The sequence below is a fragment of the Ailuropoda melanoleuca genome, chromosome 19, assembly GCF_002007445.2.
Source record: "Ailuropoda melanoleuca isolate Jingjing chromosome 19, ASM200744v2, whole genome shotgun sequence".
In the NCBI taxonomy this organism is placed as follows: Eukaryota; Metazoa; Chordata; class Mammalia; order Carnivora; family Ursidae; genus Ailuropoda; species Ailuropoda melanoleuca.
Window position 1 is genome coordinate 34,142,782 of NC_048236.1, and position 144,179 is coordinate 34,286,960.

Below are 144,179 nucleotides of genomic sequence, written 5' to 3' on the forward strand. Positions count from 1 at the left end.
TGCCCTTCTTTTGTATTTTTGTTCTCCACTGTTGTCTCCTACAGAAATAACGTCTTTATTCCCCAGGGTGCACAGTGCAGTCTTGAAAACATAGCAGCCACTCAGCCAGTTAATTGTTTGATTGTTGAATCTGTAACTGCTGTTGAGGGCATTCCCTAAGCCTTCGGCTTCTGCCTTTGTTTTGATCCATCTCAGAGTCCCAAGCAGCTACCTATTTTGAAAGTAAGAAAAGTTCCACAAGCACAGTGTGAGCTACCAGACACATACATTTAACACGCTTTATATGGATTCCTGCAGAAGCTCAGAAGCCAAAATACAAATTTTGAGAAGTTTTTTTGTTGCTATCTGCCTGATGTAAACATCATGGGTTTCGCGGAGCTGGGAGTCCTTTAATTATCTTTTCAGGAAGCCTAGTTGAGAGCGTAGATCGTAAAGCAACCAACCAGAGCAGCCTCCCGACAGCCACGCTCTAAACGGGAGTCGACTCTAAATAATAGCCCCTTTCCTGCACACGGTAGTATTTATCTGAGCACAAAGTAATTAACGTCTCCAGCAAGTCAAGTCTCTGATTGCATCATATGGTCTCAGCAACTCTCAGGTCGCCACCCATCTGGTTGCACTGATTTTGCCATTTGTCAGCATGCGGGTTTGTGTGTGTGCAGGGAGGGGGCGGGTGGGGGAGTGGAGGACCCTCAGGTGTTTGGAGTAACACGTTACCACATGCGCATGCTTCTGTTCCTAATGTGGACCCAGTCGCTCCCTCCCTCTGCCCAAGTGAGAGAGGGGCAGGTGCTCCTGGTCACATCACTCTTGGATTGAAACTCTGATACTGATCCTTGCTCGCTGCCTCTGGAGAGCGTCACAGGTTGGAAGACATAAATGTTTTACGTTTAATCGGATGAAAAGCTATAGCCTAGCAAATTCCTCGGCTCAGAAAGAAAAATTCTACCGATCAGGAAAATAAGGGCTGCACTGATTTTAAGCCATTGGAGAGAACGATAGGGAGAAAGAGAAAGAGATTGCTAAATAGACTCCATCTATGTATTCCCAAATTATGCATATGCAGATTAATTTGTACACATGGCCCAAATATTGCAGTGGAAAGTGAAAAATTCCCAGTGTTACCAGATTATTTGGTTATATGACACTCTACACCCAGATGCTTTGGATCCAATGTCTTCCTTTCTGCTGCTTTGAAAGTACATAAATGTGATAAACAAATCTGCATAGGTGTAAGAAGTGGCCCAATTTATACAAAAGTGAGTGCAGAAGCTAGGAAATATTTGACTCAGGTTTTGGCTTATCTGAAGCTGCTGATCAGAAAGCTATCTTTAGAATCATGGAGTAGCTATATAGATGTTAGAGTACTGTGTTACTGTAACTCATGAATGGTCATGCTGTAGACACGCTGAAACACAATAAAAGAAACGAAATGGGCTATAGATATTCCACACGAGCTAAACAGAACTTGCAACAAAAATCACTTAACTAACAAGTGTTGTAAATTTTGTCCATTATTTCAATATGCTTCTCTGTTTAATTTCGTTTTACACACACACACACACACACACACACAAATGCCAACTAAAACTGGAATGAGCACTTAATATGCTCTCACAGGGGCTCCAATGATCTTGCTTTGGGAGTAAGAATTAAAGCCCCCCGGCTCACATGGGAGGTATGGGGTGACTGGGAGGGGCAGAGAGAGAAATGATCAAAATGGCCCTCCACCCACAGCGTTCATGATTGCTCTTTGCTACTGTTGGCTCTGACTCATTTTCTTAGACTCAATTAGCCCCTGCTGATGTTTCCACGGAGAGTGACAGAGGGCATTCGAACAATCAGCATAGTGGTTAGAGTGGAGGTTCTGGATGGGTTGAAAGCTGGCTCCACTAGGCTATGACTTGGGCAAGTTGCTTATCCTTTCAAAGTTTCAGTTTCCTTTTCGTGTGAATTGGTAACTGTCTCATAGGATTAAAGGCAGAGTGAATAAAATAATCATATAAATTGTGTTTTTTTATTTCTTATTTTTAAGATTTTATTTATTTTCCAGCCAGAGAGAGAGAGAGAGAGAGATCACAAGCAGGGGGAAGGGTAGAGGGAGAAGCAGACCGCCCCCCAGCAGGGAGCCTGATGCAGAACTCGATCCCAGGACCCTGGGGTCATGACCTGAGCCGAAAGCAGACTCTTAACAGACTGAGCCATCTAGGTGTCCCAAAATTTTTTAGCCCATTGTAAACCCTAGTAATGTTTATTATTATTATTATTATTGTTATTTCAGTTATAACTCAGGATAAAAGAGAGGGGTATAGGAAGGGGGCCTTTTAAAAACTATTGCAGACATCATTCATTCACTCATTTCTTCGTTCAAAAGAAAAGCACCGGGACTGTCCCACTGAGTGCCTACCGTACTGGGGCAGCTAGAACTGCTTTGGGTACAACACAAGATCTTGGTACAATCTCGTCTAGGTGAAATTTGCTTTTCAAATTTCTCACCTCCCTTTCAGCCGTCCTCCTCCACAGTATTGTTTTCTCCCACTGCCCTGGTGATTAAAAGCCAATCATTGCTGTTCATCTTAACAGGCAAAATTGTCGCCTCAGTCATCCCCCACCAAATCTCCTGTGCAAAGTCCCATTTTTTCAGATGCTTTTTTGGTAACTGGCTTAATTCTTGCTGAGGTGTTAAATTTTCCGATCTGTTGGTACATCGTATTAACTCTTCCAGTTTATTATTCCAATGGTAGAGACACAGTGCCTTATACAAAAGAGGCCTTCTGGTATGGAATTTCATGGTATAAAGTGGGCTTACGGGGTAAAAACAGAGGGGCAGATAATATGTTCAGCACCTCTGAAATCAGTTCTCACAGGAAGCTCTGTCTCTGCAGGAATAGTGTGGTGGAAGGATGAGGTCCTGTCCCGATACGATGGAGCATGCAGTTCCGTTGGGGATAAGAATTATATCAATTCGACAATAATTCTACGAATAGAATAAAACCCAATGCACAAAATTTCTACATAGTAACTGTCAGGTAACATTGTTCTGAGAATACATAAAAATGCCAAAATTATTTAGTTATGGCTGAATGTTTACTCTCAAAATACATTTTATTGGGGCAAAATACCACATGTAACATAAAATTTACCATCGGTGAATATTCATAGTGTCATGCAACCATCACTACGATCTAGTACGGGAACATTTTCATTACCGCAAAAGGAAGCCCTACACCCATGACATTCCCATTCTTCCCTCCCACCAGTCCCTGGCAGCTGCTAACCTGCTTTTTACCTCTACGGCTATGCCTACTCTGGATACTTCATGTAAACTGATTCACGTAATGTGTTTCCTTTTGGGTCCAGTTTCTTTTACTTAGTATAATATTTTCAAGGTTTCATCCATGGTGTATTAAGTGTATGTACTTCATTCCTTTTTATGGCTGAATAATATTCCATGGTGTGGATGGACCACATTTTGTCTGTCCACTCATCAGTTGATTGATATTTGGATTGTTTCTGTGTTTTGGCTATTGAGAATAGTGCTTCTCTAAATATTCCTGTTCAAGTTTTAGGGGGGCACCTGTTTGCAGTTCTTTTGGGGATATACTCATGAGTGGCGTTACTGGGTCACATGACCTAACTCTACTTGACTTGTCAAGGGGCTGCTAATCTGGTTTTCACAGTTTCCAGTTTATATCGCCACCAGAAACATATGAGGTTCTAATTTCTCCACTTCATCACCAACATTTATTATTTTTAATTTTTCTTATTCTAGCCTTTCCTGGTGGTATGAAGTAATATCTCACCGTGGTTCTGATTCGTATCTGCATAATGACTAATAATGTTGAGCGTCTTCTCATGTGCTTGTTGGTCTTTGTGATAGCGTTTTAAGTACCTTATCTCGGGGCGCCTTGGTGACTCAGTCGGTTGAGTGTCTGACTCTTGATTTTGGCTCAGGTCATGATCTCAGGGTCATGAGATAGAACCTTGCATCTGGCCTTGCGCTCCGTGTGGAGTCTGCTTAAGATTCTCTCTCTCCCTCTCTCTCCACCGTTTCCCCACTGTGCTCACCCTCTCTCTCTCTCTCTCTTTTAAATAAATAAATAAATAAAAAATAAATATCTTATCTTGCTTAACTCTTACCATAGACCCGACAGGTATTTTACAGATGAGTAAACTGATGAAATATATTAATTAAGATGAAATATATTGTCCAAAGTCATGGCAGAATCAGGTTCTTCAAACAGATTTTCACACTTTGGATCTAGGGGAAATGAGCCTGGAAAATAATGGACTTGGGCTACTGAAGAGTGTCTGGACCTCCTATGTTAAGAAAAACTTCCAGGGACAGGACAATTCCCATCAAGGCATGTTGGAAGCAACTCACCCAGGGGCAGGTCAGTGGTAGCGGGCGAGCCACACACAGCTGGGTGCTGAGCCCGTTGTTAAATGTGTTGCCCAAAGCAGTCGGCTTCCACAAAGGAGGCTTTGGGGAGCCTCGGTAGGCTGTTGGCAATTTTCCTTTCCATTTTGTTTCTCATTATTAAAAAAAGAAGTAGCCTGTCATAATTGCACTGAGATCTAATATCTTTCACAAAATGCTGTCTTATTTGATTAACTAGAACATTGAGGTCAGGATATAAAAGATGAAGAAGTTAGACTTACGTAACCCAATAGGAACAGAATCCAGACTGTATTTCAAAGAGCTTCTGATCACTTAGGATGTTCAAAGAGCTTTGGAAGAGGACAGTGAATAAAGAACACAGGCCCTGGAACCAGTACTCTTTTAACCCATGGACTGGCCAACTTGATGGCCTGTGAGAAGAATGTCTGTGCATAGACGATGTGCAACAGGCTCGTCATGGGCATGCCATGCGGCATTGGCACCTGGTAAGACTTTACATGTATCTTGGTTAACTGCCCTGCCTCCTCTTTAGATCATTCTGCCATTGGTTACATAATTTGGAAATAAAGGTAAATGACGCATACATAGTAACGAGAATGTCTACAAAGTGCCCTTGATATAGTAGTTTCTAGGAAGACCCCCCCATGGTAAAAGATGCCTAAAGTCACTTGGAGATTGAGCCAAATGAAAGAGAATTTTAAGTTCCAGTCTACTTGACCTCAAAGACTGAATAATCTTTTACTCTCTCTGAGATGATATTAGCATGACATATCACACAGCATAGCAAATCAGCAAAGAGAGTCATATATACACTGGGACTAGAGACACCAAAGGTTTAATGTCGATAACTTTATACTGGCAAATCATGTTAATAGACAAAGCTTGCTGGACCTGCTATGTGGGAGCACTGTATTTTCCCAAGTACTTGGTAACACTTGCCTGTCACATACCACCTGAGCCATGTGGGGTGTTTTCCTTAGCACGCGGGGCCAGTCTGTAGCCAACACCAGCGCCTTCTGTTTACTTGAAAGGAAGTGCAAAGTATAAATGTTTACCAGATCTGGACTAGACTGCCTCTTTCCCAAATGAGTTTGGTTGTGATTTCTTTCTTAAATGTGTTTCAATGTAGAAAGAACAGTTTTGGACGGAAAATAGTGAGAGTCACATGGATATCTTTTCTCCTATGATCTGAGCCTCTCAAGGAAAGATGAGGAAACTGGCAGGAATTTTCTTATCAAGGATGGTGACTGTATAAATCACCCATATAAAGTATACAGAGCTACATTTTTAAGAAATACTTAAGGCAAGTGTTTTAAAAAATATTCCCCCCCGAATCTTCTGTCCTCATATTAAATAACATAAAATTCCCAGCAAATATTCCCAGCAATATTCCCAGCAAAGTAACATCTCTGTAAAGACAAGGCATTAGTGAAACAACCAGGGAGCATTTGCTGGTGCCAGGCCTGGTATCTGGAGCATTTGTTGCCTGGAGAGTGTGCTGAGATAAAGTGAGCTCTTTTATCTCTGGATCCAAAATACAGACGCCTTAAGTCCCGCTTTGGTGCAGAGCTTAATCAGAGTTGGAGTGGAACTGCGAAAGTACAGACTCTTTGTAAGATCTTTGCATATATGCCTGGCTGTACATTGCAGGTACAACCCAGCTGAATCTATTTGAATTCCCCCGATGTTGTAAAAATATTTTTGAACTTTTCAAAAACAGTTACAGGTTTATTTGAGCTATGTGATTCCAAATTAAAAAAAAAACCCAAGATATTCTACATTAAAAGCTAATGGAAAATCACAAGTAGACATTACTGACTTTTTAAAAAATCTTCTCTAGCTTAAAGCATACTTCACTAAGAGTAATACACCATTTAAACACAGCTAATAGTATATCTGTTTGCTTCTAGTTAAAAAGAACTAGAGTAAGTTTTTCCCCTTCTACTTTTCATATATTTTAGTTTAACTTCACTAGTTTTCCTGGTAAGTGGAAAATCAGAACATTGCTGAAAAAGTGGAAAGTGTAGAAAATAATAAAGAAATAAAATCACCTATCATGGCAAGCCCGGCTATCACAAAGTTTCATGTTTTGGTCTATTTTTCCAGCTCTTGTCTCTGTCTGTATGAGTATGTATGCACACCTAGGTATTTGATTACCTACAAAGCTGATTTCATACCTTACTCCCCCCCTCAATTTCACTGAATTATAAAATGAGATTTTGACATGTTATTAAATATTCATGGAGCATAAGATTTTAAATGGCTGCATGATATTATCCTTTAACAATTTCTGTATTATTGAATAGATTGTTTTTAATTTCTGCTGTGAATGATTCATGATAAGTATTTGGCTACATAAATTTTTTGATACATATATTACTTCCTTTTGATAGGTTCTGGAATTGGAATTGGTGAGTAAAACAGAAAAATAAAACTTTTTTTAGGTTCAAATATACTTTATAAAAAAATACACTCTGCCTTTATTGTTCTGAATGAGTGTGCCAATGTAAACTGTATAAACTCCCACCACCAGTGGAAAAAAATGTGCCTGTCTCTCACTACATCTCATCCAGACTCCTTAATAGGGTTGAAAAATTAGTTTCCAGCTTAATGTGCCAGAAACAGCACTTTGTTGTTGCTTTAGTTTGCTTTTCTCTAAAACTAGTTAAAATACACATTTAAAATTTTTGGTAAATGGCAATTTGCATGTTTTCTCTGAAAAGTGTTCATTTTCTCTGTTTCTCTTTTTTTCTGTTAAGTTTTTCTTCAGTTTTTTTGTTTTTAAATAAAAAAGATGCCTGTTGTAAAAATTTGAACAAAGTAGAATTATGAACAATAAAAATGTGAAAATTACCTTCTACCCAACAGACACTTTTTTTTTACACAGGCCTTACAGACATTTGTTTTTACAAAATACGCCATTATACATATACACGTTTGGGCTTTTTTAAAATATAAATTGTAGCATTTGCTTTCTCACTTAAAATCATGTCACAGATTTGTTTACTTTTCGGTACTGACATATTCCTCACGCATCAAAAAGACTTGGTTCTGACGTAGCACTGTTACTCCATCATTTCTCTACTGATGCACGCCCCGGGCGTCTAGTTTTATGCTCCTTGCGAGTAAGAGGCTCTGGCTTTGTCTACGTATCTTTCCTCTAACCACATGTAAAATATGGATTGCATTTTCCATTATGTCTCTTTCTCAGGGAAGAGGCCTCTGTCCTACAGCTGAGAACACAGTTCTCGCTAACCAGTTAGAAGAACCAAGGGCAAAATAAAGTGCTCTAATAGGCACCGTCCTCCATGCTCAGAAACGACTGGACAGGAGTCCTGGAAAAGCCGAAGATGACAGCTGACAGCCTTCCCCCACGCTCACTCTGAAACCAGAGACTAGAGCAGAGCTCTTCATGGCCCTAGCCGTGGGAGAAGAGAGTTGAGTCACCATCCCGCAGCCTGTCCTCTGCTGAACTGGTGGCTAAATGCTTGGAGCTGTAGAGCAGGTGGCCACTGGGCAGACCTAGAGGCCAGGCCGTCCGTTTCTAGTAAAGGAACTAGTATATGGGGCCACAGGCCTGTGCAGCTCTATGCAGCCCGGTTTCCTCTTCCAAAATCCGGATGAAGCAGCAGCTACCGGGCTCAGCCCCGTTTCACCCCCTCCCTCAGAGTGTTGTTTTTCAAAATTTATTTATTTATTTTAGAGAGAGACAGAGAGAGAGTGTGGGGTGGGGCAGAAGGAGAGGAAGAGAGAGACTCTCAAGGGGACTCCCCATGGAGTGGGGGCCCGATGCGGGGCTCGATCTTATGTCCCTGAGATTGTGACCTGAGCTGAAGCCAAGAGTCGGATGCTTAACTGACTGAGGCACCCAGGTGCCCCATGCCTCAGAGTGTGCCAGTCGGACTGCCAGGGGACTGGCCCCGTCACCTGTCTGACCTGTCTCAGGGGCACGATGAGTGGATGCTGTTACGCAGACCCATCACTCACAGTATCTTACTCCTGGAGATCCTGGGAGCGGATCATAGAAAATCCATTCATTCACCAACCAAGCATTTAGTAAGTGCCTGTGTAATATCAGTTTCTGAAATCTCGTCGGGTAGCAGGGACGCAATGACAAAGAACACATGAGCTTTTCCTTCAAGGAGCCTGCTGTCTACTATAAAGACGCAGATGTGAACAAATGACTGTAATACCATACGCCTGGTGCTTGGCCGGAAGTCTATCCAGGGTGGAGAGGCACAAAGGAGGAGGTGACTTATTCCTACTTAGAGAAGACTAGAAAAAGGTTCGTGGAGCAGGTGCTGTTGGAGCTAAGCGTGTCGGTCTTTCCAAACACGGACTCCCTGTGCATCCCTGAAGCTGTATCTGGCCCCAGAGCCAGGGCTTAGTAGTCATTAGCTGGAGTGAACTGCTGAGCGTGGCCACCCAGTGCCCAGGATTTGGGGTAAGCTTACGCAGAAGGATTTTTAAACTAAAGACAAGGGTATAAGCCTAGGAACACAGCGTGATCTCTCAGGGTCCAAAACCCCGCCCTCGGAAAGGACGTGGATTGGAACCCACAGTGGTGCCTCACTTGGCCTTTATCTTTGTTCGGGTTTCCCATAAGCAGATCCTGACGCAAAGCAACATCTTCAGGAAAGGCAGAGCGCAAAGCAGATTTATGGAGCAGAGTTTTGTGACAGCGGAATCTCCGGCTCCTCACAGGTCGGGGGGGGGGAGGGGCAGCAGTGTCCGACCAGCTGCCGAGTCAAAGGGCTCGGCTCCACTGCCAAGACTCACAGTAAAGAGAGAACCAGAAATGTGGCTTAGGACAAGAACCTGCTCAAGGGGGGGCGTTTCTCAAAGGTAACACTTTTCTGCTTCATTTTATGAGGAACTATTGTTATTGAGCATTTCAGGGACACTTGGGTGGCTCGTTGGTTAAGTGTCCAACTCTTGATTTTTGGCTCAACTCATGATCTCAGGGTGGTGAGATCAAGCCCCACATTGGGCTGGGCGTGGAGCCTGCTTGGGATTCTCTCTCTTCCCCCCTTCCCCCACTCATTCTCGTGCATGTGCTGTCTCTCTCTCTCTCAAAAAAAATTTCAATAAGTTGGATCCTCATTACTAAAAGTCATTCTATGTTTAAAATTAAATTTTAATCTATTAACAAATTAAATTCCAATTATTAAATTTAATATTATGGAGCAAACATGCCATGGAGAGGGAAGTCTAAAATCTTTTATTTCTCACAGGAAAAGCACTACCACGCACCACTCATTTATCTGGGGACGGAAACTCCAATTATGAAGTCAGCATTGGAGGCAGAGAGACATTCCTGAGGGACCCGGAGCCCCTAGACCTTTCAGTCAGAACTTCACAGCCTGGGATAGCCTCCGCCAGCAACAGGAGCGTTCACAGCTGCTATGTTCTGGTTAGCCCAGTTCAACCCCCACCTCCTTATTGTGATCACTGCGGTTTTTAGAAGCCATCCTGTTGAAGAGGTCACGTAGGAAATGGCGACCGTGTTTGGAGGCAGCAGCAGGCGATAGACGCCCTCATGTAAGCGACCACAGGCACTGGGCTTGATTGCCTGAGCTCAAGTCCCAACACAGTCTTTTACCAGCTCTGGGACCTGCAGTTAAGTCGCTCAGCCTCCTGGGGCCAACTTCCTCATCTGTAAAATGCAAATAAAATCATCATGAAGAATATGGCCAGCCTCCGTCCTCAGGATCGTGAGACTGCAGATGGATCTGCTGTTGTGCAATGTTTCTTGCTCTTCCAGTAAATTCTGAAAGGGTCAGATTTCTACAGCAGCATGTCACCAAGTATGCCTCTGTTGGATGACATAACACTAGGGAAGCCCCAAAATTTCTTCTGAACTGTGTTTTCATAAACGGTTAGAGTTCTGATTTTTTAAGTCAGAAGTTTGGAAAGTTTTGCCCAATATCATTTCCTTAACAGCTGTGTCTAGATAATATAACCTGATGTTTGATGTTATGAGCTTATATTTGTTCATAATGTCTATACAAAACCTATCTTTCAATCAGATTTGACTTGTTAAAATCTCAGATTTTTAATTGCTTAAAATATTCACTCAAAGATATTAGTTAACTTCATTACATGAAACTTTGCTATGATTACTACATTGTCCTGAAGTCCTTGTACACTTTCCAGTTTATGAGCAATATTGCCAAAACATACAGATTCGGGAGATGAGGATGCAGGGGTGGCTGGGCGTTGGGGGGCGTTATTTTGCCTACCACAAGCATCGTGCTGTTGAGCATAAGCTCATCTATAGGACTATCAAGAACCATTATTGGATTCCACACCATAGAATGACTTGGTCAGATTTTTATGTTGAAAGATAACGTCTGTAGGGTAGAGGCAAAGATTCTGGACAAGTCCAGGTAGAAGTTGGTGAGGATCTTAACTGGGGAGGGCACGATGCTCAGGGAGAAAAAGGGACACCGAATACTCGTAGTAGAATGTAAATATTCAATCACTCTGACTGTGAGAATTTTACTATTGTGTTCTTTCTCAACACTTTCCTTGCTGAATTGGAGGGATGGAATGTAATTATTTCTTACCCTCTGGGAGAGTTCAAAGACCAGGCCTTCCGTGCCCTTAGAGAAAGGGATTTGACTATTTTGGCTGCTTTTGATTTAGGCTCTAGATTTAATGAGTCATTGGGGTCTGTTAGAAGTGAACATGGGGCATGGCAGGGATAAAGAGGCTGTGGGGATGGGCAGACTGGAGAGAGGAGCAAGAAGTGGGCATACTATATGGGACGCCCGACGCCTAGCAATTCATCTGGAGGAAGTGGCCCAAGAAGGGAAAAGCCTAGTGCTTAGAAGTGGGCCTGAGGAGGGATCTGGGTCCTCAGTCACTGAGCAAGAACCTCTTGCAAGATAAGGCAGAGACGCTCCTGAGGCTTGCTTACCAAGTCATTTCATTTCTTCCTGGACACACAAGGAATCTATCTTCTCCAGCCCTCAGCATCTAGGTGGGACCATGTGCCTGGTTCTGGCCAATGGGATGTGCACAGAAGTAGCGAGTGCCACTTCCAGACCTGGAAAGCAGGAAATCACCTATTCTTGACCCTGCTTTCCCTTTCACTGCACCCTGGGGATCATGACTATAAAGACAGTGAATCTATAGGATAGAAAGAACTTGAAGGACACCCGTCCTAGAAGGCTGTGCGGTGAAGAGTATCTGCGTTGGACTTAGCATTAAGTGAAAACTAAATGTTTCTCATGTAAGCCACTGAAATCTGGGGTATATTTCTTCATGCAGCAGGGCCTAGCCTGTCGTGACTAAAACACCAAACGACTGTGCTTTTAGTCCCTAAGAGAATGTCACTTTGTGGGCACCAGCACCAGACCCTATAAGTTTACAGTGGGAGGGACATTTGGAAAGACATGATTTTCTGGGGTTCTTTCTGATTGTCCCCTGGTCGACCACCCCCTCCCCCCACCACGTCATGGCACCTCAAGATGCCTGTGAACCCAAGAGGTGTCAGACCTACACGCCCAGTAAAACACTGGGGTGGTGGGAAGGTCTGCTTGCACTCAGGGGTCTGAGCTATACTTGCAAAGTCTGCCCATGCAAGGGACCTCTACGATGGGTCAGCAGTCACCCACACCTTGGACACATTGTATTTTTTTCTTCTGAAAATGAGAACAAACAGAATGCTACTTGCTGCTTTCATGGTCCTAATCCCTGAAGCCAACTTTATTTTGACTCTGTAGTAATTGCTCTGTCTTAGCCTGAGATCCGCCCAGAGCAGAGCCTGAAACAAAGACCTGTGTGCGGGAGGTTTATTTAACGTGATCTCAGGGAGCAAGAGTAAGAGATCGGCAAGTACAAAGCGGGCAAGAAGAAAAAACTACTACCAGGACATTTTATCAGGTTATTCACCTACTGGGGGGACTCCTGGGGAGTCTCTACAATGCAGGTTAGGGTTCCAAAGTGCTTCCTTTTCCAGACATATCTGTTTGAGACTGGATTTTCTCCATTCACTTCAACAAAGGCAACATATTGCAACAGATTGAATGCAGAACTGACATGAACATCAGTCATCTTTTATTAAGCGAGACACTAAAGAAATCTGCAAAAGAAATGAGTTCTGGAAAATACAGTCATTTTTATATGAATACATATTTCATGTTAATATGCAGTGGGTAACTGTTATTTTAAAGGAATTAATAAGTATATAGTTTACAATTTGCTCAGTTTTGTTAATAAAGTAAATATTGATAGATATAATCCACATAAGCTAAAGGTTTTTGAGGTCCTCAATAATTTTCATTAAACTTTTCATTTTGAAATAATTATTCTCAATAATTTTTAAGAATTTTCAGGCGTCCTGAGCAGCTTGTGAAAGTAAATTAAAGGAAACCGTATTTAAAATGGAGTCAGGAAGCCCGGAGGGGGAGCCTGTACCACCACTCACCATAAGAAGCACCTTTCATTCCCCAAAAGGAAGACGATTACTTTACCTAGGAGGTGGGAGGATAGAAGACCGGTGATGGGTAGTAAGGAGGGCACGTATTGCATGGAGCACTGGGTGTTACACGCAAGTAATGAATCATGGAACTTTACATCAAAACTAGGGGTGTACTGTATGGCGACTGACATAATATAATAAAAAAATATTAATAAAAAAAAGAAGAAGAAGACTCTCTCCTTGCCTCGCAGCAGCTCAGCCCAGGGGGAAACCACCACACTCAGCCAATGAGAAGCTGTAATAGACCTTCCAGCTTCCTCCTTTCCCTAGTAAAAGTAAGCCCCTCTCTTTTATTTTCTGGACTTCCGCACGGTTCACCATAGCTTGCTCATCTCAAATTGCAATTCTCTGCTATTCCCAAAGAAACTCATTTTGCTCGTAAAATAATTGGCTCTTTTGTGTTTTTAAAGGGCAGCAGGCTTAAGAACCACCATCTTAGATAATACCCTGCTTGTTAAACTTCAGCGTAAACTTTCAAAAGACAGAACAACTAAATAGCACTTTCTCTACAACGAAGATTTTAAGGATCAGTGAGATAGTGATAATTTGTATTTACCTACTCAGGGAGCACTGCATTGTGGAACCACATCCCATTTCTGGGAAGAGTAGTTTGGCATGCTTATATTAAAATTTCAAATCAACTGCCTATTTGGATTACAAAAGAGTATCTCAGTTATCTATTGAATACTACCTGAAAATAGAACTACTCACTGAATGAAGATACATGCAGCTACAAAAAACTAAAACACCTTTTCGGGGGTAAAACTCAAATTAGAAAATTCACATTCTCATACCAAAAGTCCTGATGTTGGATATTTCCACAGAGGGTTATTGAAATGTTCCCAGGATCTTTACATCCTTCCAACCTGCTAGTTTCAGGATCTTAGCCCGTATAAGCTTTCAGGAGCCCCAGGTCCTGGTATCAAAAGTAAATACAGGATTGAGAGGTAGAACATGGAGAACTGGCGTGTTTCCTCCCATGCTTCTCTTTTAGGCAGTAAGAAAGACTTTCCCCACAACTACCCTGCCACCATAATACAGACTACTTTTTAAATATCATTGGTCAGAATTGGATCACATGACTGCCTAAACTAATCACCGGCAAGATCACGTCGTGATTCTTTCCCTGCAATTGAGGAAGAGACTAGTTTTTCGCAAAGCATTCGACTTCTTTATATCTGCACAAAATTGGGATTCTATTAGCAAGAATGAGAGTGGGGGTGGGGAACAGCTATGGGATAGGCAGTGGGAGGCTCTCGCACCACCATGACAACTGAAACGTCTCCTTGTAGTAACCAAGACTGTTACAGGATAACAGATAAAATTTAAACGAGTTTTACGAAGACCACACTTGTCTGCCTTTCTTTTCAATTACTTAGACATCACTGAGGGCCTAATGAATGCCAAGCAACATTAAAGATATACAAAGTCTCATTTTCTTATATCTTCACTGATAGTTCATTCTTAGCTTGTAACCTTCTCTAAATCCTCATATATATTTCATTCAGTAATAACAAAAACTCAATTCTACTCCATTTCATACTAGTACCTTTTTGTTTCCCTACTTAACTTATCGTGCACATACTGCTGCCGCCATCTTAGAGTATGACTTTTTATAAACTTAATACTTTCAGTTAAAATTTGGCTTCCCATTAAACTGAGAGGTATTTACATATTTAAGGAAAATGAATTTCATTCTATAAGTAATTCTCTAAGTAATTAATACAACTCAGAAACAAATACAGAAAAATGCTATTCAATATATCTTTCCTTCTCTGGTACAACCCACACATCAGCTGTCTGGTCTCCCACTAACAGCATGAACCAACCAGAACAGGTAGGTATTTTCTGCTACGATTTTGTATGGGGATATAGCAGAAATAATTCATAGATCATTTAGGGAATAGTCCTGTCTCATTTTTCATTCAAGTCTCAGCCTAAATGTCATCTCTTCCTAGGCCTTCCCTGACTACCCTGCTTAAGAGAGGCTTCCTCCAATTACTTTGCATTAAATCCCTCTTCAATTCTGTCTATAGCACTATTGCAAATCTCTGATTATCTTCTTCAATTATTTATTTTCTCTTTTCTAGCCATAATACAAGCACTATGAGAGCTGTAAATAAGACATGTTGGTCTTATTAAAACTGTATGCTCAATGCTTAATACAGGCTTGGCACATAGTGGCTGATCAATAAATGTTTAATTGAATTGAATTTTCTTTTCTGGATCATCTATTTTATGTTGTGTTCTAAAAGCAAAAATTAAAACTAAATCTTGATGTTTATCATATTTTGGCCACTGACATTTAATAATATAGGATATTAAAATTGTATAGTTAATGACATTCAACATAAAGTGTCAGATGTGACAGAACATGGTAAAATACAGTTTTGTAATGAGAAGATCAGTCCTTTCATGTTAAGTGAATACATTTTTTACATATTGTATTTTTATCTTAAATGATTTATTAGGTAGGAGACATTAAGTTAACTGGGGCTAGCATAGAAGTTTAGAAATATCTAGAAGTGAAGCCATCAAGAACTCTGAAGAGTTTCCTTGTCCAAAGCTAAACTTCTGCAAACACTTTGTATCTTCAGTATACTTTGAATTGGAACCACTTCTCATAAACTCTCACTGTGGCTTTAATAATATACAACCAACTATAATATAAAGCATATTGTTTTCAGGCCATTACATATTATACTTTATTGTTATTATTAACCAGATAAGAAAGTTACTTAAGTAGCACAGTGAAATCCGGCTGTTTTCAGTGGAGATATTCCCATGTATGAGTGTGATTAGCACAGACTTGCTAAATCTCTCTCTGAGCCATCTGTGAGCACCTTCGTGGTTTAAAACAACACACGCCAGATCTGCTCAGTTCCAAGTCAGTTTTACCACAACTGTTATCTTTATCTTAAACCTGGGAAGATCCTCAAATGCCTGAAACTTGGAAATGCCACCTTTCATGAAGAATCTAATCTTCAAACTGAAAAAAGACCTCTGTGAAATCAATTATCTCAAGTAAGATTTTATTGGCATAAAGGGTTGATCATAGAAGTTGCAATCCAACTGTAAGGGGGGAAGAAAGAGTCTTTTAGCTTACTAATAAGTTTAGAAGCCATTCATGTGTTTCACTTTCTGATAATGCACAATAAAAATCCTAGTTTCTTGAAGACATTTGCTTGCTCTTTAGTTCAATCTCAAATTGAAGTGATGCAAACGTTTCTTTTATAACGGCCTCAGTATGAGGGCTTGGCTCCTGACAAATCAGCAATAGTGGAACTTTATTAACAGAGACCTGACGGATAGTTTGTCACTGCACTCAATAGTTTGGAGGTCTAAAGTCCTTACTGTAGACCCAGTACAATCTTTTCTAAAGATCTTGCTCTGATCACCATGAATCAAAGCATCGGGGTGGAACCTCGCAGAGACTGCACTGCAATAAAACTACTTAGAACTGTCCAGAGGCCAGTGTAAATACAACATATGCTTGAAAGCAAATTCCAAAGTTATAACAGACATTGTCACAACCACTTTTTCTATCCAAGATGCATATTTAAAAAAAACCCAAATAGAAACACCTCCAGCAGGCTTGCTTCTGACTGTAGCGTTTAGTTTCTCAAGCCTAGACTGAGTATGGTTTGGAAACAATACTTTAATGCCAAATTTAAAGTTTTTCTATTGAGCTGTATTTTGCACACCATAAAATTCACTCATTTTTAATGAACAAGTTAATGACATCTAGTAAATTACAGAGTTGTGCAACTCTCCCTGTGATCCAATTTTAGAACATTTCCATCACGCCAAGAAGATCCCTCATACATATTATGCGTAGGGTTTTGTAGTGGATTTTTCACAATCTTTTTACATGAAAACATAATTATATAACTAAAATAAAATACCCTAAATAAGTAAGTTAATAAATTTGATGCTGTTGGCATTCAGACACAAATGAATAATTATCCTAGAAAGGAACACACTTTATATGTACAGTCTTTTAAAAAGGAGTCTAGCTTATAAAGCATATGTTATAATTTTCCTTAAATAATATTCATAAAATCATGGATAAAAAAGGATGTGCAGAAGCTGAGACTGGCCCTACTTTCGTACAGCAAAACCGGCATTACTGAGGAGGCGCTCAGTGACAATAGCAGATGTGAGTCATTATATTACCCTCATTGCTTCACACCTCTGTTTCTCACCTTAGTCTCTAAGTGGAGACTAAGTCATACCTTAGTTGAGGTCATCCTGTCCATCAAAAAGGGTGGGGCAACATCAGGTCACATTCAAAATGGGAACCTAGTTCAAGCTCTAATTTATCTTTTCATTTAATATTATTTTCTGGATAATAGAAAAACACATACTCATTGTTTTTATGTGCTTTTGATTTTTTTCCATCCATCCTCCACAACTACTATTGCCTAACATCCTTTCTCCAGGGTATGCTTCCCTTCTCTCATCTTATGGTCATACAAAATCCCAAAATAAAAAAAAAAAGAAAACATATTATGTACACAGGCACCATGTGTAAGGTGAGTTTATAATACTTTGTCGTAAGTTAAAAACATTGGTGGCTTAGATGTCAGAATGTAAATTCCGTGTCTCTTGTTCACTGACATAGCTCAAGCTCCTAGAACAGCACCTGGCACACAGTAGGTGTTCAATAAATACTTGTTGAATGAATGAAGTTTTTTATATTTTTAATCCTAAAAGATTATGTAGATCTGTCTACCTCCTTGGTATGTTATGAAGAACATATCAATACGTCACATAAATTACATATTTTAGAAATGGATGAATTCCAGAAAGGTACGCCCTACCAAGACTGAAACATGAAGAAATCGAAAATCTGAACAGGACAATTATTAGTGAGGGATTCAATCAGTAATCAAAAACCTCCCAACAAATAAAAGTCCAGGAGCAGATGGCTTTACTGGTGAATTCTACCAAACATTCAAAGAAGAATTAAACCAATCTTTCTCAAACTCTTAGAAAATAAGAGGAAGGGGCACTTCCAACCTCATTTTATGAAGCCAGCATTACCCTGATACCATAATCAGACAAGGATCCTATAAGAAGAGAAAATTACACGCCAGTGTTCCTGATAAACATAGAGGCAACAATCCTCAACAGGATATTGAAAAACTGAGTTCAACCATACATTAAAACGATCATATGCTGTAACCAGGTGGGATTTATTCCAGGGATGCAAAGATGGCTCAACATCTATAAATCGATCAACGTAATACACAACATTAACAAAATGAAGGATAAAAATCATATCATCTCAACAGATTCAGGGAAAGTATTTGACAAAATTTAACATCCATTTATGATAAAGACTTTCAACAAAGTGGTTATAGAGGGAACATACTTCAACATAATAAAGACCATACATGACAAGCCCATATCTAACATCACTTTCAGTGGTGTAAAGCTGAAGGCTTTTCCTCTAAAATCAGGAATATGACAAGGATAACCATTCTTGCTGCTTTTATTCAACACAGAATTGGAAGTCCTAACCACAGCAATTAGGCAAGAAGAAGAAATAAAAGATATCCAAAATGCAAAGGAGGAAATAAAACCGTCTCCATCTGAAGATTCCATGATATATAGAAAACCCTAAAGACTCCGCCAAAAAAATGTTAGTTAATAAATGAATTCAGTAAAGTAGCAAGATACAACATTAATACATAAAAATCAGTCGGGTTTCTATACACTAATAACAAATTATCAGAAAAAGAAATTAAGAAAACATTCCCAATTACAAATGTATTAAAAAGATTACATTCCTAGGAATAAATTTAAGAAAGTGAAAGATATATACTCTGCAAACTTTAAGATACTGATGAAAGAAATTGAAAAAGACACAAATAAATGGAAAGATTCCATGTTCATGGATTAAAAGAATTAATATTAGAATGCTTATAATACTCAACGCAATCTAGATTCAGTGCAACTCTTACCAAAATTCCAATGGCATTTTTCACAGAAATCAAAAAAACAACCTTAAAGTTGTATGGAACCACAAAAGACCCTGAATAGCCAAAGTAAGCTTGAGAAAGAAGAACAAAGTTGGAGGCATCATGCTTCTTGATTTTAAACTATATTCAAAGTATTACTAATCAATACAATATTGACATAAACACATGCACATAGATCAAGAGAAGAGAAGAGAGAGCCCAGAAATAAACCCATGCACATATGGTCAATTGACTTATGACAAGGGAGGCATAAATATGCAATGGGGAAAGAACAGTCTCTTTAATAAATGATGTTGGGAAAACTGGACAGACGCACACAAAAGAATGAAACTTGATCAGTATTTTGCACCATACACAAAAATCAACTCAAAATGAATTAAAGACTTGAGCATAAGATCTGAAAACATAAAACTCCTAAGGAAAAAAACCCTTAGGCTATAAGATCCTTGACATCAGTCTTCACAATGAGTTTTTTGGATCGGACGCTAAAATCAAAGACAATAAAAGCATAAACAAACTAGTTGGACTATATCAAACTAGAGAGAGAAGGAAACCATCAACAAAATTAAAAGGCAATCTACTGAGTGAGAGAAAATATTTGCAATTCATACTTCTGGTAAGGGGCTAATATCCAAATTATATAAAGGACTATTACAACTCAATAGCAAAAAAGCAAACTAGCCAATTAAGAAATGGTCAAAATATCTGAGTAGACATTTTTCCAAAGAAGATGTACCAACGGCCAGTAGGTAAATAAAAAGGTGCTCAACATCACTCACCATCAGGGAAATGAAAATCAAAACAACAATGAGATATCACCTCACACCCGTTAGAATGGCTATTATCAAAAAAACAAGAGATAACAAATATCATCGACGATGTGGAGAAAAGGACACACTTGTGCACTGTTGGTGGGAATGCAAATTGGTGCAGACACTATGAAAAACAATATAGAAGTTCCTCAAGAAATAAAAAATAGAACTACCATATGACCCAGCAATGGCATAGCTGGGTATTTCTCCAAAGAAAACAAAAATACTGACTTGAAAAGATATCTGTACCCCCACTGCAGTATTATTTATAAAAGCCACGTCATGGAAATAATCTAATTATCTACCAATGATGAATGGATAAAGAAAATGTAATATATATATTACATGAAAAAAGAGGGAATTCTGACATTTGGGACAACGTGGATGGCACTTCAGGGCATTATGCTAAATACAATAAGTCGGAGAAAGACAAATAACATTTGATCTCACTTATATGTGGAATCTTTAAACAAACAAGCAAGCTCAAACTCATAGATACAGAGAAGAGAGCAGTGGTTGCCGAAAGTGGGGGATGGGTGTGCATGAGATGAATGAAGGTTGTCAAATGGTACAAACTTCCAGTTACAAAATAAATAAGTCCTGGGGATGTAATCTACAGCCTGGTGACTATCGCTATAAATAATACTTTGTATATTTGAAAGTTGCTAATAGAGTAGATCTTAAAATCCCCATCACAAGAAAAAGAATTGTAACTATGTGTGGTAATAGATGTTAACCAGACTTACTGTGATCATTATTTCATAATATATACACATATTGAATCATCACATTGTGCACCTGAAACGAATATAATGTTATATGTGAATTATATCTTCATAAAAAAGCACATGTTTTAAGTGCATTAGTGGGACTCACACAGATTTCTAAATAAATTTTAAATGTAACATGAATAAGTTCTTTTGGTCTTGGCCACACTGGAAATGAGCTTCAGTATCTGTATAAATAGGTGGAACAAATGGATATGTATATAAATGGTTTAGTTCCAGCAACACATATTTCTACTCTCAGTTTATCTAAATTTGATCAAACATGCATTTTATCATATTTTTATTAATTGGCTCTCCCTTTTCTCCTTCTAGGAATGCATTTTCCCCCAATTTTAAGACAATTGATGTTCTCTCAAATTCACATCTCATCATTACATTACCCCCTCCTTCTTCATGCCAGATCTAGTCACCTTGATTAAACTTGCTTCTTGAGTAATCACTCTGCATACCCTCCAACCGCATGAGAATCCTCCGGACAGCTCCTGATGTCATTTCTTCTTTCTGCTTATGGGACCCGGAGTCATTGTCCAGTCCCCTTTCTCTCGAGGCCTCTCTACTCCTGCCTCACCTCTTCATCTTATAAACATTCTTTTGCCTCTTGCACCCTAAAATCAAAACCCCTCTACTGATCTCACATTCCTCTTCTCTCTCTTTTTTCCTCTCAGAAAGGTAATCTCAACTTACTGTTTTATTTTTTCACCTCCACAGCTCAATTTGCTGTTAAAAAAAAAAAAGCATCTATCTCCATACACTTGAGATCTTGTTAAAGTCACTATGACCCCTACTTGCCAAATTCAATAAACATGCATCCTTATATTGTTTGACCCAGTGGTGGCACTTAATGCCTTGGGCCTTTCCTTCCTTGTTAGGATTCTTTCAAGCCATGGTGCCACCACTCCTGCTCCACAAATGTACCTTCTACTACCATTCCTTTTTAGGAATGGTTTTGCTTTGTTTTGTTTTGCATCTCTTCTCACTCCACCATCAGATGTTGCTCTCCAGAGCTCTGTCCTTGGTCCTGCTCTTAAGCTACAAAATTTCTTGGGAAAATGAATCAGCCCTTACTACTTCTTTTCTTATGACGCCCACATTTAAATCTTTAGTCCTAAACTCTCTACTGAACTCTTATCTCTGATTGCCCTTTGGATACTTTCTTCACCTACATGTTACTAAGTCTTTAAAAATCTGTTAATTTTATTCCCTTCCCCCGTAAGGACAAATGGCACTGTTCCAATGGTAAGAGGTTCCATCAGCTAGTATCCTTAAGCGAAGATGACCTGGAGTAAATCCTACCTACCAAAAATGGAATACAGCATGAGTCGGAAATAAACCTTTATATTCTAAGGCAATGAGAGTTTGGAGTTCTTTGATATTGCTGCATAGCTCAAACTGACCAGACTGATTCACGATCCAAAACCAAATTCATTATTTTTTCCCTGCACACTATTAACAGAATAAAACAACCGAAAAGCATCTCACCTGCTCTTCCTCCTATATTTCCTGTTTTCTCTGTCTTAGTTTGAGCCATCACCACTTACCTAGTTAACCAGGTTAGAAACCTGGGAACGTATATAGACTCCACCTTCATGTCCCCCCACATTTTATGATTCAGGTTGTAGCATACATTCTATTTCCTAAGTATCCCTCAAATATGTTCTTTCATTTCCATCCTTACTATACATCTTCTCATCACCTTTTGCCTGAACTATGTCAATGACTTTGTAAATGATTTCCTTTTTTCCAGTATCAGAATTCCCTATATCTGTCTTCCATCTGGCTGCCAGAGAGACTTTTATAAAATGTAAACTTTAGGGTTGCCTGGGTGGCTCAGTTGGTTACGTGTCTGCCTTTGGCTCAGGATATGATCCCAGGGTCCTGGGGGTAAGCCCTGCATCAGTCTCCTTCCTCAGTGCGCAGCCTGCTTCTCCCTCTCCCTCTCCCTGCCACTCCCCCTGCTTGTGCGCGCGCTCTCTCTCTTTGTGTCAAATAAATAAGTGAAATCTTTAAAAAATGTAAACTTAGACCATTCCATTCTCCTGCTTAAAATATTTCACCAGTGCTTACAGAATAAATCCAAAATGTGTTTTCATGGTATATTAGGCTCCTGTTAGCCCCAGCCCTTCTAACTCTTCAGCCACATCTCTGCTCCAGCAATCCCTGGTCCTCAGAAGCACTGTCCCTCCTTCTTTTCCTCCTCCTGCACCACACACACAGACTACACTATTTCTTGATTCTTTTAGAAATCCCAGTTTAGGTTTCTTTTATTCTAAAAAGGTTTTCCTGTTTGTCCCAAATAGACTTATCAATTCCCTTCCTTGTACCACTTCTCTGGTTAAAATGTGCTTTTGTTACTGAATGAGGCACTTTTTAAAGACCTTTGCTTATGTGGCCATTGTGATGGTCATAGTTCACAACAACTGTAACCCTCTTGAGGATGGGGATGGGGAAGTGGGGATATCTTATTCACCATTATTTCCGAAAGCACAGTCCTTACCACATTACAGACACCTTAAAAGATGTTTATGAAACCGAAATGATGAACATTTCATCAGCTAGCTTAACATCTGTTAAGGGTTTACATTTTTTAAACATAGCTTAAAATTTGTTGAGAGCTTCTTATGTGTGGCCTTGTAGCAAGTATTCTATAAGTTTTAATTTATTTAGCCAACAGTAAGTCTAGGACATTGAGACATGTATTAGATACCTATCCTTACTGATTTCACTATCTGAAACGAACCATATCTCACTTTCCTGATGGGTAGATCATTATAAATCTTCAAGTATTAGATTATTTTCCTGCACAGTAATTGAATGAATAGCTGAGACACTATTACTTACATTAAAAGCTTTTATCTACAAATTTTAAGAAGTTCAGCTCTATTATTTAAAATATTTTGTTTATATATCATCTTTCCTTTGAAGCATAACACTTTTTTACCAAGTTTAATGGACCTTTGTAATAAGTGAGGGTCAACTTAAATAAGAGAAATAGGGTCACAGAGAGGTTGACAACTTGTCCCATAACTTTTCAAGATTTCATTATCATTCTACACACAGCCCGCCTCCACGAAATAATTTCTAATTATCATTGAGTGACAAAATGCCAAGAAGTGACTGAAGTGTACACATGAAATTCAAGAGTTCTCTTCAGGGGACACTGGTAAGATGTTGAGGAAAATCACAAACATAGGAGAAAATAATATAGAGCTCCAAGCCTAAATCACCTGACTCCAATCTTCGCCTTTCCTGGCTGTAACGTTCAGTCTCTTACAATTCACCTTTTGTTATTCTTTTTAGTATTATCTACAAATAATAACAGGCAGAACCTGGTCTGTCAATACATTAACAAAAACCTCCTTTCTTAAGGAGTCTGTTCATTCACCCAGCTTTTATTCTGCCCGAAAGGAGGAGTTAAGGCCATTCCTTTTATTTTTTAAATTTATTTATTTTTATTATGTTATGTTAGTCACTATGCCGTAGTTCAGGAGTTTTTGATGTAGTGTTCCAGGACTCATTGTTTGCCTAGAAAGGCCGTTCCTTTTCATTTAGTCCGCATCCCAGCTTTCGGCAGTTGGGATGCAGAGCTTGCTGCATTGACCACATTCCAAAAAGCCTCGAGTCAAGCAATTACCTGCCACTTGGCCTTTTTGCAGAAATACACAAAACGTGTAGAATTGCTTAATTTTATCTCCTCCTAGGCTCTTCACTTGGAAATGGGCTGCTCGGGCGAATGTTGTTTTTCCCCCCCGCAGCCATGTGTCGAAGACCGATTAACACTCGCTCAACAAAACCCATTCCCGGGCCATTTGGGAGTTGCACGCGTTCGCACCCGGGGTTCAGCCCATTGCGCCTTCACGCGCAGCCTTTTTGTTTCTGCGGCTAGCTGGGGAGAGAGGGCGGAGAGGGAGCGCACCTCTCCGCGTGCAGCCGGCAGCCGGGCTGCGTATATAAGCTCGGGGCTCGGCTCCGGCGGAGGGAAGAGGCCCGGCTGGCCCGCGGGCTGCAGCAGTCTTCTGCTCGCCCCGCCGCGACATGGACACCGGGGAGCCCTCGGCGAGGGGAGCCGGCGAGTGCGCGCGCTGCCACCGCAGCCGCCGCCGCCCGCCGCCCGCGGGCCCCGACCGTCCCACGCGGCGCCAGGGCGCGGACTCCGGAGGCAGCACCGCCCCCGCCCTGGCCCTGCCGCCCGCGTGTCCCCAGCTCCTCCCCATCGCTCTCCGGCCCCCGCCCGCCGCGGGTCCGCGCTCGGCGGCGGGCGGTCCTCCCGGGTCTGGGCTCTCGTCTCCTCCGCGGGCCTTGTGCCCCCCGGCCCGCAGATCCGCAGGCTTCTGGAGACCGTGGGTCGACGCCCCAGGTTACGAGGAGGAGGGGGCGCCGCAGCACGCGGCGGAGGCGGTGAGTGAGCCGCGCGTCGGGCCGCAGCTCCCCGGGAGGGCCGCTGAGCGACCCGGACTGGGTATGCCCTGCCCGAGGCCCTGAGGGTCCTGACGCTGACCCGAGGCCCTGGGGGTCCTGACGCTGACCCGAGGCCCTGGGGGTCCTGACGCTGACCCGAGGCCCTGGGGTCCTGATGCTGACCGGAGGCCCTGGGGGTCCTGACGCTGACCCGAGGCCCTGGGGGTCCTGACGCTGACCCGAGGCCCTGGGGTCCTGATGCTGACCCGAGGCCCTGGGGTCCTGATGCTGCGAGGTTGTCCTCCAGAGCCGCGGACACAAGGGATCCGGCCGGCAGCGACGCTGCCGAGGGCCCCGCGGGTCACGTTCCCCGCGGGCGCCGGACACTAGACCGCTTTTCCCGAGTCTGGAAGGTGAGTGATAACTGCGATTCATCTTCTTTCGTCCCCAGATGCCGGACGGCCCCGGGGTGACCGCAGCCTCAGGAAAGCCTTCCCCGTACAGACACCCGGTCAGGTGAGTGACAGGCCTCCCGGAGGGTCGCCCGCTCCTGCAGCCCATGGTGGAGCCGGGAATCGCAGCGCCGAGCTCCCTGGCTGGCCTTGCAGTTCTTCTCTCTGGGAAAATCTGTCTTCACGGATCCCACAGGTCCTTTACTCATCGAATTGATAAATGTAGTTCACGCTGTCGCCTAAAAGATCTGTTAATCAGTGGCCACTAGGTAAGCTCCTTAAGAGTACATTATAAAGAGGGAAAGTGGATGGCATCGTGAAAGTCAACCGGTGACATCTTGTGTCTGCAAACCAGTTCTGTTTTCCTGCTAAAGGGTTCGGATGAGATTGACTTCGCAGCAGGCGGGCTGTGTGTATTCTTACTCTCTTGCAAACCAGAAGGAAGAATGGTGTTCATAGTTGCACTTTCACAGCACATCGAGCTTGACGTGGAAGAGAAAATGGAGTATAATGAACATCCTAAAATCACGAAGCTTCCTAAAAGGGATCGAGGTTACTCGACATAACAATGAGGAGCTAATTTACCGTTCCTAGCCATGAGAAGGGAAGTCGGCCTTTTTGTAGAAATCTTTGTAGCTTTTAGTCAGGTGAAAGCTTCATTCTGCAGTTTGCTTGCTTCAGAGAGCTGTGAAATGCAGAACCGTATGATATTTGTAGGTATATGTTAATAAATAGCTTGTAGAGGTCAATACATGTTGATTAATTTTCTACCATGTGGTACCACTGGTGATGGGCACAGGAAAAAAAATAATCACACCCCTCTGGCAAGCACGGCAATAGTTTAGTTTGATCACTTTTACCAGCATGTAAAGGACATGAAGTATCTAACTCTGCCAGACGGAGAGGGGAAAGATCTGGGAAGTGTGTATGATAGGATGTGGTTACCTAGCTGAGCCTTGAAGTTAGCCAGATGGATGGAAGGTGGGGAAAGAGGGACAGAAGAAATAGCATAGGAGAAGGGATACAGAGTCACAGAACAACATGGCTCCCTAAGGGAGCCTCCAGGAGCTGGAATTTGGGTGCATGAAGCTGTTGTCATTCTAATAGGTAAGCCATAGGCTGGATCTTGTACACCTTGGTATAGAGTTTTGTCCTATTCCTTGTATGTAACATTGGAAACCCATGGCCTTTATATTGTGGCTGGTGTTGGGGGTTACTCAAAGGTAATGTGATCAGATTTATGTTTCAGAAAAAGCAATAAGAAAATGGTATATAGGCTTAGTTAGAAAACCAAAATGAAATTGGAAGTTACTGTAATTCAGGCAAGATATGATAAAGAGCCATTCTAAGGCATTGGAAGTGGGGATGGGACTATACAAATTTGGGTAATGCTTAGGTGACATAATAGATTAGGCTTATAATGTATTGGATATGGTAGGTATGGCTTCCAAGTTTGTGGCTGATGACCAGATGAATGCTGTGTTAACAGAGTGGAAATTAGGGCTTAAAACAGATTTGGGGAACAAGATAACGAGTCCATTTTTTCATTTATCATATTTAATGTGCCTATGGGGTATCCAAATGTGTACGTCCAGTAAAGAGCTATGTGCGCGCGTGCGCGCGCGCACACACACACACACACACACACACACACACACACAGGTAAGGGGCCCAGAGTCAAGATCTTAAGCAGAAATACAGACAGTGGGAGTCTTCAGTAAATGAACAGTTGAAGAAATCATGGCAGTGGATCAGGTCTTCCAGGGGAAAGAAAGAGGAGAAATGATCACTCTTGGTAAAACCCTGGGGAAGCCAATACCAACCTGTATACAAGAAAAAGAGGTCCACAAAGGAGACTGAGAAAAATCACTCAGAACAGGGGAGAATTCAGGAAAGTATGAAGTCCCCGAAAGAAAAGTGGTCAGTGAAAGATTCTGGGCAGAGTGTGGTAATAATTAAACAACATTCTTTGGGTTTGACAGTTCTAGTCAAGCATCAGAAAATCATTTGTTTCCTATATAAGAAATCTCTTTCTTTTCTAAACTACCATAACCATTTATTTGTACTTCTTTTAAGTTTATTTTATTTTTATTTATTTATTTCTATCTTGGGTATTTCTCATTCTTTTTACTTAATTGTCAACTTCTTGGGGATAGGGACCATGATTTTTTCGTCTTTGAATTATGGATTACGTCTGGCACAAGAGATCACTAAAATATTTATTGAATGACTGAATTATTGATGGTTGCTTATTTAGGCACTAAAATTAAAAACTTTTTTTTTGCCATCTGGCTAGAAGCATTTATAAACTACATTGCCTATTTTTCTGCCTTTTAAAATGGAATACACTGAGCATAATGTAACCTTCTGTTTGTTAGAAGCACTCTGTTATAAATGGGTACATAGGACTAACTACCGTACACTAAAATGACTGCACTGTTGTTGGTGAGTCAGCCATATCATTCTTCTTTGCTCTGCTTTGGAGGAAAATAATAGAAGACCAGATGGCAAGATTAATATTTGTCAAAAATTTGAAAGTCTGAGGTAATTGTGTTACATGCAAGTTGTATAAAGCCAGTATTATTCTCAATATTCCAATATGGTATTCCAAATTTAATTGGATGGGAAAAGGGGAAGGAGATGGGATCAAGCTTGGGGTCAGAGGAAGCCTTCTTATAGCCCTGGTGTGAGTGCACAGAAAAACTTTAGAATATTGCTTTTTGTACTCTTCTAAACTTACATTGTTAGCTACATCTGTAACAGTTAAATCTGTGAGTTTTAAGCAAGATACTAGGTGATTCTGCTTTTCTGGAAGGTGCATAATATTTTGTTGTCTTTGTAAAATTGGGTTTCAGAATTTTATGTAATATAATGGTAGGTTCATTTTTTTTTTTACAAAGGAATTTGGAAATTGGAAGACAAACCTTCTTCTGTATATTGTAAGAATAAATATATCCATAATACCTGAAGTGAGCTAAATATTTATCACAAAGGGTTTTGTGTGAATTTGTTTGATCCAATTTATAGCTTGGATAAAGACTTAAAATGATTAACTAGTTATTGATACTTCGGCAAGTAGACTCCCATGAAACCTGAGATAGTAGCATTTTTAAACTATCTAAAGGCACACATCAATTGTCAAGTATATGAAGCTCTTAAAATTTGAATATTTTATGCGTATAAGGATTCTGAATGTGAAAAAAAATAAAGCATATTATGTTGTCTGCTTCTTTCAGACTATTTTGGCCAAAATCAAAGTGTTATGATTACTTATATCAAGAAGCAGAAGCTCTTCTGAAAAATTTTCCAATTCAAGCCACAATTTCATTTTATGAAGATTCTGATAGTGAAGATGATATTGAGGAGCTGATATGTGAAAATTAACGTGATTAGTTACTTGCAATGACATTCAAAGCTTATAGGATTTAAATTTAGTGTACAAATGTACCATAATCCTTCAAACTAATTTATTTGTATATAAATTATTAATAAAATGAAATATTTTGTAATTCTATAGTAGTTTGGCTTTTTTTACCCCTACACTACAATTCAATGTTGGAATTTAAAAATATGTGCTGTTTATGGATGTCTTGATTGGATTGTAAACATTTGGGGCTTACAAAAGATAATTTTGATCTCTTCATCAAATTACAAATTTAATTTTAGTTATAATTTGCAAATATTTAGCTAAAACTTTGCAAAGAATGACAATATTTTATTTTCAAGATTGAATCTTATAACATCTGGTATTTCCCACTGATCTCCATTAGATACTGTAGTTGCTGATGAATATTTTTAGATAATGAAGAAAATCACCTTATGCTACCAATCACACAATATTATGTGTTTGCTAGCAGATGGTGAAAAACACTTTAAATCGTTGTCCATAATTGAAAATGGGAATTAATGCCATGGCTATTATATTTTAGGGATTTTTAATGAATGATGAATCAAGTAATACGCACTTCAATACTCTTCCGCTGCCATTAAATCCAGTAATTAAATAGCATTGGTGTTCAATAATTACAGCACTTCATTGAGGGATCCCCAGAATTAAAAAAAAAAATGTTTAAGTGAGCAGGACTTATATGGAGTCTAAAAAAGGAGAGCCAAAAGGCTAGAATTTGATCTTTTTCCATTTCTTTCTAAGGGGGAGCTAAGACATTTGGCAGATATGAAACATTCTTCAACCGCATCACCTTCCTGTGTTCTGGCTCCTTGCTCCTTATATTGTCATGTACAGATTTTCTCATGGGAAGTGAAATAAGAAATTCTCAGTGATTAGTTTTTTTAAATGTAACTTACAGAAGAATACATCATCATGTAATGACAGAGAAAACAGGAGCACATTGCAAAGTAGAGGTAACCTAGACTATGGTTATGAAGTTCTTTAGCTCAAATGGTCTCACAATAAGCATTTTAATTGCAAATGTTTCTTAGTTTCCCAGAATGATGATGGGTGGAGGTGAAGGTCAGAGATAGTAACCTGGCTACAAAATGCCTCTTACTTGGATGGCTACATAGATCACACACTTTTCCTTCTAATTGAAAGGATACTACAAACATTGATTTATAGGAACTTAAAGGACAAGGCTGTTGAAATAGGGCAAGTTGAAATCATGTGTCAGAGTAAGGAAAAATTACTAATGGCAGGCGGACAGGGAGAGTTATTTAGAATGTATTTCTTCTGAAAACTTTCCCTTCACTGAATTCTGCACTCAGGAGGTGTGTGCTCCCCAAGGGATATGCAAAAAACCCACCAGGTCACCAATCTGGACCTTCAACATTAGGGACTTGTTTTTAGCTGCACAGTATTTGAGCCTCTTTCAGTATGTCGGAATAGTATGACGAGCCCCTGCCATTGTTTGAGTGCCTACTATTAACCAGGCACTATACTAGATAGTTTACATATGACATCTCATTTAATTTTTCCTGAAACCGAAATCCATTAGGCAGACGGGGAAAATACTAAAATAACTTGCATAAGGCTGCTCATTTATTAAGTGCAGAGATGGCATTCCAACTAAACCTATCTGACAAACAACTGTTCGTCACTACGTTTGGGGATGGGCTGTATCTACACGATTCCCTGTAGCTTTCGGCGAAGACGGGAAGTTAGATGAGGAGGAAGAACTTCTGAGTGGGTGGATGGAGCAGGAGACTTTACTTCTTTGATTCATTCTTTAGTCATTAGTGGGGGTTCTTGAAAGTGAGGCTTCCCCTCATAAGAGTGGCTGTGGCTGTTTGCATTTGACGCCTTAACTCTTAAAATTTCTCTTTCCTGTACAGCCGGGTGCTTTAGAGGAGAGAGTTTCAGAGAAATCAGGATGCTCTGACGGTGTTCTTTTCTTGCACACTTCGGGTGGTGCGAAGGTAGGGCTTAGCAACGGAGAGACTCGTGTTCTGGGTTAAGAGGAGTTGATAAGAATTTATGCTCAGATTCTGTCAGCACCAAGGCTGAGGAACAGCTTCGCTCTGTCTTCGGTCCTTCCACGGAATAGCTGTCACCTCAGTGCGGTGCTGAAACTCCGGGTGCCGGGCGAACGCGGCCCGCGTCCTCCCGCCGGGTTCCTCCCCGCCGCCGCGGCGTTGCTCCCGTTGGCTCCGCCTCCCGCGGCCTCGACGTGCTGCGTCATGGCGCGCCTCACCCCGGACGACCCCGGAAGTGGGTCGGGGGCTTGGCCTCTGCCCGGCCTCGGAGCCGGAGCGGGAGGTGGCACCCTAGAGGGGTCGAGCCGAGCGATCCTGTCCGGCGGCGGACCCCGGGCAGGGCCCGGGCCAGGGGTCCAGGATGCTGAACGTCCCTTCCCAGTCTTTCCCGGCCCCCAGCTCGCAGCAGCGCGTCGCCTCCGGGGGGCGTAGCAAGGTAAGTGGGTGACACCGTGCGTCTTGTTCAGCTCGCCTCCCGCCGGCGTTCCGTACTACCGAACGGTGCATTCTCTCTTTCGGCCCCTCTTCCAACCCCTGTCCTCCTCTCTAGCCTGAGGTCCTCCTCGTCTTTGCTGGTGATCTCTTTCCCCGGCCGTCTGCCCTCCTCGAACTATCCTAACCTCCCTTTGTCTCACCTATTAGCCTTTTTTCCCCGTCCTCTTTTCCCGTTCTGGGAAGTCTTTTCCCGCGAATTAAATTGAGTTGTGTAGGACAGGGCCAGCACCGTTCTTTTGCCGTTATCATAGGTACTCAGTATTAGCTTCGGTCCTTCAGTCTATCCTCGTCTCCGGTCTTTTGTTCTGTACTTTCCAGAAGGAGTTGTGAGTGATGTGGGTTCCCTAGGAGAAGGGACAGGTTGGGCAGTAGCGACACTGACCAGTGACCGTCCTCCAAAGGTGGGGACTCCCAGAGCTAGGGAAGATGGGGGGAGCGAGAACAAATGTTTACAATCCTGGGGTGGGTTTACGGACACTTCTCTAAGCCATCTGCCTTTCTATCTCTAGTACCTGTTTCATCACACTGTCTTTTCTGTTGATACCGCTTGCTGATTTTGAAGCTAATACAATACTCTAACTTTTCGTTGAACATAGTTTACTCTTAGCAACAGGTGGACTACAAATGTATTTTATATTTATAAAATTTAATAAAATTGTCTCCTGTGCAGTTATTCGTTAGTTCCTCATTCTGTAAGTTCATTTGCACGTTTTGTTCATGTTTTGTTTTTGAAACTTCTGCCTACTTGGGCCACTCCCCCTACCCCCACCCCCATTTCTAGGACTCTTGGGTCTTAGCATGATTGAGGATCTTCACGGACTTTTTTTTTTTCTTTTCCTCCTCTCCACTTAAACCTGGAGTTTGACTCTATATCAGAATTATGGATTCAGGGATCTGCAGCTTTCATTAGCTTTTCAGAAGTCTGTAATTCCAACTGTAATAATACTATAGCTGAGATTTATTTGGTGCTTACGGTATGTACGTTCTAAGTGTTCTGAGTGCTTCATGTGTATTAACTCATTTAATCTTTACAATAATCCCATGAAGTGGTTGCTTTTGTTACCTCTATATCACAGAAAAGGAAACTGATTAAGAAATGTTGCTTTGAACACTGAAACTTGGATGTGATGTCATTTATTGCTCCATAGCTCCATATATCATCCAGTCATCTAATCGTCTGTCCCCTCCTTATGTTTGACCTTTTCTCTCTTGTACTGGATGCTTGGCTAAATAGTATAGACTTTCTGGAGAAAGAATCTCTGAATTAGAGTATAAGAGTTGCTGGCTTCTGGGGCGCCTGGGTGGCAGAGCGGTTAAGCGTCTGCCTTCGGCTCAGGGCGTGATCCCGGCGTTATGGGATCGAGCCCCACGTCAGGCTCCTCTGCTATGAGCCTGCTTCTTCCTCTCCCACTCCCCCTGCTTGTGTTCCCTCTCTCGCTGACTGTCTCTATCTCTGTCTTATAAATAAATAAAAAATCTTTAAAAAAAAAAAAAAAAAAGAGTTGCTGGCTTCTGTACCAAAACTACAAACCACGTTCTCAGCATCCTTTTAAAGGAGAAAGCTCAGAGGCAAAGACAAAAGGTCCACAGGTGGTGATGGCAAAGGTGAGTCTTTGGGCCCAAAAACAGAACAAAATACAGTTTTTGCACAATTCAAAGGGAAAGTGAGACTTTTTTCCCCCTTTATGACATGAGGTAATCTTGCATGTATCAGAACCTGATTCAGGATTGTATGAAATGGATAGGGGTTGAAAAAATAGAAGCTAGTTGGGGAGATTTTATATCATAATAGTTAAAAGCATAGACTTTTGAATGAGAAAGACCCAGATTCTTTTCCCAACTCCCATGACTTAGTCTCTGAGTCTCAGTTTTCTCAGGTGCAGATGAGAATAATAGTACCCATTTTATAGGGCTGTTCATGGGATTAAATGAGATAATGTTTCTCGTAGCACAGTCTTGGTATGTGGTAAGCACTCACTGTGTTACTCGCCCTTAGACTTTTATTCGTATTCCATGGATTGTTGTGTGATTGTTGTGTAAAGCCCTGAGCACAGTGTCTGGTGCAGAGTCTGCATTCTAGATGTGATAGCTATTGTTATTTCTAGTAATACTAGTAAATAAATATTTTTTGAGAACCTACCATTTGCTGGAGATGTGGTCTCTGTTTCCAAGGAGTTTAGTCTAATAGTCTGCACAGACTAATAAACAGTTATGTGTCATAAGTACTGTTACTGTGTGTTATGACCACAGAGGGCTTGGGGTCAGAGAAGGCTTCTGGAGGAGATAGTGTCTGTGGGAAAGAGGGAGGGAGCCGGGCCAGGCTGAGGAGCAGGTATTTCATAGCAGTCAGTGAATCAGTTCCCATTTAGCTAAAGCATGTAATAGGAAGGAGCAAAAATTAAAACTCAGAGCTAGTGAGGTAAACTATGACCAGATATGAAGGGCCTGGTAAACTAGTCTAGGGAATTTAGAGACATTATTATAAGGTAGTGTGGGGAGCCACTGAAAGAGGGAGGGCCTATGCTTAGGTTTGCATTTTTGGAATATTATGCATTAACCACAGTGGATTATGGAATCCACATAGACGAGAGATGAGTGATTTGGTTTGGGTGGGAAAGATCATATTCTCATACTTTACTTCATTTATTGGGACTAAGAGACCTAGAGAGTTTCAGGGATGGTGAGAATGGGGTGATATAATTGGTAGGAAGGAATGTGAAATTGCAGTGGTACCAGAGACCTATTAACTTGGTTATTTTGGGGGAAAATGAATGCCCACAATAGGCAAGATTCCAGAAAGTGAGGTATATAAATATCTTAGTCTATTCAGTCTGTTATAACAGAGGACCATACACTTTATAAGGTGGATTTTAAACAACAGCAGTCTGTTTCTCACAGTTCTGGAGGCTGGGAATTCCAAGATCAATGCACCGAGTTCGATGACTGGTGAAGGCCTGATTCCTGGGTCATAGCCATTTTTTCCCCCACATCCTCACATGGCAGAAAGGATGAGGGAGCTCTTCACGGCCTTTTAAATAAGAGCATTAGTAGCATTCATGAGGGCTCTACCTTTACGATTTAATCACCTACCAGAGACCTTACTTCCTAATGCCATCACGTTGGAGGTTAGGATTTCAACATGAACTTTGGAGGGGCACAAACGTTGAGTCTGTAGCAATATACTTCTTCTTTGACTGTGTCTTTGGTCTTCGGTCTTTGGTCTTTGGTCTCTGGTACTATGTTACAAACTAGTTGTACAAGTTTAGACAGTAGCTCAAGACCATCTCTGAAAAATTTCCACTAGGTTGTCATAATTGGTTAAAATATTAGTAATACCTCTCATCCAAAAGCCTTTAAAGTGTATTTTGAAGAAGCAAAAACTACCAAAACCAAACATCCTTTAGTAAATCTTCTGTGCAGGGGTAGGCAAACTTTTCTGCAAAGGGCCAGATAATAAATACTTTAGGCTCTGAGGGCCACACAACAGTTGAGTCTCTTTACCACCACTGCCATGTGAGAAAACGATTTTAAGCTCCAGAGTGATACAGAAACAGGCGTGAGCCAGTTTGCCAGACCCTTCCCTAGAGTGTTGCAGTTTGTTTGTTTTTTTCCATTATTTGAGAACTTTTGTTTCTCAGTGAATTCTTAGAAAACAGATTGCTGCCTTGCGATTTCTAATGTTCTATGTATATTGACAATCCAGAAAATCAACTTTAGCTGGCCATTTGTATTTTCTTCTATTAAATCTCTTGGGATTTTTGAGCGAAAGAAATTTTGGTCCAAGTTGGTAAGTGACTCCAGCATTTTAGTGACAGAGCAGAGCCAGGACCAAAACTTGTTTTCTGCCTCCAGGTTCAATTGTTTTATTAGATACCATTATGGTGAACGTTTGTGTGACAGAATTTCTAAGCCCTGCTTCATAGTCCATGTATTTTATATTGTTCTATTTATAATTCTAATACATCAGAGATGATTTTGACAGCCATCTAAATCTGTAAAAAAAAAATTGTTGGGTTTGAATTTTCTTATCTTTTTGAATGAGAATAAGAGTACTGATGCAGCCTGCAGAGAAGCAGCAGGTGGGGGAGGGGGAGGCAGCTGACTCAAAGAAGCCACATTGAATTCTTCCCTTTTCCTTTTTTAGGTCCCTCTGAAACAGGGCAGAAGTCTTATGGATTGGATTCGCCTCACCAAAAGTGGAAAGGATCTAACAGGATTAAAAGGCAGGTTAATTGAAGTAACTGAAGAAGAACTTAAAAAACACAACAAAAAAGATGATTGTTGGATATGCATAAGAGGTACGTGGTATTCATTACGTACTGCAGAAAGTTTTGGCTGGGCTTTCCAGTTGTAATGGCATATGAACTCATGATCCTATTATTTGGTGATATGATTCACAATTAGATAACAAAAATATGCCTTACGCTGGACTATGAAGTATATAATTCTGAATTTGGACAGTATTTCTTTCTTAGATAACTGTTGACACAGCAAGCCTGCACTGTACTCCCTTTGAAAGAAAGCAAGTGTTTTCCCCGGGGGGTTATTCAGTAACACTCTAGTTTACATATAATCATGTCCCGCCTAAGTGCCGCATAACAGAATCATTTTGAATGGGAGAAATTGTTCTGCCAGAAAAAATGTCTCTGAGAATCGAAAGTAAATCAGAAAGCCTGTGTTTAAGCCAAATCTTAAGTTCTCACATGAAGCAATTTTTATTATTTAATGTAAGTTTCTTAGCAATATTAATGACCTGATTTTTGTAGCCCCATAGCAAATTAGAAACGCCAAACTAGAAATGAGTAGATGGGCGAGAGTGAACAGAGATACAGGAGAGTAGCTGATAAAAGCAGACCTCACAGTAATCAACAGCCTCACACCTCAGAGGGGAACGAAAGCAATAAAGGGCATGGGAATGTACAATGGGCTTCCGTAGCAATGTCATGGAGTCATCCAGATATGGTTAATTATGCCACTATCTTTGAAGTGTCGGTTTGTCATTTATTGGTGTTACACAATTGTAATTTATCATTGTATAATTATGGTATGTTGTCAGTTACCCTGGTTACACTGTGACCTGTATGAGGGCAGAGACCATGTCATGTCAGCCATACTGTTCTGTCCTTGGTGCCTGGCACATAGAGGTCCTCAATATGTGTTGTTTGTTGAATGAATTTGCTTAACATTTTTAAGAAGTTTTGTTACTCACAGAGGTGTGTGGTTGTGATAGTAGATTGGTGATGTGATAAATGTGAAGATATCAATAGACACTATTAGTTCGCTAGGGATGCCCAAACAAAATAGCACAAACTAGGTGGCTTAAACCACAATGAATTATTTTCTCATCGTTCTGGAGGCTAAAATCTGAGATCAGGGTGCCTTTTTCACAAGGCTGTGAAAAAGAAAAATGTCTCTGTCTCTCACCTAGCTTCTGCTGGTTTGCTGCCAGTCTTTGAAGTTGCTTGGCTTGTAGGAGCGTCACCCCAGTCTGCCTTCAGCTTCACATTGCGTTCTCCCTGTGTACTTGTCCGGGTCCAAATTTCCCATTTTTATAAGGACCCCAGGCATATTGGATTAAGACCCTGCCCTACTCCAGAATGACCTCATCTAATTATATCTGCATTGACCGTATATCCAAATAGGGTCACGTTCTGAAATACTTGTGGGTAGGACTTCAACATATGAGTTTGGGAGGTACGCGATTCAACCCATAATAGACACAATTAGAGTGTGAAATTTTTTTCAGTAGCAGAGGGGGTGGACTCTTCAGCAGGTGATGACATCGCTTGTTCTAAGACAGAGGAACAGCTGCTCAACTCCCTGAAGTTTCTCAGGGAAATACAACTGTGGATACTACCCATAAACTGGAATGAGGATTCTGCTAGATGCAAAAAACTCCCTTTGCCATTTTATTTTATTTATTTATTTTAATTTTTAAAAAAGATTTATTTATTTGAGAGAAAGAGAGAACAGGAGTGTGCACACCAGAGGGGGGAAGGACAGAGGGAGAGAGACAGACTCACCGCTGAGCGTGGAGCCTGACAGGGGGCTCTATCTCATGACCCTGAGATCATGACCTGAGCCGAAATCAAGAGTTGGCCACTTAACCAACTGAGAGCCACCCAGGTACTGCTCCTTTTGCCATTCTGTAGGGTTTTTAATACCCTCCTTGCTCTTTCTCCATGCTGCCCACCTGTTTTACCAGGTGTAAGTATCTGGTAGAAAATGACCGCCACACTCTGCATGAGTGTTTTCTGCTAGACTGGGTGAAGTGGGGGTCAGTGTCCAGGAGAATTTCTGCTGGTCCAGGCTGTAGGCATGTGAGTTCTGTTTCTATAGTAGGAAGCCACCTCTCCAGAAAACTCACTTATGTGAACCCTTCGTGTCTTAGCGATGTTAGATAAATGAGACATTAATATAACAGTCATACTTTATTATTCATTTGGTGTATTGATGGAGATAAGGGACTAGTGTGCTGTGTTTGAAAAGTAATATGTACACTGCTCCCAGTTATAGATCTCCTATAAAGAATGAATGTATAGCACCTCGTCTGGTAAGGTTGTTGATTTAAGGATAAATTTGTTTAAAGTCTCTGTTGGAGAATGTGTTCTGCTCTATTAGTAATAAGGCTCTATTAGTAATAAGGAAAACCCCTTTGCAAAAAGTAAAGTGTCTTTTTATTTTCCCCCTTTTTGATGAGTTCAATTTATATTATCAAGAAATACTCAATTTAGGTTGTGCTCTTTGAGCTTTCCCTCTAGTAGGGGAGGATAAATGATGGACGGGTGGACATATCTGAGTGAAGTGCCCTAAGAAGCTATAAAGAAAGTGACATCAGATTGGAAGGAGGGAGATGCGTGGGTTAGGAAAATCAGAGACACTGTTGTCGTAGTGATAGCTTAGAAGCTGTGAGCAGGTTTTCATTAGAAAATAAGGAGGAAGTACATCAAAGCAGAGGGAAAGCCTAAGCTACAGACCCAGAAAGGCTTGAGATACGTTCTGGAACTTAGGTTAACTGTTGAACAGTTATAAAGGAGACTAGAAAGGTATGCTAGGTCAGATAGTAAAGGACCTTGGAAGCCAGGCTGAGAAATGTCCTTAATGTCCTTAATTTAGATGGCTGTATGGACTCTAGGAGGTATACGAATGTGGGGACAGTGTGGTCAGAGTATGCCTTGGAAACATGAGTCTGGTGCTGGGTGTAGTGAATTAAATGGGACAAACAGCATTTAGCTCGTTACAGAAGTTCAGGCGGTATTGGGGAACCAGGATGTTGACAAAGACAATGGAAAGTAGGATGAATGTGAGACAAACAGATTAAACAGATTACTGGTAATTTCTGAGATAGTCAAAATTTAAAGTAAGCATGTGACTAAATGTTACCATCTTTTTCTTATTGTTCTAATTTAAAATATAAATGATATCTTCTTTTTTTTTTTTTAAGATATTACTTATTTATNGACAGAGATAGAGACAGCCAGCGAGAGAGGGAACACAAGCAGGGGGAGTGGGAGAGGAAGAAGCAGGCTCATAGCGGAGGAGCCTGATGTGGGGCTCGATCCCATAACGCCGGGATCACGCCCTGAGCCGAAGGCAGACGCTTAATCGCTGTGCCACCCAGGCACCCCAGCTTTTGCTTTTTTTGTTACCTGTGTGTAGCTGTCATTCATAAAAAATAGAGAAGATAGTTTTGAACTTTTTCTCTATCTTGGTTCACTCATTTAATCAATATTTCTTATCATGCACTCTACCAGGTTCTGGGGATAACATGAAAATATAAAACAGAGATGGCTTTTGATTTTAGGGAATTTACAATGTGGTGGGGATCACAAAGCATTAATTAAATCTGACAAGTATTGTGAAGGAGAGGCCGTGCTGAGTGGCCACTGCAGAAGATGGAGCTGAGATCTGAAAGTTAACTAGCCAGAGAGGAATGGGAACGGCACTCCAGGCTCTGGGACGAAGCACCTGCAAAGGCTGGGTGGTGTGATTGTGTGAGAGAGAGATCACATGCACACACATAGGTATTCACTGTGAATAGAAGGTGCTTAAAGTTAGTGATGTCTGTCTTCTTTCTTCTCTCCTCTTGTATTGGAAAGACACACTCTTTTTTTTTTTAATTTTATTTATTTATTTGAGAGAGAATGAGAACATGAGCAGGGTTAGGGGCAGAGGGAGAGGGAGAAGCAGACTCCCCGCTGAGCAGGGAGCCCAATGCAGGACTTGATCTCAGGACCTTGGGATCATGACCTGAGCCGAAGACAGATGCTTAACCGACTGAGCCACCCAGGTGCCCAAGACACAGTCTTTTCAAAGATCCCACTCTTTCTAAGACATTTTCTTAACTACGGTTCATCTCCATGTGCTCTTATCAGTCCTCTCCAGCCTCCTCATGACCTTGGGCAGTTGCCTGTCCAGCACTACTTAACACCCTTCAATTCTTTTCTTTTCTTTTTTCTTTTCTTTTCTTTTCTTTTCTTTTCTTTTCTTTTCTTTTCTTTTCTTTTTTCTTTTTTCTTTTCTTTTCTTTTCTTCTCTTTTCTTCTCTTCTCTTCTCTTCTCTTCTCTTCTCTTCTCTTCTCTTCTCTTCTCTTTTCTTTTCTTTTCTTTTCTTTTCTTTTCTTTTCTTTTCTTTTCTTTTCTTTATTTGACAGAGAGAGAGACAGCAAGAGAGGGAACGCAAGCAGGGGGAGTGGGAGGGAGAAGCAGGCTTCCTGCTGAGCAGGGAGCCCGAGATGGGGCTGGATCCCAGGACCCTGGGTTCATGACCCGAGCTGAAGGCAGGCACTTAATGACTGAGCCACCCGGGCGCCCCTAACACCCTTCAACTCTTTGCTTTCTTTTCTGCCAACAGTTTCTTCCTTTAATCTCTTCATGACTTTGGCCCTCTTGGACTGTGTTTCTTTCCCTGGGCTTTCTTCCTTAGCACTTGGTGTTGGACTTCTGTTAGAACATCTGTAACATGTTCTGGTCATTTTTAGTATCTTTCCTATTTAAATTGAGTTTGGGAGTACTAATTCACTGCTTCTGTCCCTACCCCTACCTTCCAGCACAGGGCATGGCTCCTGGTTAGTGTTCAGTAAACGTACCTTGAATCATTTGTATATTTTGATACGCGTAGGAGTTTTAAACCTAGTATGGTTTTATATTTCACAAAATAGTAACCAGTTGAGCAACTTGACATTTGATGTTTCTAGATTATTGGCCCCTGGAGTTCCTTAATCAGTTTGAAACTTTGTTATTTCTGGATTGTTTTCTTATTTCTTAGATTCATGGTCCATTATTGAGTTTTGAGCCCATTTTAAAATGTATTAGTATTTCCAATAAACTCCTTTTTGTAGTTTTTGTCTCTGTGATGAAATTTCTTCTCTGTTAAATGTCATCCACATTTTCTACTAGATTGTTTAAAGGTATTAATTACAGTTACTTTAACATCCCTGTGTAATAGTTCTACCATATACACCATCTTAAGTCTGGTTATGGTACTGTTTTTCTCTCTTGACAAAGAGTTCTTTTGTCTTTTTTTTTCTTTCAGTGTGACTTGCAGTGTTTGCTTGAACGTCACACGTTGCATAAGGTGGAAAGTGGAAGCTGAGGTATTTACACTTAGAAACAAGTACACTTTTCCTGGCAGACAATTAGATTGAGTCAGTCTGGGTAGTGGCTGAGTTGGTTCCGGGGTTTATTGTTGCTGTTGTTACCGTCAGTATGCCACAGACTTCAAGTGCCTCCCACAGTGGGTTGCTGCTCACTTGTTTGTAGCGCGGGCCCCGCAGCGTTGGAGGATCTTCTCCTTGTTCCTGGTGCACTCTTAGCTGACAGCTTGCCTTGCATAGCTGTGTAGGCTCCCCTTCCGCGCCCCGGGCTGCTCTGGCTTGTTACTTGGTGCAAGACTTGTGGTGGAGGCACAAGGGGTTTTGCAATTTTCCTGTTTGAGCCTCAGTCTCAGGCAGGTCCTGTGCACTTGAGCCCCAGAGGCTGAACTTTTTTTTTTTTTTTAGATTTTATTTATTTATTTGTCAGAGAGAGAGTACAAGCAGGGGGAGCAGCAGGTAGAGGGAGAAGCAGGCTCCCTGCTGAGCAAGGAGCCCAGTGAGGGACTCGATCCCAGAACTCTGGGATCATGACCTGAGCCGAAGCAGTTGCTTAACTGACTGAGCCACCCAAAGCGCCCCGAGGCTGAACTTTTTCAGTGCTTGTGTCACTTCCTCAGTGGCCATTCTCTTCTGCCTCATAGTGGGTGTAAGATCTAGAATGCAGGCAGGTTTTTCGCCTCTCCCCAACCCCCCCTCCTGACAGTGGAGCTTTGCCTTGTATCAGCAGGGGAAGAGGAGGAGCACAGGGCAGAGGGTACAGGCTCTGAGCAATTTCCCTGCCTCTCTCCCAGCGCTAGAAGACCTCTAGTTTGTATCAGCACAGAGCCTGGGCGTGAGTGGGCTTTCTGTCCCTCCCCCAGTGTTTAGCTTGCGTGTACCTAGTGTCAGACCAGAGTGAAGGGGGATGTGTGTTTCCTTCCCTTCCCGGCAGCAGCTAACTTCTGCCTGGTATCAACGCAGGAACTCAAGGGTGAGAGGCTTTCCTGTACCTTCCCAAGCAGACAACTTTTGCTGCACGTGAGGGTTCAGTGTGAAGCACGGGTGAATTTCTTGCATCTGCCCCACCAGCAGCTGATAATCACCGTGTATTTGGGCAGTCCAAAAGCGTACGGAGACTTCTGGGTGCTCCTGCTCCACCCTCGAGTTTGGGAGCCGGCATTACACAGCGGCACCAGCAGTACTACTTTCTCAGCTCTGCCCTGCTCGTACTTCTCATGAGCATCTCGGGAGGTGGGAAACTGTGGCAAAGAAATTTGTGAGCGGGTACAGAATCCTGTGTCTGAGGCCTTCAGGGTTGTAAATTGGCATGAGTGCACATTTGGCCCTTCAAGTATTTGTTAAAATTTCAGTAGTTTTAATAGCAATGTCTTTTTCCCGTGCTCCATCAAAGATGAAACAACTCATGTATCCCATCTTCTCAGAGGGGCTATCACTTAGATTATTGGTTGCCTTATGACCTCACTTGCCTGATGGGCTCAGAAACTTATGGTTTTTATGGATTGTCTTTTTCTTTTTTTGTTGTTGTTTTATTTTACATTTTATTTATTTTATTTTTTTTAAAGATTTTATTTATTTATTTGACAGAGAGGAGAGAAAGCACACACAAGAAGGGAGAGCAGCAGAGGGAGAGGGAGAAGTAGGTTCCCTGCTGAGCAGGGAGCCCCATGTGGGGCTTGATCCCAGAACCCTAGGATCATGACCTGAGCTGAAGGGAGGCACTTAACCAACTGAACCACCCAGGCATCCTATTTTTCATTTTTTAAAGATTTTATTTATTTATTTATTTGAGAGAGAGAAATAGGGCACAAGCAGACTCCCCACTGAAAGCAGAGCCCGATACAAGGCTCCAGGTGGGGCCCACCCTGGACCCTGAGATTATGACCTGAGCCCAAATCAGACCCTTAACCAACTGAGCCACCCAGGCACACCTGGCTTTTTCTTTTTTGTTAAGGGTAGGAACACATTTTTCCTGTGGCTTTCTACTTCTGAAGTTCATTATTATATCTTAGCTAATCTTTGCAGCTGACTTACTTTGGAAAATAAGAAATAATCCAAAGCACAAGGACATACTTGCTCCCCCTACCCCCCAAGGAGGAATAGCAAGGTAGTCAAGTACTGTTGGTAGCTGGCAGTGGTAGACCTAAGGCATAGGCAGACGGGGAAATGATCCCATGGAATGGGGAAAACTAATCTTTTAGAGAGAGGGTGTCCTGTTTAATATTGACATAAGTTGTAAAACCACTTTTAAGTATATGGTCAACGTGGCTATTGCTAATGGTGTTTGGTCATTGTTCTCCCTCGTTTGTGAATTTTTTCCAAAATATTTGGAGTGTAACTGATTCCTCAGACTTCTGGTTAATTTTTAATGATCAATTGCCTCTTAAATCAATTTCCTAGTTATATATCAGGGCTGTTTTTCCTAATACTAATGTCACATAAGATGATCTTTGATAATTATGCCCTGTTGACGTTCTGAAGTACATAGAGGCCTTTATCACATTCTATTTAAATTTTCCCACACAAACCGAGGCATTCAGATCAGATTGTCTTCGCTCTTTTGTAAATTCTACTCACCATCATTGAAGTTGTTCGGTGAAGTTAGAAGCTCCAAGTTGAATTCAGGACAGTTGTTACCTGGCTCTTTTCTAAGTTTCTGTGAAGCAGAAACTCATTTTTCATCTTTCTTTTTCTTTTTAAAATCGTGCACCAGAGGTTGACAATTTAAGTTGCTTAGATATTAATCTTAATTTTAGAGGACTTTCTTCAAATGTCTGTCCTTTTATTTTGAGAGTGATGGACCAGAGAGCAAAATGGAAGCTCCACGTGTGTGGGCAGAACTCTTTTATGCATCGGTTTGGCTGCACTGGCAGGCGTCCCCAACCGACTGCGTGCAAGTCTTTTGGGCTGGAATCCCCCCATCATCTGCAAATAAGTGTTCTGAGGGTTATTTGGAAAATGGGAGCTGCTGGGATGGTGGATCTTAATGTATTGACTTGTAAACTTTTGCTTCTGATTTTTAGTTCAAATCTCTCCCACACTCCCGAGTGTGTTTCCTTTACTATAATGTTTCTCTGGTCCATCCTCTCTAGGGAATAAATGTATACTTCTTGCAGGGTAGTGAAGGGGCTGGTTGCTTGGTAGTGTAGGATGGGGGAGGGGATTTACGGCTCATATTGCTTCTTCTGTTGAATTTGAGACCTTCCTGCCCTCTAACTTCAGAACTACCTGGAATCTCTGGTTCTTACATTTTTTGGTGGGGGGGGGGTGCGGGGTGTTGCACACATTGGCTTTTTATAGGTTCCCCTCCAACTTATACAGGCTTTATTTTCACCTTTCTTCATTCTGCTGAGTATGTTATCACTCATCCATTTGGCTTTCAGGCTTCTAAAACTTTACTGCTGTCATCTCCTCTTCTGATTTCTGTGTCATTTTGGCTTTATGTGTTATTTATCTATTACAGTCATTTTAGAAAATTTTCAGGAGTCTAAGAGACAAATAATGCTTTTAATCCTGAAATTCTAAGATATTCTACTGTCCAACACCTAGTTGGGTGCAGTATTAACTAAAGTAAACTGGTTAAAGTTAAGGATATATACTAGATATTCCTAAAGCAATCACTTTAAAAATAGTGAGAGGAGGTATAGCTAAAAAAAAAATCAATAGATAAAATAAAATGAAATTCTAAAAAGTATTTTGTTAACGCAAAAGAAGGCAGGGAGAGAGGAATAGAGACACAGAAAACTTGGAAGAAGAAAAAGAAAATTTGAGGATAAGGATGAAGACTGATAAAATGGTGGCTCTAAATTCAGCTAATCAATAATTAAGGGTAAATGGACCAGTCATTTGAATTGAAAGATAGAGAGTGTGTGTTTATATGTATCAAGACCTAACTACATGATGCCTCTAAGGGATACACTGTATTTACTTGTTTTGTTTGCATATTTTGCAGTGTTTTATGTAATTATTTGTCTTTGGTTTTACATTCCCAGTCAGTTGGTTTCCAAAGTTACTTAGGTCAATTCCTTTTCTTTTTTCTTTTTCTTTTTAAATTGAAGTATAATTACAGACAGTGTTACATTAGTTTCAGATGTACAATATAATGATTCAGCAATTCTATACATTACTCAGTGCTCAACACTATGTGTACTCTTAATCCCCTTTATCTAATTCACTCATCCCCCAACCCACCTCCCCTGTGGCAACCACCAGTTTATTCTCTGTATTTAAGAGCCAGGGTTGTTTTTGTTTGTTTGTTTGTTTTGTTTTTTGGGGAGTTTTTTTGGCCTCTTTTTTTCTTTGTTCATTTGTTTTGTTTCTTAAATTCCACATATGAGTGAAATAATATGGTATTTGTCTGTCTGTCTGATTTATTTCACTTAGCATAATACCCTCTAGGTTCATCCATGTTGTTGCAAATGGCAAGATCTTTCTTTTTTTTTGTGGCTGACTAATATGCCAATGTGTATATATATCACATCTTTATCCATTCAGCAGTCCATGGACATTTGGGTTGCTTTCATATCTTGGCCATTGTGAATAACGCTGTAATAAATGTAAGGGTGCATGTGTCTTGTCAAATTAGTGTTTTTGTTTTCTTTGGGTAAATACCTAGTAGTGGAATTACTGGATTATATGGTATTTCTACTTAATTTTTTTGAGCAGCCTTCCTGCTATTTTCCAGAGTTGCTACACCAAGTTGTATTCCCACCAGCAGTGCATGAGGGTTCCTTTTTTTTCCACATCCTTGTCAGCACTTACTTCTTGTATTTTTTTTTTTAAGATTTTATTTATTTATTTGACAGAGATAGAGACAGCCAGCGAGAGAGGGAACACAAGCAGGGGGAGTGGGAGAGGAAGAGGCAGGCTCATAGCAGAGGAGCCTGATGTGGGGCTCGATCCCGTAACGCCGGGATCATGCCCTGAGCCGAAGGCAGACGCTTAACCGCTGTGCCACCCAGGCGCCCCTACTTCTTGTATTTTTGATTTTAGTTATTCTGACAGGTGTGAGGTGATATCTCATTGTAGTTTTGATTTGCATTTTTCTGATGATGAGTGATGTTGAGCATGTTTTCATGTGTCTATTGGCCATTTGTGTGTCTTTGTAGAAATATCTATTTAGGTGCTCTGTAGAAGGGGTACACTTAAAATACATAGACACAGATAGGTTGAAAGTATAAGTGTAGAAAATTGTGTACTGTCTAGACAGTAAGTATAACAGGGTTGACCTATATTGATATTAGGTAAAGTATATTACCAAGACAAAGAATCTTACTAGAGATAGACATTTCATAACGTTAAAAGAGTCAGTTCATTATGAAGACTGTTTATGCTTTATAACAAAGTTTCAAAATACATGAAACAACATTGATAGTATTGAAAGGCAGAAATAAAATCAGCAGGTATTGTTGCGTATTTTAACACCCTCTCAGCAGTTGGTAGAGGAACTAGATAAATATCGGTAGACTTAAAATTAAAATAATGTGCTATTTCTTTACTGAACACAAGATGGCAAAGTGGTCACAGTACTTGCAAAAATGGATCTGTGCATTTGAATACAGTGAAATATGCTCTGATTTTATGGTGTGAGCACACCTTTTTCTTCACTGATTCTAGAGCCAACGAAACGAACAGTGGGGGGTGGTGAAGTAAATAGAAATACTGCAACGGGCTGCATAGTATTTGGCACGTACATGATGGGCATTGAATAAATTTTTGTTCAGTAAATACAATGTGGGGCTTTAGAGTTAAATCTCTGTTTGAATTTTAAACAAAAACTAATTTTAAATCTGATTACAAAAATACTTTTACTTATAGCAGTAGTTCTCAAATTTTTTTGGCTTTAAGATCTCTTTACTCTTGTAAAAATTCCTGCAGCCCCCCAAGGAGGTTTTGTTTATGATGGTTATATCTGTTGATATTTTTGCCTTTCAGAAATGAAAATTACGAAATTTAAAGAGGCAGCTCTTTCTGCCCACAGGTCCTGTCCCAGGGCTTTAATAAAACCAACATTTTTTTTATTTATTTATTTATTTATTTATTTATTGATTGATTGATTGATTGATTGATTGATTTATTTATTTATTTATTTATGAGAGAACGCAAGCGTGAGCATGGGGAGGGAGAGGATCCCAAGCAGACTCCATGCTGAGTGCGGAGCCTGACTTGGGGCTCTATCTCATGACCCTGCAATCATGACCTGAGCTGAAACCAACAGTCTGATGTTCAACTGATTAAGCCACCCAGGTGCCCCAATAAAACCACCTTAAAAAAAAAAAAAGACAAAGAATGTTTTAAAATTAATTTTAAAATAAAAACAATAAAGTCACCATATGTTATCACAAATAATAGATATTTTTATGAAAAATAACTATTTTCCAAAACAAAAAATAGAGAAGTGGCATTGTTTTACATCTTGGCACATATCTTTGAAGTGTGACTTCATAGGTGACAACTGTATTCTTGTGTCACCTTCTGCATTTTATCTTACATACTTGTGGAAGAAAGATTTTTAAAAAGGCAGATGGCATCTTGTTAGTATTACTACAAAAACGGTTTGGCCTTGGACCACCCACCAAAAGACTTTTAAGCTCCCTCAGGAAGCTCTGGATCATGCTTTGAGGTTCTCTGACATAAAATAGAACAAAGAAGATGACAAATTATCAGTGGGTGTGTGGCCTCGAACCATAGGGATGCAGTTCACTCCCTGTCGGTGGGTTATCACAGTTCACATGTGGTTACCTACCCTGAAAAATTGTGGGAGCCTCATCTGGGAGATAGGTTAATAGGTATAAATGTCACTTGAGGCTTACATTGTGGTGTCAGATATAGAGCTGGGGTTGAGAACGAGTTGGAGCTTGCCGCAATCCAGTTGTGAGTTTCGTTATCTGAGATAAGTGATTCATGTTCTGTAGATGGGAAGAGGCTTTTTCTGTCTATGGGAAGTTGGAGTGGTGACTAAAAAAGAGTGCTCTGAAATTGGAAGCTTCCCACATTGCTGCTGAGAATAGAAAACATTCTGGCAGTTCCTCAAAAGGTTAAACATAAATTGTATATGACCCAGCAGATTTACTCCTATGTATATACTCAAAAGAAATAAAAATATATGTCCACGCAAAAATGCGTACATGAATGTTCACAGCAGCATTATTTGTAATAATCCCAAGGTGGAAATAACTTAAATGTCAGTGAACTGACGAATAGATAAACAAAGTGTGCTCTATCCATACGTGGAGTATTATTCAGCCATAAGAAGGGATGATGTATTGACACATGCTGCAACATGGATGAACCTTGAAAATATTATCCTCATGAAAGAAGGCAAACAAAAGACACTGTATTGTATGGTTCCATTAATTTGAAATGCCCAAATTTGCAAGTCTCAAGAGACAGAACGTACATTAGCGGTGACTCAGGGCTGGGGAGGATGGTAGGAATGCTACCTGAAGAAGGTTTCTGCGAATTGTTAAATCATAGTATCTGTCGTGTGGTCAGTGACCCCCGTACAGGGATTCACGTTCCTCACAATATCAACATCAAAAACTCAAAGAGGCTTTCTCCTTTTTAAAGAAGAAAGGAGTCTCCTTTTGTTTGTTTCTTTTTAATACTTTTTAAGATCAGATAATGCAACCAGTGTTACCAGTGTCTCTTTTTAGCCTGGGCTTTGAGGAAGTTTAGGATGACATTTCATGCTAAGTCCTAGTAACATTTTTAGTTGGGTTAGGCGACTGACATATTTGCTTTTCTTTTGCACTTTTCGTTGTGGGTTTTTAAAATTTTTACACACAAACATTTTGTTCTCGGACGCGTTAGGCTTTAGCAGTAGCAGGTAGGGTTTAAGTTACAACAAATATAAAAATTATATGTGAAAAACTAGGGGCAGCATTTACCAAGATGGAGAAGAGTTCTTTCTGTGTAAAATGACAACATTAGTTTTTAGATATAAAAATGATATTGATCCTTGAACTTAGCCTTTATATAAGCAGTGAGCTCCTAGCCTATCAAGTAGATGCTGGATGCTCGTCTTGTCTGTAGATTGTGTAGAAGTAAGTCCTGTACTGGGTCAGAAATCAGACTAAAAATTGCCTTTAGTGTTCTCCTAGTCTTAAGACTATATCACTCTGTGATTGAATTGGCAGTATAAGTTTCTGATAATACAAAGCACTAAGTGGTCATTTTAAAGTGAGTAATTTTTATTCTGAGAACCTGAGAGCTCAGAGTTCCAGACATATAACACAAGAGATAATTCATGCGAAACACTAGAACAGGTACCAGTATGTTGCCTCAAGAACTCAGTGTGGCTGTTCTGAGTGTGTGCCTTCCGTTGCACTGTAGCTTGGCTAGGATGAAGCTAAAAACGGTACCCCTGAATATCGTTAGGGCGTTTACAAAGTGATGTCTTAAACATTAGAGTAGATGTTCCAATAAAACTGTTGTATTTTAATTTTAATAAGTTGTTCTTTTTTATCTATTTTTTTTTCCAGTACAGTGAGATATAGTTGACATAAAACACTCTGTCCCAGGACCCTGGGATCATGACCTGAGCTGAAGGCAGACGCTTAACTGACTGAGCCACCAGATGCCCCTAACTTGCTTGTCTTGACAGTACTCAGTCAATCCTTATATCTACTCCTGGTTAGAGTTTTAAAAAGTACAAAACAAAAAATAAAATATCAGCATAAAGGAGGGGATGAGTAGATAAGATGGATGGCTGGGTGGATGGATAGATAGATTGATTGATCAGTCGATAGATAATCTCCCTGACTCCCCCTCTGCAACTGAAGGTGACCCACATAAATGATCTAAAAGCCCCTGTTGGGCTGTGACCAGAGGATCCTGGTCACAGCAGTTTTGTACCATTCAGGACTGGTGTTTTATGAATCCTTTCCTGCCCATTTTTGTTCTTAACATCATTATTAGGATTTAGGTTTTGCAGAATTCATTAATAGCCTAGCATTAAGTTGAGATTATGTCTGTGGGTACCTAAATACCATGTATTTATATTTAATGGGCAATCTGTTGTACACATCTGCCATACTTGTGCAACTAGGGCTATAGGAAGAAGTTGATTGTGTCATTGCAGAACTTAGAAAATTGCAAGCAAAATTAGTTTCAAAAACCAGGTGGTCAGAATCCGGGGGGCCTAGAGGCTTATACGTGAGAGATGGCTGTCTAAACAGCATGTATAGTACAAATAGAATACAATCAAGCATGAAAGAAAAGCATAAAGTTAGGTTCTTTGTGTTTGTTTTCTTCTGTCACATTCGAGTTTTAGTTGTTAGGAAATGCTTTTGAGGAGGAAAAAGGAAGGAGATAACATAGAGGAAGAAAAAGAGAGAAGCAAGCCTCTGCACCAGAGGAAAAGCATTGTTGGTTTTGGAAGCTGGGTTACGTCTCGTAAGTAACAAGCTACTAACACTGCCAAGTGTGGTTGGATCTAACAGTTCTTGGACTGAGGCGCTAACAGTCTCAGTTCCTTACAGTGAGGGATTTTATAGGCATTCCTAGTTTTGTCCATTTGAAGAGCATGGAAGCTGTTCAGGTCTGGAGTGACAGTATGAGAGGATAAGGGTCAATCTACAGGGCTGAGAGGTCAAAGAGAACGCATGTGGGATGTTTGAGGCTTGATAGCTGATTATGGATAGCTGGCAAAGCTCCTATTTATCTTTCTGCCAGTTGCTGAAACATGAAATTCCATCACAGAAGGTTCATGATTGGTGTTGTCAGTTTCATGTTCTTGAGAAACTCTAGTCAAGGTTTGGTTGCAGAGAAAGTTTGGAATTCCAAGTAAGGCATTCTGTCTTAAAAAAAAAAAAAATCTGTTGGGAATAATTCTGATCCTAATCATTATATCTGGCATTTGTGGTCTGTGGATTTTAAGCATTAAACAATAGGAAAAATTGCTTCCAAATTTGGTAGAGAAGGTGGATAGGGAAGAAGAAAGGAGGGAACTCCACCAGTTGTTTGGGGTTTTTTTCAGACTTCTTTGGAGGACTGCTAAAAGAGAGATTTTGTGAATTTACTTCTTTTTGTTGCCTAAATTGCTTTTAAGCCATCTTATAAAGAAATCTATCTGGTTGGTTATTCTCTAAAATTAAATTTGTGGAAAAACTATAGTACCTTTTTGGGCCTGAAATCTGGTCTCTTCTTTCCTCCCAAGATTATCATATAGGATGAAAATTTTAAGTTACCTAAAGTTATTTAAATTCATGGAAGTCATAGCATAAAGAGGGACAGTCCTGGACATAAGAAAACCAGTTGATCTCATTGTATTCTTGAGGTGTCTTCAGGGCTGGATTTGTCTACTGTCTAGTTTTCAAGTAGAGGATTAAGAAGCAACTCATTTCCTTGGGAAGGCTATTCATTGAGCAAATTTTCCTCCATTTGTTTTTCCCTATTTCTTTTTTTTTAAGATAAAGATATATTTAAATATATGAACAGGTGAGATAAAGGTTTGAAGAAGATAAAGGATTATTAAGATCTAAACAATAATCTTTGTTCCTTGGCCAACTGCAGAGAAGGATCTTGCTTGCTTTCTCAGAGCATGCCTCAGTGGCCCAGTCACGCTGGTTTGCCCAGCGGTCGCTGAGATGATCGGACACATGGGTGACAGTTTGATTCTTCTTCATTAAATTCTCCTAGCAGGGCAGTAGAGGATGATGGAGGAGAGAGAGAGAAAGAGAAGTTTTAAAAATTATAAGCAGTGATTCATTATTTCTTTGTGTTAGGAGGCAGTTCTCTCTAGGTATTTCAAATACCTGCACTTCTTAAAATTAGAAACACTGCCTGTCTTTGTTCTGAACAGTCTTTTCAGGTATGCTGGCATAGTAAACAACCTTGGGTAGTAGAACTTGAGATTCTCTCTGAAGTAAAGGACAGGCTTGCCTACTGTTTGGTATAATAAAGATAATGTCTCCCCTCCCAGAACAAAGTGCATGTGTACTTCCTGCTCATTATAAAAGGTTTGACTTTCCTAAACTCGGACTTCCCCTCCTGTCATACAGCACATTAGTGCACAGGTATTATCTGGCCCTCTTTGCATAGGTCTGTAGGAATTGGGGTACGGGGAACTCATGCAAATGCCGATTTCATAGCTACTGCTAGTGATGTGATTACTAAATTAGCCTTTTTGTCTGACGTTGTCTGCCCAGGACCCATGAAACTGGCAGGCTAACTTTTTAGCTTGCTAGTCTGGTAAAATCTTAAATTCTTTATGTACTTAATACTTTGAAATGATAATGATTTGTTAAATAGGATGTATTTGAAAAGATTTATTGAAACTTACATTTCTAGTTTGTACAACTTTTAAGAAGTTCATCTAGAATATTATTTCCCCTTGTTTTGATAGGGCTTGTTTATAATGTCAGCCCATATATGGAGTATCATCCTGGTGGAGAAGATGAACTAATGAAAGCTGCAGGATCTGATGGCACTGACCTCTTTGATCAGGTGAGGTGGTGAAGGTAATCATAGTATTACAGTGGAAAAGTTCTCTTAGATTTAGCAGTGTGATAGTTGTAGAAAAAAAAGAAAATAGTTGCACAAATTTCACATTTGTTGGCTTGAATTTTGACATGTAGGAAGATGCTCGTAAGTAACAACTGTTTGTTTAATTTCCCTTTGAATTATTTTACTGTAATTTTAGAGATGGTGGCAAACCTGTATCTGGGCGTCTACTCTTAAGTGCTTGCTGTCTCCTCTCCTGGCAGCTGTTTACTCGGTTTTGATTGATTTTCATGATAATGATGGTTGGGTTGTGGGAGGCAGTAGCAGTTAGAAGAAAGAACAAGACGCTTAAGCTTCTCTGCGCTTAGTTTTTTCTCCTTTGGGGAATGTTAAATAACCTGTCTGTCTTGGTATACTGAATCTGCATATGATGTAGAAAGTTTAGATGATTAAAAAATAGAAAATTTATTTTTCCTAGAGTGGTAGCAGAGATTCTATATGTATATTTCAGAAGATACTTATATTAGTCATCTTTCCCCTTTCCTTTCCACTTACATTTACTAAAAACAAACATTAGTTCTTATACTACTTAAAAGTTACATAGAGTATGTGAACTACTATCAATAGGCTGAACCGTTATTTTGAAACAACAGTCTTGAGAAAAATAGAAATTTGCCTTTGTCTCACATACACTTTATTTTGTATTTTAGTGATGATGATGCATGTTATGGTACTGGGATTTTACCATTTGAGATACTGGGATGAGATCGGGTTATTTTTAGAGTTGACTTCTTTTTTTTTTTTTTTTAAGATTATTTATTAGAGAGAGAGAGCACACACAAGTGAGTAGAGGGGCAGAGGGAGAGAATCCTCAGGGAGACTCTGTGCTGAGCAGCTCAGTCTCACAAACCTGGGATCAGACCTGAGCTGAAACCAAGAGTTGGATGCTCAGCCGACTGAGCCACAATGTATTGTGGAAGGTTCTTATTGCTGATTTAAGGCAAATTCCCATTGTCATTTGGAATTTGTTATTGTCTAGCAATGCAAGCTAAATAGAAAAATTTGGAAATATTTGTGTGAAAAATTGCCATACTTTTTCTTCTATCTGTTCTGTAACCTCTTGATGCTGACTATACTTTTCCTCAGGAAGAGTTTCCAGTAAAATCTAGTCCTGTTTATATTCCTCAGTGTTGTGAGGTTATATGGACCTTATTTTAGCAAATCTTAATTTAAGCTTTGGAGAAGTCACAAGAATTCTTTAGCAGTTTAAACGGTACATTAGTTACCAGATTGCTGGATTCCCTTTGGCTTTAATAGGCCCAGTGATGTTTATTTAAGACTTTTACTTACCACAGAAGTAAACAACTTTATGTTCTAGAAACTGTGGGGAAGCTTCTTGTATCTTTAAATATTTGAGAATTTATTCAGGGCTAGTATTTGATTTGTACAAAGAATATTAAATATTCTTTTCACTGTCAGATTTCTGTCTCTACTTTGGCTTCTGACCTCTTGTTTTTTATTTCCAGACACCTGATGGGCAATTTGATTACCCATTGGCACTTCAGTTCATTTTGCCTTCAAATAATATCAATTCATCTTCTTCCCTTTTATTCCTCCTCTGTTTCCTATTTTTGGTAATGGGGACTTGAAGCCACTTGAGTAATCTTTGCCTTCCTCATTGTGCACCAGTATCCAGCACTGGTGAAATCCCGAGATGCTGTCTTTAAACATTACATCCTTTTCTGTCTTCCTGCTGCCTTAGATGAAGTCATGATCACCTTCTCTGGCCCTGCTATTTTAGTACTGTCCTGATACCTTTGCCTTCAGTACCAGTGTAAATAACATGACAGCTGGATGAGTATTGTTTAAGACAGTCAGTTAGCATCTTGTTCTGCAACTCTTCAGATGCGCACCATTGACAGTGGGATAAATTGAAAGTCCTAAGCGTGGACTTTGAGGCCTTAAAAGACTGTTATTAAGGCAAATATTCTCAACATGAATTTTGCTTTGAGCAAATCACTAGTTCCATGATTAACAAACCTCATACTTTTGCCTCCTTGAATATCTTTCTCCTTCATTTATCTGTTAAAATTCTACCCAACGCTATAGCCCCAGGGATAGTGCTTTACATGTCATTGGATGGTCCACAAATATTTGATAAATGTAATTTACCAATTTCTATTAATAAATGAGTGCCCATTTATAATTACATATTATGTATTTGCTATTTACGTATATATTTATTTACTGAGGAACATACACAAAGATTCTCATGTCAGTATTATTTGACCTGATTTATTTTACTGATGATCTGATGTTTCATAGAATAATATATTATTATTAATTATTATATATCAATAATCATAATTATTAATATTAATAATATAATCATTATAGCAATATAACATAATATATAATAATATAATTATATTATTAATAATATATTTTCTTTTGGTCTTTTACAATTGGACATCTAGATTATTTCCAATATCTTGCTAATATAAATAGTGCTATGATGAATATCCTGATACCTGCATCTTTGTGTATCTGTGAATATTTTCTCAGGTAAATTCACGAATTACTCAGTGAAAGAGAAGCATATTTCTAGGCTTTTATGTATATTGAGATAGTGTCCTCCAGAGGGTATTTAAATTTAATTCCCACCAGTGAGTCTGGCAACAAATACTGTCAGTTGTTTTCCTTGAAGTGACAGTCTCAGTCTGTTCATTTTCAAAAAAATGTCTATCAGATACCCAAGTCTGAATAACCAGTTTCTCAGTCTTTTTTTTTTCTTCTACATATAAACAGCCTTCTGAGACAAAAGATCAGTTCAATTTGCAAATCAAATAATTACCTAGGTATTTTTCCTCAAGGTGACCATCTTACTTTGCAGCAGAAATGTTTTGAGAACTTCTCCTTTTGTGACCAAGACCTATACTCAAGTGTTAAGATTTAAGAAAATTAATCATTTCTTCTATTTCATGAAAGATAGTCTTTTTTTTTTTTTTTTTAAGTAGGACCCACATGCAGCGTGGAGCCCAATGCAGGGCTTGAACTTATGACCCTGAGGTCAAGACCTGAGCTGAGATCAAGAGTCGGACGCTCAGCCGACTGGGCCACCCAGGCGCCCCTTCATGAAGGATATTCTTAAATGAAACCAATTTCCCCTACCCCTATGGGTATGTGATGGTGAAGAATGTAAAGATTGAAACCTCTGGCTTGATTTGTGCCAACATGCAAGCAGTTTCACCCCCAACTGCTTTTTCCACATCAGTGCAAGTGTCAACACCAATGAAAAAGGCAAATAACATCTCAGTATTATTATGAAACTAATTGAGACCTCATGGATATCTGGAAGGTGTCAAGAACCTCCAGAGGTCTGTAGACAACACTTAGAGAACATTGTTCTAAAGAATTCCTATGTCTGCTGCCTTCTTGTTGCTCCCTTATTGGCTGATTGAATCTGTTTCTTAAGTTTTTTCAGAGCAGTATAAGAATGGTTAGTTTTGCTGCAAATAAAATTAGAGCATCTCATGGAGTTAGAGTCATGTTGCTTTTCTTGCATTTATATCCCGTGCCAGGTTCATCGTTGGGTCAATTATGAGTCCATGCTAAAGGAATGCCTGGTTGGCAGAATGGCCATTAAGCCTGCTGTTCCTAAAGGTGAGTGGTGCCGGTGCTAACCTGGTGGTGACGTGGGACACACATGTACTTTTTTTTACTTAGATTTCAACAGATAGGTTTAAATAAATCACTGTATTGTTCGTAATTTTCACCGGCCTCTTGTTCTAGCCACTGTAAAGATTTTACTTTAACTCTTTAGAATGAAGCAATGACTTTACCCTAAAAGTTTGACATGTTTTGAGGGAACACTTATAGTGTGAGGAATGAGCATTGTGGAAGTGAAACAACTTTATTTACTCCTTATATAGTTTTCATTAGTCTTGTATTCTGTTATTATATAAATTAGCCGGAACATTTGAGTAGAGTTTGACTTTCAGACTAGTTTTTTAGAATTTCACTTTTTGAATGTACAATACATTCACATGACTCAAAAATCAGAAAATACAACAAGTTGTACAGTGAAATTTTTCCTCCCAGCTTTGTCTCCCATTTGCCTTGAACCTTGTCCCTCCTTTAGTTTGGAAAACCCATGTTCTGATTTTAAGCTCCTTTTAAAATACACCAATTTCTTCCCCTTACCTTGTGACCTGACTCTATAATCTGTATAGTGTTGGAGATCACCTCTTTACCTCCTAAGCTTCTTTCAGAAGAGCACCTCCTGAAAATTTTAGACATGTAATAGGAATAGCAGAATTATCTTGCTTAATTCTTTACTATGGAAGAAATGCTAGTCATTTCTTTTGAATAACTCCTGACTTTGAAACTCAAATTAGGAATAAATTGGCTTGTTTGACCTGAGTCTTCTGTTTATTAGTTCAGTGAGTTTTGTAATTCAAGGCCTTGTTTCCAGAGGCCTTCATCAGCGGTGTGGAAACAGCACAGGCATACCTAGACTTGAACCCTAGCTCCATGGCCTATTGGCTCTGCCTTCTTTGGGCCAGTTTCTGCCTCTGAGCCTCAGTTTTAATCTGTACGATGATACATAGGGCTAAGAATTAACGTGAGTAGAGTTCCTTTCAGTGTGACTGTAATAGATACTCAAAGGATTATTTTTTCCTCCTATTGCTGCAGAACAAAAAAGCAGTATGTGTATACACCAAAAGCATACTAGTCTGATCGTTAGGGTCTGGAAATTCTTGTAAACCTGTTCCCTTTGTAAACCAATTCCTTTTCTCCTTTTAATTGACTCCTAAGTTCACTGATTCACTACCAGCAGGAGTCATGATAGTAACTAAAGTTTCTAAATGACTACTTTTACCTTGTCCTGACTGTTGTTGTCTCATTTACATAACCTGATACTAGCGGTCCTGTGTTCTTCTGTGTTACCATTCAGGGTAATCTGAAAGCATGGCAGGCTCCTTAGGCTTTTAGTCCATAGGAGACATGAAGTTTATAAAAGGACTTTTCTGGTTTCCTTCCTCCTCCCTGGAAATGAAAGGAAGATCATCCTCAAAATGCTTCACCAAGTACAACAAACACCATTTAAAATAAGCAGATTAGGTCAAAAGGAAATCTCCCCAGATTTTTTAGGTGCTCAGAAAACATGACCTCCCTGAACCCTCATGATGACGTTAGGATGTTTCATTCTTAAACCCATTTTACTGCTGAGGAGAAACTCTCAGATCTGTTCACTGATGCCAGAGAACGTAACAGCTTATGAGTGGCAGAGATGCAATTTGAACCAGTGTTAATGTCTATGAAACTTGGACTCTTTCCGAAGATCCTCTGCGGCCTCAGTACAGGGCTGGGGACAGTGTTAAGAAGGAGTTTGTAGAGTTTGACTTCCAGACTAGTTTTTTAGAATTTCACTTTTTGAATGTACGATACATTCACATGACTCAAAAATCAGAAAATACAACAAGTTATACAGTGAAATTTTTTTCAGGTATTTCCCCATACAAAAAGGGTAAGTAGAAGCAGCAATCCAGGGTGATAAGCTTCCTCTGTTTCCCTCCAGCAATTATCTAAATATTAGGAACTTAAGAGCCACACTGGAATTTTAATGGTCATACGGGATGGGAGACCAGATCGTGGGTCTGTAAAGGCTGGGAGTTGGAACTGAGATCGCTGCCTGTGGCTTGGACTCTTGAAGGGTCTATATGATCAGTGAAATGGGAAGTCTTAAAAAAAAATCTCTCCAACAACAAGGGAGATGTCAGGTTCTCTTATTTGCCCTGACCTTGTTTATGCGGTGATGGGGGAGAGGAAAGAGAGACTTCCTCTGAGACTTTGTAATCACAGCCCTGACTACATAAGAGTTGGGAATTCAAATTATTCCACCTATGAGGTCTCAGAAACCTCAAACCAAAAAATAAAATGGCCTCTCATTAGTGGTCTCCCAGGCTGTGTGGCAGAGGTATATACAAACTTTTAATGGTGAAACACACTTTCAACCTAAAGCCCTCAAAATTCCCACAGGCGCACTTCAGATAATTATTAGTACACAATAAAAAATTAGACAACACGAGGAAGCGGGTCAGCAGAAATGAGCAGATTTTCACCCCTAGGACTTCATTATTCATATATAGAATAAAAATAATTATACTTGAACTATATTTCAAAGAATTATATTTAAAAGAATGCATTAGTAACAAGTAAAAAGCAAGATTAAAAATAATCATGTTGAATTAAAGAAAAATAAAAACAAATAGAATTTCTAGAAATGAAAAATAGAGCTGGTGAAAACTGCATAGCACAAACAGCCGGAGAGTTTAGACACAGCAACAGAGCTCAGTGAACTGCAAGATTGGGCAGTAGAAATTATACAGCATGTGGCACAGAGAAACAAAAGGGTAGAAATATATTCATGAGACGTGGGGGATCTGACACTTGTAATCAGATTTCCAGAAGTGGTAGTGAGAAGGAGGAAGAGGCAACATCTGTGAAGGGATAATGGCTAAGAATTTTCCAGAATTGATGTCATAAATTCTCAAATTCAGCTAGTTCAGCAATTCCAAACAAGATAAATAAAAAGATATCCATGCGTAGACTATAGTAAAACTGCAGAACACTAAAGACAATGAGAGGATTCGGAAACAGCCAAGAGAGACAGATGTAGCAACAAACCAGTGTGTGCTGTATTGACAGCTAACTCATGGAATTTATGAGCTGTTACAGCTTATTTACTAGAACAGCAGTAGAAACCAGAAAACAATAGAACAGTATCTTAAAAATGCTGAGAGAAAATAATTGGCAGCTTAAAATCCTTCAGTGTAACAATGAGGATGAAATACAGGTAGTTAAGACCAGGAAGAAAAATAAAACAACAACCACAAAACCAAAATCAGGAGGGTTTGAGGGGTCTAGGAAACAGGCTTTCTAATTAAATTCTAATCATAAAGAAGTGAAACTGTAGTGAGTGTTCCCTCTCCCCCTGCTTCTCCTGGCCCAGGGGGTGCAAACACATTTCTTACCCAGAATGAGATATGGAGTCAGCTATTATGTATTCATAAATTAAAAGTTTCCTTCTTAACACTGTCCCCAGCCCTGTACTGAGGCCCAGAGGACCTTCAGAAAGAGTCCAAGTTTCATAGACATTAACACGGGTTCAAGTTGCATCTCTGCCACTCATAAGCTGTTACGTTCTCTGGCATCTGTGAACAGATCTGAGAGTTTCTCCTCAGCAGTAAGATGGGTTTAAGAATGAAACATCCTAATGTCATCATGAGGGTTCAGGGAGGTCATGTTTGCTGAGCACCTAGCACTTGAGAAACTGCCAACCGATAGATGGTGGAGATGGTTAGAGGTTGCTGCCGTTGTAGCTCCCTTCACCCCTGCACCCCTGCACAACTGAGGCTGCCCGCATCTATTCTTTCTTATATTTCTACAGTTATTAGGTATAAACTAGCAGGCAATGGTGTGTTTTACCTGAAAGATGGCTCTGTTTCTGTGAAAAAGCGTTATCATTCTTATTGCCATGGCATGTGAGAGGACAGTTGTGAATCTGTGTTTTTTGCTGTAGAGCCTTTTTGGAGTATTTGTGTTTTGCTAGAGCGAGGCCAGTAGCGGGTGGTGATGAGACAACTTGCAAAGCATTAGGAAGCAAAGACAGGAATTTCACAAATTAGAAAGGTGCTGACTGCAAGTAAGGGGATCGGGTTTTTTGTTTTGTTTTGTTTTTGTTTTTTTTAACAATAGTGACTTAGGATCTGGCAGGATACAGTCTGAACTCCAGGCTAACCAGCAGGAGTAGAGCTTATGAAAAGGGACAGAGTAAGCAGAAAGATCTAACATGTCAGAAATAAGGAATGTTCATGATAATTAGGGTGAAGTACCATTTTAACATAAATACATCACTTGGGCCTTTCATCTTTAGAGGGATTGTCACTGAACTCAGCTGGCCTTATTCATGGAAACTACTAGAATGGGGTAACTATAGTTGTCCGAACTGGGGCAGTTCTGAGTATGCAAGGAGGCTCTCTTAGTAATTGTGCTGGGACGACGGGATAAACTGTGACTCTGGCAAACCAGAGCATGTTAGAACTCCGCAGTTAGAACTTCTAGATGAGATGGGAACAGAGGATGAAAAGAAATGAAGTAGGAATAGAGAATGAAACCAGAGATGAAGTGGTGACAGTAGGTGAAGAGAGACTATTGCTGGCATGAGGATTTGTGGGGCGAGGCGGGGAGACAGGGGCTGCACCAAAGAGGAATTTTATGCATGGGCTTCTTTCAATACAAGATCCCTTTCAATACAAGATACCCCCTTTTAGGTAGGTGGCCTGCCAGACCTCAAAGCAAGGGAATCCAAAATCCAGGCATTTTATGGGCATCCCTACAGTTGGGCAGTTCTGGAAGGATAGTTTTCAGTTTATCTGGTGGTTTCTAGTGTGGCAGTGGCAAAATGCATGGGTGTCTAGGAAGAAAACAGGAGCTAACTGCATCAGAATATAAAGCATAATACTAGTGGGGGCGCCTGGGTGGCTCAGTTGGTTAAGCATCTGCCTTCGGCTCAGGTCATGATCCCAGGGTCCTGGGATCGAGTCCCACTCGGGCTCAGCAGGGAACCTGCTTCTGCCCCTCTCTCCCTCTCCCTCTCATGAATAAATAAATAAGATCTTTTTTAAAAACCCAAAACATAATACTAGTGGATCCTTATCAAGCAAAGAATTAAGTGTTTTTTTTAGTAATCCTTTGTTTAAAAAGCATGATGGTTTATATTGTGCTTGAAAGATATCAGTAATGAATAAAAGGAGAAACTTTGCTTGAAAGGTAAAGCTTCAGTTCTTGGTTACTTATTTATGGGAAAACTTCATTCTCTGGCAAAGATGAAAAATCTTCTTGCTTTTTGTCCTTATTTTAATCCTTTGCTGTCATTATTGTAGGCACACACCACCTGTGGCTGTTGAATGCTAGAATGTGCCTCCTCCAGATATAGATGTGTTAAAAGTGTAAAATACTGCATTTCAAGACTTAGTTGAAAAAAAGGAATGTAAAACGTCTCATAAATTTTATGTTGATTACATGTTGAAATGATAATGTTCTGGATATATTAAGTAAGAATATATTATTAAAATTAATTTAACCTGTTCCTTTTTATTTTGTTAGTGTGGTTATTAGAAAATTTAAAATTATGCTTGTGGCTTGCATTATATTTCTTTTGCGCAGCACTGTTCTAGACCATAAGTGTACTTTAAAAATTTTTAATGAAAGTCATATTTTAAAAATAGTCATATTTTCCAGTGGCATAGGGCAGTGTCAGAAATGTTTCTTCTTAATTTCTCATTACTTTATCATAGTTTCTAATACTTTATGTTTTTCATTTTCACAACCACTCATTCAAGTAGTTACTGACTATAAAGGACCTGATACCATAGATCAGTAGACTACTTAAAAATGAAAGAGGATTTAGAAGCTGTTCTAACACCTTCACTTTAAAAGTGAAGATACTATATGTTACCTAATTGGAATTTTCCCCCCTCCCATCCCCCCTTTTTGTAAACTAACTGGAATGTCAATAAAAACTTAAAAATTGTTTTTTTAAATTTTAAATAAAAGTGAAAGTGAAGATACTGAGGTTTATATTTATATGTACCTTACTTAAAGGCTGTAGTTACTCAACTGGATAATCCTGCCATTCAAAGAACTCATGGATGCTTCCTTTTGTAAGGCAGAGAATCACGTTATAAAAGTTACCCACTTTTGCACCTACCTACCTTTCTTTCTTTCTTTCTTTCTTTCTTTCTTTCTTTCTCTCTCTCTCTCTCTCTCTCTCTCTCCCTTTTTTTCATTCATTCATTAATATATGCCAGTATTTGTATATGCCAAAATCAACAGGGGGTGATTTTGCTCCTGAAAGGAGCAATGTCTGGAGACACTTTGGTTGTCACAACTAAACCAGGTGCTGCTTGCATCCTAGCGGGTAGAGGAGAGGCCAGTGACGCCCCTGAACACCGTACAGTGCACGGGATAGACCCCCGCAATCGAATTATCCAGCCCAAATTATCCAGCCTAAAATCCACAGGGTTTCTGAAATAAGAAGAGAAGATGAGGTTTGTAGCTCCATGAAAAATGTAAAACATTCAGATATAAATGCTCAGCATTTGTCTTCCCAGAAAGCTTTTCTTCAGGGCCTTGTGGCAAATGCCTGCAGGTTTTCAAAAGCATAGCTAAAATATTATCTCCTCAATGGAGTCCTTTCAAATTCCTTCCAAGCAGAGATACCCTCCTCTGGGCTTCTGTACCTAGCCTTCCACATACCTCTTTTAAAGCGTTATCATATTGTATGTATTCAAATGAATGTATCAACATTTTATTTTTAATTGTTTAATTTATTTGAATAAATAATGCATTCCCATGATTCAGGTATGAGTAGTGCTCTTGTCATACTTCTGTCTCCCTGCCCAAACATACACAAAAGTAACCACATTACTACTTTCACTATGAATCTTTCCAAATTTATGGGTGATTCTAGTAATTCAGTAAGCAAACTGAATATATATTTGTATTTTCCTAACTTTTTATCAAAATGGTTTTATATTATACCAGTATCTCTATTAAGATGGTGATCAACAAATATTAAAAGAATGAGCATACTGGTAAAACAGAATTTTTCTTTCTTTACCCCAGGGGGGGTCCTCCGTGACTCCACTCAACAGGGGTAAACTAGATTGGGGTCACAATTAAAAATTCTCATCCACCCTCTTACCATAAAAAAGAGTAGAGTGCAGTCTATAAATTGTAGTGCTGTTTTTCAAAATGACTCTCATCTCTCCAGAAAGCAGAGATTCTTACCAGAGTAATGCAGTTTAACCAACCAATGTTGTGAGAAAATAGAAATTCTTTTGGCCAGCCACAGATCCAACTAAATGAAGGAATTAATTATACAGACAGAATTTCAGATTTCTTGTCAGTCTCATGTGACTAAGATGATTCGGATGTAAATATGGTTAATAACACAAAATAGTCTCATTTCTGTGTCTCAGTTTTTAAAAGAGTTGCAAAAGACTAGTAGAGTTCTTTTTAAACATAATTTAGATTATTTAAGTAGAAGATTTCTCCCTACGGGTACTTTTTGTGTATAAAAAAAGACTCAGGAAAAAATTACTTATTTAGTAGGATCCAGAAAGTTCTGACAGGTTCAATCAATTCACATCAGGCAGAAAGTAAGTCATGTAAGATAAATGTACATTTTCCCCTAGAAACAAATTAACTGGGGCGATTTTTCAAAATCTGTGATCCTCTTAGATAAAAACAAATTGTTTTACTTGACAAATGAAATTCCTCAAACTGCCAGCTATGTGGTGCGCTGCAAATAGACTTAATTTACTTATATCTGCGAGTTTGTTGTTTGTTCCAAGATAAAACAATCACAACTGCAGTAGGAAATACAGATGACACCCACTGATGAAAGTAAGTGATCAAGCAGGGACGTCGGTGATCCCTTGCAAACTGTAATGGCTAGTCTTTTACTTGGCATTTGATAAACAAAGCTCGTTTTGAGGTATAATTTAAATGATTTTTAGGTCTTATGTCTTTCCAGGAAGTATTAACACTAGTAATGGCATAGTAAGAAATAGGAGGCTGAGTTTCAGAAGATGGAGTCCAGTCTTGGCTTTGTTGCTGAAGAGCTGTGGGTTTCATTGAAGTCCTTGACCTCTGGTTTTCAGTCTTAAATGAGGAGATCCGATGGTAATTTGCTGTATGTTGTTAAAGATCCCTTTCAGCTATGGAATTATTTCAGTAAAGTAAGGAAAATAAGAACAGTAGTCGTCTAGCCTCCTAAACCACGATTACTTTATGATAGTTGGGTGAAGTGCAGGTAATGACAGGATCTCTGGTTGATTGAAATCAGAACATAAATAATTTGAAAGCTTTCATTTAAGTGATTTCTTTTTCTATAAAACAAGTTCACCTTAACAGTTGATATCTGTCAGTTAACTACTTGGATATTTTGTTGGCTTGTCATTCTTTTTTTTTTAAACTCTATTTATCTTGCTGAGGGTTTTAGACCATATGGCGTGGCACTTGTGGTGATCAAAAAGCAGTGTAGATTTGTGAGTGGGCTGCCATCCTGAAAGAAAATACCTGTTAAATTTTCCTGGGTTGTAACACTAATTATAGTGCATTGTATATACAAGTGAAAGTCTTATATTTTAATCATTTTGCCGTTTAAATTTGGAGTAACAATAATCATTTTAAGTTCTGACCTAGATAAAAAGGATAATAAGGTGTCTTTCTTTGGGTTGCTAACAGGTGTGTTTTATTTATGAAATATAATAGAAAAAATTCTGGATAGTTTTGACTACTTTAGCATGTGACAACCTGAATAAAACCTGGGTTTTTGTGTGCTTTCTAAAGAAATTAACCAAGATATTAGGGAAAAAAATGTTCAAAGAAGTAGAAAAAAATTCAGTGAAGTGGGAGAAAAACACCTGGAGAAGAAATGGCCTGGTAATCTTCAGAGATGGAGCTTCCTATTTCAAAGATCAGCTGTCTATTTATTAGCCTTGTTTTTCTCCTCAGACCTTAAAAGAAAGCTCTTCAAAAACAGGGCTATTATCTTCAAATATAATATTAACTGATACCCTCTTCTATGTTATCGTATTCCTAACTGACTTTTTTTTTCCTGAATCACTGTACAGACTATCGTGAAGAAAAGAAAGTCGTAAATGGTAAGTCATATACGTTTATGGTAAAAAATGGATCGTACTCACATGAGTTACATTCACATACAAAATGGCTTTACAGAATTATTTGGGGTAGTATTTAGATATTTTTTTTTATACAAAAGATGTCTTCACTTGCCTAACTTAGAGGATTTGGCAGAACTTTATAGCTCCCTTATTCCAGCCATTACTCTTACAGTAAGCAGTCCCTCCAGTAACATCCCCGAACATGTGTTCATCTGCCTGCAGCTTGAATATTTGTAGTGATGAGGAGTTCTACCCACAGAAGCAAGATTGAACAAGGCATATCCCTCTGGCATGGAGCTCAACGCCAATGTTTACATACAGTTGCTGAGTAGCCTATTAAACTTCTTTATCAAGCTCAGCAGCTCTGGCTTCTTCATCCATTCAGTAGGACTCAGAATTATGGCTGCCAATGTCCACACCCCCTCCCGCCCCCGCCCTCCAAAAAAAAGAAAGGTATGGTCTAGTGGTCAGTATTGATTCTCAGGAAATGCTTATTTTACAGGTTTTTTTCTCCATATTTGCAAAAGAAAGTTACAGAAATACAGCTACAAGCTGGATTGCCAAATTACCTTTCCTTTTTTAACTTGAGAAAATAGTCTGTATTATAGACTGACTTATTGCAGTTTGTGATGTAATATCAGAAGCTTTTTGTCTTACACTGTAGCACTGTATTCAGTGACAGGCCGATCTTAGGTTTCATCTGATGATTGACTCTTTTGTGATACTAGGCATAGAAGCTTCGCTTGAAGACTCATTACTGATGGACTGAGCATTTCCATTCCCACCACATATGGCTTCCAGAACCTTTACTTTCCTATTGCCCTCCTCTGGTTGTACAGCATTTAACTAATACCTCAGTTCAAGGTGGTCTTAAGAATGGAATATTAGTGATCTGGCCAGCACAGTTTTCGGCTATTAGCCAGCACAGTTACCTAATATGATCTTGGATGCTGTAAGATTGTAATATTTATTAGCTGCTTCTCATATTTGGCTCATTTAAGTCTATGTGGTGTGTCTGTGTATTTGCAGATGTGATATCTGCCTGCAATGTCATTATTCAAACAGCTATTTTAAATCCTGAATGAGATAAACTGCTCGCGTATTCCACTTGAGACCTGACCCCTTCCAATTAACATCAGTCGTCAGGCAGCACTTTGGGAGAGGAGAATGTTCATTTAGTCCGCCTAACCTTAATTAATTAATTTAACTCCACCCCACATTCACCACGGATTCCTTCAACTTTTCTAGGAGGATATTATATATAAGATGTTTTGTTTTGCTTGGTAAATGTTGACATCAAGACACATTCCGCCGCCTATGACATTATTCTGTTCTAAAAAGTTATATTTGCACGATACTGTATCGTTCTTTAGAAGGTGTGGAAATTGGCTCATTTGTTCTCTCATGAGACTGCAGGGCAGATTTCTTTAGTTGTTTGAATTTGAGGAAACAGAAATGGTGGTTTTCGTGAGATCACAGTGCTGACGCCTCAAATCCCGTTTTCTGGTCCTAATCAGGTCCTAATAAGAGCAAAATTGACTAACAATCTGTGAATCCTGTTGATGGCTTTTTCTTATACAAATTGTTAGATTGTGATACATTTTTAATTTATATATCCGTAAGGCCTCCAAAAGATAAACGACATTGATCTTTTAGTAAAATAGCTTTCCAGTGATTTTCAAATCATTTAATAAGGTTATCTTTTCTTATTTTCTGTCATTTTAGACAAAAATACATTTTAATTGTTAGAGTCCTGTTGTTATACTTTTAGTTTTCTAGTAAAGCATCCTTCTTTAGGGTTCACCGCTAGTTAGTTCATTACTTTGGCTTTGTTATGTCACATCTCTGAGATTTCCTTTGTTTATCTGAAAGTTAATTGTGTTTTGTAGTTACATAGGAAGAGATGGAAAATGAGGAAGGCCTGAGCTCAGGGCTTATGGGCAGCCTCATCCCCCAAAATATGGCTGTTTGATATCCTATTATTGCACTTGAGTTGGGTTTAAACAGAAGCTTCTTGGCCAGAAAGAATCCTGAAAACCTCTGAACTGGCCTGTCAGAGAGGCCTCCCCTCTCTGACTTTATATACTATGACTTCTTTTGTGAGAATTCTAAGACTCACCAGAGACTAAACATAAAATTTATTACCCTCAGAGTTTGAGGAATAGAAATGTAATTGATACAGTGATTTTCAGAAGTCTTTTAGCAGCAGTCCTCCTTTTTTCCAAACTGAACCTTACAGGTAACAAACAATGCACTCCTGTTGTGGGAGGGAAATATTTAATGCTTCCAAAATCTCCAGAGTTCTTCCACGTTTCAGAGTTTCATTTGAAAACCATAGTTTTAGCAGGCTTTTATAATGCTGTGTTGATGCATGCCCAGAGAGTAGCTAAGATGGAAAAAGACAGAACACCACGTGTCATTGATGTTGTGGGGTATCTGGAACTCTCAGACACTTCTGGTAAAAAGTGTAAATCGGTACAACCACATTGGAAAAGTGTGTAACAGCATCTACTAAAGCTGAACATACACACACCTTATAAACTTACCAGATAAACGGGTATACATTCTTTAAGAACGTACATGCACGTATACACAAATATTTATAACAGCACTATTTGTGTCTAATAGCCGAAAACTGGAAACAACCCAAATGTCCATCAACAGAATGTATAAATTCTCATATATTTATACAGTGTAGTAATATTTAGTAATAAAAAGGAACAAACAACTGTTGCATTCCACAGCTTGGGTAAGATCTCAGAAACCTCACAGTTTGACTTCTTGCTTACTGTCAGTCATGCTTATTTGACGTAAGGCCTGTAATGCAGGACAACAAAAGCCAGACCGAAAGAGAAAATATCTTATGATTATATTTTTATAAAGGTCAAATATAGACAAAAAATAATGATGCTAGAAGTCAGAATAATGGGTACCCTTGGAGGAGGGGTGGTGATTGGAAGGGGGCATAGGATGGGTGCTGACTACAAGGGTATGCTTTACTTTATGAAAATTCATTACGTAGTACGTCTATGATTTGTGTCCTTTTATGATGTTTTATAATACCTTTACTAAAAGAAGAAAAATGCTTTCTAGATTAACTATAGCTGTTTTGTTTTTCTTTGTGAAGGCATGCTTCCCAAGAGCCAAGTAACAGATGCACTTGCCAAAGAAGGCCCTAGGTCTCCAAGGTATGCAGTCTTGTTTTGCTTTTTTAAAGCTAACTCAGTTCTACACCAAAACATACACATGAAAAAAAAATAAGGCACTCTGACTTTGAGTTATACTCAAATATACTATATTAATCATGCTTCTTTGACACAAGAACTGTAGTGTCCCATATATCAGGCGTTGTTAGAGAATGAGCTGTTTTCTGGAAATGTGAATTTTTAGTACGACTGAAGTTTGGTCCAGTTTAAAGGCTTTTATGTTTAAATCTTTGTGTTTAAAAAACTTTAAATTTAAAAAGCTTAAAAAATATTTTTAACTTTAAAAAACTATTCAAGAATGTTTTTTCTGATTATAAAGTATGCATTCATGGTAGAAAACTTGAAAAATATAGAGAAATGCAAAAAAGCAGGTGATAAAATCAGTTGTAATCTATCAACTTTAGGTATATACTTAATATTTGGTTTATTCTACCTAGTTTGGGTCGTATAACACCTATTTCTGTATTATTCTATTTCGATAATACTGGCATTGCAATGTATTCTATGAGCAGTGTCCTGTGTCATTAAATATTGTGCAAAAGCATTTTTGTCTGCCTTCCGTCGTATGACCATACCATAATTTATTCAACTACTGTATTCTCTTTTTAAAATGTACTGCACAGCAATTGTCTTAGTAAATTATTTGATCCATATGTACTTTTGTTAATGTTAACATTTCAGTTGCCTTCAGGATTGAGTGTTCTTTGTGATTTTTTTTTTCCTCTTTCTCCTTTCTCTCTATTGCCAGTCTATAATATAACAGCAGCATCGTGGTATATTTGTTAAATCTATTAAAGTATTTCATATACAGTTTCAACTTAAGAGCATAAGGAAACCTCTAGGATTTACCTGTGGGTGTCCTTATGTCTGTAATAAGTGCAGTTTGATGGACAGCTATTACAAAACAGAAGACTTAGTTTTACCTTAAGGTTTACTGTTGAACCATTTAAAGCCCTTGATGAATTAATATCTTGAATAATATTATGTTTGTGACGGGGAGGAGTGAAGGTAATAAGTATGTAGATTTTGTCATGCTTCTTAAGAGAATATGTTGTGTAACCTTTCTAAAAAAGTATCTTGTCAAGAATAATGTTTGTTTTAATCCAAGTTGGAATACATGTTAGTATAGGTATTTTAAATTCAGAAATAATTACCACTTATGTAATGGTAAGACATCCCACCCCATTATTTAGAAAAAAGTTTATTTAGAGAAATCTATTTTTCACTGTAGATTTCAACCCATATATTTAAAAATCATACTTACGTTACGTCATATTGTATATTTTTAAACCATATATATTTTTAAATCATATATTTAATGATTTAATATATTTAGTACACAATTACCAATGTAGTTATTCATTCTTTTAATATTTTACAGCTATGACTGGTTCCAGACAGACTCACTAGTCACCATTGTCATATATACCAAACAGAAGGTAAACTTTAAAATCAGAAAAAAAGTAAATGTTCAATAAATGTTAGCTATTTTCTAAGTGCTCTTGTATTAACTTATTTACTCAGAAACTCCATGGGGGAGATTAAATAATTTACCCAACGTCACACAGTAAGTGACAGGGTCTAGCGTTTTGAACCCAGGCAGTCTGGCTCCAGAATATATACTCTTAACAACCATGCTATACATCTTTAAAAAAGCTAGACTAGGAAATATATTATATACTGTGTGTGTGTGCGTGTGTGTTTTAAGCATGGATAACAAAAGGAGATTCCCACTTAACTTTATTGTAAGAACTAATTTCCTGCATATAAATTGGGATTTGAGAGACAGGAGAGACTGTATTACTGTGGCTTAGTAGGCTTAAACCACTAATGGGATTCAAATGCCCTCTTGAAACTAAAATTAAGGAGACAGTTGATTTACTAAGTACTTATTGAACTCCGACTTTATTTGCAACACTATTTAAGAATTCAGGGATCTAATGATGAGCCAGATACGTAGATACTTGGCTTTCATGGGGCTTATAATCTGTCTGGGAAATCAGATAAATACACGGACAACTTACAACATCTCCAAATAGATCCTTTCCTTCAGCAATTGGCAGGGTTCCCTCACTTGAGGAACCATGTAAATTTAAAGGCAAGTTCTGGCAACTAGGAATTTCTGCATCACACAGTCCAAAACCAAGAGGGCACAGCCTAGGGAAGTTGCTCCCATTGGTAATATCAGTGAGGCACAGAGGATGAATGACTGAGGGAAGGGGGAAGATTTCTCTGTGGAATAATGTGTTCAGTGTATGGTGTAAACAATAGGTACCAAAATAACTTGGACTGAGGCTATGTAGAAATTAGAGATATCTAAAAATTTGTTAGTGAATTTTTTTTTTTTTTTTTTTTTAATTTTATTTTATTATATTGTGTTAATCACCATACAGTACATCCCCAGATTCCGATGTAAAGTTTGATGCTTCATTAGTTGCGTATAACACCCAGTGTGTATTGCATGGTGCACTGGGTGAATTTTTCTTATAAGCTGAAGTCAGAGGTGGTGTAATTTGCCCAGCATCATATAATAGTAGAAAGATTAAAATAAACTTACATATCTTGATTGCTGATCTGATTTTAATTTTTTCCAAATTATTTATTCAACATATATTTATTTAGCACCTACTAGGTACTAAGCAATATTCTAGACAGTTCCATACATTTAGAGCTTAGAGATGAGTGGGTAAGGTAGATAGATATTAAACTATTAATGCTAATAGCTAATAATGTTAATTAAGCTGTTAAGATACTAATGTGTAATTAAAATTGCAGTATGTGTTTTGAAGGAGAACTGGGTTATATGAGGAAAAAACAGGCATAATCTTTCCTCATCTTGTGGATTCTATAAAGAAGTGCCATATGAACATCCATGGATTATCTGAAAAGTGTAATTGTAGAAATTCGGGGAAAATTTTACTTTTTAATCTTTCTTTTTGCTTTCTGTTTAAGGATATTAATTTAGACTCAGTAATAGTTGATCATCAGGATGATTCCTTTAGAGCAGAAATAATTATCAAGGATTATTCATATATTATACATCTTGGTAAGTACTTTATATTAATGGAAACTACTCCAGTTTCCTTTAAGTTTGGCAATAACTTGGTCTACAGTCTAGGTAGCTGTAGTATTTTATCTGATATTGTCAATTGGTTTGTCATTTTTGATCAATTTCTATTCTGTTTTTTCTTCATACTAATGATAGGGCTAGGAATTGTAGCATGACCTCATTTTTCCCAGGTTTAAGTGATTGGATGCAGTCAAAATAAATCATAATATGAAATATGTGTTGCCCTGGCTTTGTTAAGTGTCTTTTACCTGACACCTACAAACAAATCTCTGGAGGCCTGCCCCATGCACCTACCGAGCAGCCATCACTAAGTGCTGGTTCCATGGGCCTGTTTTTTGCGGGCCCTGTCCTGGGAAGTCAGAGGCTGCAGCATAGACTGTAAGGTTGTATTGTATCCTCAGCCTCCTGTTCCTTCATGACCAGAGATCAACCATACAATCGCTTCTGTCTCCTTTGAGAAATTAGAGATCAGAAGAAAGAAAGTAGGACTAAAATCTGAAATCAAAAGTACCAGGTTCTTAATCCACTTTTTCCCAAATGACTTTAGGATTTCACCCTTTTCTTCTCTAATGAAGGTGATGTTACTCTAGTTAGAAGGTGGAAATAAGCAAATAAAAACAACAACAACAAGAAGAAGAAAATTGTGTTTTAAGCAGGCATTCTTATATGAAGAGCATATCATTTACTTTTGCAAAACAGAGACTGATTCCCCAGACAACAGCTGACTCAGGATTCTGTTCACTGCTTTACTGTATTAATGAAGTACCTTTGTCTTGAATTTGATCAGAGTTGATAAATTTTTTCTTTCCTGTTTTCTCCATTCAGTAGATTAATCAAACTGGAACCTTAAACTTTTCTTCTAGAAATAATAGCTTATCCTGTTTTTCTTAGCATAAGATCTAATGCATAGGGGCACCTGGGTGGCTCAGTCGGTTGTGTCTCACTTTGGCTCGGGTCATGATCTCGAGGTCCTGGGATCGAGCCCTGCATCTGGCTCCCCACTCTTGAGGGGAGTCTGTTTCTCCCTCTCCTGCAGCCCCTCCCCCTGTTGGTGCCCCCCCATAAAGAAATACATAATCTTAAAAGAAAATAAAAGATCTAATGTATATTGCCTCTTAGGGGATAGTTTTAACGATACACTTAGATGTCTAGAAAAGTATACATTACTCATTAGGACTGCATGATTTTTCTTTAAGTAAAACCTCTGTGCCACCTCTGTTGTTTCAAATACTTCATGGCTAATTTTGTTCATAGTGTAACTAACAATATATCTCACACAATACAAAAGAAACAAAAATTCCAGAGTCAAAAAATATCAGACTCTTGGATGCTGATACTGGATCGGAAGGACTAAAATAATGCAGAATTATAAGTTCCAGATAGCCATATTAACACAGTGAACTTTAGAGCAGATGTCTGTAAAATTATTTCTTGCATCTCTCTCCCCCCTCTGGAATGCAATTTCCAGAAGGGCAATGGTTTTTCTCTTTCATTAACTGCTGTATCTATAATACCTAGAAAGTAACACATAGATACTCAATAATTTTCTTTCAATAACTAAATGAATATTAGAGAACAATAAGAAAGGGAAGACGGAGCCAGACGCAAGCCTGGCCTGCACGCACGTCTGTACTTGTGCACGCACCAGAGCACGCGCACTGCAGGTGCTGGATTCCTACCTGCCCTGCTGCCTTCTTGGTTTGTAGGTTTGTCTGTCTGGGACCGTGCTTTGGACTAGTGTGGTTACCCACATGTGGGCAATTGGGTGTTTGCTCTTTAATAGGGAGAGAAATTAAAAAGTTGGGAAACTGTATTTATATTTAAACAATTGGACATGTTGGTTGTGTACAGTTTCTTTTTCCTGGCCATCAGAATATGTTTTACTCATTTTGAGAGATTTGAAATAGTGCATAGTGCATATAAGAACTGTTTAGATGCTCTTACATGGTGTTCATAGACTGTATGAATTGAAGTTGGATTTTAACTAAACATATTTTTCTTTCCTAGGGCTAAGTCATGAAATTCAAGAAGATCTTTCTGGTAAGCTACCAAAAAATAATTATTTGTATGTATACACCTATATATGTATATATACATACATAAGAGAGCGGGAAAGAGAAAATCAGCATTTGTCTTATTTTTCATATGTATATTTTCATATTGCAAAACAAAGATGTAACATTTTCGATATAAACAAATACAGTAATTTTTATAAATATGTTCTTCTGCCTCTGGTTTTAGGTTTTTTCCCTCTTTTCTTTCTCCTTATCCCTTTCATCTTTTTACCCTTTCCGTTTTCTCTCCTTAGAAGAAAACNCTCTGGTTTTAGGTTTTTTCCCTCTTTTCTTTCTCCTTATCCCTTTCATCTTTTTACCCTTTCCGTTTTCTCTCTTTATTTTTTATTTTTTTTTTTTTTTAAATGTATTTATTTGACAGAGATAGAGACAGCCAGCGAGAGAGGGAACATAAGCAGAGGGAGTGGGAGAGGAAGAAGCAGGCTCCCAGTGGTGGAGCCTGATGCCGGGCTCGATCCCAGAACGCCGGGATCATGCCCTGAGCCGAAGGCAGACGCTTAACCGCTGTGCCACCCAGGCGCCCCTCGTTTTCTCTCTTTAGAAGAAAATTTTCATCTTTTTACCCTTTCCGTTTTCTCTCCTTAGAAGAAAACTCTTGTCTTCTTTCAATTCCTCCTTCCTTCCTTATCTCTGCCCTCCTCCTGACATGCAACATGTAGAAAGATACTAGACACATTTTTCTTAGGCTCATATATATAAATGTGTAATGTTGACAGGGCATAGTAAGTTATGAATATTGCTGCATATAAAAGTACAATATGGATTTCACAAAGCTGTTTAACAACAGAAGATTCATAGAATGGTGGTTTCTTGTTTTTTTGTCTTTTGTTTTTAGTTCTATTGATGTGTAATTAACAAAATTGTAATATATTTAATTGCATGATGATTTGATGTGTGTATACATTGTAAAAAGATTCCCATAATCAAGTTAACGCATCCATCACCTCAAATATTTACTTTTTTGTGTGTGCACTGTCTGAGCAAATTGGAATTATACAATATTATTAACTGTAGTCACCATGGTTATATATTAGATCCTCAGACCTTATTCATGTCTTAACTGAAAGTTTGTACCCTTTTCTCACCCTCTCCCCCTTCCTTACCCTCCCAGCCTGGCAACCACCATTCTACTCTCTTTTTAATGAGTACATGACTTTTTTTTCTTTAAAGATTCTACATGTAAGGGATACCATGCAGTATTTGTCTTCTGTATCTGGCTTATTTCATTTAGCATAATGCCTCTGGGTTCATCAGTGTTGTTGTAAATGGAAGGTTTTCTTTTTTTTTTTTTTAAGGCTGAATAATATTTTATTATATAAATATAGATATATAGAGATATGCACACACATATATGTATAAATATATATACTTTAAAAAATGATATCGTTTCTTGTTTTAAAGTACTATCAGAATATCTGACACTGGTTCTGTGCTTTCTCTTTCCTGTATATGGCAGCAAGCTCTGTAAATTGTAAAAATTAAAGTCAAGGACCATGTTTCTGTATTTGTTAAGCTTCAAATCAGTGCTCATTGAAATGAATGGATTTGACTAATGTCTTAAAAAGTTATTGTTAAATTGCTATTGAACTATGTGTTTACTTTGTGGAAGAACAGATTGTTTTTAAAAACAAACAAATATAGTTTAGGTCCTTAAAAGCATATTCAATTCATAAAATTTAACCAGTATATAAAGTCTGTTTTTTGTTATTATACCCATATATTCTGAACTCAGTCAAAAATTAAAAGATAACCTAAAAGGTCTTTAATTATTTAAGATTCTTATGTACTTTATAATGATTAATGAGGTTTTTTCTTTGTTTACTTGGCTCAGTATTGATCCACTGAATTTATTCATAAGAACACCTCAGATCCCAATTAAGAAATATCAAGAGTATAAATTAAATTTGCTTTTATAGGTCCATTCAATGACCAATTTGTATGTTAGCCCCCTCCTTTTTTTTTTTTTTTTTTAAAGCCATGTGTTATTTGCCATGGCTGTATTTGAGCTTGTATGAAAACTAGCAGTACATATTAGTTTGTCCCTTGATAAATTAGTTTGAAAAGAGTTAATTTGATTCATAAAATAAGCTGGATTTAATATCATTTAAGGCATAAGCAATTTTGACAAATATGTGTACAAAGTCTTATCTTACTAATGATCCCTGTTACTCGTATCAGATAAGGATATTTGTATTGTTTGAGAAAGACTGATTTTAAAGTAATGTGTTATATTTAGTTTCAATGAATACAAATGGAATTTATCTTCTTTTCAGTGCGGGTTGTTGAGAACGTAGGAAAAATAGAGATTGTCCTAAAGAAAAAAGAGAATACTTCTTGGAAACGTCTCGGCCACCCCCTAGAGAATCATGATTCACTTGTTCCAAAGAAAGGTACGGGTATGCTGCGCTCTCATCTTGAGTCCTGTGTTCATGAAATTGTCGTGTCAGCGACGCAGTTGTACCAGAGTTTGGAAGGCTATTTGGGAGGAGCCAGAGGGCCCTTGTATCTCTGTATAAGAAGTTGGAAAAGGACATTGTATCTGTTTTCCTCCTTTTTTCAAATTGAGGTAGGATTGACATACAATATTACACTAGTTTCTGGTGTAATAATGATTTGATGTTTATAGACTTTGTGAAATGATCACCACAGTAAGTCTAGTTAACACCCATCACTGTACAGTCACAAAAGCTTTTTCTTGTGATGAGCTCTTTTAAGATCTACTTTCTTAGCAACTTTCAAATATTCATTACTGATTTATTAACTGTAGTCCCTGTGCAGTATATTATGTCCCCATGATTTATTTATTTTGTAGCTGGAAGTTTGTACCTTTTAACCCTTTTCGCATATTTTGCCCACCCCACCACCTCCACCTCTGACAACCACCAGTCTGTTTTCTGTATGTGTGAGCTTGGGTTGGTTGGTTTGTTCTGTTTTTTAGATTCCATATGTAAGTGAGATCAGACGGTCTCTGTCTTTCTGTGTCTGACTTGTTTCACTTAGCATAATATCCTCAAGATCCATCCATGTTGTTGCAAGTGGCAAGCCTTTATTCTTTTTTAAAATATCTGAATATATACCATCGTGTACGCATATATATACAGACACATACATACCGTATCTTCTTTATCCATTCATTTATCAGTGAACACTTGGGTTGCTTCCATATCTTGGCTACTATAAATAATGCTGCATTGAACATGGAGGTGCACATATCTTTCCAAATTAGTGTCTTCATTTTCTCAGATAAATACGCAGAAGTGGAATACTGGATCATTTGGTACTCCTGTTTTTAATTTTTTGAGAAACCTCCATGCTGTTTTCCATAGTGTGTGCACCAATTCACATTCCCTCCAACAGTGCACAAGGGTACCCTTTTCTCTGCATCTTTGCCAACACTTGTTATTCCTTGTCCTTTTGACAATAGCCATTCTCACAGGTGTGGCTCATTGTGGTTTTGATTTACGTTTCCCTGATGGTTGGCGATGTTGAGCACCTTTTCATGTATTTGTTGGCCGTCTGTATGTCCTCTTTGGAAAAATGTCTCTTTCGAGACATTTTTTGAATTTTATTTTTAGATTTTTAATCATTTTTTAATCAGATTGTGTTTTGCTATTGAGTTGTATGGGTTTTTTTATATATATATTTTGGATATTAACCCTTTCTCAGATATAAGATTTGCAAATATTTTCTCGCATTCAGTAGGTTTCCTTTTCGTTTTGTTGATGATTTTCTTTAAATTTTTTATTTAAATTCAGTTTAGTTAACATACACTGTATTGTTGGTTCCAGGGCTAGAATTTAGTGATTCATCAGTTGCATATAATACCCAGTGCTCATTACATCAAGTGCCCTCTTTAATGCCCATCACCCAATTACCCCTTTTCCCTATCCACCTCCCCTCCAGCAACCCTCAGTTTGTTTTCTATAGTTAAGAGTCTCTTATGGTTTGCCTCCCTATTTTCATCTTGTTTTATTTTCCTTCCCTTCCCCTATGTTCATCTGTTTTGTTTCTTAAATTCCACATATGAGTGAGATCATATGGTATTTGTCTTTCTCAGACTGACTTACTTTGCTTAGCATAATGTCCTGTAGTTACATCCGTCATTGCAAATGGGTAGCTTTCATTCTTTTTGGTGGCTGAATAATACTTCATTATACACACATGCACACACACACACACACACACACACACACACACCACATCTTCATCCACTCATCTGTCGATGGATATCTGGGTTCCTCCATATTTTGGCTATTGTGAACATTGTTGCTATAAATGTTAGGGTGCATGTTCCCCTTCGAATCTCTATGTATATTTCTGGACTTTCTATTCTGTTCTGTTGATCTATATGTCTGTTTTTATGGCTACTATACTGTTTTGCGTACTATAGCTTTGTGGTATAGTTTGAAAACTGGGAGTATGGTACCTCCAGCTTTGTTCTTTCTCTGCTCTGGCTATTTGAGGGTTTTGTGATTCCATATAAATTTTAGGATTAGTTGTTCTAGTTCTGTGAAACATGCTGTTGGTATTTCGATAGTGATTACACTAAATCTATAGATACTTCCGGGTAGTATGGACTTTGTTTAAAACAATATTCATGGATTCCTACCATTCATGAGCATAGTATTTCTTTCCCTTTATTTATGCTATCTTCAGTTTCTTCCATCTATATCTTATAGTTTTCAGAGTACAGGTTTTTACCTCCTTGGTTAAATTTATTCCTAGGTATTTTATTCTTTTTGATACAATTGTAAATGAGATTGTTTTCTCAATTTCTCTTTCTGGTAGTTCATTATTAGTGTATAGAAATGCAACAGAATTTTTTGTGTATTGATTTTGTATCCTGCAGCTTCATGTATTATATCTAACAGGTTTTTGGTGGAGTCGTTAGGGGTTTTTTCTATATATTATGTCATCTGCAAATAGTGACAGTTCTACTTCTTCCTTTCTAATTTGATGCTTTTTATTTCTTTTTCTTGCCTAATGACTGTGACTGGGACTTCCAGTATTGTGTTGAATAAAAGTGGTGAAAGGGGCATCCTTCCTTGGTTCCTGATCAGCTTTTTACCACTGAGTATGATGTTAGCTGTGGCCTTGTCATTCACAGCCTTTATTACATTGAGGTGTGTTCCCTCTCGACCCACTCTGTCATAAATAGGTGTTGAATTTTGACAAATGCGTTTTCTGGATCTATTGAGATGATTGTATGATTTCTATCTTCCATTTATTAATGTAATATATCACATTCATTGATTTACGGGTGCTGAACCATTCTTGTGTCCCTAGAATAAATCCTTGATCATGGTGTATGATCCTTTTAATGTATTGTTGAGTCCAGCTTGTTAATGTTTTGTGGAGGATTTTTACATTTATGTTCATTAAGATATTGGCCTATAAACTCCTTCCTTTGTGGTCTCCTTGTCTGGTTTTAGTATCAGGGTAATGCTAGCCTCATAAAATGAGTTAAAAAGCATTCCCTCCTTTTCTTTTTTTGGGAAGAGTTTGTAAAGGATTGGCATTAACTTTACTTTGAATGTTTGGTAGAATTCACTAGTGAAGACTTCTGGTCCTGGACTTTTGTTTGTTGGGAGGTTTTTACTCACTGATTCAATCCTTTCTAGTAATTGGTTTGTTGAGATTTTCTATTTTTTCATGATTTAGTCTTGAAAGATTGTATATTTCTAGGAATTTATCCACTTCCTCTAGGTTGTTCAATTTGTTGGTGTATAATTGGTCATAGAATTCTTTTATGATCCTTTATATTTCTGTGGTATCAGTTGTAACATTTTCTCTCTTGTTTCTGATATTATTTATTTGAGCCCTATTTTTTTTTCTTGGTGAGTCTAGCTAAGGGTTAGTCAATTTTATTTATCTGATCTGGGAACCAGATCTTAGTTTAGTTTCATTGATGTCTTTTATTGTCTTTTTAGTCCCTGTTTCATTTATTTCCACTCCGATCTTTAATATTTTCTTCCTTCTACTTAGCGCTTCACTTGTTCTTCTTTTCCTAGTTCCTTGACATGTGAAGCTAGTGGTTGTTTGTTTGAGATTTTTTTGTTTATTGAGGTAGGTAGTTAGCACTGTGAACTTCTAAGCTCTTAGAAGTTCACACAGCTTTTGCCGTGTCCCATAAATTTTGATATGTTGTAGTTCCTCTTCATTTGTTTCAAAGTTTTTTTGATTTCTCCTTTAATTTCTTTGTTGACCCATTGGTTGTTCAAGCATGCTGTTTAATCTCCACACATTTGTGAACTTTTCATACCATTGTAGTGGGAAAAGATGTTTGATATGATTTTAATCTTCTTAAATGTATTAAACTTGTTTTGTGACCTAACGTGTGATCTATCCTGGAGAATGTTCCATGTGCACTTGATAAGAATGTGTGTGTACTCTCTTACTTACTTTTGGTTGGAATGTTCTGTGTTTATCCATTAAGTCAGTCTCGTCTAATATGTCATTTAAGGCCACTGTTTCCTTATTGATTTCCTTCCTGGTATAAGTGGAATATTGAAGTCCCTTACTATTACTGTATTGTCAGTTTCTCCCATTAGGTCTGTTAATATTTGGTTGATATATTTAGATACTTTAACCTCTGTTGGGTACAGAAGTATTTACAAATTTTACATCCTCTTGTTGGATCAGCCCTTTTATCATTATGTAATGCCTTCTTTGTCTCTGATTACAGTCCTTGTTTTAAAGTCTATTTTGCATGATATAAGTATAGCTACCCCAGCTTTTTTGGGTTTCCATTCTCATGGAGCATCTTTTTTCATCCCTTTGCTTTCCATTTGTGTGTGTCCTTACATCTGAAGTGAGTCTTTTGTAGGCAGTATATGGATGGGTCCTGTTTTTGAATTCATTCAGCGACTCTATGTCTTTTGACTGGAGAGTTTAGTCCATTTGTATTTAAAGTGATTATTGATACGTGTGTACTTTTTGCCATCTTGTTGTTTTCTGGCTGTTTTGTAGTTCTTCTCTGTTCCTTTCTTCTTCTCTTCCTCTCTTTGAGATTTGATGACTTTCTTTAGTGTCACACTTTGGATTCCTTTTGTTAGCTTTCGTGAATCTACTGTAGGTTTCGCTTTATGATTACCATGAGGCTTACATATAAAAATCTGTATTGGTAGCAGTCTATTTTAAGTTGATAGCAACTTTAAGTTTGAATGCATTCTACAACTCTACATTTTTACTTTCCCCACACCCATGTTTTATGTTTTTGATGACACATTTAATAAAAACCTTTTTTTGTGTAAACTTTAAAAAAATTATTGTAGTTATAGTTGTTTTTATCACTTTTGTAATTAACCTTCATACTAGCTTTATAAGTGATTAATCCACTATCTTTATATGTATTTACCTTTACCAGTGAAATTTATACTTTCATATATTTTCTTCTTACTAATTAGTGCTCTTTCTTTTCAGCTTAATGAAGTACCTCTAACATTTCTTGTAAGACTGGGTTAGTGGTGATTAATTCCTTTAGCTTTTACTTGCTTGGAAAACTCTTTTTTTTAATAGAGATTAAATTTCAGCCTCTACTATCTAATGTTAGGCATTACAAAGTTATTAGATAGTGATACCTGAATGGGGAAGCCCACTTGTGCTTAGACTGTTGTTCAACCGTTTACTCCTTCAGGTTCCTTTTTAGAAAAGGTTCACAACCAAGTTTAAGTTTATACCTTGTATGCACATCTCATTTTTTTATGTTAAAGAAGATATGTTTATTGTTTTTCTGCTTATCTAAACCATTGTCTCAGTTTATTCCTAAAGGATGTAATTAATTTCCTTCTTCATTTCATATCTTCATTCATTTCCCTTTATCCTTTATTTTTTTAGGTTTTTAATGTTAGCATAACATTTATGTAAAGGGATGAATATTAAAAGTGTTCTACCTGATGAATTTTCACATAGTAAATGTCCACTGTATTTTCTTTTTGGAAATTGACAGGATTTGCTCCTTGTTCCAAGAATTTTGAAATTTCACAATTTGATATGCCTTAATGTGGGTCTGTTTTCATTTTTCAGGCTGGCTCTTTCTCCTTTGTGCTATCTTTTCATTATGGAAACTTATGACCTTCAGTTCTGAGAACTATTGATTTTCCTTCTCTTCATAGTTTGTTTTTGCTGTCTAGAAGTGTTCTTATTTTAAACATTTTAAACTTCTAAATAGCTCATTTTTTCGGTTTTGCCCTTTTGTTCTATTTTTTGAGTGATTTCTTTAGCTGTGTCTTTCAACTCTTCTAGTGAGTTACTCATTTCTACTGTCATATTTTTAATTTCTAAGAGTTCTCTTCCTTTGTTTTAGCATCCTATTCTTTCTTTCTTTCTTTCTTTCTTTCTTTCTTTCTTTCTTTCTTCTTTCTTTTTTCTTTTTTTTTTACTTAAGAGAGGGAGAGAGGGGTAGGCAGGGACAGAGGGAGAGAGAGAATGTTAAGCAGGCACCATGCCCAGCATGGAGCCCGACACAGGTCTTCTCACAGCCCTGAGATCATGACCTGAGGTGAGATCAATAGTTGGACACTTAACCAACTGAGCCACCCAGGTGCCCCTAGCATCCCCTTCTTAATAGCCTCTCTTGTTAATGATTACTGATAAGAGCTTTTTAGTTTCCCTCTCCCTATGTAGCCTCTGTCCCCAAAGTTGCGTTTGTTTTAGTCTATCTTTCATGTTAGATGCTTCCTGGAATGTCTGCTGATCCTTGACTGCTCGTATTTCTGGGGGTGGAACTCTAAAAGCTGCTCAGAAACGTCGTGCATGTGGGTGTGACTTATTGACAGTAATATTAACTATGCGGGTGGATTGTTCCCTTGTTCCCGAGTTCAATGCCAGTATTTTGTCAGAATCTTGAGAGTGGGCAGTCTCCTACTTTGCACCCAGAATTTCAGAAGTCTTGTGGGGAAGGAAGACTGGGTATCTGTAAACTTAGTTTCCTTTGTTCGTTTGTTGCCCGGCGTCCTGCATTCGTTGCTAAGGCTACCGTAACAAAGCACCGGACTGGGCGGCCTGCTGACAGAAATTCATTTTCTCAGTCTAGATGCCAGAAGTCCGAGATTAAGGTGTTGGCAAAGTTGGTTCCTTCTGATGCTTCTGTCCTTGGCTTGTGGGTGGCCATCTTCACATGATCTTCCCTCTGTGTGTCTGTGCCCCTGATAGCCTCTTTTTCAAGGACATCAATCATATTGGATTAGGGATCACCCCCACTAATGACCTCATTTTCACTTAATTCACCTTTTAAAAGAACCTAGCTCCAAGTAGTCACATTGTGGGGTACTGGGGGTTATAGCTTCAACATGGGAAAATTGAGGGGGACACAATTCAGCCTCTAGCATATACCCAATCGAGAGACTCTTTGTTTTACCCACTCTAGAGAGTACACTTCTTACACTTACCCGGAATAGGACAGGGTCACGTGTGGCCATGCTAAGTAGGGGAAGACTTCAGCAAAGGTACGGGTGGGAGCATCTAGATTTCTTAAATGAACTTCCATTCAGAACGTGGTTTCAGCTCCACCTTCACTCCGATTCCAGATGTAATTGGTCCTGCCAGTTTCTGAGGCTTCAGGGATTTTTTGTTTCAAGTGAGTCAAGTCTTGGCTTTCTTTACTTCTAATTTAAGATTCAGCTTTATTGAGTCCGCTGAGTCAGTTACCAGTCGTTTCTTTGCCTTGTCAGCTCCTAAAGTTTTGTTGCTTTGTATTTCCATTCTTTCTGTCCTTGCAGGCTTATGCTTTAAAAAACAACCAACCAAACACACACGCGCGCACACACACACACACACACACACACCTTTGCTATTATTTTAGGGGAGTTAGAAGGAATTAAGTGCAGGTATTCACTTTAGCATCTTTAAATATTTAACATTATTATAAATATTTTAAAAACTATAAAGTTATATTTGTGGATAATATTTAATTTCAGAGACGCTATCAGGTAGCATTATTTGAGTATACACTGTGAGTAGAAAGCTGTTTTAGGCACTGTGCTAATTATTTCCCGGAGTATGAGATTGAAGAACACTTTTTATAAAGCAACAGACCAACAAGAGCAAGTTCCGTAGTCACTGAGCATATTCCAAGATGACCCCAGCAAACGGATGCGGATGAGTTTCATTGTGAATGACTCCCTGAAAGAGGTGAATTTCAAGCAATGTAATGAAAATAACTTTCAAACAAGTAACAAAAAACTATGAAGGGTTTTCTAGGAAGAGCTTCAAATGGTTACTAGGTATTTATTGTGCCAGGCATTTTGCAGGCTGTAGAGAAAGAAAAGTGTAAGCCACAAGTGGGGAAAGGTAAAATAGAATTCTTTTATAGGAGCAGAGGCCAGAATTTTGTGGTATTAGGAAGAGAGAGAGAACGTAGAGGAATAATAGTGCAATCCAGCAGATCGGAAGAAAATAGATAAAAGACAGTGACAACGAAAAGAGATATTGTTAAAGTGAAATCTCTTGCCCTGATATTATCTATCTAGTGATTGAAAAATCATAGTAAACCAGATAAAAGCCAAGTCCAAGAGATAGATGATACTAAGAACAAAGGGTGACCTCCATTTGGAAAGTGTTAGAGTGAGTATCACTCAAGTTTTCTCAGTAATTTCCCGAGGCTTTCCATGAACTCTTTTGTCTCTGCCATAAATTTCTGCTTGAGTCCTGAACCGTCAGTTAGCTTCAGCTTTCTTGTCTGAAATTGGATCAATGCAGTATTTTTCATTGAATTGGGTTTTTCACTTTGGAAAATGACTCAGAGTTTAGGGGATGGTTTATTTATGTGACTGAATTAGCAAAGATGATTTCCTCTTTGTTCTTTCCACTACTTAAATCATGACAGAAATTGTGGATTAATCACTAGCAAAGCTGAATACTTGTATCATCAAATTATTACTATTAACTTGCCATCAGTAATGTCAAATGTTTACAGTCCATCTCGTGTTCCTAGGTTTTCAATATGTTAAAATTGTTGACTTTTTTTTTTTTTAAGATTTTTTTTTTTATTTGACAGAGAGAGATGGCGATAGATGGCACACAAGCAGGGGGAGTGGGAGAGGGAGAAGCAGGCTTCCCCGCCGAAAAGAAGCCTGATGCGGGGCTCGATCCCAGGACCCTGGGATCATGACCTGAGCCTAAGGCAGACTCTTAACCAACTGAGCCACCCAAGTCGCCCCTAAAATTATTGACTTTTACGATACTAGCATGCTGGCTTCGTCTTATTAAAATAAGCCTGTAAATCTAAAACTTGTAATGCAGTACCTTCTCATGTCAAATCTAGGATTTACTTTCACAAAAGATTAAAATAAAGCAAAGAACCCAGAGAAGAGCAGAGAAGCTACTTCAGTTTTACCTTTAACCCGAATGTAAGATGCGATGTCGTAACCTGTGTCCGTGCAACTAGACTCCCAGTTTTGAGTTGGATGCTTCCCAGTTTCTTCCCCTCAGAGGTGACGGTTGTGAGTGAATAGGTGTGTGTATGTGTTTGTGTGTGTGTGTGTGTGTGTGTGTGATGGGCGAGGGCCTTATTTGTCTATTAAGGGTCAGCAACTGATAGGTAATTGGGTTACTATTTCTGTAGCCAACCTAAAATTTTATTTTAATTGCAGTTGCCTTTAGTGTGGGGCCTTTGGTCACCAGACAGAGTTAGTTTTGTAGATTTGCCAATGAACACCTCCGTAAATGAACGTCAGGATACAAAGTTTAAAGAGTTTAAAAAATTTTGTCACAATTTTGATGTCAGCAGCCACTTATAAACCTTCATGTTAAATATATGTATTGAATCTGTAACTTTAGTCTTTATAATCTAAGTTGAACTATGTGAAATTGTTGGTATTTTACTATGTTTAACCTAGAAAGCTGAACCGTTTTGCATGGTTTGACGTCTAGTTTCATAAGGCTTCTTTTTTTTTTAAAGATTTTTTTTATTTATTTGACAGAGATAGAGACAGCCAGCGAGAGAGGGAACACAAGCAGGGGGAGTGGGAGGAAGAAGCAGGCTCACAGCGAGGAGCCTGACATGGGGCTCGATCCCATAACGCCGGGATCACGCCCTGAGCCGAAGGCAGACGCTTAACCGCTGTGCCACCCAGGCGCCCCTCATAAGGCTTCTTAACTGCAGATACCGCATGCACGCATGCACACTGAGGTACTGTCTGCGCTCATAAATGTCCTTGTGGACGCACTGTAAGCAATCACTTAATTGAGCCTTTTGTAGGGCAAGCTGCTTGCTCACCATGGAACAGACCTTCTTGCAGATGTAGGAAGAGCCACCCCCACACGTCTGCCCAGTCTTTGCCTGCACATCCATGTTTATTTGCTGTCTAAAATAAGCATTCAGAATTACTAGAAATGAAGAAATAGTGCAAGTAGCAAAGGAAAACTATGCTTTGTTCCCCTCCATCACCTCCTCCGCCCAGCACGCACGAAGGTGTTGTGTGCTCAGTAACCATACAGTGCTTTGGTATCTTGCCGTCTTAGTTTCATCTCTGTTAGAATGGCCCGAGCGTGAAATCTGAGGAAACGCAGAAAAGATGGGGCAGACTGTACCTGAGTAAGAAATTATCTGCTGTATTAAAAGATAAAATGGAAAAAGTTTAACCTTAGAATCCGGATGATTCGGGCACTTGGGTGCACAGTGTTGGCTGCATTACTGGTTACGGAGCAAGAGAGGAAAGGTGCCAGGCGTAGACGCATTCAGATTTAGTGACAGCCTTGCTAAATGGCGTGCGGTCTAGACTCCGTCGAATCTAGCCTTGGAGAAGGAGCCGCCTTTGTCCTAGTTTAACACTACTGTTTAACTCCACCCAATCCTCACCTTGAAAGACTCCGTTCCCATCAGTCTGAGGTAGTGAAACACCTTAATATAACGTTAGGAATATTTTCTAACGATAGCGAAAACAAAGAGGAATCTGTGCTTTACTGTCGATTTGATAATACTAATTTAACAATTCTGTATGAAAATTCTCAGTCGTTGAGCATTGCTTCATTGTATTTTATTCTAATATGTGAATAAACATGTGTCCACAGGTACGCATCATCCTTAGTGTATGAAGACAAGTGATGGATATATTTTTATTTTTAAGAGACAGAGAGAATGGGGTAGGGGGGCAGAGAGAGAGAGAATATTAAGCAGACTTCACGGCCAGCGCAGAGCCCAACGTGGGGTTTGATCCCTCGACCCTGAGATCATGACCTGAGCCGAAATCAAGAGTCAGATGCTTAACCGACTGAGCCACTCAAGCAGCCTGTGTGTTCTTGTTCATATATACAGAGTGGTTTGAGTGAGGATATTGAAACTAAACTACTAGAGATTAAGCAGAAGCTTTATCAAAATTAGTGAAAACCCTCAATAATTTTTTAAAAACAAAAAATAAGTGCAGTTATGTAATGTTTTTAAGAGTAATATTCCAACTTTGTTGTGTCTTCAGTATAGGAAGATATTCTAGTAACTTAATAACTTTGAATTATTTTATCAGTGGTCAAAATGTTAAACATTTGTACAGTGCTTGAAAATAGTTTATACTCAGGTGTTCTGAGCATCATCCCTGCAGTCAGGTTCATTGCTCATCAAGGTCACTGTCTGGGCAGAAATAGCTAGCAAGCTAAATCAGCCTGGCCCCTGCTATGTGAACAGTGACAGATTCTTTTTTTTATATAATTTTGTATTATGTTATGTTAGTCACCATACAGTATATCCTTAGTTTTTGATGTAATGTTCCATGATTCATTATTTGAGCATAAGACCCAGTGCACCATGCAATACGTGCCCTCCTTACTACTCATCACCAGCCTGTCCCAATCCCCCAGCCCCCTTCCCTCTGAAGCCCTCAGTTTGTTTCCCAGAGTCCACAGTCTCTCCTGGTTCATTCCCCCTTCTGTTTACCCCTTCATTCTTTCCTTCCTTCTCCTACTGATCTTCCTATTTCTTATGTTCCATAAATGAGTGGAAACCGTATGACTGTGACAGATTCTGAGTGGAATGTCTATTGTATTGAATGGCTGTAGGTTGTGTTTTTTTCTGTGTGGACATACTTAAGTATGTACATAAATATATATATGTGTATATATATATATATTTTTTTTAAAGATTTCATTTATCTATTTGACAGAGAGAGAGGCAGTGAGAGAGGGAACACAAGCAGGGGGAGTGGGAGAGGGAGAAGCAGGCTTCCCGCAGAGCAGGGAGCCCGATGCTGGGCTCGATCCCAGAACGCTGGGATCATGACCTGAGCCAAAGGCAGATGCTTAATGAATGAGCCACCCAGGCGCCCCCATAAATATATTTTTAACTATTATAGATGTTAGTACGTTTAGGGTTGTTTCTTTTCCATGGACTGCATTTTTGAGTGTGTTAAAATCCAGCTAATTGGTTGCCCTACATTGGTTTAGGAAGATCATGGAGAACTAAATGAGTAAAGGTAGATTGCAAATTAGGAGGTAAGTAAATGACATTTAGGTGATCGAAAGTAGTAATTAATGAGTGCTGAGAAAAAGTGTGGTTGATGAGAATAGTAGAGAATGGGAATGTTCAAGAAGAGATATACCTGAGAAGAATCTTGACTTGCTGAACTGATTCCTTAATTCGTACATTAAACAGTTATTTAGGAAGTTGTAAAGGGTGGAGGGATAATCTATTAATATTTGTACTTGAATGACATGGTTAGAAGAGGGAGGAAGACACCAAACCATAAGCTCGTCTAGAACAGTGGCTTCTCGGACTTTTTGAACAAAGCCTCTGAACTGGGGCAAGAAACTCTAATCACATTTTGCCTCTTCCCACATCTTCTCCGGCTGCTCTGTGACCTTGCGCAAGCTATTTAACTTCTCTAAGTCTCTGTTTCTAGTAGGGAAAGTAAGAGTGGATGGGTGCTTTAAAAGTGTGCTCAGCTCAAGTAGGAGTTAAAGACCAGATGGAGGGCAGTGTGGACTCGTAACCAGGGTTCTCTTTGTTTTCTCTCTCCCACTGAAGACTTTGTCTAGATTTGAGCCTTGTGAAATTCTGTTCTTTAGAAAAAAAAATACAGTTTCTTTTCAACCAAAAGAAAGCAGTATGCCCAGATTAATCATATTATCCTTAGTATTTTAGTATTACCCCGAGTAATACCATTTGTATGTTACTAAGAGAAGTTAGGTGTTTGGGACAGAAATTTTTCTGTCTTATGCTTCTGTTTCACCATCTTATATTACTTCAGTTTTTCATTTTCTTGTATAATTATTTATGCTTACAAAGCCCAAAACCTGACACTTAAATAATGGCACCGTACAGCCCAAAGTAGTCGGCGCGTCTGCTCCCTGTCTTTTCTCCTCTGTGTTTCCGGGCCGTGTGTCTGTGCCGTCTCTCTCAGTGTAATTAAAAGATGAAAACTTCCTTCAGTGTTTCCTGGACTTTTAGAATCTGGATGTTCTTTGAAATTAGGGCAGACTTCTAGGCAAGATGCTGAAATTATCTCTTGGGTACTCGATGGACTTAACAAGAAGTGTCAGTAAATTACTGTAACCCGGGCTTTCGTTGTGTTTGAAATATAATTGAGGAGATGCATAGCCCCTGTAGCGATCCTTTCTGGCAAATGCGAGAGTTGAAATTGTCAAGGCAGAACATGAACCTTCTCAGCAGCGGTAACATTTTCAGAGGGCATGCATTCAATTTTATTGTAAGAAAGCACTAAGGCCCTCAGACCTGGGCCAGACAGGCACTTGCCCTGGACTCCAGACTTAGAGAACTCCCCAGTGTCTGTCTTCCGGTCATATCCCTCCCACAGGATGAGAAGGGTGCAAGGCCAAGAAATACCCACCTCAAGAAACATCCACCCTCTATCCTTCCACAGCTGCATGCTAGGTATCTGGAACCCAGAATTTCTGCTCAAATAGTCCCAGATCCACTTGCATTCGAAGAGTGGCCAGGGCTGTTTATGAGGAAAGCAAGAGGATGAGCTTAAACATGGGCTGGTTTGTCCATACCTGCATAAGGCTCCACTCAGTATCAGACAGAGCCTGAGGTGAGAAAAGAAGTGGGGGCCGGGCCATAGCCAGTCAGTGGGGGGTGCAGCTCTCATCCTTCTGCCATCTTCCTGGAAAGAACTCTGAGGAGTTCAAGAATCCTGATTTTGAACGTAACCTTCTAGGACATCATGAAGGTTTATTTAATGGTACAGCATAGAACATATTTTATTTAATAGTTATGCATCTGTTTTATAACTTTTAAATGTTTACGCGTATAGTATGTGGGCCTCTGATTGTATTCTCACTCCGGGTCCCAGAAAGGAAGGGATAGATCATTTGAACCTTCATTTCTCCTTTTAGGTGAGCCTATGTCCATTGATCCTTTGTCAGTCTAACACTGGGTTAAGTGTTCTAGGATAACTTTACAGTGATTCCTTTAGCTGTAATCTGGTCTGAGCTCTGCCCGGGCACTAGAATGAGGTGAGTTCAGTAATGCCCCTTGGTTTTGGTGTGCAATGCTGCACTCTAAATTTATGAGCCACCAGGGAAGCAGGGGGAAGATTTAGTGACCAAGGTCTTTAGGGCCTGAAGGGACAAGGGAAAAAGAGAAATTGGATGAAACCATGGCCAAAATGATTTCTTAGGATTATAAGTGAATTTCAGTTTTCCACAAACCATTGATTATTAGGTGTTGGGCCTTCACTTCCTAAGATCTGGAATAAATCTGTCCCTACTTAAATATTTTTAGGTTAAAAAAAAAGGAATCAGAGTTGATTCCTTTCCATATCTGTAAATGCTGTTTTATAAGCAAGGAAATAGCAAAACAAACCAATATCATCAGTCTAGTCTGGCATGCTATTTGTGTCCACAGGAGTTCTGTAAGTGAAAATATTATTGCTTTCAGAATTTCTATAACAAGTTCTTCTAACCTAAATGGTATTATTTTGCTCTGTATACAAATGATAAATATTTCCTGAGCTTGGGATATTAATTTTAAATATTTTCAGTATTTATAGAAACACTTTGTTCCTTTTTGTGTATTTGTATATTAGTAGTACAAACTAGGAATTTTCATTTTTCACTTAAATTAATTTTCCAGGTAGTGAAAACTTACACCCTTAAACATAAAAGTTAATTTTTCTGTTTTAATCGTTTCTTGACAGTTAAAATGTTCTATAATTCATACACAAACATAGAGAAACAGAATGTGTATTTTTCCTGTGTTTATCAAAGAAGTATTTTTAAAATAATTTAATAGTACGAGTATTGTTAAACCTTAAATACTTGAATTTCAAGACCACTCTGTAAGATAAGACTTTAGAATGTAGATTTGTTGATTATCAGATATTTTCCACATCTGTAATGTAGTTATATAGCTGTAACTAAGGTTTAAAAGTGAATTTATGAGGAAATAGGTTTTAATTTCTTAGAATGTAATGCTTTTAATATGCTATAATTAGACATGAGGAAATAAAACTCACTTAATAGAGTTTGTTTTTCAACCTACAGAAGTATTGGCCGGTTTTAGAAAATAGATATCTCAGGAAATAAAGTGAAATTCCAACTGTAAGATTTTCAGACTACTGATGAATTTCTAAAGTGCGTAGGCATTTTCGTGAAATTCAAGCTTGCAAAAGCAGAAAAGCTGAATCTGTGCTTTCACTTGGTGGGTCTGGTGTTACTTCTTATTTAATGTATTCATCAATAAGAGAAAATGAATCGCTTTCTAGGTTTGCACTACAGAAAGTGCCAGTTAATTTCCAAGGAAGGTGTTACTCATGATACGAAGCTTTTCTGCTTGATGCTGCCACCAAGCACTCATCTTCAGGTGCCAATTGGGCAACATGTTTACCTCAAGCTGCCTATTACAGGTAAGGTAAATGGAGGCTTTGGGGAAGCATTTTCTTTATTTATAAGCACTTCCAAATCAGTACTCATCTTTTAGTACGTAACTATTTAGGTTATCAATCCATGTTTCTGGCTGCTGATTGAGTGATGGCCCAATTCTAGGCTAGTAGATTCAACGTTCATGTGTTGGAGCCGTAGCCGCACCATCCGCTGTGGGGAGCAGAGACACTGCCACAAGTTGGGGAGAGAGAGTTCCACCAGCACTGGAATGTATTACTCCCAGAACCTTAAAGGGAAGAGGTGAGGGGAGTGCCCAGGTGGTCCTGTGGGGGAAACGATTAGAAACACGTGCCAGTATCTCTTTGTAACCACGTCTGCTTGTGTCATTTATGGAATTGAATTTATAAAATTCAAAGTGAGTGAATGATCGTAAATGATGTCCTTACATGTGCCACCAGGATAAGAAGCTCTATAAAGATACTCCTTACTGTGAATTTCTCCCCTCATTTTCATCCTGAAGTTACCTTATGTACTTGTTTTAAATGCCCTTCTTAACCACATCTAGCATTTTCTTGGCCTTTCGAAGCCTCAGAAGGTCACATTCTCACGTCAGTCACAGTGTTTCCCACAGTCAGTGTAGCCGACATGGTCGGGACAGCCTATTACCACGGTGGTGGGAAGTTCCTCCCTTCATCATCGCCAGTGCCAGCTTGTCATTCAGTAGCTGGTCCCCTCTGCAGCGCAGTTACTGTCGATGTATTAGAATTTACAAGATGAATTCTGTGTATGTCGAGGAGCCACGTAGAAAATTTGGGTCTTTTCAATGTGTGGTGACTCCTCTTTCTATGGGGTTTGGCTAGCTAAAATATAACATGAATTCTTACTAAATTTATCCTGGGTTTTTTTTTTTTAATATTCTTAGAGGTAATTGGATGCATATTTTTTCCTTCAGTTGCCAAAGTAATATATCATATATTAAAACATTAAAACAATTCAAAGTATATAGAGTAAAAAAGTGAAATTCTTCCCTTTCTCAACCCAAATGATCCCCATGGCTGTCAGTAACCATTGTTAAAAAATTGGTGCATGATTAAAGTTATTATGTAAGTACATTCTTATATCCGTGTAAAATTTTGATGCCTTTTTATTCGTAACCCATTACAAGTTTATATCCTCCTGATAGAGCAGATGGTTGTCTAAGTTTATTACCATAAATCCCTATCATCTTATGCCCCACTTAATAAATATACATTGTTTATATGATGGTTAAAGTATTGATTTGTGTAAATTATTCCAGCATGCATAGGCTTGTGCAACGCACACACATACACACACATATATACACAGACACATACACACACATATATATACACAGACACATACACACACACATATACACAGACACATACACACACATATATATACACAGACACATACACACACACATATACACAGACACATACACACGCACATATACACAGACACATACACACACATATACACAGACACATACACATGCACACATATACACAGACACATACACACGCACACATATATATACACAGACACATACACACGCACATATATATATACACAGACACATACACACGCACATATATATACACAGACACATACACACGTATATATACACAGACACATACACACGCACATATATGTATACACAGACACATACACACGCACATATATATACACAGACACATACACACACACACATATATATACACAGACACATACACACACATATACACAGAGACATACACACGCACACATATATATACACAGACACATACACACACACATATACACAGACACATACACACACACATACACAGACACATACACACACACATACATACACAGACACACACACACATATATACACAGACACATACACACATATATATACACAGACACACACACATATATACACAGACACATACACACACACATACACAGACACATACACACACGTATACACAGACACATACACACACGTATACACAGACACATACACACGCACATATATATACACATACATACACACTTATATATACACAGACACATACACACACACATATATATGTAGAGAGAGAGAATTACATACGCATTAGATGTACAGTTTTAAATATGTACTGAGAGCATCATAAAATTAGTATGTTTCACCTTTATTCAGAGCTTTTGAGATTTTTAGAATTAAATTTCTTTGTCATAACTTTTTCTAGGTACTGAAATTGTGAAGCCATATACACCTGTATCTGATTTCTTACTCTCAGAGGTCAAGGAACCAGTTATTCTCAACAATAAATACATCTACTTTTTGATCAAAATCTATCCTGCTGGACTCTTCACACCAGAGCTTGATCATCTTCAGATTGGTTAGTATTCTTTTTTAAACCTCATTTGTGTTCTAGATTGGATCACGTGTTACACTGTCCTCTAGTTATCTCCATGGGGGAGTCTGTGAAATAATAAAACTCAACGTGTCTACGACCAGAGTCACATTTCTTTGGCCCACCCAGCCTATCCTCACTCCCACATTCCTCATCTTTGTTGTTGACAGCCTCACGGTTCGTCCTTGACCAGTCTGCAGGCTTGAGTCATCCTGGACTCCATTTTCCCCCTGCCGGTCCAGGCCGCTGCTAAGTTCTAGGGAGTCTACCAACCAGTGACTTTTTACTCTTTCTTTTCTATCCCTTCTGCCACCCTCTCAGATTAAGCCTTCATCATTTCTCTCGTGACCTCTAACTGTTCTCTCTCAGTTGCCTCTAACAGTGTCTTTCTCTTTCTGTTTATCTGCATTTCCAAACTGCCCTCAGGATAGATTTAATCAGGTTGCTTTGCAGCTTTGAAACTTCTGATGGGTGTCCATTCCTTAGCTGATTAAGTCCCCTGCACGTCCGGCTCTCTCAGCACAGACTCGGGTGACCTCTCCAGCTGGCTCTCTTGCGGTAACTGCTCGTGTGAGCGCTCCGCAGGGTTCCATGCATCCGTCACCTCCCTCATAGGTACATGCGGGAGCCTCATGTAGGGTGCCCATCACCCCTCGCTCTGCCTGTCAGGTAGCTTTTGTTTTTAAAGACCCAAACAAAATATCACATCCTTTATGAAGCCTCCTTTCTCCTGAACCCCTCAGTAACTAATACTTTGTTCATAGCCCTAGGATCAGAATAAATAACATTCCTTCTTTACAGAACTTTGAGTTTTGAGGGTAACGATTGTCTTATCTTTGTAGTTCCCATACCTAGCATGGCAGTTGGCACATAATAGGCTCTCAATAAATGTACTTTGAAAGAATTAGTAAAAAGACTATAATGAAATCTATTAAGATTTCAAGACCCCTGTTCCTGTTTCTGTCCCTCTTTCTGCATCTGCAACTTTTCACTGCCCTTTGTTTAACAGTAGAAGTGCTCTTCCCGTTTGTAACACAGCATTAGCCGTAACCTCGAGGTACCAGTGAAGCAGATCACTAAAACTGGGAAAATAAAGACAATTGGTTGTGTTGTGAAAGTTAAGCCAGTCTCTGCATAGTGGATGTGGTTAGTCCTCTTTGATTACATAAATCAAAATACCGATATAAATGTGAACCTAAAGAATCTTGGAATGCCTGAAAATCTAGCAAAGGTGACACTATTACCTTACGGTAGACTGATGCGTGATTGTGATACAGCATGTGGAAACTGAACCCGTTATTGTAACCTGTTTATAGAGATTGTGTGAACAGAGCAGGGTGGAGAGTTCGCCTGCAGCGTGGAAAAGGAAAGCCCAAAGAACAAGACCCATGTTTTTTCAGCTTCATCCAGGGGAGCTAGACATAGCACAAGTATTTGTATTGCTTAGACATGAGTGATAACTCATGAAGCCTCATCACGGCCTACATGAGCTCCCCTATGAGATTACCCACTTCTTTGTTTCAATTCCATGTTCACCAAGCAACTCTTTTATGATTATTTTGGCTTTCCAAATGTTCTGATCCTGGGGATGAGACGCCCTGGGTGGGTGTGTAAGGCTCAGGTCGCTAGGTGCACGTGACCTTCTGTAAATCAGTTAATTGCTGTTCTGGCAGGTCTACTTTACTATCTTGAGAACTTGATTAAAATCAGGTCCCTCGCCTGAGTCTCCTCCGTTTTCTGACCTTGGAAGGACTGGAGTGCTGACAAAAGTTATCAAGTTAGCATCATTCTTTGAGGCGTCTTTAGTCAACAACCAGCTGACCTTTTCCTGAAGATATTGTGATCTTATGGTCCTTTTGAACTAGGACAGGAAGTTTCTGTTCCTTTCTAATACTTAATTCATCAATTACTGCAAGATTCCTACTATCCTGCTATGGACAAGAAGGAAAATTTATGAGCATTGAGCAAAAATAAAGCAAATATTTGAAATTGTTTTTAAAATGTTTAACTTCACTTTTTTATTTTTAGAATTACGTTGGAAATTTCTGAAATGTCCTAAAGGCAGTTCTCTGAGTAGTACCTAGCAATTATATCAAATGCACTGCAAATATTTTTTCTCAAATATTCTTATGCTAGATTAAGAAGTAGCATGCTCTAAGTATAGTTTCTGGTCTTTGTTTTTATAGGCATGAAATTCAGAACAGCTGTTGTTTAATCAATAGGTCTTTTCAAAGATTTGATGGAGGTGACGTTAGCACGTTTACTGACATATGACTGTAGAAGACATTTCTGTTTCAATTTTCTCTCCTGGTTTTATTGTTGTAGCTAAGAATCGATACAAAAGTAGTGAGTGTATATTCGCAACCTTGTACTGTGCAAGGCAGGTATACGTGAACTTTGCTTTCGAGGTGCTTGTAATTTAGTTTAGCGATCAATTCTTTACTGACAATTTATACTTGAGTACTTGTCAGTTTGTAAATTAGAGACTCCAAATGATTTGGGAAAATAATGATGGGAAATGAGTTTAGTAAAATCTCATAATTGATTTGGATAGAATGATATAATCCAAATATATTTGGGGGCTTAATGAGTATTTCCAAAACTCCTTATACATTTTAAAGGCTAAGACGTAGTCTGAAAGTTATGCATTCACCCTGTTACTCATCAGTGTTCTAAATTCGACTAGCTAAACCTCAGTTTCCCTGATTTTTTTTTTCTGATTTAGTTTATATTTCATTGTTTAGGAGATTTTGTTTCCGTAAGCAATCCTGAGGGCAATTTTAAAATATCCCAGTTCCAAGAATTAGAAGACCTCATTTTATTGGCAGCTGGAACAGGCTTCACACCAATGGTTAAAATACTGACTTATGCTTTGACTAACATACCCAGTCTCAGGTATGTAATTTTATCTTTAATTACTGTCCTTTGTGAGGCTGTTAGATTAGTATAAGGTGTTCTAAATTAATTACTCAGTGGACCTTGATAGACATATTCTCATTCCCCCATTAATCATTTCTTACCCTACGTCTTCCAGTCCTAGCTGTTTTACTAACTTGATTCTTTTATTTTTGATACGTTTGGTTACCTAATTGGCACTAAAAAAAATTTCATGCCACTTTACGTTTAGACTTTTCCATTCATGCGTATTTATAAATGTAATCGAAATTGTTCTTTTTGAGTTGTTGTTGTTTTTTCTTTTAAGGAAAGTGAAGCTGATGTTCTTCAATAAAACAGAGGATGATATAATTTGGAGAAGCCAGTTGGAGAAATTAGCATTTAAAGATAAAAGGTATTAAACTGGTGTTAGCTCTTATTTCAATATTCAAAAATGTGTAGTCAATCTAGGCCTTACCTCCTTTGATTGGAGTTTTAAATTAGCCAGGAAGTTTCTTCAAAGACAAAATAAGCTAATCAATAATTCTCTCAATCTAAGTCATGTTAATGTCCTTCCCCCAAAGTAATACTGTTCAGTAAGATTAATATGACTTCATATATGTATCAGTAAAATATATCCTGGACTTTACGTTTGTGTGACTTATACTGAGTTGGGTTTCATTGAAAATGATGTAGGGTAGCCAGTTTGATAATTCAAGATTTTCTTGTTATAGTGGGTACAAATCAAATAAATGTGATGAGATGGACTAAAGTAAAAATAAGTATTTTTCTTTAGTACAGAATTTTTTAGAACCTTTAATATGCTAATGTCCATTGTCACTTTTCAAGATGGGGTCTTCCTTATACATTGTTAAGATTTTCTTCATTTTTGTCTATTTACATTAACATTTATTAATGGCTGTGGTCCTCAGTATGCACCTTACGAAATGCAGGCATAGGCAATAGAGAAAAGTTTGAATCAGGCCAAACTGTGGTAAAACGAGAGAGCATGGACATCTGTTTCATTGAAAAAAGCCCTAACAGAGTCAGCTGAAAGAAGATAATCGACATGGGCACGTGCCCCATGTCCCCTAAACAGATTTAAAAGTGATAGGAAATTTTAAAGGAATTTTTTCAAAGAATGAATTGGACTAGCTGTCATACTTTCTAAAGCATTTCTAAAACTATTTTTATGAAATTCAGGACTTTATAAGGACTTCACACAAAATACCTGAAGTAAATATATTGAGGATCATACAGTACAGGTAAAATTCTAGGCCTTTTGAAAGTTAGAGTTAACTTTGCTAGATCTGAAATGTTGTTCTGGGGCGCTGTTTCTTGTGATTACTTTGTGAATGCCCTAGCTAAGGGAGTGCTTGGCTGTCTCTGGCTTTCTTCCCTCCCGTCCTCCATCCTCCTCCTCATCTCTTCATAAATAACGCTCACCAATTAAGGATGACCTGAACTTACTTATCCTTGAAGTATTTTGTCTTCCTACATACTTAAACCACAAACCTAAGAATATTTACTATTATTTAGGTAGCTATAAGGCAGTTTAGAGCATGGTTTAAAGAAATACAAATTCCTGGGGTTTCCAAGTGTCTTTTTCACTATTTTCAAAGTGGAAAATTAGAAGCAGCATGTATCAAAAAGCCTAAAGCCCTAATTTCAAGCTTTCATTCTACCCTTCACTAGCTTGGAACTTATTCAAAAATTACGTAGCTCTTTGGGCCTGTCTCTTTATCTTCAAAAATAAAATAATGACATCTTTCCTACTTACTTCATAAGGCTCTAATGTGAGGATTAGAGAAGATTGTATAACTGCCTTGAAAACTGGGAAGCCCTACCTCAGATATTTGAATTGTGGTTTAGAAGAACTCTACCTTCTTGTGTTTCATTTCTGTATTAACTGTTTGAGCTCCTGTTTTCCTAACCACATATTTAGAATAATTTGAACAGCATAGCTAGGCCTTTTTACTGTAGGTTTTTTTTAAAAAAGTATTTCTGGCAGTGTTTTGACAAAGTTGTTTTTTCAAGGTAGTTCCCTGTACTAGAAGACCCATTTACCATTATTTGAATAAACAGACATTGTCCATTTAGCCTTTCAGTGGGAGTTAGACTTGATTTAAGAAGTATTTGGTATCAAGAAATGCGTTGACAGCCTCTGAATATATAGTGTATTTCCCTTCATTTCGTTTTGTTTTGGTCTACAAATCATCATCTCTGTTGGTGGATTGCATAGGCTGGAGTGTTGAGGATGGGAACCCCCCCCCCCAGTCTGGTTGACTGGTCTAACAGCACTCCCCAGGTGAGTGCTGCTTCCACCTTGCAGAGAGAAGTGCTGGTGTTCTGACTTCTGGCCTGCCTTCATCCTTCCTATTCTGCTCCTTCTCCTTCTCTTCCTGCTCTCCCCTCTCGCTTCTGCGCTCTCGCTCTCTTTCTCTGCCGGCTACCTCCTCCTTCCTCTTCCTAGAGATGTAGCTGTCCTTGCCTGAGGCACTCTGTTGGCACTGACCTTTAGCGTTGTGTCATTTTCGCTCCCTGGAGACCCCTGTCGGCCTGCGCTGGGGATCAGAGAGGCTGTGCTTGTCCAGATGGCTTTGGCCTGTTGGTGAGCAGTGTTACCGTACGCCGAGGCTTTATGAGAAAGCGAGCCTTAAAAGCTTAGTGATGGGCCTTGGAGCACGCTTGACTGTTGAGTCCCATATAAGAAAGGAAAGTGAAAGTTCAGATTTAATAGAAGGTTATTTCAGTTAGTCACATCTGTATTTCAGTTAGCATTTAAGGCTTCAGTTTTTCCATTTGTAGACTAAGGGATATCAATACCTACATTGTAGAATTGTTCGGGTACGGGGGTCAGTGAGATAGTGTATATGTAAGTGCCTAGCCCAGAATTAGCATATTTGTAACGCATGTCATTCATTCATTCATTCAGTACATGGGCGCTTCTACCGTGTGCCTACATACAGGGTACAGCAGTGAACAAGATACTGTGTTGGCTTATTTTCTCATGCAATCCAAGGAATGTATCTCTTCCTTTACCCACATCGCTAAACTTAATGGAATTGTGCAAAACACAGGTATATCAAAAGTACTTTTTTTGGATATTTCTATTTCAATCAAGTTTCCATTAAGCATAATATCTGAACAGAAAACAGCTTACTTGAATTTTATCCAAATGTTATTCTACTTGACTCTTAACTCCAGTAGTGAAGACTCCATTCACAACATTTCAGATCTAGCAAAATCTCATCCATTTATTTTTCTTAAGAAAATTGAGAGAAAACAGAAGGCAAATATGTACGGTAGTAGATATAGCTAATTACTATGTAAACTGGAATGCAAATTAAATTTCACTTCTCTTTCTCTTGACTACTGAACAGTGCTATGCGTGAGGCCCCATCCCAGCAGAATGCCCTAGCTTGTGAGTCCTCAGCTTTGGCAGGATGATTTTTGAGGGGCGGGATAGCTTGACAATGAGACTGACTTCTGGGCAACATTGTGTAATATATAAGCATAACAAGTGTTTTCCTTCATTTTCAAAGCAGTCATTTTGGGAGAAAAATAACCTTTTAGTAAAGCTATCTCCGTCTCTCTCTGACGCACAAACATGCACGCACGTATACACACTCACCTTTCTGTTTTGCATTTTTTAAACAATGTGGTCATACTAACTATATGTTTTATAACTGTATTTTCTCTTAGTATATTATGCCTATTCTGTGTATAGAATATTTTAAACCAGTGGTTCTCCATCTGGAGTAATTTTTGTCTGCCACCTCAACTCCCCCCGCCCCCACCCCCTGCCATCACTTCGGGGGACATTTACGTCTGAGAACATTTTTTATCATCACCACTGTGGGCATCTAGTTGGTAGAGGCCAGGAAGGCTGCTAACGTCCTACAGCACACAGGACAGCCTCTCACTACAAAGAAACATTCATCCCCAAATGCCTGTAGTGCCAGTTGGGAAAACCTGCACTGTACCATGATTTTTCATAGCTGCGTTATATTCAGTCATGTAAGCATACCACAATTTATGTAACCAATGCCCTGCTGTCTGGCATAGTGATTAGAAGTTGTTCTGTACCTCTCCGTGCAGGATAAAAATTCATCAGAAGAATCATCAGGTCAGAATACCAAGCCTATTGATCTATTTTGACACATAGCCTCTAGAAAGGTGAAGTACCCAGCACAGAATATTGTATCCTGCACACAATATGTTAGTGTCATTTTTTTTCCTTTAGAAAGGATGAGGCTAATGCTTAGGGCAGAAGGGAAAGAGAAAGGGCCAGGGATTCCAAGCAGCAGAGGAGGGGGGCACAGAGGACGGGGCATTGTGTGCCTGTTACAGGCACCAGGGGATCACAGGCATCCCTTCAGATGTCTGTGTGCTGTTTGCAAAATGTGCTTAGTGTTGGGAAAAGATCCAAAGTGCACCAGAGTACCCTAGTGCTGGAGAAGGTCTGAAGGCAGCAGTAACGGTAAAGTCTGTACCTTGAGAGGAACAAATCCTATGTTACAGAGGTCTAGGAAGAGGAAAGGGTGGTGAAGGAAGGGGCTTTTGAGCTGAGCTTTGGGAAGCAATTAGCATTTCTTTGAACAGGAGAGGAAATTTGGGTAATAGGATTTCAGGAGCAAAAAACTTTGAGGGCCAGTATGTTGAGTGATTTAGCATTTAGCAAAAGAGCACAGTCCAGTTTCATTGAACTATATACAGTGCATAATGGAGAACTATGTGAAATAACTTCGCAAAAATAGAACCATTAATCAGATCTATTTAGAAAGATCACTTCGAATCCTCTTGCTTTACAGCCAGAGAAACAGGGTAGGTTAAAATCAGGGAATGGAAGACCCTAAGTGTAATTCATTTATTAAGTGTGTACGTAGTGGGCCGGGAAGCTCTGGCCTCCTGGGAAGGAAGCTCGTCTCCCTTTATTACCAGCAGGCTCTGTAGACAATGATTAGCTCTGTTTCTGTACTCTCGTGTCCTCATTAGGGCCAGCAATGTTTCAGTCCTGTGGAGAAAGCAAAAGCTGATGATTTCAGAGGCATAAGCACATTGAAAATGTGCCCGAACCCCTTTCTTTTTCTCCAGCTTGTGATGCGCTCAGCTATGTGGGCCCCTATCTGGACCCTTAAACACTCTGTTCTTCCCAGATGTTCTTCAAATGGTGTATTTCTTGGAATGTGTTTCTTGAAATGTTCATGTGTTCCCCTCTACAGGGCTCTGTGAATAAATAAGTTTGAGGAAGAATGTGTACCATATTACCTTCTTGAAGGTTTGCTGTGAAATTAGCGTATTTGAGGTTTTGAGGAATTTTGAAGAAGTCTATAAAAATTAACTTTTCTTAACCCATTAGTCCCAAACTCATTTGATAGGTTAGCCTTTTCTCGTGGATTACCATGAACATCGGGAAGTATTTCATCAGATTTATTTTGAGAAGTGTTTGCATAATCTATGTATTTTATCAAATTTTAATCCCTAGCTGTTTATTTTGTGAGTTATTTTCCTGTGAGCAAATAGCAAGTCTTCTTGCTGTTTCTAGTATTTTTTATTGTTTTTAATTTCGATTCTAGTGTAGTTAACATGTTCTGTTAGTTTCAGGTGTAGAGTATAGTGATTCAACAATTTTGTACATTACTCAGTGCTCATGATGATACACTCGTTACTCCCCATCACCTATTTCCCCCATCCCCACCCACCTCTGCTCTGGTAACCACCTGTTTGTTCTCTGTAGTTAAGTGTCGGCTTCTTGGTTCGTCTCACTCTCTTTTTTTCTCCTTTGCTCATTTGTTTTATTTCTTAAATTCCATGTATTAGTGAAATCATATGGTATTATTCAGCCACAGAAAATAATGAAATCTTGCCATTTGCAAAAACATGGATGGAGCTAGAGAGTATAATGGTAAGAGAAATAGGTAGAGAAAATAGTTAAAGACAAATACCATATGATCTAGTATTTTTCTTCTAGAGAAATCTAGGCCCTGAATACCCTGAAATACTATTCTCTGGACAGTTACCAATCACAGAAGCTTCAAAAGCACTAAGTTTTGAGGTGGGATCTGGGTTTTTAGGAGAACTAATATAGCAATGATGTGTCAGATAGATTCGGACTCAGGGTATTAGGGCAGTATTTTAGACAAGAGATCTAAGGGCTTGATGTGGAGTTGTGGCAGTAAACATGGAAAGCTAGGGATTGTGTGTAAGAAATGTGAAGGAGGTAGGTTTCAGAAGCTAACTGGCTGGCGGAGGAGGGACTCGGTTGTTGGACGACCGTGGGTTCTGCATAGGATTCAGACTGAATGAATACATTCGTATGTCAGGATTTTTCATCCCAGATCATTATCAGTCTACTCTAAAAGAATTCTTTTCATAAGCTTATTTACTTCTGTTGGCATTCAGAGCACATAGACATTCACCAGAAGCAGGTCTATTTTCTCTCTCTCTCTCTTTTTTTATGTTGCTTTGCACTTTATGGATTACCTAAATTTGTTTTCAGGTAACATTTTCAAGAATTCTAGTCCTTTCCTGCATTTTGAAATCATAGGGCAGAAAGGAATTTCAGGACATTTACCCTTATGCCTCAAGGCTATAATTGTTTCAGATGATAAATTGACCTTTCAGAATAATCCAAAAGAGAGGATTCCATAGTAACCATCTGTGTCTTGATAGGGTAAAAAGGAATCTCTCTTTTAAGTGTTCTTGAGTCTTAGCTTGGTACGGTTCCTACTCCAGTTTAAGCTCTTCTAGTCCTATAAAGCGGATAAGCAGGGTAGCAGCCTTTTTTACAATATCCCTAAAAACTGCATCCATGTGGCTGTTCGCTTTTTCCTTTGAGGGCCCAAAAGTTATGGCCAAGGGACCATTGTGTGAGTAAATACAACATGCATGAGAAGTTTGCACCATTTATATAAGGATCTCAGCTGTTTACCACCCTTAGTAGATGCCTGCAGAAAGTATGCCAATGACTAGGCTTTTTTTTTCTTTTAAACATCTGAGTAAAGGAAATTACGAATTTTTTCAGAGGAGAGGGACACCACTATTGATTTATATATCTTAGCAGTTTTATTCCAGTGACAGACTTGTTGGAAATAGAGCCAGAGGAGAGTCTCGCTTCTTTATTTTTAATTTAGCGAGGCAGTTGCTATCTTTTATCAAAACAGTTGTCTATGTGTGACTAGAAATATCTTCAGATAGTGGTTCTGCAGCTGCTTTGGGGTCTCCGTTGATGAGCTGATGAAAGGTTATGGATCTTCCCAGAAAAGTGCACTTATAAATTCACATACATTTTTTTAAAAGATTTTATGTATTTACTGGTCAGAGAAAGAGAGAGAGTGCGTGCACGCACAAGCAGGGGGAGCGGCAGGCGGAGGGAGAAGCAGACTTGTTGCTGAGCAGGGAGCCCGATGTGGGACCGGATCCCAGAACCCTGGGATCACACCTTGAGCTGAAAGCAGACACTTAACTGACTGAGACCCCAGGCGCCCCTCACATACATTTTTCAATGTGATTTCATAGATGCCAGCATATGACTTTTGTTCTTCTAAGTACAGTTTTTATTTTTGACCAACATAGCTTCTTTGTAAATACATTTCTTTACTCATTCATCAGGTATTTTTGCACACTTACCTCAAGTCAAGCCTAGATCCAGTATTAAATGAGGTAGGCATGGATCCTGCCCTCATGGAGCAGTAAACAAAGACGACATTCTAGAATTATCTAAACGATCTTAATTTTACATGCTAGCAAGGAAAAATCAGTTAGTGAAAGACGTTTTTGGGGAATCTCTTTTATACAGGGTAGATTAGAGTGCTGCTAAAACCGCATGGGAGCCTCAGAGGTAAGAACTAGAACATAATTCTGTACGGTTCTTAAATATAAAATCTGAATATTAGAATAGGCATCATAGAGTTCTCCCACCTTGTACTACAGATGGACAGATGAGACCTAGAGGCTGGGTCTGGGTGAGAGCTAGGACTGGTACTCTCACCCCTGGCAGGCTCTCAGAGTTGGTCCGTTGTGCTCCGTGCCGGTCAGTTTTTGGGAACTGTAGCTCGGCTGCAGCACAGCGATGTGAGGGCAGCACCCACGCCATCTTGTTTCCGTTCTGATACTTGGCTCCCCAGCCCCCTCACAAGGGAAACTTCACTTCGGCTTTTTCTTAAGGTTGACATTAATGGATGATTGGTTTCTGCTAGTCTTGAGGAAATATGTCAGTTATTCACTGGTAGTGGTAGAAAATCATTTGATCTGATGCTACTAAAAATGGTAACAATTAATTGTGTTTGCTACGTCAGAGAGCAGGGACAACATAAAACGTTTAATTTACTGTGATTCTTTACCAGCAGTTCACTCAGCAGATTACAGAACTGTGGAAAAAGTGGTCTGTAGTCACATGGTGAGACTTGGTTTTGATGTTCTTCTTTCTCACTTTAATTCTGTACCTTTCCTTTTTCTTTTGTATGTGTCGTTTCTTAGTATTTGAGTGCTTCCTGGGTGTCGGCTGCTAGGGATGCAGGGGCAGCCGAAGCAAACGTGGTCCTTGCTCTCGGGGAGCTCATGATCTGACAGGGAAGGTAGACATTCATAGAATAGTCGTCTTGATGACCACAAAAGGGAAAGGAAGACGTTTCTCCAATACATGTAACAAAGGGCTAATGGGCTGCAATGCTTCTGCCTGTGGAAATGATGCTTGCTCTAGGAACTGAACAGTAGGGCATGGTAGAAGCATTATAGAAAGAAAGAGAATGGGCAGCATGTGAAGACTGAAGCACATAGACACACAGTGAGGAGCTAGGACTTGGCGAGGCTGTGCCTACAGTGGTGAGGTAGGGAAAGGTCCCCAGGGTAAATCCCAGGCTCCAGGCTTTGGCAACCACGTTGCAAGGCACCATTCCCAAGGATAACATCAGGGTGGGGTAGCTTGTAAGTTGAGGTTGAAGTGGTGGAGACAGCGACAGTGAGAGATCAAATAGGCTCTTGGGTCTGGGACTCATCGGAGAGGTTCGGGTCGGAGATTGGAATGTACGTGTCGTTGCTCTGTAGTGTGATTTATGCAAGCAGATTATTAATGGAAATGTGCAGTTCTTTGAGATCCCTTGGAACTCTCTAGTGAATTTAGTAAATAATGTCAGATTACTCTTATCCATAGCAAAAGCTAATCCTTAGTAAATATGGATTTACCTGTATGTTTTTGTTAAATCTTTGCTTCTAATCTGTTCTAGTGCTTTTCTAGCAAGTATATCAAGTGTATCAATCTTTGTGTATTAAATTGTTCTCAAGGGGGAAAAAAGAAAACATTTTCATGAACTTGAAACATGCCAATAATACGTTTGAAATAATAGACTTTTAAAAAATGTTTTTAAAAAATGTTTCTTTTCTCTAGATTTGACGTTGAATTTGTTGTCTCAGCACCGACTTCTGAATGGAATGGCAAACGGGGACACATTTCACCAGCTCTTCTTTCTGAATTTTTGAAAAGAAGTTTAGACAAATCCAAAGTCCTCGTTTGCATTTGTGGACCAACACCATTCACAGAACAAGGAATAAGGTGAGTAGCAATGTGGTAGGGAGAAGAACACCCAACACTCTGAAATGCAAATCTTCCATAAAAGCAATTGACTTGGCTCTCTGTTCTTCCCATTCGTGCAAACCAGCACTGCGATTTTCGGTTACAGCCTAAGAAAATAGTAAAGTTTTTAAGCTTCATTCAGGTGGGAGGTTGGAGGCCAGGTTTATGCATGGAGTCAGACGTGAATGATGGACGATCTCTACTAATAACCGGCAGTATGGATACATATTCATGAGTTTGGTGCCACAATCTTAGGTGGGACATTGGATTCAACCTGTTCTTCCACCAAAGCTTTATAACATATAGTAATTAATAAGCATTGTTTGTCTCATTGTAGCTTTTGACTTTTCTTCATTCTCTGCAATTAGGCAAAAGCTAGTAAATTATTGGGACGCCTGGGTGGCTCAGTCGTTAAGCGTCTGCCTTAGGCTCAGGGCGTGATCCCGGAGTCCTGGGATCGAGCCCCGCATCGGGCTCCTCCGCTGGGGGCCTGCTTCTTCCTCTCCCACTCCCCCTGCTTGTGTTCCCTCTCTCGCTGCCTGTCTTCTCTCTCTCTGTCAAATAAATAAATAAAATCTTAAAAAAAAAAAACTAGTAAATTATAGTGATTGAAAGCCAGACAGCAAGACAGAAGGAGAGACTGGCGCATAAATAAGCGGAGACTCAGAGTTGATTCTGGGTAATGAGACATCAGTGGTGGTGTTCCTCTTATTTGAAATTCACCTTGCTTGGATTTAGATCTAAAATGACACTTTAAAATATTTTGTTAACTGTAACCACTATTGGGTGTCTAGGTGATTTTAAAATAAGACTGCCTTAAATGCCCTGTTTTTCCTTGTTTTCGATATATGACTAAACCTACCATTTTCTGGATAGTTTTCTCTCTTGTTATTTTATTTTTAATTTTAATTAGGAAAAAGATTGACCTCAATAAATAAAAACATTGAGAAATGTTTCTTTCCATGTTGTATTTTAAAAGTATTTTAATTAAATTTAAGTGTATCTCTGGATTTTAATACCTTCAGAAAAATATTCTTTTGTTTAAGCACTCGAAACTTGAATTTTTTTTAAATATTACAATTTAGACTTCTTTAATCTTTCAAAGGTAAAACAAAACTATTAAAATTATAGTGAAGACTAACAATATGGTTTGAAGTAAAATAATTTTTCAAAAAGAACAAGGCTGAGAGCTACATTCTTCAACTTTATTGACAAGTGATTTTGGATGTATCTTAATGCTTACTTTATAGATGGCAGCATAATAATCCTTTTAAATGATGAGAATCATAAACTCTTCAGCATTGAAAGAGACTGTCTTTAAGGCCACTTAGAGCAATTAACTGACTGGGGAAGAATCCCTTGTCCATTCTCCTAAAGAAGTGGGTTGTTTTCTCCCATGAACGACGGGTTGTTTGCGGGCTCTTCATTCTCATTCTCGTTCCGTGCAAGGCTTAGCCCGCTTCCTTGCACAGCGGAGGCTCGGTGCGCGTGGAATTGAATAGAAGGAAACCGAGATCCTGGTGTGTCTGAAGTTTTAAAACTGACTGTAATTCTGCAGCTTGAGTCTGTCAGCTTTACTCAGAGCTGATGTTCCCGTGCCGCACTAGCTGGCTCGCCTAGGACTGCTCAGGAGCATTACCGGTCACCATCTACGCATCCCTGCTTGTGCTCGCCGTCCAGCGTGCCGCCCGGTGTGCCCTGGGAGACGTAGCCTGGCCCCATCAGTGCAGGCGTCCCTCGTTTCACCGCTGCTCTTCACATGCTGTGCTTCGCAGATACTGCCTTTTTTTTTTTTTTAACATATTGAAGGTTGGTGGCCACCCTGCATCGAGCAAGCCCATCGGTGCTATCTTCCCAGCAGCATTTGCTCACTTTGTGTCTCATTTTGGTAATTCTCACAATATTTCACGCTTCTTCATTATTATTATATTTGTTACAGGTGATCTGTGATCAGTGATTACAACTTGCCCAGAGCTCAGATGTTGGTTAGCAATTTTTAGCAGTAAAGTATTTTTTAATTAAAGTACGAACATTGTTCTTTTAGCTGTAATGCTGTTGCACACTCACTAGACTGTAGTGTAAAGATAACTTTGATATGCACCGGAAAACAAAACATTCATTTGACTTGCCCTGTTGCAATATTCGCTTTATTGCGGTGGTCTAGAACCAAATCCACAGTATCTCGGAAGAGTGCGTGTACTTGGGATTCATAGCATCTGCCCCTGTGCCATTTAGGACCCTCGTTTCTTTGATTTCCTTGCCTTGACCATCTTAATGGATGTAGTGTATCTCTTACTTGGCAGTTACATAGATCTCTTATTATATCATAGTTTTTGCTATCCTGAAAAATGACTCTGTGATGCCCAGTCCTTAAGGCCCTCCAAAGTTAATCTAATGTTAATCTCGTCTGCTATATATGTATAACCATATCAAACATACTCTCCATATTTGGTGAAAATCTGTTAAATTTGTACGACATGGTAACAGAGACTCAGAAACTGATTTTAATATAGGTAAAGAGCAAGATAATTACTTGTTCAGTGAAGGCGCTTTCATCTACTAAATACCCACTTGTTTATTATGTAGATAAATAAAACAGTGTCTGCGTTCGAGGCCCACACTGTCTAGGGGAAACAGCTGCACACACTGGTAACTAAAATATGACTCAGAATATCATAAACACTCTTACGAGAGGTGAAAACAAAGTGTTAGGAAAATTCAGGAAGAGGCAATTTAATTTAACCTACGGGTGTGTTTGGAGAGAGAGGAGCTACCTGCTCTTTGAGTGATGGCCCAGATGTTGCCCGTCAGAGAGGTAGAGAGGGCGGGAGTAGGCAGAGGAACGAGCAGACACATGGGGGATGCGGGTATTCAGACGTGTGAAGCCACAAGCCCTTGAGGGACAGCGAGTGTGGCTGGAAAGGCAGGAGGAGTTCAGCCAGCAAGAGGCTTGACTGTTGGCACCAAGTTGGCCCTCCGGCCGTATTGTTGCTTTGTCTGAATATGTGTGTCTGTCTGGAAGCTGCTACTTTGAGTTTGAATCCCAGCTCTACCACGTACAATCAGGCATCCTAGAGCCAACTACTTAACCTTTCCAAGCTTTAGTGCACTCGTCTGTACAAGGGAATAAATAATAATACTGAGGCATGTGACTACATATACTAAGTACTAAATAAATGTTGGTATTTTCAGGAACATTTCTTTCTTTTTTATAACATACAGTGTTATGTTAGTCTCATGCATACAGTGTAATGATTCAGCATTTCTGTACGTGACTCAGTGCTCATCGCAGCAACTGTACTCTTGATCCCTTTATCTATGTCCTCCAGCCCCCCCCGCCCCCCGACCACCACCGGTTTGTTCTCTGTTCAAGAGTATTTTGTTTGGTCTTTTTTGTTGTTGTTGTTTGTTCATTTTGTTTTTTAAACTCCACGTGAGTGAAATCATATGGTATTTGTCTTTCTCTGTTTTCAGCAGCATTTTTTAAAATAATTTTTTATTATGTTATGTTAGCAGCATTTTAAACAGAGCTACTCCTCTAAGATTTCAGTCTCTATTTATAATGTTTTCCAAGTTGAATTATACGTGAGCAGTACTTCTGCTTGCCTTGTTCAGTTTGGGAGAATGAAGATAGAATGCTAGGGGTATCTACGCCTTACTTTGAAACCTGGTGAATAAAGGGGGAAAAATACCGTGCATTTATTCTGCCTTTTCTGTATGAGCTATACTACTGGGTAACTACATAATAAATGAGCAGAAGTTTGTTTTTCTCTGTAGAATTCCTTAGCTGATAAATGAATTATGGTAGGTGTCACCAGCTGTGGGCACACAGATCACCAGTGGTTGTTAGCATCCCCAAAGAGGGACAGTCAGGTATTACGTGGCTCCTGATGGAAGAACACCACCTATGATGTAGTCTTGTTAAAAAAGAATGGAACCGGGGGAGGAGGTTAAGATGGCGGAGGAGTAGGGGACCCCTTTTTCAGCCGGTCCCCTGAGTTGAGCTGGATAGGTACCAGACCAGCAGGAACATCTACAGAATCAGCCTGAGATGCAGGAAGATACATCTGGATCTCTGCAAATGAACATCTCCAGCGCTGAGTATCGATGTTCGAAGCGGGGAGCCGTGAAACCGCGCACAGATATCGGAAGCTAAACAGAAGGGGGAGGNGCAAATGAACATCTCCAGCGCTGAGTATCGATGTTCGAAGCGGGGAGCCGTGAAACCGCGCACAGATATCGGAAGCTAAACAGAAGGGGGAGGGAGCCGCCGTGTCAGGGCGCCGGGAAGCGGTAGCCACCTGCAAGGGGGAGCGGACAGACCGCGGACCCGCACGCTTGAGACAGCAGGCTGAGAAGGGAGCTCCGGGAGCGCACGCGGGACGGCTGGCGGTTGGCGGGCCACCTGCACGGGGGAGCAGGCGGACTCGCGGACGGCACCCGCGAGACAACAGACTTAGAACGCGAGCTCCAGGAGCGCGCGCGCAGGGCGGCTGGCGGGCCACCTGCACCGGGGAGCGGGCGGACCGCGGACCCGCACTCTGGAAACGGCAGACTGAGTCCGTGAGCCGGGAGCGTGCACCACCAAGCATCTCACGGAGCTCCGGAGCTCCGGTGTGCTCACTGGATCGAGGCTGAGACCGGGAGCTCCGGGAGCGTCCGCGGGGCGGCTGGCGGCTGGAGGGCCACCTGCACGGGGGAGCAGGCGGACTCGCGGTCAGCACCCGTGAGACACCAGACTGAGACGGGGAGCTCCGGGAGCCCGCGCGGGGCGGCTGGCGGCGGGCGGGGTTGGAAACACAAAGGACAGAGACGTGCCGGCCCTGGAAGTGAGGGCTGGGACGCCGGGTGTGGGGCGCACAGCCCGGGATGCTGCAGGGTTGAGCAGCACCAACAGAAACAGAGTTAAAGTGGCCAGAACATCAGTGGAGAACGATCCGCGATCCCTCTGTTCTGAGACAGAGGCTGAATTTCAGCCGCTGCTGCTCTCTCAGAAGAGGCATAGCAAACCGCCAGGGAAAGCCGCCAGAGAACAAAAGCCCGGAAATACCGGCTCACAGGGTGCCCATCCCCATCCCCCCTCGCAAGGGACACAGAGACTCTACCCAAACAGGGTTTTCTGAGTACCGGCAGGCAGGCCCCTCCCCCAGAAGGCAGGCTGAAAAATCAAGAAGCCCACAACCCGGAGCGCCTGAGTGGCGCAGTCACCAAGCACCTGTCTTCGGATTAGGGTGTGATCACAACGCTCCGTAAGGAGTCCTTCATCGGGCTTCTCCACCGGGAACCTGCTTCTTCCTCTCCCACTCCTCTGCTTGGGTTCCCTTTCTTGCTGACTGTCTCTCTCTCTCTCAAATAAATAAATAAACTCTTTAAGGAAGAAGCCCACATCCCTAAGATCTCTATAAAACAAGGGCGCACGGCCTGGGTCCCAGTCAACACTTGGGCTCTGGACAACCCTGCAATCTCTCTTCATCAGAATGACGAGAAGGAGAAGTCCCCCCCAGCAAAGAAAAGATAATGAGTCTGTGGCCTCTGCCACAGAATTGGCCTCGGCCACAGAATTAATACATATGGATGTATCCCAATTATCAGAAATGGAATTCAGAGCAACAATGGTCAAGATGATGAGTAAACTTGAAAAAAGCATCAGAGAAAGCGTTGCTGAGAATATAGAATCCCTAAGGGCAGAAATGAGAGCGAATCTGACAGAAATTAAAAACTCAGTGGGCCAAATACAGTCAAAACTAGAGGCTCTGACGGCCAGGGTCACCGAGGCAGAGGAACGCGTTAGCGAATTGGAGGATGGGTTAGTAGAAGAAAAAACGAAAATAGAAGCTGGTCTTAAAAAAATCCACGCCCACGAATGTAGATTACGGGAGATTACTGACTCTATGAAACGATCCAATGTCAGAATCATCGGCATCCCTGAAGGGGTGGAGAAAAACAGAGGTCTAGAAGAGATATTTGAACAAATTGTAGCTGAAAACTTCCCTAATCTAGCAAGGGAAACAAGCATTCGTGTCCAAGAGGCAGAGAGGACCCCATCCAAGCTCAACCAGGACAAACCTACGCCACGGCATGTCATAGTGCAATTCGCAAATATTAGATCCAAGGATACAGTATTGAAAGCGGCCAGGGCAAAGAAATTTCTCACGTACCAAGGCAAAGGTATCAGGATTACGTCAGACCTGTCTACAGAGACCTGGAATGAGAGAAAGGCTTGGGGGGGCATTTTTAAAGCTCTTTCAGAGAAAAACATGCAGCCAAGGATCCTTTATCCAGCAAAGCTGTCATTCAGAATTGATGGAGAAATAAAGACGTTCCAAAATCGCCAATCATTAACCAATTTCGTAACCACGAAACCAGCCCTACAGGAGATATTAAGGGGGGCTCTATAAAGGTAAAAAGGCCCCAAGAGTGATACAGAGCAGCAAGTCACAACCGATACAAAGACTTTAAAGAGAAATGGCATCATTAAAATCATATCTGTCAATAATCTCTATCAATCTAAATGGCTTAAACTCTCCCATAAAACGCCACAGGGTTGCAGATTGGATAAAAAGACATGACCCATCCATTTGCTGTCTACAAGAGACTCATTTTGAACCCAAAGATGCATTCAGACTTAGAGTAAGGGGATGGAGTACCATCTTCCACGCAAATGGACCTCAAAAGAAAGCTGGAGTAGCAATTCTCATATCAGATAGACTGGATTTTAAACTAGAGGCCATAGAGAGAGATACAGAAGGGCACTATATTATTCTTAAAGGAAGTATTCAACAAGTGGATATGACAATTATTAATATATATGCCCCCAACAGGGGAGCAGCAAGATACACAAGCCAACTCTTAACCAAAATAAAGAGACATATAGATAAGAACACAGTAATAGTAGGGGACCTCAACACCCCACTATCAGAAATAGACAGAACACCCTGGCAAAAACTAAGCAAAGAATCAAAGGCTTTGAATGCCATACTCGACGAGTTGGACCTCATAGATATATATAGAACACTACACCCCAGAACCAAAGAATACTCATTCTATTCAAATGCCCATGGAACATTCTCAAGAATAGATCATGCTCTGGGACACAAAACAGGTCTCAGCCAATACCAAAAGATTGAAATTATCCCCTGCATATTCTCAGACCACAACGCTCTGAAATTGGAACTCAACCACAAGGAAAAACCTGGAAGAAACTCAAACACTTGGAGGCTAAGAACCATCCTGCTCAAGAATGACTCGATAAACCAGGAAATCAAAAAACAAATTAAACAATTTATGGAGACCAACGAGAATGAATACACAACGGTCCAAAACCTATGGGATACTGCAAAGGCAGTCCTAAGGGGGAAATACATAGCCATCCAAGCCTCACTCAAAAGAATAGAAAAATCTAAAATGCAGTTTCTATATTCTCACCTCAAGAAACTGGAACAGCAACAGAGGGACAGGCCTAACCCACTGACAAGGAAGGAGTTGACCAAGATTAGAGCAGAAATCAATGAATTAGAGACCAGAACCACAGTAGAGCAGATCAACAGGACTAGAAGCTGGTTCTTTGAGAGAATCCATAAAATTGATAGACCACTGGCAAAACTTGTCCAAAAACAAAGAGAAAGGACTGAGATTATTAAAATTATGACTGAAAAGGGAGAGGTCACGACCAGCACCATTGAAATTGCAAGGATTATTAGAAACTTTTATCAACAGCTATATGCCAAAAAACTAAACAATCTGGAAGAGATGGAGGCCTTCCTGGAAACCTATAAACTACCAAGACTGAAACAGGAAGAAATAGATTTCTTAAATAGGCCAATTAACTATGAAGAAATTGAGTCAGTGATAAACAACCTTCCAAATAATAAAACTCCAGGCCCAGACGGTTTTCCTGGGGAATTCTACCAAACATTCAAAGAAGAAATAATACCTATTCTCCTAAAGCTATTTCAAAAAATAGAAACAGAAGGAAAGCTACCAAACTCATTCTATGAGGCTAATATTACCTTGATCCCCAAACCAGGCAAAGACCCCCTCAAAAAGGAGAATTACAGACCGATTTCTCTAATGAATATGGATGCCAAAATCCTCAACAAGATCCTTGCTAATAGAATCCAACAGTACATTAAAAGGATTATCCATCATGACCAAGTGGGATTCATACCTGGGATGCAAGCATGGTTCAACACTCGCAAATCAATCAATGTGATACATCATATCAACAAGAAAAGACTCAAGAACCATATGATCCTCTCAATTGATGCAGAAAAAGCATTTGACAAAATACAGCATCCTTTCCTGATTAAAACCCTTCAGAGTGTAGGAATAGAGGGTACATTTCTCAATCTCATAAAAGCCATCTATGAAAAGCCTACTGCAAGCATTATTCTCAATGGGGAAAAGCTGGAAGCCTTTCCCTTAAGATCAGGAACACGACAAGGATGCCCACTCTCGCCACTATTATTCAACATAGTACTAGAAGTCCTTGCAACAGCAATCAGAAGACAAAAAGGGATCAAAGGTATCCAAATCGGCAAAGAAGAAGTCAAACTGTCTCTCTTTGCAGATGACATGATACTCTATATGGAAAACCCAAAGGAATCCACTCCCAAACTATTAGAAGTTATAGAACAATTCAGTAAGGTGGCAGGATACAAAATCAATGCCCAGAAATCAGTTGCATTTCTATACACGAATAACGAGACTGAAGAAAGAGAAATTAGGGAATCCATCCCATTTACAATAACACCAAAAACCATGCGTTACCTTGGAATTAACTTAACCAGAGACGTAAAGGACCTATATGCTAGAAACTATAGATCACTTTTGAAAGATATTGAGGAAGACATAAAAAGATGGAAAAATATTCCATGCTCATGGATTGGAAGAATTAACATAGTTAAAATGTCCATACTACCCAGAGCAATCTACACTTTCAATGCTATCCCGATCAAAATACCGAGGACATTTTTCAAAGAACTGGAACAAATAGTCCTTAAATTTGTATGGAACCAGAAAAGGCCCCGAATCTCCAAGGAACTGTTGAAAAGGAAAAACAAAGCTGGGGGCATCACAATGCCGGATTTCGAGCTGTACTACAAAGCTGTGATCACAAAGACAGCATGGTACTGGCACAAAAACAGACACATCGACCAATGGAACAGAATAGAGAACCCAGAAATGGACCCTCGGCTCTTTGGGCAACTAATCTTTGATAAAGCAGGAAAAAACATCCGGTGGAAAAAAGACAGTCTCTTCAATAAATGGTGCTGGGAAAATTGGACAGCTACATGCAAAAGAATGAAACTTGACCACTCTCTCACACCATACACAAAGATAAACTCCAAATGGATGAAAGTCCTCGATGTGAGACAGGAATCCATCAAAATCCTAGAGGAGAACATAGGCAGCAACCTCTTCAACCTCGGCTGCAGCAACTTCTTGCTAAACATGTCTCCAAAGGCAAGGGAAACAAAGGCAAAAATGAACTACTGCGACTTCATCAAGATAAAAAGCTTTTGCACAGCCAAGGAAATAGTCGACAAAACCAAAAAACAACCAACAAAATGGGAGAAGATATTTGGAAATGATATATCAGAGAAAGGGTTAATATACAAAATCTATAAAGAAGTTATCAAACTCAACACCCAAAGAACATATAATCCAATCAAGAAATGGGCAGAAGACGTGAACAGACATTTCAGCAAAGAAGACATACAAATGGCCAACAGACACATGAAAAATTGCTTCACATCACTTGCCATCTGGGAAGTACAAATCAAAACCACAATGAGATATCACCTTACACCAATCAGAATGGCTAAAATGAACAAGTCAGTAAACAACAGATTTTGGCAAGGATGCAGAGAAAGGGGAACCCTCTTTTACTCCTGGTGGGAATGCAAACTGGTGCTGCCACTCTGGGAAAACTGTATGGAGGTTCCTCAAAACATTGAAAATAGAGCTGCCCTATGATCCAGCAATTGCACTACTGGGTATTTACCCCAAAGATACAAATGTAGTGATCCAAAGGGACACCTGTACCCCATTGTTTATAGCAGCAATGTCCACAATAGCTATTCAATGGAAAGAGCTCAGATGCCCATTGACAGATGAATGGATAAAGAAGATGTGGTATATATATGCAATGGACTATTGATCAGCCATCAAAAAATGAAATCTTGCTATTTGCAATGATGTAGTTGGAACTAGAGGGTATTATGCTAAGCGAAATAAGTCAATCAAAGAAAGACAATTATCATATGATCTCACTGATATGTGGAATTTAAGAAACAAAACAGAGGATCATAGGGGAAGAGAGGAAAAAATACAACAAGATGAAACCAGAGAGGGAGACAAACCATAAGAGACTCTTAATCATAGGAAACAAACAGGTTTGCTGGCGGGGAGGGTGGTGGGGGGATGGGGTAACTGGGTGATAGACATTAAGGAGGGCACATGATGCAATGAGCACTGGGTATTATATAAGACTGATGAACCACTGACTTTTACCTCTGAAACCAGTAATAAAGTATATGTTAATTAATTGAATTTAAATTTTAAAAAGTAAATAAATGAAAAAATTTTAAAAAGTAAAAGGCAGTCTAAGGAATGGGAGAAAATATTTGCAAATGGCATATCAGATAAAGAGCTAATATCCAAAACCTATAAAGAAATTACCAAACTCAACACCCAAAAACCCAAAAAAGTCCAGTCAAGAAACGGGCAGAAAGCATGAACAGACATTTCCCTAAAGAAGACATACAAATGGCTAACAGACATATTGAAAAATGATCAACATTACTCAGCATCAGGGAAATACAAATCAGAACCACAATGAGATAACACCTCACACTGGTCAGAATGGCTAAAATGAACAACCCAGGAAACAGCAGATGTTGGCAAGGATGCAGAGAAAGGACGACCCTCTTATACTGTTGGTGGGAATGCAAACTGGTGCAGACATTCTGGAAAACAGTATGGAAGTTCCTCAAAGAGTTCAAAATAGAACTACTCTATGGCCCAGCAATTGCACTACTAGGTATTTACCCAAAGGATACAAACACAGTGATTTGAAGTGGAACATGCACCCCAATGTTTATAGCAGCAATGTCCACAATAGCCAAACAACGGAAAGAGCCTAGATGTCCATTGCCAGGTGAATGGATAAAGAAGAGGTGGAATATATCTACAATGGAATATTACTCAGCCATCAAAAGGAATGAAATCTTGCCATTTGCAATGACGTACATGGAACTTGAGTGTTTTATGCTAAGCANCATAAGTCAGTCAGAGAAAAACAAATACAATATGATTTCACTGATATGTGGAATTTAAGAAACAAAACAGATGAATGTAGGAGAAAGGAAGGAAAATAAAATAAAAACAGAAAAAAAAAGCCGTAACAGACTCTTAACTCTAGGAAACAAACTGAGGGTTGGCTGGAGGGGAGGTGGGTGGGGGAATAGGGTAATTGGGTGATGAGCATTATGGAGGGCACTTGTAATGAGCACTGGGTGTTATATGCAACTGATGAATCACTAAATTCTACCCCTGGAACTCATAATACACTTTGTTAATTAAATTGAATTTAAATAGAAAAAATTTTTTAAAGAAAAAAAAAAAAGAATGGAACCTGTACTTGATCAAGCCTCTGGATCCAGTTATTAAACTGTGGGAAATAATAGGACATAGGAACATATTTTAAAAAGAGGGCACAGGAACATATTATTAAAGTACACCACAGAGACGCAGCAAAATGAAGACTCTGGGAGGCTCAACACATACAAATCTGGCTTTGTCAGCAAAGAGATTGCAGGACAGAGAGAGGGAGAAGGGATGTTGCAGATCAAAAGGTACCTAAAAGACATCAGTCGGTCACAATGAATAGACTTTAAATTGTCATTAAACAAACTTAAAAATTATGGCACTTCTTAGACAATTGAAAATTTGAACACTGACTAGATATTTAATATCAAGATATGATTGTTAATTTTTTAGAAGTAATATTTGTGGGTTTTTTTTTTTTAGAAAGTACGTACTAAGCAGGGGGAAAATGAAAAAATACTATGGTTACAGTGATAAACTTTGATCTTCTTTATTTTTAAACATTTTCCCAAAGAAACATGTACTTTGTATTTGTTTTTCAGGTTGCTGCATGATCTGAACTTTTCCAAAGATGAGATCCATAGTTTTACAGCATAATGAAGAGCTGTCATTGTCCTTTATTCAACTGTTTTGTCTGAATTTGTGATTACTTAGGATTTTTTAAGAGCACATTTTTGTACATACTAACTAAAAGGTCAACTAGAATCCAGGTTTCAGTTTCTTCAATGAAATCAACTGTTCCTGCAGTATAGATGACTTGTTGACTTTATTTTGTACCATAACTTATTTTACTACTGATCTTTGACCTGGAATCGATCATGGCAACAAGTCCATACAGGAGTCTTTTGTGATGAGTCACAAAGTTCCGTACCATTTAAAGTGTATCACTGTTCTTCAGTAAGCTCGTGTGTTTTATGACATGGTAAAGTAAATGATCATTTTGATCATGTTTCTATGCTGTAAAATGTCTTATTAGCAATACTGATTAAATTTTACATTGCACTGTTAACTCAGGAAATGATTGTTTATGTCCTTGTATTCCTACTAAAACATGGAATGTTGTAACTTATTAAGTGATCCAAACATTTTGTGTGTGTATATGGCATTGATACAGAGTAGAATAAAAGTATACTTAAGTACTTTTTAATTCTTGTGGTAGAAATGTGTTTGAATGCAACAGTATCCTGTGTCTAAGGGGAATTTAAAAGGCAGCAATAGAAGATTCTGGAGACACTTCACAAATGCAGTTTTGGATTAGATGTGTCAGAATTGAAGAGAATCTTAACTGTTTTGATTCTTAGCCAAAATTACAGGTGTCAGGAAAGATCATGAAAGTGTAGACCCAAGATAATCATTTGGGTCTTTGGAATGGGTTAAATTGTCATTCTTTTTGAGCCCATCTGGAGGCCCACTGTGTCCTAAATGCTACTTTCCCTGGCTGGCTGCTTCCCGCCCAGCTGGCAGTTCAGCAGGGAGCCCTCCCGCGTGCTCTGGTGTGTGGGCAATTTATTCTCTCCCCTGCTGCTGCGTGCAGCCTTCAAGTACCTTCACAGATTGGGATTTAGCAAAGGACATCCAGAAAAGTCACTGTGAGCGTTTCACGAGGAAACTGTTGAATGCATAGGTGGCTACTGCAGGAGCTGAGATTTTTCGGTCTTAGTACAGCAGCCCTGTTTTCACAGAAATGGGGGGTGGGAGGAGTCTCCAATTTCCCTGAAAATGATGTTACAAACAGCTACGTCTTCACTGAATGAGGTGCTCAAGAGGAGCACAACATCAGCGTTTCTGATGACAAACACCGGGCTGCTGAGGCTGCACGTGTGCAGGTGGCTGGAGACCGCGCCTCCCGCGCCTCCCGCGCCGCCCGCGCCTCCCGCGCCCCCCGCTTCCGCAAACCCCTTCCACCCACCTCACCACTCCCGGGGCCTGGCGGGACCCGGCTGTCCTGGCTGCCAGCGCTCCCTGGGGGCTAACGAGAACATGGTCTAGCTTCTGCCTCCGTGCCACCTCGCGTGTCTCCTCTAAGAGAGATCGTGAACTCTGGGCACACCTTTTTTTGTAGTTTATTAGTAAATACATCAATCAATTCCACCTCAGCCAACAGTTTTCTCATCTTTTCTAACCTTTTTCCTCCCATCCTTTTCTAATCACCTCCAGCACACAAAATCCTCTATTACTCTAGCTGTATCTCTTCCTCATTCCTCTTCTTACTGTATTTTAAAGCAAAAGGAAATCCATAAGCATCTTCTGGACCTGGATGTTAATTATTCCCAAATTAGAGCCTCTAATTGAGAATCACTGAGCTTCACTTTTCAGTATCCCGGCACCGCCTGGATGCCACGTGGTTGTTCCACAAGCTCCCCCATACTCAACTCCCACCGCGGCATCTTGCCCCAAGTCCCCTTCTGTTGCATTCTTAGATTCCCCGGGACTACCTTCCGTCTATCCGGCTCTTCCAGAACCATTCAGTCCAGGTATCTCGCTCTCCAACCTGACTTCACACCAGCTAGCCCTGCCCTATCATCCCTCAACTGGATTAGGACAGTATCCTGGTTACAGTCTTAATCTCACTGAAATCCACTCTCCTTTCCGGGGTCTTCTAGAAGGTCCTGGAGAGAAAATCCCCTACATAGAATTTCAAGCTCCCATTGTATACAGCCATATACTGAGCGGCATAGGTGGGAGTATAGATTGTAACTTTTTTTTTTTTTTTAAAGATTATTTCTTTGACAGAGACACAGCCAGCGAAAAAGGGAACACAACAGGGGGAGTGGGAGAGGAAGAAGCAGGCTGCTAGTGGAGCAGGGAGCTGTGATCACACCCTGGGCCGAAGGCAGATGGGCTTAATGACAGAGCCACACAGGCACCCCACTTTTTTTTTTTTTTGACCAAAGGACTCCAAGACTCCTACATCACATNTAAAGATTATTTCTTTGACAGAGACACAGCCAGCGAAAGAGGGAACACAACAGGGGGAGTGGGAGAGGAAGAAGCAGGCTGCTAGTGGAGCAGGGAGATGTGATCACACCCTGGGCCGAAGGCAGATGGGCTTAATGACAGAGCCACGCAGGCACCCCACTTTTTTTTTTTTTGACCAAAGGACTCCAAGACTCCTACATCACATGTTTGCAATGAGGAAAAGGAATTACATTTAAAGTCCTTTTGCTTAAGAATTCTGTTTGCTTGCTTGTTTAAAAAAATTGTGTTATTAGTTTTCTATTGCTGCCAGAACAGTTTCGTGGCTCACATGGCTGAAATCAGTTTGCCCGCTGGGCTGCACTCTTCCCCGGAGACTCTGGGGAACCTCACTGAGGTTGTTGGCCGAATTCAATTCCCTGCAGTTGTAGGATGGAGTTCCCAGCTGTTAGCTGGGGACCAGTCTTTGCTTGTAAAAGCTGCCCACATTGCTTCATGCTGTCTCTGTGGCCTCTGCAGCACGGGCCGGTCCAGCCCCTCTCAGGCTTCAAATCTCGCCGTTTCCCTTCCGCTCCATCTTTTGCCCCAGCTGGACAAAGTTCACTGCTTTTAAAGGCTCACGTGATTCGACTGGGCCCCCCCACATGGTCCAGAATAATCTCCCAATCACAAAATCTGTTGCTTACGGCTGCAAAGTCTTTTGCCGTTTAATGTAACATATTCAAAATCTGCAGGTGTTAGGGCGTTGACATTTAGGGGGGAACATTCCGCTTTCTGCAGCCTACAAAGAGAACAGAGAGAAACCTGTCCAAGGTGAGAGCATCGTGTTCTTCTAGGCATTGCAACGGGCTCTTGCTTGTTGCCTTAACAGAACCCGAGAGCAGTGCGAGGGGCTCCCATGTTCCGGAATGCTCAGCTTCGTTGCGCTGACGAAAGCTCTTACTTCCTCGGTGACCCCCCACCTCTGCCGCATAACCTTGGCCTGTCTGGGGCTGTGTCTGCTGATGAACCGGACAAACCAACTCTGCTCTACAATAGTTAAAATTCTGACTAGTAACTGGAAAAGGAAAACCTTGACCAGTCCCAGTCTCTTGGTGTCCTTCTGCTTTGCTCTTCACAGTGAGTTCTTTTGGAAAGCCCGGGTTGCCGGTCTGGCAGCCCTCAAATCGGTTGCCAGGATGATCTGTCTAAAAGGCAGAAATACGTTTTCTTTCCCGGGTAAGGTTTCCTTCTGCCGCCCAGTCACCACGCACAGAGTGGAGGCTCCACCTTGGGTGCCACACGCCGAAATTGGGGTCCTACTCATGAGGCAATGGCTCCATACCAGGCAAGCCGAGGGCACCTTGGGCTGCTGCCTCCACCCCACCCCCAAGCACTCAGCTCTTGGAATGGGGTCTCACTCGCAGAAGCTTGCTATTCCCCAAACATCCGTGGCCAGAGCTTTCTGTGGATTTTAATTTCTCTCGGATGAATAACTGGAAGTTTAATTGCTGGGTCATGTGGTAACTATATAGTTAACCTTAAAAAAAAAAAAACCTATTTTAGGGATGCCTGGGTGGTTCAATCAGTTAAGCATGGGACTCTTGATTTTTGCCTCAGGTCATGCATGATCTCGGGGTCCTGGGATTGAGCCCCTCGTCTGTCTCCTTGCTCAGTGTGGAGCCTGTTTCCCTCTCTCTCCTTCCTTCCTCCTGCTTGCACTCTCTCTCTCTCAAATATTAAAAAAAAAAATCCTGTTTTATTCTGTATATATTTGTATGTCTGATGTAGAGACAAATATTTACTAGATAATTGTGCTTTTGAATACACTGTTTCAAACTTTTAAGAAAATGCCAGGGGGAAAAAATCCTGGCATTTTATCTTGTTGTGGTTTTAATTTGCATTTGTCTGATGTCTAGTGATGTTGAACATGTTATCATTTTCTTATTGGCCATCGGTATATTGTCTTTTGTAGAGCGTCTGTTTAAATCGGCCCATTTTTAAATTGGATTTTTTTCTTGTCCCTGAGTTGTAAGCATTCTTTCTGTACCGATGCATGAGTCTTTTATCAGATATGTTTTGCAAGTATTTTCTTCCACTGTGTGACAGCAAATCACGTGGGATCCCACCGCTGTGAGAGCTGAGGGCAAAAACAAGCTTAGAGACATTGAGATTTGATCAAAATAAAAACGTTAAATAAATAAGAGGTCCAAGAGGCAGCTGTGAAGTTGATCTGTGAATGACTGAAGTTTTGAGAACTGGAGCGGCAGAGTTGGGGGGAACATTCTAGAGGGGCCGGGCCGAGGGGCAGGCAGCTGAGGACAAGCAGGGCCATGATTCAGCACCTGCGACTCTGCCTCCCGGGGAAACACTTCAAACACTGAGCGTCGGAACTCTGCCGCCACGAGGCAAGTAGAAACCGCACGCGATTCCTGGAAGCTTGGCCGTCAGGAGGCACAAACCACTTACACGCAGTACATTCTGTCCATTGCTTCGCAGCAACTGGACCCTCGGAGGGAAATCTGAAAATGAGCTGGCAACATTTTTTCTCCAATTCAAAGAGCTTATGTTCTGAGTTGGGAATTTCTAATCAGCCGTGTCGGCCGGCGGTGATCAGAGCAGGGACGGGTGGTGTTATTTGCAGTGTTGGCTGAAGCAGCCTGCGTGGACTTCATTACAATTCCATTTCCTCTCATTTAGACCATGCTCAGGAAAGCCGTTCTTTCTGCTCTGCAATTGCTCTTTAAATATGTCTAAGCGAAGAGGCTGTGAAATTTTTAGTAAAATATATTCAGGTGTTTGTTATGCTGGGGATCTTCCACTGTCTGAGCAAGTTAATATTTTATTTATACAAGAAATGTCACGAGGCAGTTCTCAGAGTAGCCACATTTTTGTGCCGTTTAGAAAAAAAACAGAAATCATTACACATCTAGATTCCCATCATTACCTTTCCTATATTAAGCGTGGCGTTTTTAAATATATATACTCATAATTTAAAATCGTAAATGTATTATCCTACACCTTTGATGAGGTGGAAATTCTGTCCAATAAACCTTTAGAAGAAGGTGTTCTCCCTCACCCACTTAGGGAGCGGCAAAGGGAACCAAAGACCGGGTTCTCAGTGCTCACCGGGGTTTCAGGAAGAACACAGTCAAAAGTCAAAGGAGCACATTGGAGATAACCATCGGCTCCCTCACAACCCAACCCTGGAGCTCTGCCCCACTGAGCTGGACCGACTCCCGGGAAGACCCCTGGTTCCCTGGAATCCCATCATATCAGCTCGGGGTGCAGAGGAAGGCCTTACATTTGTGTACCGCATGCGGCTTTCTGTGACAGGTAGGACAATATTCGTATGGGAGGTGTATTCACCCTTATGTTCTGTTGGTCATGAAATCTTAGGTAATAGTAGCTAATATTTATATAGTGCTTGTCAATTGACAAAGCAACTTCCAACAACACTCACAGGAGTGCTGGTAAATGTTTAACAACCAGCCGTCAAACAAACAAAAAACCCTGAAGCGTAGAAATTGCCAATTTCTATGGCACGAATCCTGCTAAAGTCAGTTTCAAATGCGAGGTGATTGAACGTGGGTTTGGGAAGGGATGGGCACTGCTGGCTGTGCCCAGAGGGTAACAGTCTCAGGGAGGTGACAGACCTGGCACGGTGCATGTTTTCATTTAACTCGGACAAACCTAATGGGGGTTTGTGATGAGGCTTAAAGAAAGCTACGTTATGAGGTGAAAATGGTAGAGCCGGGACTAGAGATCAGGTGGTCTCATTAGCCCACCGGAGGTCACGCCACTGGTGGGTGCTATTTCAGGGCCTCAAGGCCAGGTGTTCTGATCGGGTGGCCTTACTTCTAGAAAGCTCTCCGAATTTTGTTTTTCAGTCTATGAAATTACAAAGCTTCTCATTATGGTCAGTTCTAGAAACTGTCAGAAGTACTTATTTGATCCATACTTGTTTCAAAATTACTCATAAGTGAAACAGAAACATAATGACTACTCCAGAAGGGGCATAGGAGAAAGTAATAGGGAAGGCTCTGGACCCCGCTCTGTCCCTGATTGGCTGGGTGGGTTTGGGAAACTGGCTTGTCTCTTGGTGCCATGTTTTTCTCCTATAATATAATGGAGATGATTGGTATCTCGTACAGGGTAGCTGCTTAATAAATGTGAACCACTAATACTGTCTTAGATTGTTCTGGGTTTTTATATTCTTGACAAAACAACAAAGCTAAGCTATTCACAGGAACGCTCACAAGTTTAGAATCGTATGGAGTCATGACTTAAGGGACGGTTTATGAACCATCGCTCTCTCTTACACCAGCTGTATATTACAAGTTCTTATAAACCTGTTAGAGTTTTGACAAGCATTAGGATTTGATGCCAGTACTTCCTTATCTTTTTAATAAAAATCAAATATTTCAGACACTCAAAAATGTAGAAAGAAAATGTAATCAATAGGCAAGTATTGTTCACCTAGCTTGAGAAACAAAGCATTTAAATATTGTTGGAAGATTCCTGGGGACCACCCCAAGATTCCATTTTCCTCTATACCACTCCCAGAGTTACTATTACTCTAAATTTTCTATTCATCCTTCCCATGCTTGTCTTTTTTAAAATTAAGATTTTATTTTAATTCCAATATAGATAACATACAGTGTCATATTAGTTTCTGGTGTACAGTATAGTGATTCAACAATTCTGTGCATTACTCTGTGCTCATCATAACTGAACTTTCAATCCCCTTCACCTATTTAACCCATCCCCCACCAACCTCCCCCCTAGTATCCATCAGTTCTCTATAGTTAAGAGTCTGTTTCTTGGCTTCTTCCCCCCCCTTCTCTCTTTCCCTTTGCTTATTTGTTTTGTTTCTTAAATTCCACATATGAGGGGCACCTGGGTGGCTCAGTCAATTAAGCATCTGCCTTCGGCCCAGGTTATGGTCATGATCCCTGGGATTGCACCCCACATCAGGCTCTCTGCCCAGCCTGCTTCTCCCTCATTGTCTGCCACTCCCCCTGCTTGTGTTCTCTCACTCTTTCTCGCTCTCTGTCAAATAAACAAAATCTTTTTAAAAAAAATCCACATATGCATGAAATCATGGTATATTTCTCTGACTTATTTCACTTAGCTTAATACCCTCTAGCTCCACCCACATTGTTGCAAATGGCAAGATTTCATTCTTCTTCATGGTTAAATAATATTCCATTGTGTATATATGCTGCATCTTTATTCATTCATCTGTCATTGGACACATGGGCTACTTGCATAGTTTGGCTATTGTAAATAATGCCGCAATACACATGGGGTGCATGTATCACTTTGAATTAGTGTTTTTGTATTTTGGGGGTAAATACCCAGTAGTACAATTACTGAATCGTAGAGTAGCTCTATTTTTGACTTTTTGAGGAACCTCCATACTGTTTTGCACAATGGCTGCAGCAGTTTGCATTCCCACCAATAGTATGAGAGGGTTCCTTTTTCTCCACATCCTCGCCAACACTTGTTTCTTGTGTTGTTGATTTTAGCCATTCTGACAAGTGAGAGGTGAGATCTCACTGTACTTTTGATTTGCATTTTCCTGATGATGAGTGATACTGAGCATCTTTTCGTGTGTCTGTTGGTCACCTGTATGTCCATTCACATCTTCTCATTTTTTAAGAGAAAGATAAAAACAATATGATTTCTAGGGCGCCTGGGTGGCTCAGTTGGTTAAGCGTCTGCCTTCGGCTCAGGTCATGATCCCAGGGTCCTGGGATCGAGCCCTGCATTGGGCTCCCTGCTCCTTGGGGAACCTGCTGCTCCCCCTGCTTGTGTGCTCTCTCTCTCTCTGATAAATAAATGAAATCTTCAAAAAAAAAAAAAGGAAATGTGTATTGTGCTGGTTTTGGATGGAATGTTCTATATATATATATATCTGTTAGGTCATCCAGTCTAATGTGTCATTCAAAGCCACTGTTTCCTGGTTAATTTTTGTCTAGATGATTTATCTGTTGATGTAAGTGGGGTGTTACAGTCGCCTACCGTGTATTCCTGTCAATCTCTTTATTTCTTTTAACATTTGCTTTATGTATTAAGGTGTTCTGATGTTTGCTGCATAGATATTTACAATTGTTATATGCATTTGTTGGATTGTTCTTTTATCATTATGTAATGCCCTTCTTTGTCTCTTGCTACAGTCTGTGTTTTAAAGTCTATCTCGTCCCATATAAGTATTGTTACCTTGGCTTTTTTTCACTTCCATTTGTATGATATGTTTTTCTAGCCCTTCACTTTCAGTCTTTATGTGTCTTTAGGCTGAAGTGAATCTGTTGTAAGCAGCATGTAGATGGGTCTTGTTGTTTTTCCTTTTTATCTATCCAGTCACCCTATGTCTTTTGATTGGAGCATTTGGTCCATTTACATTTAAAGTAATTACTCGTGAGTATGTACTTATGGCCATTTAGTGGATTGTTTTCCAGTTGTTTTGTGGTTCTTCTGTTTCTTTCTTTTGCTCTCTTCCCTTGTGGCTTGATGACTTTCAGTGTTATGTTTGGATTCCTTTCTCTTTATTTTTCATGTACCTATTATAGGTTTTTAAGTTGTGGTTACCATTAAGTTCATACATAATATCCTATGTGTATAGCAGTCTATATAAGTTGATGGTTGCAAAAGTTCAAAGACATTCTAAAAGGACTAAATGTTTACTCTCCCCTCCACATTTATGTATGCAATGCCCTGTTTTACATGTTTTTATTTTGTGTATCCCTTGATTGATTTTTCTAGACATAACTGATTTGACTACTATTGTGTTTTAACCTCCATACTGGCTTTGTAAGTGATTAATCTACATTTAATGTATGTTTGCTTTTACCTGTAAAAATTTTTCCTTTCATGATTTTCTTACCTGTAGTTATAATCTTTTCTCTCCACTCAAGGAATTCTCTGTAACATTTCCTGTAGGGCTGGTTTAGTGATAATAAACTCCTTTAACTATTGTTTGTTTGGGAAACTCTTTATCTCTCCTTCTATTCTGAATAAACTTACTGGGTAGAGTATTCTTGTTTGCAGGGTTTTTTTCCTTTTAGTACTTTGAATATATCAGGTCACTCCCTCCTGACCTAGAAAGTCTCTGCTGAGAAATCAGCTGATAGCCTTACAAGGTTTCCTTTGAATGTAACTTTTTTTTTTCTCTTCTTTCCTCCGCGCCCCCTCCCCTCCGCTTTTAAAATTCTCTCTTTATCATTACTTTTTACCATTTTAACTATTATAGGTCTTGGTGTGGACCTCCTTCAGTTCATCTTGTTAGGGAATCTCTGTGTTCCTGGATCTGGATATCTGTTTCCTTCCCCAGATTAGGGAAGTTTTTTAGCTATGATTATTTTTTAGCTCTTATTTCTTTAAATAAGTTTTCTGCCCCCTTCTCTCACTTTTCTCCTTCTGGGATCCCTATAATATAAATGTTATTACATTTGATGATGTTGCTGAATTCCTTTAACATTTATTCATTTGTTCATTCATTCACTCATTCATGCATAAATTTGAAAAAGCTTGTTCCTTTCCATCCCCTTGTCTTCCAGGTCCCTGATTTGCTCTGCCTCCTCTAATTTGCTGTTGATTGTCTCTAGTGAATTTTTTGTTATTGAATTGTTCATCTCTGACTCTTTTTTATATTTTCTATCTCTTTGTTGTAAGTTCTCACTGAGTTCATTCTATTCTCAAGTCCAGTGAGTATCTCTATGGTCATTACCTTTAATTCCTTATAAGGCATATTGCTTATCTCTGTTTGGCTTAGCTCTTTTTCTGTGATTTTGTCTTGTTCATTCATTTGGAACATATTCCTCTGTCTCCTCATGTTTGTCTAACTCTCTGTTTCTGTATACTAAGAAGGTCTTGAAAGTACATCTCCTGGTCTTGAAATTAGTGTCCTTCTGTAGAAGAGGCCCTGTGGTGCCCTATAGCGCAATGCACCCTGGTCACCAAAACCAGGTGCTGCAGAGGTGTCTCCTATGTGGGCTGTGTGTCCTTCTGTTGTGACTGAGCCCACACTTGACTTCAGCACAGTTGGTTGCAATGATCTGTTTTGACTGCTGTACGCTGAGTAGAGTTTTTGTCCCTACATTGTTGTTGAAGGGCCTGTCTGAGGCCAGGGCAGGCTCATAGGTGGGCGGGATCAGCAGTTAGGCTAGCTGTGCGCTGGTGTGTGGGGTTATCTCCCTCACTTCCCAGGACAGGAGTCATTTTGGAGTGGCATCAGACCTTGCTGGGGCTGCTTGCAGGATGTGGTGGGGCAGGTTGGATGGGGCAGGTCCTCAAGGGGATGGGTGCTACTACAATAGGTGGGGAGTGTTTGCACTGGTTTCAGCTGTGGCTGAGGGAGGGAAAGAGAAATGGTACTGGCAACACTTTGTTCTTGACCTCTCCTGAAGAGCCCTACCCCCCCAGCTCACATTCTGAGATTAGTAAATAAATCTCCCTCGCTATACCCCAGGTACTTTGAAACTGCTGCTTCTGTACTGTGACTCGGGTGGAGTTATTCATTATGCTGACCTTTTAGCATTATGAGACCCTGGGACTCAGTTTCCTATCACCCCCAGCTCTCCCACGTAAGCCTGCTGATTTTTAAAGTACCTGGAATTAAGCCCCAATGATTTTAAAAGTTCCCATAGTTAAGCCCCACTGGTTTTCAAAGCCAGATGTGATGGGGACTCATCTTCCCAGTCCAGGTCCTCAGTACTGGAGGTTCCTGGTACGGGCTCTGATCTTCTTGCTTGTCCCTACTTGTAGCGTCTCTCCCATTTGTGGTTCATCTTATTGGGGGTTTGGTTCCCAACTGCATGTCTGCCCCTTCTACCCTTGTTGATGTGGCCTCCTCTCTATAATTAACTGTGGAAGGTCTGTTCTGCAAGTCTTCAGTTGTTCTCTGAGGTCGTTGTGCAGCTGTAGCTATTATCTCAGTGTGTCTGTGGGATGAGGCGAGTTAAGGACCCTCCTGCACCACCATCTTCCTGACCACCACAAATGTATTTCTTACTGTGGGCTGTCGGTAAAACAAAATGTGAAAAATGCTAAACTACTTTTTCCTTTGCTGTTTGATTTGCAAATCCAGTTCTGTCATATGCCTGGTTTTCATATATGAATGCGTCCATGCCTGAGTTCTCTCTTCTGTTCCTAGGTCTCTCTGTGTGCCCCCGCCCTATCCTGCACTGGTTCATTCTTCTAGCTTTAGAAATGCCTGCAGAGCTGCTAGCATGAAGATCCTCACCCCGGAGTTCTTCCAAACTGTCACGTCTGCTCTTGGTTCTTTGCTCTTCCGTGTAAATTTTAAAACAATGTTGTCAAATTCCATGAGCAACACTGTTGGGATTGTGACTGTTACTTTGGCTTTATGGCTTATTTTGGGAGAATGAACAACTCTACAATACTTACCATTATTATTCCTGAGCATGGTCCGCATCTCCACTCATTCAGAATTTCTTTAATGTCATTCAGTAAAGTTTTATAGCGGGGCCTGGCTGGTTCAGTTGGTGGAGTGTGTGACTCTTATCTCTGGGTTGTGAGTTCAAGCCCCACATTGGGTCTAGGGATTACTTACAAAATAAAGAAAATTAAAAAATAAAGTTTTATAATATCCTTCATAAAGATGTGCACATTTTCATTAGATTTATTTCTAGTATTAGATTTTGTTGCTCTTATATATGATATGCTTTTGTATATATATGTATGTATGTACACACCCACACACACACACCCACACACATTTCAGTATGTAGGAATGCAATCGATTTTTGTATATTTATCTTATGCCCAGTATACATTCTGACCTCAATTACTAATTAGTAATTAGTCTATTTTTCTTGAGTTTCTACCTTTTTTAAAGACTTTATTTATTTGACAGAGAGCACAGACAGGGGGAACAGGAGGCAGAGGGAGAGAGAGAAGCAGGCTCCCCACTGAGCAGAAATCCTGATGCCGGGCTTGATCCCAGTCCTGGAATTATGACCTGAGCTGAAGGCAGATACTTAACCAACAGAGCCACCCAGGAACCCCTTGAGTTTCTATTTAGATAACACTATCTGTGAATAATGATGGTTTGGTTTCTTCCTTTAAAATTCTTACCTATAATTTCCCTTTTCTTTCTTTCCGTACTGGAATTTGACTCCACTCTACCCTACAAAAAAGAGTTATAGTGGGAAGTCTTTATCTTATTCTTAATTTTAAAGCAATGTTTCTAATGTTTGACCACTTAAGATATTTGCTGTAGTTTTATGAATTTTATTACATCAGGGAAATTTCTTTTTATTTCTAGTTTGCAAGGAGTTTTGTTTTTAATGTTTAGTGATGCTGATTTTATCAAATGAGTTTTTAATTCTCCTTTCTACACAAGTGTGATTTTACTGTTATGTTAAAAGTTTTATTAGGTTGAGGAAATTTCTTTCTATTCTAAGTTTGTAAAGAAATGTGCCCTTTTTTAACAAATTATAAGATATTTTTTAAACATTTTTTTTTGCATCTACTGAGATGATTGTTTTTCATTTTTTAGTCAGCTAATGGGATCATTGATAAAATATAGACATAGATAAAAAAAGGATTTTTTTGAACTTAATTCATATTCTTGGGTCCAGTTGGGTCATAATTATTATTATATTTTTAATCATTGAGTTTGCTTTGTTAATATTTTATTTAGGAGCTTTATGTCAGTGTTCATAAGTGAGATTAGCATGTTATTTTTATTTTTTTTTATCATTGTAGCCTGGTTTTACCATCAAAGTAATACTGGCCATATAACATGAGCTTTGGAGCAGGCAATACTTCATCTTTTTAAATTTTAAGGTAAAATCCCTATATGGTAGGAATCTGTTCCTTCAACAGTTGGTAGATGTAATTTGTAAAATGGTTTCATCACCTTTCCACTGGTCTCATGGGGGGAGTTTTATATTCTTGATTGATTGTCTTGAATATCTTTAAGTCTATTTGGGGTTTTCTTAGTCCATTTGGGCTGCTATCACAAATCAGTACAGACTAGGTCACTTATTCACAACAAACATNGGCAATACTTCATCTTTTTAAATTTTAAGGTAAAATCCCTATATGGTAGGAATCTGTTCCTTCAACAGTTGGTAGATGTAATTTGTAAAATGGTTTCATCACCTTTCCACTGGTCTCATGGGGGGAGTTTTATATTCTTGATTGATTGTCTTGAATATCTTTAAGTCTATTTGGGGTTTTCTTAGTCCATTTGGGCTGCTATCACAAATCAGTACAGACTAGGTCACTTATTCACAACAAACATTTATTGTTCACAGTTCTGGAGGCTGGAAGTCCAAGATCAAGGTGCAGAGGCTCTCTTCTGTTTCATAGCCTGCACCTTCTCACTGTGTCCTCACATGGTAGAAGAGAATAGGGATCTCTCTGGGGCTTTTTTTTTTTTTTAACAAAGTATTAATCCATTCATTAGAGCTCCACCCTCATGGCTTAAGCATTTCCTGAAGGCTCCATCTGCTAATACCATCACCTTTTGGGGGTAGGATTTAAATATATGAATCTAGGGGGAAACACAAACATTCAGACCACAGCAAGGATTCTATGATTCTTTTTTTCTTTGAGTTAATTTTGCCAACATATTTATCTACAAAATGGCTGGTTTCATCTAACTTTTCTAATTTACCGGGAAAAATATTTGAAGTATTTTCTTCTTCTTGACACTGCTGCTCTGCCTGCAGTTAAGGCCATTTTGTCATTACGTTTGCTCTTAAGCTCTATTATCTACCAGCTGGGGCTGCCTTACCGTGACTTTTTTCTTCCTGGGATGAGAGAGCAGAGCGTGAGAGGAGGAAGAAGAAAATGTACTATTCCTGAAATGAAATTAAGCCAAGAAAAATTAAGGCATCTCCTCTGAGAAGTACTAGACTCAAGTTGTTCTTTAAAGGGAAAGTTTGAAACAATACTTCTGAGCTATTTGGAAAGCCCTAGAAGGTATTTTCTAGGGGGATGTGTTCGGAGAATGTTAATATTGTTTTTATTGCATAACAAATTTCTATGCAATCTTAGAGGCAAAAGGAGAAGGATCTTCTATTTTATTTATATCCTATGATTCATTGCAGAGCTCATAAACACTACACAACAGCATGGCAGGCAAGGGAGAAGAAAAGAAGAAAGCACTATCTCTGTATTCTGTTTGTAGGTCAGAGTCTACGGACTGAACTCTTTCAATAGCTGGCATTTTGCCTACCTGGTGAGCTCTTAAGCACATGAACCAAGACCCACACAAATGACAGGATTTCCCCCCACCTCCAGCATCTGCGTGCACCCAAATACAATGTAAGTAGTAGGAAGAGTTTGTTGATGGTCTTTATTGTCGCCCACCGGTTTTGTCCCTTTCGTAATTCAGAATTTCTGATGTCGTTTGAGACCACTTTGGACTGATACTTCTGTCTCTCAATATAATGGATTTTTTTAAAAATTAAGAATCTCCTAGTTTAATGTGTGCAAATAGGTAGACCAACAATTGAGGTGCATTACAGTAAATGCTGTATCAGAAATATGCAAAGGATGCAATGAGAGGCAGAGACGGAATCCCTCACTCAGCCTTAAGGAGTCATAATGGGATTCCTGGAGGAAGAGTGGAAGCTTAGGTTCTTAAGCAGATAGAATCTCTTTCAGAGAGGTCATGGATGGGTAAGAGGAGTTAAGGCCAGAGGGGTGCTGGGACTGGCGGGTCTATATAAAGGCAATGATGCTAGACCTAAGGAAGAGTCAGAGTTCCCAGCTGCAAAGCACTCCGGGAATGAGGAAGGAGGCAGGAGAGGAGAAGAGGGGAGGGGTGAGTGGTGAAGCATACCTTTCTTAATTGGAATGGCTGGTGGTGGCTTCCAGCACAGAACAACTCTCAGGTCTCAAAGACCTCACACTCAACAGAGACAGTCCAAGGATAAGCCATCTGCTCCCATCTCACCTGACTGGCTGGCCATCTGCATGTGCTCTCAGATGACTGATTTGGAGATAAGATCTCTCTCCCTATCTATACCATGCCATTTGTTGACTTTCTTTCCTACCTTGTCATTTCTAGAAGGGCTCATCCGCTAAGCTAGACCAGGGTGGTAGGAGATTGGAACCTCGACTGATCCAGTCAGGAAAAAGCTAGACCTCAGGAGCCGAACACAGATGAGAGCCATGCCTGCTTGCCAGCAGGCTGACCACTCCATGTGCTTAGAGGGGGGCAAATAGGGGACTCAATATTCTCAGAGAATGTGTTCTATTTAAAAAATAGCTTCAAAGCTATTGCCATAAGAAATATAAGAACATTGTATTAGAATTTCTTACGCTTACATCAGTTTATGTAAAGATCTTAATCCGGCCCTAGATAAGAGGTTGGTAAATTGGGACCACGTCCCTGATCCAAAGAACTTCTTGGGCGGAGGAGCCGCGATGAGCAGTCCCTGGCTAACCCAGTCGCGGGAAGAACTGAGGTCTGCGGCAATGTTGCAAAGCACTTTTATAAGCCACATCTCATTTATTCCTCACTAAACCCTATGATCTGCATTGTATTAATAATTCTTACTTTGTGGATGGGAATAGATGCTAGGGGATGTTACATGACGAACCCAGTTCCTCGGCTGGCAAGNAGCAATGTTGCAAAGCACTTTTATAAGCCACATCTCATTTATTCCTCACTAAACCCTATGATCTGCATTGTAGTAAAATTCTTACTTTGTGGATGGGAATAGATGCTAGGGGATGTTACATGACGAACCCAGTTCCTCGGCTGGCAAGTGTAACATTGAGAACTTAAACCTAGATCTTCTCTCCTGAGCCCACGTTCCTTTCCCTCCCCCAAACCATGGCCATAGGTAATTCTCCTAAACTTCTCTTCACCTCAGCGTTGAGAGGATGGAGGTGGGGCAGGAAGTCTAGTCTTTTAAGACCTGGCATACCAAGTAGGGCCTCAGGTCGGGGGGGAAGCACAATGTAAGTCCAAAGCGAGGGGAGAGTCAGAGGCTAGAGGGCCTCAGGCCAAGCCAATANGTGTAACATTGAGAACTTAAACCTAGATCTTCTCTCCTGAGCCCACGTTCCTTTCCCTCCCCCAAACCATGGCCATAGGTAATTCTCCTAAACTTCTCTTCACCTCAGCGTTGAGAGGATGGAGGTGGGGCAGGAAGTCTAGTCTTTTAAGACCTGGCATACCAAGTAGGGCCTCAGGTCGGGGGGGGAAGCACAATGTAAGTCCAAAGCGAGGGGAGAGTCAGAGGCTAGAGGGCCTCAGGCCAAGCCAATAAATCGATCTTCAGCCAAGACCAGAGTCAGGGCACCTGGAATGTACAGGTGGGGCTGAAGTGGCCACAGACGGCAGAGCGCAGGAGTACGGAGGAGGGCAGATACTTACAGCGGGATTCTGCTTTCTTCACCTCAAAGTGAAGTTTATTCACCTACTGCTCGAGAATCATGAGAAAATTGTCCTACTTCCTGATTTCTCTAGCTCTGAAATTAACTGAATAGATGAGTACCTTTTCTGTCAGGATGTAGAGATAATTCTAATCCTCAAGGTATTTACACCTAGAAGGGAAATAATGCATTGAAAGGATTTCTATATAAGGCAGAATATTAGAAGAAAAAAGTTTTTAAAAACCTAATTTTTTTTGGAAAACACAGAGGAGGGAGCTATTTTAGATTATGAACATCAAAGATCCTGAATGGGTTTGGTATTTGAACTAGGCTTTGTGAGGCAGTCGGTTTTTCTGGGCAGAGCTCGGGAGCAAACCCAGTGGCCTGGAAGGGCCGGGTGTATAATTTGGCTGCTTGTGTNATAATGCATTGAAAGGATTTCTATATAAGGCAGAATATTAGAAGAAAAAAAGTTTTTAAAAACCTAATTTTTTTTGGAAAACACAGAGGAGGGAGCTATTTTAGATTATGAACATCAAAGATCCTGAATGGGTTTGGTATTTGAACTAGGCTTTGTGAGGCAGTCGGTTTTTCTGGGCAGAGCTCGGGAGCAAACCCAGTGGCCTGGAAGGGCCGGGTGTATAATTTGGCTGCTTGTGTGAGGGTGCTTGATGGCAGGTAAAAATCTGAGGTCATGTCACAGAGGGTCTGATGTGTCAAGATAAGGAGTTTGTATATAACTCTAAGGGCAGTGGAGACCCTTTGAATGATTTCTAGCAGGAAAATGGCACGAGGAGAGGATAAGGAGTGACCAGTGATGCTTTTCCAGAGAAAAGCCAGTGATTTTTGGATGTATGGCAGGTAATCAAATCATTTTTAAAATATCAAGTTTGCTATGTTCTGGTGCCCAACTGGTCAAACATTTAGTTTAGTGTTGCTATGATGCTATTTTTCAGATGTGGTGAATCAGTAGACTTTATTTTTTTAAAGATTTTATTTATTTATTTGATAGAGACAGCGCAAGCGGTCAGAGCGAGAGGGAGAGGGAGAAGCACCCTCCCTGCCGACCAGAGCCAGACGCAGGAGGACCCTAGTATCATGACCTGAGCCAAAGGCAGATGCTTTAACCGACTGGACCACCCAGGCGCCCCAGTAGACTTTAAATGGTTTAGATTACCCTCCTTAATGTGGCTAAGCCTCATGCAATAAGCTGCAGGCCTTAACACTTCACACCGAGGTAGCCTGAAGAAGGAGTTCTGCTCAAGATGGCGACATAGAAACCCCGCCTGAGCGTTCAGCCTGCTGGCATGCCCTGAAGGTTTTGGACTCAAGACTGCAACATCAACTCTTACCTGAATTTCTAGCCTGCCAGCCTGCCCCACAGATTTTTGACTCCCCAGCCCCCAGTCACGTGAGCCAGTTCCTTAAAATAAATGTTGGCAAAGGCGGTCTCATGTGCACAGTCTTCCGGCCCCAGTTTGGCTGAGTAAGATTGGGCCTCGCGCCTGAGAGATGAAGCGCCTACACAGCCCAGCCAGGCTCATCACCTGTGTGGGAACACCTTTCCTGTTTCATGCTCTCTGAGTGCTAAGTGGGTTGGAAGTGGCCCTCAGGCACGCCCCCAGCTCTCAGTATTTGAGGCTCCACAGGGGATGGGTCAGGGTCCTTCTGTGGCAGGAGAGGGAGGCTCATAGGCCAATTGCCCTGTGTTGGTTGTGCTGGAGATGGACCTACTAGACATGAGGAACCAGTGTGCCCTATTGGAGCTACTCTTTCTCTGTCTCTTCTCTATGTGAGTGAAGACTTGTTCCATCCCTAATGCTTGACTGCATTGTATTTTCCTTGGTTGCTCCAATCCAAGATGCAGTGGGCAGAAGTGTTTGCGGTCCTCCCCTGAGATTGGTAACTAATGCATAGTACCTGCTTGACAGTAAACCTCTTCCTCTCTCTCTCTCTCTCCTCTCTCTCTCTCTCTCTCTCTCTCTCTCTCTCGTGTGTGTGTGTGTGTGTGTGTGGGCACGTCTATGTCTATCCATTTACCTATCTATATATCTCCTGTTCATTCCATTTCTCTGGAGAACTCTAATACATACTCCAACTATTTCCAAAAGTATTTTGAGATGGCTAAGCATCCACCTTTAGCATTATCTGGCCTTACATTTTGTAGATTTAAACAATTTTTTAGGGCAATAAACGAACCTTCAGTAGATTTGAGTGTCTCCTTTATTTCCTCCCAGTTCACTGTCTACTATCCACAGGTCACCGCCCCACCGCCCCCCAACCCCATCGGATGATCCCATAGCAAATGCATTAAAAGAATAGAAATGGTGTGTTCAGCAGACTGAACTCTCGAATCTGGAAACCAAATGTAGTCTGCAATTGATGCTAAGAAGTATTAACGTAGCCTACACTGCTGCCCATTCTGCCTTAAGATTTAAATATCATATGCTTGTAGGAATGAGGTAATATCTCTGAAAGAAACCAGAAGTTTGTGGAGTGGAACATATTCAAAAGCAGGGTGTACAGAGGTCTTAGAAACTATGACAAGAAGCTTACAGGAAGTCTGATGATGTCGATAAGGGAAAAATGGAGAGTAAGAGATAAGACACTTTTCTCCAGGGCTGACAAACCATGGCTGTAAGGAAGACTCAGTCCCAGGCCTCCCAGACGGCACTGGTCTTCTCCATACACACACTTTGAGACTTCTCTGTGATCTGGAAGACCTACCATTTCCTTGTCTGTAACATGACAGCATTGGGCCAGATGATCTCAAAGTTCCTTTCTAGTTCTGGCCTTTTATGACTCTGTAACTCGTTTTCTTGGGTCAGGTCTATGATTTTGGAAGAGAATGAGATGCTATTCCAGTGGACTTCAAGTTCTCTTTGTAAATGAAATAGAAATATTCATGTTTTGGTATTCAGGTCCACCTTTGTGGGCTTTGATTAATATAGACAAGTCCTCTCTCCTACAAGACATCTAGGCAGACTTAACAGATCATCTGACCAGTCCAATGTATCCCTTCACAGCATCCAAGGTGTTTGCACAGTTACCACTGGGAATGGGGTTCCCTCCCTGCAGCAAAGAAAATAGCTTTTAAATTCTGTAAATAATACAAGGTAAAAAATTAGGCAATACACAAACTATCAGGAAAAAAAGCGAAACAGCTAGAATTTCACCAAAGATGGTCACCATTGACACATAAGTGATCATTCTAACATGTATTTTCTATTTAGATGCACACAGATATAATTTTATATAAATGATATCATTATATAGGCAATTTTGCAATATTTTTTAAAATTTTGCAATATTTAAAAAAAATTTTGAAAACCTATAATTAAAATTTTTATTTAAAGCCATTGTAGAGTTCAATAATTGTAATGTAAAATTTAAAAATTATACTGAAACCAATATTACACTCTATGTTAACTATAATTTTAAATAAAAACTTGAAGAAAAGTAAAATAATCTTTCATGATAAAAATAAAGAGTAAAAAAATTAAAAGATAAAATATTTAAAGAAGAGTATTGATATAAAAGGAAAGATTAGAAGATTTTCTTTCTCAACTCACATTCATGTCTAAAGATGCTGAAAAATGTAATTGACATAACAGAGAATTGTCTGATTCTAAAAAGACTACGCAAAACTGTAAATGAAACCAATGACAAGCACTTTGTTTGCCTCACTTTATAGATGTTAATAATTTGCCAATTGTCTTTCTTATGCAACAGAAAATTTTCAGATAAGAGGGTGTCAATTAAGTCATCACTCTATATTGCCAATTCAGAGTTGCCAGTTTTCAGACCAGTAACTCAGAGTTTAAAGCGGAAATAATCAAATATTTTAAATGCAGACTTGAAGAGCTCTTTTTTTTTAAATTTTTTTAAAGATTTTATTTTTTATTTATTCGACAGAGAGAGAGACAGCCAGCGAGAGAGGGAACACAAGCANAAATTTTTTTAAAGATTTTATTTTTTATTTATTCGACAGAGATAGAGACAGCCAGCGAGAGAGGGAACACAAGCAGGGGGAGTGGGAGAGGAAGAAGCAGGCTCATAGCGGAGGAGCCTGATGTGGGGCTCGATCCCATAACGCCGGGATCACGCCCTGAGCCGAAGGCAGACGCTTAACCGCTGTGCCACCCAGGCGCTCCCGGAAGAGCTCTTAAATGCCCCAAATTATTTGTTACAATTTTTTGAACTAGAAATGAAAACTCCATGAGGTATCTTCTAGGGTATCATGAAACCAGAGGAGTACAAACAATAACTCAAGACAAAGCCTTCCATGGTTGGAATCACGATCAGACACTCCTCACTGCCTGTGGGGTGAAAAGGAAGGCCACGGAATGGCAGAAGTACCACGTCCCAGTGTGACAGCAGCTCAGTGAATTGAAGACTTCACTGCAAACATGAAGACTGCGTTCGCTTCTCCTCTGCAGAACTGCATGTTTGCCTTACAGAGTAATTTGCAGACATGAAACAAAGTGCATCCGCTGCATTCTTCTCCTACCAGCACTGGACACCAAGAGGACAGCCGCTCTTCCACGTGAAGCTTGGCCGCAAGCCACAGCAGCTCCAATAGGCCAAGCATTGAATAACGTGTTTGAATCTTATGGTTGATCCTTGGGACACACGTGTGATATTTTATTGAAGACACAAAAGCAGTGGTGCGTGAAACCGTACCCCCCGGTGTGACCTTCACAGGCTGATGATGAGCATTTCATGAGTGAGGTTTTGATCTAATCACTTTTAAAGTGATGAGAATGATGCCTGGCCATAGTGAGCTCTTTGTAAATGTTTATTAAATACATTTAAAAATGAACAAATACAGTATGGCTTGTTTTTCCTTTAAAGGCCTGTCTGGTTCACAGTGGGGTGGGATGGGGGGTCTCCGAGTACCAGTGCCTTCCCCTAGCACCTGCTTGCACCAGTGAGCAGCTCTCTGGACCCAAGTCCTGGCTCATCACAGACTGCCTCAGTCTCCCCCACCAGATCGCATCTGTCTGCATGTTGAGACAGACCACCCTACTAGAGAACAAAATTTCCACATTTAGGACAAGCGAAACGACTGCCTTTCAGATACAACAGGCCTATTTTATGAGGTTTCCTTCCTCCTGTGTATAAATGTCAAGATGATGAAAAGAAGGCTGAAAAGTACATTCTCTCAAAACAGAAATTACTCAGAGAAACAAAAGAGGGGAAGGAAAATAAGTTCAGACTGAGAATAAACATTTCTGGATTATGTTACAAAGTTGTATGGTTGGGAAAAATCACCCTGCTTAAGAGGATTAATAAATCTTCTTTTCTGTCTAGTGTTCTCTCTTTCAGACACCACGAAGGAGCCTTGAGAAGGCTTGTCTCCTAAAAGTACATAATCTTGGGGCGCCTGGGTGGCTCAGTCGGTTAAATGTCTGCTTTCTGCTCAGGTCATGACTCCAGGGTCCTGGGATCGAGCCCCACATCAGGCTCCCTGCTTAGGGGGGAGTCTGCTTCTCCCTCTCCTCCCCGCTTGTGCTCCCTGTCATTATCTCTGTAGCTATATCTGTCTCTGTCTCTCAAATAGATAAGAAAATCTTTAAAAAAAAATAAAAGTACATAATCTCTGGCCGTAGTGTGTTCAGTAGAAGTGGGTAATTATTACACATTTGAATTCGTGCCATCATGTTGGCTGAGCCTTCAGATTCAAATCGGATCAGTTGCAAACCTTTCTTTTTCCTATTGAAGCCATGGTACCTGGAGTTTAGATGTGTTTAATTTCCTATGAGCTGCTAATGAGGATAACGTTCTTCTTCAGAGTTGGAATGAAAGAAAAATTATCTGAAATAAGCCCTAAAGGCCTAGGAAATCTCATGGAGCTATTATGCTCTACACACAGGAACCAACCATTGTAGAAGAAATGTTTTAAAGTAGATATCTTTCATATGCTTTATCCACCGTATTTTTTGTACATAGGAAAATGCCAGTAACTAAATTTACCTTTGAAGAATGGGTGGCCTTCAATAAACATTTGAGAAGATGCCAGAATCGCTCCATTTGCCAGTGGATAACATGAGTGCTAGTTCATTGACCTGGAAAAACTAACCGTAACTCACTCACTGGTGTGTGGTAACAGCAGAGACACCATTGGCAATAGCGTGCCAGGGTATCCTGCTCAGGGGTACAGGAAGGGGGTTATACTATGGCCTCCAGTGTGCCTGTGAAGAGTGACTGAGAACCTGCGAGTTAGTAGGTCAGGTGCTTAATAAATGTTGTGCCCTTCTTTGACTTCCCTACTTGACTCCAGTGACCATAGCTGACAGTCCGTGTGATTTGTGCCCACCTGTAGGGACAGTAGGGTGCCCTCTAACTTCAGTCCCTCAGGATTAGGGGCATGAAAAACATTTAAAAATGTTGTCTCACCGGTAGGCTCTCCTTCCTTCCTGGCATTTGATCTGATGTTGAGCGAGGAGAGCATGGCGGTCATTTTCTCGGACCATCTCCGCGGAAGGCTGGAGACATTCTCCAACGTGCCCAATTCCCTCTATTCACTCCTTACGGCTCCGCATCACCATCAAGTTACCTAAATCTATCGTGAGCCTTGCAGTCTTGCACATATTGCCTGCCCAGTGAGCAGGGCTGTGTTTCCTGCCATTTGTTCTGTGACTCCTGTGTGCAGACTTTGAGTGTGGCCTTCCCGCCCCCCCCCCCGGGCGTTCCGGAGCTCAGTCAGCAGATGTACTTGCACTGCAGCTTTGCTTCTGTCGTCAAAAAACTTCAACGGGGTGTTCCCTCGGCTCTGGTCTTGCTACAACCATGAACCCTAATCAGTGTTCATTCACTTGGGGCTGTGCTTACCTACCTTGCAATGTCTTAGTTCTGAGCGCATGGATGGCCTTCAAGGAACACTTGTTGAGCTGGTGCTGGATTAGGTTAAGCTGGCTGCCTTTTCCACTCCATCCCACGGTCACGCAAGGCTGTGTGGAGGCAGGGCGACATTGTGAAAAAGCGACAAACATGGGTTTTGTAGTCAGACACACAATGTTTGATTTTAAGCCTTGCTCCCTGAAGATCCCATAACCTTAGGCAAGTTGCTATGGAATCAGAATAGTGATGGCTCTTAGCACTGAGTGTGAGAATGAAATAAGATACTGTGGGAGGGCCTCTAGCGTAATGCCTGTGTCGGGTCTTCCCTGCCACAGCCTGTTTCTGTCCCACCCCACGCCTTGAAGCCAACACAGCACTGAGGCACTGCCCCACAGCAGCAGGGACCTCGTCTGGCCTCTGACTCTCCTCATATGAGGCTGGCCATCTGCAACAGTGGGCATTCGATACCCAGCTCCTGGCAGATTTGATTCTTCTAATTAACAGGCTTCTTAAAGGACTGTGAGGATAAAAAGAAACTCTTTGGGGGAAAGTATTTGCAAATCATATGATTGATGAAGAATTTGTGTCCTGAATGTAAATAGAACTCTCAAAACTCAAAAATGAGAGAACACACTATTTAAAAAAATAGGCAAATGATTTGAGCAAACATACTGCCAAGGAAGATAGATGACAAGCACATGAAAACATGCTCAACATCGAAAGTCATTATGCAGTTAAAATCACCGTGATACCAATGCACATCTATTAGAATGGCTACGATTTAGAGATCTGACCAGCCCAGGGTTTGGGGAGGATGTGAAGGAACCAGAAGGCTCACACACTGCTGGTGAGATGTAAATGGTACAGCCACTTTGGAAAACAGCTCGGCACTTCCTTAAAAATAAAAGCATGTGTCTACTCTATGATCCCACCGTTCCTCTGCTTGGTATTTACCCAAGAGAAATGAAAGCATATTCACACAAAGATTTGTAAATAATTATTCATAATGTCATCTTTATTCATAATGGTTCCAAACTGGGAACAACACAAATGTCCATCAACAGGTGAATTAACAAGTTGGTGTATCCATACAATGGAATACTACCAATAAAATCAATAATATTAGCAATGAAAAGGAATTAACTATTAATACAGTAATGGATTTAATCTCAAAATAGTTTTGTTGAATGGAAGAAGCCAGCTAAAAAGCGTACACACTGTATGATTCCATTCATGTAAGATGCTGGAAAATGCAAACAAAGCAGTCGCATCAGGCAGCAGGATGCTCAGCGGTCGCGGGGTCTCCGGAGAAGGCAGCGGGGATTCCGAAAGGCTACAAGGAAGCTTTGCTGGTGGTGCCGAGTTGACTTGACGGTGGTGATGGTTTCATGCGTGTAAGCATATGCCAACACTTTTCTACGGCTTTAAATATGTGCAGTGTATTCTGTGCCAATTATACCTCAATAAAGCTGTTGAAAAAATTTTAAAGGGTAAAACAGACCAGAAGGACTCTGAAGCAGGCAGTTCTGAGTGGTCCCTTAAGCATTTCCAGTAATTAAATAGGCCACTGTTGCATCTGGTGACAAAAAATGCAATCACTTTTTAAGAACAGTCCCTGATTTGTTGTTCCTGGCCATTGGGACGACTTCTGATGCATTGCCCGGTTGCTCAGAGACTGCCCAGCACCACCTAACCCCACAGGAAGGCGACCACACCCCAAATCAGGCTCAGAGGGCTGTGCCCGTTCATTGTAGCCACCAGCATCTGAACGAGAAAAAATGTCATGTAATGTCCATTAATTTCAGACAAGACCAATTTCATCTCCTTCTCCACCCTCACCCCACCCGGGACCTCTCCATGTCCTTAACCCCAACACAACCCTTCCTTTGATGTGCCACAGCCCCGAGCACTGTGTGTGCACAGGAAGTCGTTTTCAGAAGATGGGTTTTTACGAACTTTCTTTGGTAAACTTAAAAATGAGTTCACAAGCTCAAGAAATCAGCCTGACTTGGAATTTATGTGTGCACATTAGACATAGTTAATAAAAAAAAAAACCATCAAGAACACCTAAGACTAAGGCACTTCTGTCGCAGTTGCTCAGGGGGAGATCTTGTGACTTCTGTTCCAGCCTCTTGGCAGTAATACTCCTGAGTTCTGGCAAAGTCAACCAGGTCACTAGAAGGGAAGCAAATGCTGTAGAAAGTGATGTTCTGATAAAGAAATGAAGTTGATATAGACTGTGAATATCAGAAAAATAATTTCTAAAAATAAAAACCTAAAAACAAGGCTTTGGTTGGAAAAAATAAAGAGGACAAGATTTTATACCCCTGAGTATTATGTTCTGGTTCAAAAAATTTCAAAAGCACATAGAGTAGATTCTCTCAGGTCCAACACAGCAGAGAAGCCCGTTCTGGAGGTTGGTTGTCTGGTATGTAAA

At 39.9% G+C, this 144,179-nt stretch overlaps 2 protein-coding genes across 11 annotated transcripts; both read left to right on the top strand.

Moving 5' to 3' along the window:
* Positions 1-24,390: 24,390 nt before the first annotated feature.
* Positions 24,391-28,837, top strand: RIPPLY2 (ripply transcriptional repressor 2). The gene is made up of 3 exons (XM_034648188.1): positions 24,391-24,872; positions 25,324-25,388; positions 28,561-28,837. The coding sequence occupies exons 1-3, from the start codon at positions 24,510-24,512 to the stop codon at positions 28,706-28,708; spliced, it is 576 nt and encodes a 191-aa protein (XP_034504079.1). The 5' UTR covers positions 24,391-24,509; the 3' UTR covers positions 28,709-28,837.
* Positions 28,838-30,973: 2,136 nt separating this feature from the next.
* On the top strand, positions 30,974-118,784 carry LOC100465774 (cytochrome b5 reductase 4). Of its 10 annotated transcripts, none has more exons than XM_034648220.1 (16): positions 30,974-31,190; positions 35,394-35,547; positions 52,190-52,290; positions 55,869-55,950; positions 64,995-65,024; positions 68,173-68,233; positions 69,633-69,690; positions 71,204-71,297; positions 73,329-73,361; positions 75,670-75,786; positions 91,051-91,191; positions 93,412-93,564; positions 96,324-96,474; positions 96,782-96,868; positions 105,842-106,006; positions 118,180-118,784. In XM_034648220.1, the coding sequence occupies exons 1-16, from the start codon at positions 31,116-31,118 to the stop codon at positions 118,232-118,234; spliced, it is 1,557 nt and encodes a 518-aa protein (XP_034504111.1). In that variant the 5' UTR covers positions 30,974-31,115; the 3' UTR covers positions 118,235-118,784. The 10 variants fall into 10 exon arrangements, with proteins under 10 accessions (XP_034504111.1, XP_034504113.1, XP_034504112.1 ...); XM_034648222.1 differs by lacking the exon at positions 118,180-118,784 and adding an exon at positions 107,278-109,222; XM_034648221.1 differs by lacking the exon at positions 118,180-118,784 and adding an exon at positions 107,586-109,222.
* The last annotated feature ends 25,395 nt before the right edge of the window (positions 118,785-144,179 follow it).

Coding starts and splice junctions, on each gene's coding strand:
- RIPPLY2 (XM_034648188.1), top strand. CDS start 24,510: ATGGACACCGGGGAGCCCTCGGCGAGGGGAGCCGGCGAGTGCGCGCGC. Junction 24,873..25,323: donor CGCAGCACGCGGCGGAGGCG/GTGAGTGAGCCG, acceptor TTTCGTCCCCAG/ATGCCGGACGGCCCCGGGGT. Junction 25,389..28,560: donor CCGTACAGACACCCGGTCAG/GTGAGTGACAGG, acceptor TGCTTCTTTCAG/ACTATTTTGGCCAAAATCAA.
- LOC100465774 (XM_034648220.1), top strand. CDS start 31,116: ATGCTGAACGTCCCTTCCCAGTCTTTCCCGGCCCCCAGCTCGCAGCAG. Junction 35,548..52,189: donor TTGTTGGATATGCATAAGAG/GTACGTGGTATT, acceptor TTGTTTTGATAG/GGCTTGTTTATAATGTCAGC. Junction 96,475..96,781: donor ACTAACATACCCAGTCTCAG/GTATGTAATTTT, acceptor TTTTCTTTTAAG/GAAAGTGAAGCTGATGTTCT.